Source organism: Anarhichas minor, unplaced genomic scaffold, assembly GCF_050575085.1.
Source record: "Anarhichas minor isolate MPS153535 unplaced genomic scaffold, ASM5057508v1 ptg000027l, whole genome shotgun sequence".
Classification (NCBI taxonomy): domain Eukaryota; kingdom Metazoa; phylum Chordata; class Actinopteri; order Perciformes; family Anarhichadidae; genus Anarhichas; species Anarhichas minor.
The window spans coordinates 13,478,494-13,605,397 of NW_027466473.1; the positions used below are offsets into that span (position 1 = coordinate 13,478,494).

Here is a 126,904-nt window from a genome sequence, read left to right on the forward strand (position 1 = left end):
ATGAACCCACGATACCCTGAATTACCATAATGCAGCCATTGACACACCACAGAAAAAAGAAGGAAAGAGAAGGAAAGACTCGATTTAGGACATAATAGAACAAGTAACATTCTATGGGGTGATTACAGTTTGCTTTGGCCTGGCTGCCTTATTGTCTTTAGGGGCCGCTGAGCTGTGTAGGAGAAACTCGTGATTGAAAAACAAAAAGTCGGAAAGGGAGTATTCCAGAATGTGCGGTCTATATGCGAGTCTTTTTACATCCTCTCTCCCTCATTGCTTCAGTTGAGTGTCAATGAAAGGTTATATTGATGAACAAATCGCAAGGCTGCAATCTGTCACTGTCAATGAGCAGTTGGTGGATGACATCATCTCCCTTTTGACGTGTGCTGTAATACTCTTGTGTTTACAGTAAAAAAAAACACAAGCTGATGAGGGATGGAGAGAGCAAGGGCTGAAATATTGCTCATGCTGAAAGGCTCCTGGCAGAACAGATGGCCAGTGGAAAAGACCACCTGAGTCACTCCCTCTAGTGGCACTCTTTATAATGTTGTGCTAATTATGATAAATTACGTTTCTAATAGTTTACATCTTAAATCCAAAAAACAAGTCAAATACAACAAAGAACAAGCTTCAACCGTTCGTCTGGTTGCACGGCTCTTTGTACGCCTGCACAACACATGTGCATGCGAGCAGTGACATCATCTCTGTGCGACCGCATTGACAGACAGTGCAGACCCGGAGGGCTCCATGCAGTCTCAGCCACATTTTATCTGGCATTGTGACCCCATAATCTGCCTCTGGTGTGTGCAAGCCTCAAAGCCTCAAATACATGGGCCTCCACTCTTAAGTGCTGTTACCATATAATAGAAAACCATATTGTTTTCTATAGGATGTAACAATTTAAAGTACTACAGTATATGTTTGGGGATGTGTGCGAGTGTGTTCACACTGTAGTATCTCAGTTGTGAGGAACAGATTTTCCTTATACAGTGCCAATTCTAAACAGGCCTCACTATCTTCCCATCCCTCCCATGTCCGTCCCTCCTCCTTTCCTCCGTCCGTCCTAATGGATTTAGCAGATCCAGTAGGGCACGCCATAGCTATCCGTGGGCCAATCCAAACAGGACCAAAAGTCACGAAGTTCCAAGTAAAAAACGGCCACTCAATACCGCCATGTTTCTTGTGCTTTGATGGAACAGCTCAGGATTGCAATAGTTCCTCAGCGGTTGAGAGGTCTGGCATTGGCTGTTGATAGTTGGCAGCAACTCATTGAGCCCTGAAACTGCTTCTGTGCCACCCACAACAAACATTGGTAAGGTCCTGTGATTGACAGTAAAGCCAGACAGGGGAAAGAATAAAGGGAAAAGCTTGCTAAGTGAAATACACAAGTTGAGATTAGAAATACAGTATGACTGCCGTAAAAACAGACACTATATACAACCTTGCCTTTTAAAAGCAAAAATACAATTTCCAAATGCAAAAGTCTGATTTATGGAGGAATTTTCTCTTCTTTTTTTTGCAATCCATGCATGTGCTCTATATGGTGTTAAGCTACTAGATTGCTGTAGTTCTGGTGCCATTTAAAAGCGTAAAAAAACCACTTCTCAACGAGTGTACAATTACAGGGTGGCTAGAGCAACACCAACACTTTAAATGACTGAGAATGAAAGGTTATACCTGGTTGTGGTGAAACAGGCTGCAGCGGTAATAAGCTTTGTGGAAAGAGGGAGGGAGGGTTGAGAGTCTGGTGGGGGTGGGGGGGGTAGAGGATGGAGGAATGCTTTGCTTCTCAGTATTCATGTCGTTTGGGTTGTGTGTGTGTTTAGGGGGACGACAACTCTGACCCCCGTCTCCGCTTTGAGTCGCCTTTCCCTGGATTTCTGGATATAGACGTCCCATTACCAAACCCAGCTGTCACCAGCTCAGCTGTCTCAGCACTGTGAGCATTAATGTGTGTGTGTGTGTGTGTGTGTGTGTGTGTGTGTGTGTGTGTGTGTGTATTTAAGTTCCTTTCTATGAACATATACCTATGCTTCCTCAGTTCCACTTTTACTTTTTCCTCCATTCCAGACTACACTAAAGGTGGATATCAGTTTCAATTTATTTCCATAGCTGACTATCAAAACAGAATCTTAAGTATATCTTAGCATCAGCCTCTCAGACACCCAGACGTCCACTGTCTGGACAGTTACACACACACACACACACACACTGAAATATACATGCATGTGCTGCATCACAGCACAATCAATATTAATTCTACTATGTGGCGAGAGAGTTCATGACTGTATCATTCAAGTGGGTTACCTCACCCAAGGGAAGCCTGCAGCCATAAAAGCTCTCACAACCTGTGAAACACAACCTACGTATCTGGTTTGTGGAGACTGGCAGAATCTAAGTGAGTACGTTTGAATTAATCATGATGAAGTGAGGACCAGTTCCTTGGTTACTCTGAGCTGCAGCTTAATCGGTTAATCTGAAACAGAGTGACGAATACATTCTGTAACAGGGAACGTGACAGAGAAGTCGGTATAACTGATCAGAGGTTCAGATTTGATCCAGTTTATGTACTGTATCATCACAAGTCTTCTGATACATTGTTTTTTTCAAGTCTGATCATGTTTGCTTTTAATTTGTTTCTTAATGTCTCTTATGTAAGTCAGTAGTGATTTCAAAGCCAAGTACTGAGGAACCAAGCTGTAACATTGTTCCCAGTTTACCTCAGCTCTGTGAAAACCTTTGTTTTTAATTCTATCCTTGAAATGTTGCTCTGGAGTTTTATTTCCTACATAAATGTCCATGTCAGTGACATCAGTGGGGCTGCAGAGGGGGGGGGGGGGCGCACGCACGTCATCACAGAGACTAGTCAGTTCACAGTGAGAGCGATCCTCTGTGCCAGGAGCCTACTGAGACTGAGAGTTTGAGGCTCAAGTCCACACTTTGTTTCCATATTGCAGTACTTTAAGAGATTGTAATCTTATTCTCTGATTAGGAAGTGAATGTTGCTTGCATGTGATTTTTATTTCTGTTCCAATCCAAAAGGTATTTGGAGAGTGAGATCTTTTTTCATGGTTTGGCTCCATGCTCTCGTTTGGATGTGAAACGATGCGATGAAAGTGTGGTTAAAAAAACAGACTTGTTAAACAATATGTGTCCTTCATATTGGGGTCAGTAATATTTTATATACTATTCAATAAAATAATGATTGGTATGTTGCCTCCTAATCTTACCTAGCATCAAAACTATCAACAGGTATTTGAGCCATATTTGACTAATTCATTCTGTACTGTAGCACTATTACAAGTCATGTCTCAATTCACTGCGCTGCTGCGTCAAAATCTTAAAATAGGCATGTTACACTTATATCTTTGCATCTCTCCACTAACATACATACTTACTTAACTCCAGAGGGATAATAGCTGGTGAAAAATAACTGCAGAAGACTCTGCAGCAGCAGCATGACAATTCAAAGCTGGTGTGATGACCCAGATTTGTTTATTTACCCACACAGGAGATGTCAAGCTGGAATACAGTCACACACACTTACAAACTGCACTAGCTCCCCTGTGACAAAAACGTCCTAGATTTTACTGCCCGACAGGCAAGAAGGAGAAAGAGAACGACACAGTCACAGATGGAAGGACCTGAGGAAGAAGTGGAACTAGAGATACAGAGGAAAAGTTTGATTCTGAATGAGGTTTCCTTAAAAAAAAAAAAAAAACATTGCCACGGTGACAGAGACAGAAAGAATAAGAAGTTAACCATAGTTTGAGTGAGTGCTGAATCACACACACACACATGCATGCAGCCTCACACGCACCCACATAAATAATGTACCCTCTGGACCGTCATTGAAGCCAAGGAGCAAGTGAAAACACAGCCGGAGGTGATTCACTTACCCGTCAACCTTCAAGGCCACACTGAATGTGCAGTGAGTTTTGCTTCTCTGATGAATGTGTGTGTCTGGGTGTGTGTATGACTTATCATTTCAAAAGAAAAATGGAGAAAGTGGGTGAATATTCAAAAAGTAGATAATAATACAAAACAAAGAGTGGGCCAACATGGTCAGCAGGGTAAAAAAACAACAACAAAATGATTTGCATGGCGGGATATTCCTGGAGGTGAAGGAGCAGCTGCCATCTACCAGCAATCATCAGCGCTCCCCATCAGAGTATGTTTAATATCACAACAGGGCAGGTTTTCGAGCCGAACTAAGTCAGTGACTCTGTCAAACATCATTACCTCATTAGTGAAACTCAGATAAATGCCCTGACAGTGGCTGAAACAAACTATTTCTCTACTCATTTGAGTTCTATCTGAGAGGAGAACGCCTGTTCAATTGTCTGTGAAAAGCAGAAATGACACATCATTGTTAAGTTGAATACTTTAAAATGCACAAACAAGCACATAATGGCTTAATTTGGCTGCACATTGTGCTACAAACCTGTAGCATGCATTGCACACACACAGTTTTGGTTATTTATTATTTAGGTGTTTTGTTATTAGTAAGTATTAGTAGAGTATTATCAGACAGTGTGCATGTGTGAGTATGTTAAGTGTAGTCAGTGCATGGCAATCATAAGATTCAGATATTAATATGATGTGAATGCAATACAAATAAACACTAACCACTCTGGAGTTGATTTCGATTCAGTTTGCAATATTTGCCAAATCATTTGTTTGAATTAAGGGCATGATTATTTAGCACTGACACCCACACACACTTCACTTACTTTAATTCCCTGTAGGGTCATCCTAACCCTGAATGCCTAACCCCGATGTTTACCCTAACCTTTACCCTAACCCATTCATAATTCAAAACCTGAAACTCTAAAATAAGTGTTTAACTTTGTGGGGACATATCGGAGGTAAGTCCCCACATGTGTCGACGTGAACAAACTTCAGTCCCCACAATGTGATAAATACATGAACATACAAACACACTGTATTATATCAGAATAATCACAGCATTTGTTTATGAACGAACAGAGGAAAAGTTAAAAGTCAAAACATTCTGATAGTCAAAACAGGATCCGGAGAAGGGAAACCGAAGACCCCTCTTGTAACTTAAACACACACACACTCACACACACGGGCAAGCACACACTTTAATCTTTCTCCACATTCTGCCCGATGAAATAATCAGTGACATGGCCTAAGGCAGAGAGTCGTATGAGGTTATGTTATTGTATCAGAAAACACAAACATTAATCAAATCGCTAAAAAGTTGTGTTGAAGAGTTTGCCAGCTAACAGAGCAAAACATTTGTAGGGTGAAAGTAGGCCGGTATCTTCCTAAAAGAAATGCTACAGACTTAATTCCACTGGGTGGGAGGGACTAGGAATTTAGTTCTTCTTTGGTTGACATTTCTGAACTATCAAAAACCATAATTATTCATCTCTAGCTCAGAATATGTGACAGCGTCTTAGCTTATTAGCTAATAAATTCTCTATCAACTTTCGGGTTAGTGGCGCGCCAACAGCTGTTCTCCAAGAGAATGCCTTTGTATCATGTTACGCCATTATATTTCTTGTGGTAAGCCTGGGAATTAAGTCTGTCTGTCTTTGTTTTCATTTGCTCTACAGAGTTAAACAGACATCAATACTCATCAGTTAATAATGATGCAATGAAATCATGTGATTGATGGGTTTGAGGCTCCAAATGAAAAAATGTACTTGAGGACTGATCTCTCTCGCTCCGAATCAATGCCAAACAACGCAGAATAACATTTTTGATCTTCCTAAAGGCCACTGCTTTTCAAAAACGTATTTCTTCTCCAGCCAACTTTTTCTTTTGCCTCCTTTTGTCTCACACACATCCAGTCTCTGAATCCCTTAACTCGCATAGCACGTTGCACTATACCTGAGCTGCGGTGCCCTACATGCAGTGCTCAGCTCGGTGCAAATGTTTGATGTACCAGAAGCTCAGATCATCTCACTTACATCATTAAAAACACATGAGACTCTACACAGACAGGCTCTCTCCTCCTCTCTCTGTTTTAGCCTCAGAGCTTAGACACTTCTCATCCATCATGAACCCAGATGGGCAGCAGTTACCACATCTCATTCATCTTCGCTCAGAGCAATTCCCACATTCATCTCTTCATGTGACTAATGAAATTAATACATCACTTCATTCAGAAACATGTGTGTGCATATACTGCACACACAGCTAGTCAATGTATCAATTAGTGGATTAGACATCAAATTAACCAACAACAATGAAATCATTTATCAATGCTGATTTTTATATTTTAAAGAGTAAACAGTTCATCTATAAGTAAAAAAAATAATATTTGAGAGATTGACTGATGTTGAAATAGTCATTAGTTGCAGCCAAAATGAGATTTCTCCATCAACTACACAGGTCTATCCAACGGCCACACACTTGCTCGCGTGCAAACATTCATGCACAGAAGTAAACTCACTTCTTCCATCCATCCACTGCAACTACCAGGAACCCAGAATTCAAACGATCTAGCCACACTTTGGCAGTCGGGAGCCAGTGTCACTGTTCCAACCCACGGCAGAGAAGCGCAAGATGGGGAAACTTGAGACAACACCAAGCTTTAGAGGACTTCCATCTGCAGCTTCCTTCAGGAACATAACAACCCATTTCCAGCAGTTATTATTCCAGATCTGAATCTAAAGGCCTGGTCTTGCTACGCTGGGCAGTTTGGATCAACGTCTGTTGTCAAATTTGAAGATTATAATGTAGCAAGTGAAGGTTTGAAACTTTGTATTTTGGAAGGACAGTGGAGATAGTCCAAAAGCAGTCTTCCAATAGCTTTGCAGACAGCACCTACTTCTCTGCACTGTGAAGATTATTTTTTTTTTATTCAGTCAGTGTCTGCTGTCCTTCCCATTCAGCTGACCAGACCATGAATAATGGCGGTTACTTCATAACTGGGCCTCAGAACAAACAAAAATGGAATTGCACCATCTGAAAACTCCAGCTAGTCAATCATTCTGTGTCTGACGGGAGAGTCCAGTGATTTCCTGTGATTGGTTGAGGCAGTCATACAGTAATATCATCTCCAGAGCACCAGATAAATGGGTCGTCATACTGTAAGTAGGAAGGTAAGATCTCTATTGCCCCAGTGGGAAGACTACTAAGAGTACACTGTAAGAAAAAAAAAGGCTCAGTCCAAGCTCCAAGATGAGGTACGACTCAGGACGATTGTGTATTACAAACACGTTTCTATGATGCAACATTGCAAAGTATTACCTGGTACTTCATATTTCAAACATTAACTCCCAAAGTGGCAGCAGCAAGAATGAAACATTGAAGAAGCAAGGATGGTAACTGCTGCAAAAAACATGTAATTATGAAACGACAGCGCGATGCTTTTATCTTTGATACAGCCGAATTTTAATTCCAATGTCAATTTGGGAACCACTTTCTCTGCATGTAAGCACACACACACAGCTCAAATGTTACAAGAGCGTAATTCAATTTCTCGATTGTAATCACAGCAAGATGGCAGACTTGGCGATTGTAGCTGCCATGGCAACCAGTAGGCCCCGAGGGTAAAGTTAATAAAATGTGGAGCAATCAGCAAAGGGGATTCCTTATCAATGGGAATCTTATTTTATGACTCTACTACTAAAGCTAATAATAACTGCCTGGCCGTGCTGTGGATGGTTGATGTAAACAGAAGTGGCTTTAGAGGAAACCGAAGATAAATTCACATGCTGCCTAACAAACATAAATTACATGAAATCCCCTCAAAATGGAGTCTTTGGTTGATGTTATTTCTTAAAAACGGTGGTCTGAGATGTAAATAAAGACACCAACACAGACCCTCTGAGTCCCTTTCCGATATTTGTACTCAGACGCTGATTTCCCACGCGCAGAAAACAAAACCCAGGAAAAAACAGTTCTGGAGTACAATTAGACCGATCTTTGTTTGAGCTGCAACATTTGGGTGGGAAGATGCTTTCTGGTTTTTCCCCTCACTCTCTTTCTGTGTTGGCAGCACTCCATGACTTGAGTTGATGAGCTGAAACAGATATTACACAAAACCCTTCACTCTCTACAGTTTTCTCTGCAATATGGTACGCGGGGGTGACTTTGTCTTCTTAGTTAACAATTCAGACACTCTGGGTTATAGGATATAATCATGCACATAATGAAACCTTGACCCAAAAAGATGACATTCTCTTCTTATGTGGGTTTTTTTGGGAGTACAAGCAGGATTTCAGTGTCAATGTGGGTGGTGAATGTGCAGTTTGATTACACTGTATATCTCCAGAGTTTAAAGTAAACTCTCAAGATTACTTGAGATTTGCAGAAGAATAAAGCCTCAACTTGGACATTCCCAAAAGTAATCCCATTAGAGTAAACAAAAAGGAACTTAAAGACTGTGGGTGGCGGTATAATATTTCATCTTGAAAAAAGGCAACTTTGATTAAAGCTTTAAAAAGAGATTCATCAATATTGGCCTATATGTCAGCACGATTCCGATGTAGCATTATCACATTACAAAGAGTAGAATAAGATGCAGAAACCAAGCCAAGTTAGATGTCACATTGCTGCCAACATGCACACCAAATAATCCGATATACAATGAAGGGAATGGGGGTTGGAGGGTTGTGGTTGCTATTCAGTCACCTCCCCCCCAACATTTTAATATAAAGTCTTTCAGCAGATGCTGTTGCCTTAGGAGTGCATGTATTTTGAACACAGCCCTGATGAGAATGCCCTGACCCTGGCAGAGTCAGTATCACGCTCATCCATCCAGCTGCATAGAACAACATGAAGTGCAAGGTAAACAGCAGACTGTTTACTTTGTTGATAAGCTCTTCAAAAAGACGTGACACTTCACGGAATGAATAGACCTCTCTGCCTTGACAGGTTTCACTTGTTGTAGGCAGTGTTAGATAGACAGGAATTAATGGGAGTGACATGAATTATCACAGCTCTTCTTGTAAATTAATTGAGGATTAATGAAAACATATTTCACGGGGATGATTGGGCTCAAAGTGGACACTTCAGCTGCAACCCTAAGAACACATTAAATGATCGTCTAGGTGCAAACTTGTAATCCTTCCTTTCATAATTGTATCCTCTAAAAAGCTACATTATGACTGCCAGAATAAAGATATAACTAAATTCTCTAGAAATGCTTAATTGCCACTATTGTAACTGCTCCTGTATATGAGTAATTATAAGGTTGTTTGCACAAACATAAGCTCTACCCAATGCAGCCGCACCAACAGATATCCATATGGTTCCTGTTAGAAAATGTCTTGCTGCACGCCTCGTCGCTCTGCAAGAAACCAAACTGTTACTGGTTGTGTGCGGACCAGAGGCTGAGGCCAGTGTGCTGCAGAGCTGGAGCACATGAGACCATGTAAGTGGATAGTGAAATAATGCAAAGATCAGTATCCCTCCTTACAGCAGAATACCGGGAGCTGTGGACGCCAGCAGACACCAGATATGACTGGAATAACTATTGTGGTTAGGAACTTAAATATGCCCCAGGGTTCCCATTTTTAGCTTTTGGCCATGTAAACATATATGGACAGAACTGGCTGCTATAAATCCACTTGATGTTTAAAAAATATTTAAATTGTGTCAGAATGTATTTGCTGGATATTGAAACCTGACATCCTCTTGGACTTGGTTTTTTTTAATGTGTTATCCAGTCTTTATCATCTACTGAGATAGTCCCTCTGCGGTTTTTTTGGTTCTGTTTTCATAATCATACAGAAAAGTGGAAACCACACCATCAACAGAGCACGCTCTGCTGTAGCTAATGGTTTTAGGGCACAACAGTGGGCTACTTCAAATTCTCTCCACTAGTGACGCCTCACAGTCTTCTTAAATCTCTTCACTGTCACATCAGTTGTTCTCCTGAGGAAATAGTCCAAAGTGTGCTGGCCCACTTTGTGCACTTCATGGTGTTTCCCTTTAAGTGGTTCTGTACTCCCTTCAAAACAAAGGGTATTCGCTCTGAGCTAAAACCTGAGTAGGAAACCACTGACTTACTATCATCAAATAGTTCCATAAGACATAAGAAGCTGGCCTACCAGACCAAGCTCCCCTTCATGTTTAGCATATTTTGAAAGGGGCTCCACTCTTTTCTCTTTTTACAACCTGGCTGTTCAGCTGGTTTGGCTGTGGATGGGGATCAATAATCAATATGAGGCTGCTGCATCACCATGATCCATTGATCTTGTATAATAGCCTACTATTGTAGCCCCTTTAGCATGGTCTCCCCATATCTCAGCACAGCCGGGACCAGCTACCAGCTCAACCATGCAAGGTGCAGATGCAGGGTGCACCCCTCTATACGGAGAACCAGAAGAGCTAATTTCTCCACCTTCATCCCTTACTGATCAGATGTAATAGTGAACAGAGAGGATGAGAATAAAGGAGCTGTCACTTACATTCATCTGACCCACTCCGCAGCTCTGGATGAACGCTCTGGATATCCCCTCCAAAACTGATTAATATGCAAACGGTCTCCAATTCCCCCTCAACGACTGACAATCCTCCGGGACAAAATCTTGAATGGAGCCGTGCTGTCCAGCTGGACCGGGCTTTTTTTTTTTTTTTTTTTTTTTTGCTTTTTACATAATATCCACAAAAATTACAGTTGAGCCAATTCCACAGATTTTCTAATCTGGTACACCGGTAGGGTGGTTTACTCCTCCAGTGAAGGGTCTTTTTTCCGTCTCCGTCCCCGTGTCAGGTGAGCGCGTTTCGATCAGCTGCAAAGCTCTACGGTTTCTTTGCCGTCTGCAGAAGAAAGGAGCCGTCTGTGGTCCCGCAATGCTCTTCTCTCTCGTTGATCTTAAACGTTTCTCTCCTCGTTTTCTCTCCCTCAGCATCCAGTCACTCAGACACGGCGTGTGTATGTGTGCATGTGTGTGTGTGTGTGTGCGCGCTAAAGCGGAGCCGCTTCAGGGCACCGTGCACCTCACCGACTGAAAGCCAACTCCTCCGCCACAAGGCCCAGCCCCCCTACTCTCCTCCTCCTCCTGCCATTACCGACTGGGGTTGCTAATTTATTCGGGTACTCTACACAAAAGGGAGGACAGGGGAGAGGGAGGCTGTGGAATACAGCAGAGAGAGGAGGAGAGCAGCCTTTGGTGCCCCCCAGCTCCGTTCAGTGGAAGTAGTCTTTGAAACAAAAGAGCGCAGCGCACCATGCCTGATCAAAAGAGGAGTTTAGCTCAGCATGGCACATTATGAATGGAAATGAGTCATGAACAGCATCATTTCTATTTCCTTCTTCGTGGGGACTTAATAATATGATATCATTTAAAAGGATACCACACACGTTACAAAACCTCCCCAAAAAGAACACACTCAAATATTCTCAATGGTTCTCAATACAGATCGTGTAGTAGACTGTTCCAGCAGCTAGTTTGCAGCTAACAGTGCAAACGACGGCAACAGTGCTGACAGAGCTAACAGTGTTTACTTGGAGGGTATCGGATCGATGCTATGCTTCCAAGATGCCTCTGTGGGTCGGGACAGCATTATCAACCACCACAAATATTTTATAACTACTGAAGAATCATAAGAAAGGAGCCTAATGATAGCCTGCATTTTGGATGGGAGGCTTATACTACTTGTATTATTTTATTTTATTATTATGGATTTATACTATACGTACGTAAGTATTCATATTTCAAGTTAAAGTAGCTATTAAAAGCAAATCACATAGTATAATGTTTGAAATCTGTATGAACATGCATGTAAGATGAATTACACTGTTCATTCAAGAGGTTATCACCAACACATTTAACAACACATGCCTATACAATTCTTTTTCAAGTAGAATTTATTAAATATTTTGGCAACTTTTAATTAAACATCGATTCATTATAGTTGCCTTAATATTGAAGTTGGATCAATTAAGTTTTAGATATGTGAATGTAAAATTCCACAGCTATAATCTAGGACAGGAAGCAGCAGAGCAGGCTTCGTTGAGGTTCAGACACACACACCCTTTGGACTGCAAGCGTCAGCAAGATGGCAGTCATTTATCACCCCAGATTTTAGGTCAAGCCTCCACCTGCATCGTTGAACCAGAGCAGAGGAGGCGGTATGGAAGATGGAGCGATGGTCTGGGGGTGGGAGGTGTGAACATGGGGAGGGGTCTGTGGGTGGGTTGCTGGAGGCGGTTGCCAAGGACAGCAATCAATCCATCCCCTCATGCTTTGGGAGAGCACATGCCCGATTATATTGCAGTCAGTGGAGGGGAATGGTGCATTTACACTTTCACCAGTAAGTGTCTACATTTACCCACATTGACCATAACATGATGACCATACCGTATGCATTCAGGCTCACTTAACTCTGCAGGAGACACAAAAGACTGTTTGGTTAGTGGTGAATACAGAAAGTAATGATCTATTAAAGACAAGCAAACATAAAGTCCCTGTTTCCTCATCATTTTTGACAGAAGATAGAACCATCAGTCATGGCATTATTATTGTCATGTGGAACATCGTAAAATGAACACGGCATTACAATAATCCAGACAAGAAGTGATACAAGCATGAATAACTCTATCTCTAGTGTAACAAAAGATCTGAGATAGTTCTGAAGTCTAAGAAACACCACTGAGCAAGCCTTTAAACACGGGACTATAGCAACTGAGTTTGTGATCAAAAATAACAGCAACGTTCTTAACAACAAGTATAACATGTTGAGCTGGAGTGGCAAAAGTAGGCAGAACTTGTTCATAAATGAGCTCAGGGCCTATAATAAGGATTTCCATTTTAGAGGATTTAATCTGAAGAAAGTTTTCAGCCATCCAATCCTTAATCGCAGTTTGACAATTATGCATGGAAGATAACTTAGTTAAATTTGATGGTTTGTAGGACAAGTACAATGCAGTTGAGTATCATCTGTCTAACAATGAAATGAAATATCATGCTTTTGATAATGTGGCCCAAAAGGAGTTAAAAAGGGACAATAAAAGTGGTCCTAGAATAGAGCCCTGTGGTACGCCATACATAAGTGATGCTTGAGAGGAGGCAAAGCCATCAATAGACACAACACATTTTCTCTTAAAATATGAAGAGAGAACTACTGGAGGGCAGTCTTTGAGATACAAACCCATGTTCTCAACCTTTCAATAATAATTGATAAAACAATTAAATGTGTTAACACACAGTATAATGCTCTTAGACTCTCTAGTGAAGCCTATAGTACTACAGTTGAAATTCCTATCAATACTGAATTCAAAATATATTTGGCTTTGTCATAAATTGGGCGACTGTGGAGCGATTGTGGCTAAGTGGATAGCAGGGCCGTCTTTCAATCAGAGGGTCGGCGGTTCGAACCCCGGCTCCGCTAGTCGAATGTCGATGTGTCCTTGAGCAAGACATTGAACCCCAAGTTGCTCCCCAGGCATTTCACAGCAGCCCACTGTTCCTGAAAATGCTTAGTGGGTAAAATGCAGAGGTCAAATTTCAATATGTATGTAATGTAAATGAATATTGTAATAAAGTTAGTTTTTTTAAAGTTTTAAATATGCTATTAACAATATTTTTATATCAGTCATCCATAACAAGCCAGTAACATGATTATAACATTCAATGTCTAATTCATTATTTTCCTGCCCTTTGTTGTTATCATAACAAGTTCCCTTTCCATGTTTAGGATGGTGGCATGTGTTATGTAAGATTGCAGAGGATACAACGTGTAATCCAACTCCTATTCTCACCTGTTGGTTCTCACCTCCGGACTGAACCCCATGACCCAGATACACTCGCATTTCTAACAAAACATACCAAAGGGTTAACATTTAAAATGCAATTCATAAAAAACAATCCACCAATTGATTGTGCTGTTGCCCCTGTTGGTTGTGAGTTATGAGGACTGTACTTTACATGTCTTTGAAAATATGTGTTGCTTGCGAAAAGGTCTGGTTGGCTACAGATACCTGACAGCATAAACGTCGTGATTAATTGAGAATAGTAAGTGCTTTTTTTTAAAGACACATGTTGATCAATTTTAATATACTGCTGTATGTGTGTGTGAGTGAATTTATTCTGCATCAATGTTGTTGTGTGAACACTTGCCACAGAGTTGCAACTACACAGCTTTAACCAATTTCAGATGGCTGAGGAGTGACACTTTTGGTGTGGCTCCCCACGATGGAGGAGACCACCGCAAGATTTATATTGTTGCCGCACACATTCATAAGTGTGAAATCTCTCTCTGTCATACTCAAACGCACGTGAATACACACACACACTCACGCATACACTCGCATACACGGATAGTACAGACATAAATCATGAACATGGAGTACCGTCAAAGGATTTCTTTGGCTCCTGTGTCCATCCTGTTTGTCAGTTCCTCCCTCTAACCTCAAAATCCACAGCCTCACCATGATACTTTCCAGTCCACATTTCAAACCTTTAGCACACCTCCTAGATTTTATAGTCTGTCAAGTGTTAGACAAGCCTTGGTTTTATTCCAACCCCATGCATTCATAACAGTACTGATTAAAGCAGCAGTCACAGAGTTGTAAATTCCCAGAGACCCTTTAGAAATGACTTATTTTGGCCTTTCTAGCATCATCTGATAACATATAGATATTTTAATTATCATGGACCTACAGTATGGTCACCTCTAACACAATATTGAAATAAGTGTGGCAAAGTGATTAACAACTATAGAAGCTGTAAGGTTAATTGGAAATGCATCGTTAGGAGCTAATGGAGGGGCCTGTCTATATTGGCTGTGTGATTGGACTTGTTGGCTGGGTCTCTCTCTTGCTCCTATGCAAACACACACAGTTGACCGCAGGACTGCGATATGAATCAAAGCAGCAAATTAGCCAAATTGGCATGTTTGCATGTGCAGTGGACTGAAACAAGTTTTAAGATTTCATCACTGAAAAATAAATATCTGGTGAGAAATTTAACATAACATGTATTTTTCCTCTCTGCAAAAATCCTCTGGGAATGTGCCTGAAAGGAAACCCCTTGACTGGCAAGCAACACAATATCCTAGCTCTGTATATCCTGGCAGCTCCACCCATAAAATGGCTCAATGTGTCTCTTTCCACCATGTTTTATTTCATTCAACTGGTATCACTTCATCTCTCAGGATTCAGTCTTTTTCCTGACACGCAAGTCCAAATTTACAGTACCGCACATACTTCAACTTTCTCATTTGTGTCACTTGACTCTGCCTCTTTCTCCCTCGACAAAACATACGACCCTGTGTCCATGCAGGTGTCTGCCCCGGCTATCTGATCCACCTTTCCTGTGCGGCAGGATGGGATGAGGTCACAGTTGCACTCAGAGACTCCGCGTGCCAAGAGAGGAAACAGTGGTGGCTTAATCAGACCTTCCTTTCCCATGGCCAAAGTATCGCTGTCTGGCATTTACCAGCGTTTCATTCAAAAAGAGTTATATAACTCTTGTGAGCAAAAGATCCCTTGTTATTCACAGTTCAATGTTTTAAAGTAGAAGTCTGGCAATATTCTATATTTCTTCTTATTGTCAACAAATTCCATTAAAAAAACAAAAGCAACAATGAATCGATCTTGCTAACAAGTGTTGCATGTGCAGCCAAAGCTTAATACATTTTTTTTTTCTCTGTGCCATAGACGTCCATTGTTGTCCAAAAACTATTAAAACACATAAATGAGCAACACCTTTGAATTGAGTAACATGTTCATTCAGTACAATTAACAAATGCACTGTAATCCATCCCCAAGTAATGCGCTATTTACTCCTGTTTGAGTAACTTTTGCTATAAACTACAGTGCTTAGCTGATTTAGGAAATGATTAAGCTTTTCAAAAAATTGAACAGTACGCTATTAGGATAGAAAAGTTTTGAGGGCTTTGTTGACAATAATAAAAATATAGAAAGATTACACACTTCTTAACTTTACCTGCAAATATTACCTTCAAGCTGGAAAGGAGCTTGTCAGATTATTACAAAACTGGAATATTGTTCTTGTTTCACCTCTACTCAGCACACTATAACACTATGGGCTCTTTCTCTAGTCTTTTTTTTCTCAAGTGCCTTCCTTTGCCACTGGCGACAAATACAGTTGTATTTTGTCTTCATCTGTGCCTGCAGGGTATTCTTAGGGAGATTATTATAGCTTACTTTACTCTGAGGCCAGCCTGCCTACCATGCAACCACACACCGGCCCAATGACTTTGGCTTGTCTTTCAAAGCTACTACGTTGTGCATTTCTGCAGATGTCACTAAAAGGGGACCAAGAGCTAGGTTTTTAGGAATTGGATGTATCGAATGCAGAGAATTGATTTTGTTCCACCAGCAGAAGGAAAAAGTCAGTGTTTCCACTTTGTTTGGGTGTTGGCACCACATTTCCTGTTGGTTATGTGTGGTTTCCGCCAGACTTTTTGAGCCATTTCAGTGATTTCTACATGTGCATTGTTTATGTGAGCTGCCTGTACTTGGGCTATTTTAGGGACTGTGAGGATAAATAGACCGAGGGATGACAGAACAGGAAAAGGGCATTGTTATTAGGAGGTCAGAGTACTTCCCCAGAGCTTCGCAGAATGATATCACACAAAGTGTTCCACATCCAAATGGAAATTATGCCTGAAATAAAATATTTAAAGTTGTGATACCATCATGGCAGCCACTCACCCCTTAAGTAATCGCTATATACAGTACAGTACTTTGCAAAATCCATCATTAAAATTTCTTTTCACGATTTTTGCTAATTCTGAGCTTCATATTTCATCCTTATCTTGAATTACGTCACCCTCATAATGGGCTCGGAGTTGAAAGAAATGTTAAAACCTGCCTTTCTCTGACTGCACTGTTGTAACTTCAGAGGCTCTACATCAGAGGATGGCCTGCTTCCACTTGGCAAGCTCCACCTGAACAAGGCCTCCCAGCATTAAACTGAACATTTGTTGAGAATCTTATCTTATACATTCAAGCATGAAGGTCGTAACTTGTTCCTTATCGAGCAGCGATCTTGAGGTAAAGAGTGAAAACAGGAAAGAAGCAGTCCAGGTTTAACACCCCCATTCTCTCTGTGTAGAGTGGGAGATTAAACAGTTCCTGTGACGAGCTTCCAGGTTTTGTATGATGGAGGAAATATATTGCTCATAGTCCATCTGAGGTTTTCTCCCTCTGTTGTACTCTAATAGCTCTCTAACGAAATATAACGTATCGGCTGTTATCCTGGTTTATGCAATTTGGGGTGGAGCTCTTATCATAGTTCTGTAAGGTACAGTAATCAGTAGTCCCACTGGTCAACTACAGGATGCATTTTAATTTAACTCTCTTCCCCTCTTTTTCTCTCTTTTCATCACACCGATCTCTTTACATCAACACAATACCTGCAGACTGCACCCTCCACTTCTGCACACTCTTCCCCTCCTCCCTAATTTACCTCGCCATGACACCTCCCTTCCCCCCTCTATCAGAATGCTTTATTGTTACAAAGCAAATACCCTCAGCAGGCAGATCCATTAAATCTGGCCGGTCTTGATGTAAGAACTGAGATTGTTTAGGCTGTGCGGAAACTACTAAGCTGCTGGCTGCTATACAACCTTGGCGACCATGAAACATAGGTTTAATGGAACTAAAATAACTGTTTTTCATAAATATTTTGTAATTGCAAAACAGTTTCCGGGCAGATGTATCTATGAAAATTTAAAACCTACTGTATGTATGACAGTACACTTTACAGTGTATTGTGGTAAGAGTAAACAGTGTTGATCAAGGAATATTCCATGTATAGGAATAAAGTGAGGGAAAGCAAAAAAGTTTTGCACACTAAAACCGAGTGTGCAAAAGCGGACAATCAGCGATAGAATACTAGAGTATTCTCATACTGGTTCATTAAATGTAGTGAATAACTGCTGAAAGGCTTCTCTACCCCACATTGTGCTTCTAATACAAACGTCTAGCAAACAGGAAGTAGCCAAAGCTGAGAACTTCCTGTATGAGCCCATCTACTGGCTAGCTTCTGCACTATGGGCACAGGAGTTTCCTGAATGTGTCCTAAGTGTGTGTGTGTGTGTGTGTGTGTGTGTGTGTGTGTGTGTGTGTGTGTGTGTGTGTGTGTGTATGTGTTTGTTTGCCATTCCACCCCCTTTGCTTCCTTCCCTGCTGCTGGCCTGCTGATGCACAGCATCGTGGGAAAGAGTGAGTCGCACCTCTACACACCACCCTCGCTCACTCACCACACACATAAAGCAGCAGAGACGGGGACAGATTTAGTGGGTGTTGCGAGCCAGATGTGTTGCTGCGTGGAACTGTTATAAAATTGTGCCCGTTAATGCGCCACCGTGATTCCATATTTAGAGTGAATTGATAACTAGTCTGTGTGTGTGTGTGTGTGTGTGTGTGTGTGTGTGTGTGTGTGTGTGTGTGTGTGTGTGTCTGTGGACTAAACTAACAGAGATGATAAAGGGTGTTATTTTACCCAGAGCTCGTTTTTTTAAATTGCACATTATTAACTAATCTGATCTTTCTTTGTATGCAGAAAGTTAATGTTCTGGACCACATTCTCACTCTCAGAACTTAGGCACACACACCCTCCCTTCCGATCATCCGTAGTTCCCCAAAATAAAATTTGCAGCTTTATGTGACAACAATTATTCTTTTGTTTACGTATATACGTGTGTGGTGCGTGCGTTATGGGACGTCTGAGCCTTGGGTCAGCCCGTAAAGTGTGTGTCAGGGACTTCAGAGGAAGAGGAAGATGAGAGGGTCAAGTGCGTCGGGGGAGATAAGTCGTTCCTCACGTTGCCCTTCTTGATCAGCTGCTTCCTGTTTATTGTTGCACCGAAGTGTTGTCCCAGGAAGATAACAGGGCTTTGACCTTTCACTCCAGCGGAACAGAAACACATCCTGCGACGGATGCCATATTGTTCGGTGCCTCGTCACACCTCATCACATGACCAGTGTGACCTGCCACCCCCTCACATTTATAAAGATTGTACGTCATAGTGGATCATAGGGCAGCATATGATTGAATGGTTTTGATTTAGAAGTGGTTATCTAGACGTGGTTCAAATGTACTTACTGCGGCCAAACACTGTTTGAGGGCAGGTAGGGTAATAATTAGGTGGATGTAGAAAAAATGGTGAACTTTGTATGTTCGTGGTTAACACCAACCCCGTTTTATTTCTCAAAAGCAGCTAGCAACAAATCCAGCAGCCTTTTCCAACCATTACAAGAAACTTGTTAAATCATGTTAAATCCCCAAACATTGGGTAATAAATTAGCACAGCTTATTTTAATTTGTGCAGTTTGCTTGTCTCTTCCAAGAACTTTACTTTTGGTTCTGAAAGCCCATCAGCACTGCAGAGTGTCTCAACTAGACCTACTTTGGAGCATTCAAGGCGTGTCGACCACTAAACAGGGGGTTATTCATCTCTTCATCGAGCACATCTCCGCCGATGTAGAGATGTGACCGGTGCGTGTCCGACCCTCAGCATGTGACCGTGCAGTCTGCATCATCCAAGGTCTCCTTTTACTAAATGGTTCATGAAGAGAGAGACGAACGTAATTTCATAAGCACATTGAGACAGTCCTGGGTGCATAGTAAACATGGTTAACAAGGTTAAGTCCAGACTCCACACTGATAAGAGCTGGAGACGGACAGGAGCCACTGATGATGTGGTGTGTGTTTTTCAAATTCAGAGTTTCGTTAAATAGCAGTCGTGTTTTTTCCCAAAACTATCTCTCTAAACTTCATTTTAGAGTGAATGTTCTTGTCTCCCTATTTTTTTACTCAGGAGGAAATGAAAGAAAGCAAAGCGTATCCATTAACACAAACTCTTGTAATAATGATCAGTATAGCTTGACATCAATTCTTATTTAATGTAGTTATACTGTTGCAGTGTATAAAATTATAGAGGATGCCAATAACATACGATACAAATTCATGAAATCAGAAAGCATATTCGTGGCACCATGACTAAACTGCACCAAGCTGATGCTGTGTTTTGACCGGCGAGTCCCTCCTCAGAGGTTTTAACTCTCTCATCCACCGGCCGCTCGGCAGTCAGCAAGACCCAAATATTTACTGTGCCTTGTCTGCCATCTAAACACTCTTCCTACGTGACATATTTATTCAATTATGCTTCATTTCTCAGAGACAAAAAGAGCACTGCAAGGTCCCGGCCAAGTTGTGAGCATTTTCCACCAACAACTGCAGAGTCTCGTTGGCTTTGATTCAAAACAGACATATAGACTTTGGATGCATGTATGACTTTGGTTAAATGCTCTCTGTAAACCGTTTTGACTGGTGAGGAAATCATAAACACTACTTTTGCACGATTCAAGGTCCAGGTAGGCCGCTTGGAGCCGACAGTATAGTGAGGTTTTTTTTGGAATAAGGCCTTTGGCTTTACAAAGAGAGCTGTGTGAGCTACCAGTGATTACCCACCACAAGAGAGGTATTCTCTCATTTACAGCCGTAGTTCTCTTTTATTGAACGTTTGGATTTTTAGCTTGCATACCGCCACAAGTTCATGAATAGTGAGGCCACAACAGAAAGTATACAGAGCTTTCCAATTTGCAGTATAGGTATTTGCAAATGCTCCAAAATATTTTCTCACAACCCATAGACTGAAAATAAAAGATCTGGGTCTGCGCTGCTGTAATTTAAACATTTGCAACAGCTATTACTTCCACAATCTTTCTTTTAAATAATAGCAAATGGGTGAGATCACTATAAATGTCCAAAGAAGCCAACAGTGGCAGCTAATTTTTCATTTCATCCCAGCAAGCCTACTTCCATATGAGCTTGGGAATATAATACATGCGGCTGCATGGTTCAGCAAATGTGAAAAACTGCTTTAAAAGATTACTCTGACATCTTGGCAGGGACGCCCTTTGATCAAATTAGTGTTGTAGGACAAGAAGAGTGGTTTTAGTTCCACCTCTGTGTGTCCTGTATCTGTTTATATCACAACACTGCATTCTAATAATTACTTATACTGTGTGTGATTAGTGGAGGTTTCAGCATAACATCACACAGGGACTACTGAGCACAATGGGATCGCTGATGTTGGCACGCAACACTAAGTTGTTGGAGAGAAAAAAGAGAAAAAAAAAGTTGTTAATTTTGGCTACATGCAACCCTCTCAGGCTCGGTAAAATAGTTCCTCATCTTTGTCTGTAACCACATACCTTCATTTCGATGTTCCCTGTGTTTCAGTAAAGGTGCCACACAAACAGTGAGCTGACGATCACCTCTGAGTAGGTCGACATCATCATCATGACTTGATATTGCCTGCTCTCAAAGTCAGATAGTTCTGTAAACCTGGATGCTCGAGGGTGCTGTCATTTGTTATACAACCCACGTGGCTCTAGCTGGCACCCTTCTCCTTTTTGGTTTTGTTCTAAACGTCTTTTCCCTCTCTGACGCCCCCCTCCTTTCTTAACCTAATTGTAGTTTGCCTCAGAGGCACGACTTAATGCTTTCTTCTGAAATATCACCGTGCCTTGCAAAGGCTGTCTGTTTCATGTTGGTGAAGTGTGTCGGGTGCGGGGTGCAGGGATTTGGGAATATTGAGGTTGTGGCAAGTGGGGGTTTGCTCGTCTCTTCCAGGCAACTACTCTTTTATTACCAAATCTTCCATGCTTTTATTGTATATTATTCAACTACTGTAGCTTTCATACACACACGCACACACACACACACACACACACACACACACACGCACACACACTCTCAAATACACCATCATGCCCGTGCCATAGAGGCGGTTATGTGCAGGGCTTACATGGGGACAGAGTGGTCACTGTGTTTCCCATCATTCTCTGCACACACAGATAGCCCTAAATGGAAAAGCAAGGTGGTGTGTGTGCAACCACAACCAGAAAATCTGCTGCACAGCTCAGGATACCCACCGGCTGTCCACATCACAGTGACCACTGATTTCAGAACTCTGTAATCACCATACACTGGACTATTTTAGTGCAATCTGACGACGGATTAGACAGCAAATTGCCAGGGATAGTGAGCGTTTCCATGGAGAGGGTGGAAGTTGCTTGTAAGGAATAATAAACAGAGTAAGATTGAGATTAGACGTGACGGTCTGAGAGCGGTGGTAGCTGGTGTGTGTGTTTGTGTGTGTGTCTGTGATGTCCAAGTGTGTGTGTTTATTTAAAAGCATGAGGAGCAGAAGAAGGAGGTTTTATATGGGACAGAACTTTAAAAAGCTGAGCAAAGAAAGAAAAAAAATGTATTCCTCACACTTAATCACCTCCATTTGTGCATGTCTAACTGATGACTCTTCCTCATTTACTATTAATCAGATGGGTGTAATGACAACCTGACATGCGTTTATTCTGTCAAGCTCACACATATGTTTTGGAGACCAACAAACTTGTCCCAAGTCTTCCCAGAGTTGAATTTATTACAGAGTATGTGGTTGAAAGTCGTGAAAGTCAGCTCAACCCAACAATTAACTCCTTTAATGACTAAACATATTTAAAAAAAGAATCCCTCTAGTCTTTAACGTAATGTATTAAGTGTGACTCCCATCAACTGCAGACTGCTGAGAGACTGGTGTAGATTGAATCACATATGCATACACACACTACAGGAATACATAGCAGCAACAATATGTAGCCTTTCTCACAGCTTTAGCACAATATTTCAAAGATAACAATTGAAGAAGACACACATCTTTTTCTACTTTTGCTTGGAATGAAATTGTATTACATGATGGATTAAGTATGCTTTTTTGCCCTGAAATTATACAAAGGCATGTCGGAGATCATTTTTAAGACAAAGGATCCAGAGTGCTGGTGAACTCAGAAAGCCTGTATGCAGGCGGAATGTAAATCATGCAAAACAGAAAGAATCTGCTCCGGCTCTATCAATGATAGTGGCGTAAATTACAAAAGGAATAACATCACCGTGAATCATCTCAGCAGCAAATGGGTCATTGTTGAATGAGTCAATGCATTAAGTTGCTTTCGTGAGGTCATCCACAGAGTTTGTTTTTGTTACTGATCAGCTTCCAGGAAGTCTAATACTGGGATTCACAAAATAAACTTTTTTTATCAAATCAAATACAAATACAAATCAAGTTCACTTCTCTTTTAGTAGGTTTTGGAAGCAAAAGTGTGACTCTGACGACTGTAAGTGGACGTCATCCATTAGTTTGTGGACTGCCGTTTTGAAACCTCGAGCTCAACATTTTTGACGTCTCTATCTTGTTTTTTTTTTGCAACCAGACGTCACATGAAATAGACATTTTTAGGTCATCAAAACGGTTACAATTAACTTTCATGAACCAAAAACACACAGTGAAAGGGTTCAAGTTGTAAGACGAAAACACGGACAAAACCCAGACTGGAAAATGATGTGGTAGCAACATGTTAATCACAGCCACACATGTTTTATCGTATATTTTACTCTAAGTGGGACCATAATTTACGAAATGAACAATATGCTTTATTGAAGAAGAGTTGAAACTATAGCGAGACCATAAACTCACGTTTACAATCTTTACTGAGGTAATAAATTAAGTCAGTAGGGTATTTTCTAATAGGCTACAATCTGATTTCATTTTGCAAACAGAGGAGTCACCCATGACGGTTATTAGAAAGAATCCAAGTTTAAGGCACTTTTGCATTGGCTTCACTTTTCAAAACCGGAGGTTGCCGCCTGACTCAACTACTTGAAACCACTGTTCACCAAAAAGAAAAATCCCAAATCTCCCTTTCTTTCTTCTCCCAACTCTCTTGGTCGTCAAATTCAAATTGATGTGCTCATGATTTTCACCACATGCTATTGCCTTGGGTGATTGCTGATTGGTGCTTTTAGCTTCATAACATTTACCAGCTTGGCCTACTAGCTACACACACACTCACCTGCACTCCGACTGGTTAATTTCCTGAACATCAGAGAGAGAGCTGCGGTGGGTTCGACAACAAAGACAGGAAGGAGTTTGAAAAATGGACGTCTTTGATAGTTATGAGCTTATTGTGCTATGCTATCACAGTGTGTGTGAGGGGAAATATGGGTGCCATGTGGGGCTGAAGGTGTGAGAGGAAGCCTAACAGGCCTTCTCATTTGTACAACATTAGATCCACTGCAAAAAGCACACGCTGAAACTTCTTTGATGACTGCTGGGGCACCTCGCAGTGAGCACCATGTGTTCAGTGTGACCATAAAAGAAACTCTTGACACTGAATGCAAGGGAACGCAAGGGTGTTCTTGTCTATACGTACTACTAGAATAAAGGAATAATATTTCACTGTGCATGGGTTGTTTGAAAAATTTCAAACACCCTGAAAGCGACAGATTCCCTGTGAAAATTAGCCAGCCATTTGCTGTAAAGATTTCTACCCAATAAGGATGGCGGGGGGCTGTGACTTTAACGAGACCCTTTGTATGGCTTGTGGCTCCTCTTGTTCCTTCTTTCATTCTGTCCATGTGCCTCACTGCTGAACATGCCAGCATTGTTCTGTCCTGGCTAATGCTAACGGTCTGTCGCCCTCTGATGTGGTGGTTCTCTGAGGGAGATATTAATGCAATGGGAGATTGGCTTGCAAGGAACGAGCAAGAAGATTTCAGATTGAACCTGATAGGAAACAAATGAATGCTGTGTCCTGAAAACCTTAAGGGATATTATCAGAAATGACCCAAAGAAAATATTTTTTCTTGTTTACTTTGTGCTTTCTGTGTGGCTGCATTCTGTGTGTGTGTGTGTGTGTGTGTGTGTGTGCGCGCGCGTGTGAATGTTAATATAAGGCAGTTTTATTTGGATACAGTTTCTAATTTCTGAGAGTCTCACTTGGAGCTGATCCTGCATAACCTCCCCGAAGACAGTGTGATCAGTCCCAGGCTACAGGGAAGAGTCAGGTTTCTTCAGTGATTTAAATGTACAGGTGGTTTTCATTTTAGTGACAGTGTCGTCTCAAAATTCTTGTCCTCTTCGGCTGACCCTGACCCACCATCTTTTTCTTCGTTATCTAACTCTTGTGTCCCCATTTGCCCTCTCCAAACATTTTTCTGCACTTCTTAGAGGAGCTGTATTTAACATTCTGAGCATTAATATAGCAGCAAACAACTATTTGCTATGTAAATATATAATGGAGCATTGTTTAGCTGAGCAGAGAATGAAGGCCTCTCCCTCTGTGTGTGTTGTAGTCGGAGCTTCTCTCTTCTTTGTTTTGATAGCCGGGCCAGCCGTGTGTGATTTTAGTGCATGTCTGTGCATGTGAGCGTGCCCCACTGGCTCACGGACGCTGCTCTGCACTGACTGCCCTCATACGGTGGTTACAACTGCCATCCCGAAGGACAGCGTTGATGCGGAAGCGTAGCACCCACCCTCCTGTTTCCCCTCAAGTAAACACTGTTAGCTCTAGCAGCATTTTCACCATAGCTTGTACTTTTAGCGTTGTTAGCAACGTTAGCTGTGAGACGCCAGCCATGTTGAGAGTCGTTGAGATGCAATTGAATTGCTCTCAATTTCAGATCTTTCAACTTTCACTCATTAAAAAAAGCCATTGAAGAGCTTTGTCACCCAATTGATGCCAAATACAGCATTTTGATATCAAGAAATCATTGTGAAGTACATTTTTCAATGCTTTTGTCGACAGACTTGTGAGAGATTTGCAGCTGATACCCCATAAGTCAATTTTGTGCCTTCAATTCTAAATTCACTAAACCCTCATGGATCAGTCCAAGATTCAAATCAATAAAATGGCCCTGCTTTTCCCGCACACACTGAACAATGCTTTCTTACAATGACAGAAGGGAAGATTTTAAAAGACCCTCAGCTAAATCTCTATGTTTATTCAGTGTGTTTATCTTCCGCAGTGAAGCAAAGATGAAAACTCTCAACCAGAAGAACTAAAGATATTCTTTGCGAAACAAAAAGCAGTTTATGGAAAATGTGGTCATAACTTTAAAAAACACTTGCTGTAAACGGCCACTGCTGTGGGATAGAAGCTGCAAATCATCTTGACTATGGCACCATTTTGTTCACGATAATTACACAAAAGTACAGAGAAAGAATGATATTGACAATGACATATTGGTGTTTAAAAGTTCTGGACGTGTCACCCGAAAGACAGCCTTCCCAAGAGATTCTGCCCGACATTCTAAGATCTGAGATATGAAAGGCGCAGTTCTGCAGCCCAGACCCAAAACTGTCAGAACACTGACAAATCCTCAGTCATTAATAAAGTTTAGCTTGCTAAGCCTCAGCCTGTTGTTGGCACATAATGGTGAAGTGCATGTCTCCGAAAATGAACTCAAGAAAGTTGGAACACTTAAAACCATTGTTCCATATTTGGCTAGCAATAAAACATTTTGGTAAATTGGATAAGTGTTGCATGTTGACAGACTTACCCTCTTGTTTCTTCTTTCACTGAAATCTATCATTTCCTTATTTTGTGCGGGACTAGAGGGGTCTGGAAAGGCTCTTTCTCTGGATTCAAATTCCAGATGCAATCAGATAGCAGGACTGGTTGCATTATCTACGATTACAATAAATATCTTCACAAATATAAATGCACATGATCAGATAAAGCACTGGGTTTTGTTTTTGCTTTCTAGGTTCCAGGATATTGGAGTAAGCAAGATAATTATTAGAGCAATCAGGGGGCTTGTGAAGTCAATGTTTCATTGTCAGTGGATCAAGGACTTCTTATCGCAACAAAATCTCTACTTTCAAGTATTAGGGAGTAATTATGCTTGAGTTTTGCATCTGAACTGATTATAGACACATATTATCTTGACTTATCTTGTCATTGATACAAAGTTCAGAGTTTTCATTCAACTGTAATATTTAAGGGGAGACAGTTGTGAGCTGTAACTTTGCTATTGCCAGGGTTTTTTCAACAAACACTTCAGGATCAAGAAGGCACACTTACCAACTCCAGCTGTGTCTTCCCTCCATTCCCATCCTTGGAGTGACATCAACAGGATATCCTATACCAACACTGCTGACCTCAGCAGACCTCAGTCCACTGCACATACATATGGGCTACTGTGTGTGTGTGTGTGTGTGTGTGTGTGTGTGTGTGTGTGTGTGTGTGTGTGTGTGTGTGTGTGTGTGTGTGTGTACGTGTACGTGTGCTGGCATGTGGACTGCTTTATAATAAACTGCATCAGAGAAAGTGTTCGCTTCTTAAAGAGCTCTATGCGCAGGCTGTAATTTTCTAAATCTGTGTTTAGGACATGTGCTTGGAGCTGGTGCAGTGCATGTGCTGGTTGGGTGCTTGGCACATGGCTTCTTTTTTTTTTTAAATACAGAGGGCAGCAGCAGACCTCTTCAAAGCTTGACTAAACTGTTCAAAACTTGTTGCCTGCTAAATTTACTTCCTGGAGTATTTTAATAATCATGTCCACTCATGAGACCTCTTCCATAAACACACTATACAGGGATCCATACACAATGAACCAATGCACTGTTAGAAGTTAAGATAAAGATTGTAACAAAATAGTTATCAGTCAAGACATGTTTCAGCTATTACTGATCTTAGCCTTTCAAAATCGATGACGCTATAGAGCCAGCAGACTGTTAGCTTAGCATAGCCTCAAAGAAATGGGGTTACAGCTATAGCCTGACAAACATACAACATGTAAATTGTTATCTTTGAGTTTGAGCAGTGGAGATTTGTTTACCTATGGACAGAGCAATCTAGTTGTATCCCCCCTGTTTTGTTCATGCTAAGCTAAGCTGATCGTCTCCTGGCTTATATTTGAAGGACACTCATTTAACGTTAGACAAGAAAGGGAAGAAGCATTTTTTCCAAAATGTGGAACGATTCATTTTCTGAAACTAATACAGTTTAAAAGGGATGCTTGTTTAAAACACTGTCGGTTTGCATTGATTAGTTGATGTGTGTTGAGCCCATGAGAGAGGTCACCCGGGCACAGTCGATATGTGGAAGGAAATATTTCAGCTGGGCTGTCGAAGAGATATTGTCCATTAATCTCAGAGAACAATAGTGTTGTGGTTCCTCTGTAAATCTGGCTTGGAGGCTATGTAGGTATTTGGCTCCAAAGGTTTCATGACTTTTTTTTTTTTTTTGTCAAGATTGGAAATGTTGATTTTAGGAAACTGTAACCATTGTGAAGCAGAGGGAATGGAAAAACCAATGGCATAAAATGCTATTCTTTTCTATAGCAGATTTACTGACCCTTATAAAGTGTTTGGTACGATAAAGAGATCTTATGATTAGGAGCGCTGGTCAGTGTTTCTCATGGAATGTGATTTAGAGCAGAAGTCTTTTTCCTGAGTTTCTCCTCTCTTAAATGTGCTGTATGTTTTGCTGAAATATCAGCATTTCACTGGCCATCTCTGTTTCCTGTTTTACTACAAAGCAACACTACACAGTAAATGGGCCAAACTGATGAAGTGATAATCAATAAGGTCACATGAGGGTTAACCGCCCCTCTCTGCAACATCATAGTCAGCACCATGCAAAAAAATGCATCTGGCACTGGTAAGATTCCAGAGTACACCGCCAGATAATTTGGGTCACATAAGTTCACTGTTTAAAGTGGCAACACATGTCAAATCTCAAACTGACAAGTAGCCAGCTTCTTTTTGGGTAAAATATTTCACTGTAATTAGAGGAAACACCAAAAGATTTTTTCAAACAATGACATTTAGTTAAAAGAAGGTCATGCATTTATAAGGATTTTTTTTTTAAGTGTAATTGATGATTAAAGTCTCTTGGCTTCATCCAGAAAGGTTGTTTCTATTTTATCATTAAGTAGAGTGGAACGAAAGGATTAAGTTGTCCTGCTTAAAGCATCTGGGTTCACCCCCTTGTGTGCCAGTTAGCATGTAACAGCTAAAATCCAGGAAACATCTTGGCATACAGCTCCAGGTGCAGGGAAGTTAAAGCACCCTCAACTCCATGTTGTCTTCAACTACAACATCCAATAGTGAAGGATCGACCTTCACCTGACACTTTCATACCTCCAAAAGGACTCACAAACCCAGGATAAGGATGTTTTTTATTAACTTTTAAAGATGACCACACTTATTTTTACAAGGTACAATGGGTGCGTCCTTCTCAGTGAGGATAAACTTCCAAGTGGACAATGTTAGTTAGTTAGTTTGTATACTTCTATCTATAAAAACAGCATTTGTCATTTTGTTATGTACACGATTTCACTCTGCATTATTCTGCCTTTGAATGCATGTCGTCATACTCCGTGTATCAGATTATCAACATAATTCATGAGTATCCAAACTTTGAACATGATCTCATAGAATAAAATGAGCACACCTCCGTATGGGATTGAAGACTGAGAATAGCTACGAGAGAAGTGTGTGAAGGGCCGTGAAGGGTTTGCTTGTGATTACATTTCAGCAAGTAAAATAACTTTGAGGCAGATTGTGATTAGGCAACTTGAACAACTTTATTTAACGTTAGGGTTAAGGTTACAGCTTCGTTTGGACAAGTAAAACAATACAAAATAGTGAGAAATAATTAGAAATTTGAGAGTCTTGACTTTCTTTTGGGTTAAATGAGAAAAAAAGCCAACAAAAATTGTCCTTCCCACGTCACAGGGCTTCTAAAGTATGAGAAGAAAGAACGTTTTATCTTGTCTTAATTCCTTTATGTTGTCCTTGTGATGACATGACATATTTACTCACTTTTATGCACACGAGAGATACATTTGAGTCATCACATTTCAGACAAATACTACTGATTTATGGGAAATCTGACTGCCAAGATTGCAAATTTTCCAAAAAAGAACTTAAACAGCGGAGGTGACAGCCAATAAAGCTATCATGTGCACATATCTGGTTGTCATGTATATGGGCCCATGTGTTCTCTGTACATCAGATACATGTGTTCATATGTGTTTGTGATATTGCTGATATCACTATGGCCGACATCAATCACTGGCAGACATGGGACAGATGTTCCAGTAGACACAAATAAGTCTGAACAGACTTCTGAAAGAAGATGAGGGGCACAACAGCCCTGAGGGTATTATTTGTGTCCTTTCCCTGCTGGTAGGAAGAGTATCTGCTTCTGTAAATGCCCCAGGAGGATTCAGTCACAGTCCTTCCCTACTGGAGATGACAGTAGGAACAAGAAAAAAGGCTCAAGGACATTGCAGTAGTCTCACCCCTGCTGTAAGTTTTCCCACCAAGAAATCTCCTGTTGTTGTAGAGGAAGAGAGGAGAGAGGGAAGAAGCCCCTTGGGGGGCATGGACAATAAATTCACCATATTATCCCAGTATCCCCCTCTCCCCAACTCCCATTTACTACCATCTACTACTGTACCAAATGGGATGGAGACAATGTCATGTTTGGGTTCATGGCACTGGCTTGATAGACAAAATACAATCAATCTCAAATAACTGCCTTCATTAAAATGTGGTCCAGATGTATCATCTGACTCCATTGTTGAACGTCGAGGGATTTAATGATTCAGACTAATTAAAGCAAAACAATAATATTTAAAGGGTCGGTGACAGGAAGGTTTCCAGCCAGAGATTGCTGTTTGTGGAACTTTTGACACAAAACTGAGCTTGTATGGTGGATCCAATTGTATTGTAGGGGGGCCTTATGTTGTTCATCTTTAATGTATACTTTTTCTCACTGTCAAAATTTGCACAAAAACAGCTGAAATGATATCTTTCAAGTAATATAGCCAAAGTGTGATATAGTTAATTAATCTGTGCCATGAAGATCGATTTCTTGTCAACTAAATATGAAAAACATATCAATGAGCCACAAGTTGCACCAGGTGATATGTTACTTTATTACCATGAACACGGCCATTTAGTTTATTTTGAGTTAGATCCCCATAGATACCACCCAATGTATATTAATCCACCGCTGAAAGTAGACCCTAACAAATGCGCAATATATTTTATTCATTTATAATGTGTTTCAGCAACTGAGTGTAATGGGTACCTGCAAGTTAATAGCTTGACATATCATGTGCTGCTTGTACTGATTTTGAACTTTTTTGCGGACAATTTCCTCTCTCAGGCCATAATTAGAAACCCGATGCTTTTGAACGCTGTGGAAACCGTGCTAATGCAAACTGAAATGAAAATGCTTATTAATAATAGAGCAGTGAAAAACAGAAATAGCCAACTGCAGCCCGTAAAAATGAGCTCATTGCAAAGAACGGAGGCATGGGTTGGGTCAGAGAAAATCTGATAAATACAGATGTGACCTTGTGCTCACACATCACTCCACACCGTGCTGGCTTGCTGTTTGCCAGTGTGGCTAAACAGAAGGTTAACTAGCTCTGTGGTTCCTGTAATGTTAGAGTGAAACTGGAGAGCTTCTAATTTGACCAGAGATACCTCTCTCTGTCTGTTTGCGTGCTTGTGTTTGTGTGTGTTTGAGAGCACGCCCTAGCCAAATGCAATTAGTGTGAACCCACTTAAGACACACGTTGCTGTTAATATACCCAAAGAGACAATAAAACCTTCACAAGGAAAAGGAGCCCGGAGAGAAGAAACCTGAGACCAAACTAAAGAATAATTTGGATTTATCATGAAGAAGATGATTGCAAAGAAAGGATAACGATGACAATACCAGTTGCATTAAAACTACAGACGCTGAATGTGGCTATATATCAGAGTTAGTCAAGCCTTCCTCTTTCCATTCCCACCTGATTATCTGGTCCTGAATTCTCCTCTCAATCCGAGCAGCAGGCTGATTAGTCTGACGCACTGAAGCAGAACCAGGCAAACTGGGAGAGGCAGTGTATCGATTGTCACAGTGACCTTTCCTTTGCCACTGTTCTAGAGATGACGGGAGGGGGGGGGGGGGTTGCCATTCTTTAAGACTCCGGCTCACCAGCCGACGTGGCTAAAGGCGCTGCTCTGCACAAATGACATTCAAAGCTTTCACACACTAAATGGTAATCATTTCGGTCTCAGCGGGGTAGCACCACCGTGTAACAACCTTCAGCTCGATCCTCTTGAGTAGAGATGGGATGATCAACAACACAGCCCGCCATGTTCATGGAAATTACCGATGCCTAAGGTCATGAAAGGGAGATGGGGAGTTTTTGTGTGTTGGGTTTGATTGGATCTTATCTAGACCTAAGGGTTGAGGCTGTGATTGTGTGTCTGGGTGTCTGAGTGTCAGTGGAAGTGGCAGGAGACACGTACAGTAGATATGCAGGGTGGGGGAGGTGAAGACTTGAATGTAAAACCACTTCTGGAGGCTGACACACGGTTGGATGGTCGGAGATAGCAAAGGAGAGAAGAGGGATCTGTGGTATTGTATAGTAAAGTAGTGGAGAGAAAATAAGGAGGATGTGGAGGAGAGGAGTTAGTAGAGCGACGGGGCAATCAACATAAGACAGGCAAAGGTTTGTGGAGGGAGTGAGCAACCACATGAAGCCATGGGATCCAGATGGGACAGAAACAGATGTGTTGATCTCTATGAATGGATACATAAATACAAACTCAAAGGACAACCTTGAAATGGGATTGAGGGGAAAGTTGATAACCCATGTGAAATTCATGTGAAAATAAAGATGACAATTGATGCTTCTGTACCTCTGACTAACCACCTAAGCACACACACGCAACCTACAGCACACACGCAGGCAGCCTGTGGGGGGCGTGGGATGATCAGACCATCACATAACCAACACATATCATCCGTTGCAGTGCACGGCAGACCTGCCAGCAGGAGAAAAGCAACGCAGCAGCGTGACCTTTGTGGTTGGAAGATAAATGAAGGGATGAATGACCAGCTGATGGTTCAGGTGACAGTAGTGGAACCAACTATCCTGGCTAAAGTTCTATTGCCAGTCCTGTAACCGTACAAGTAGAAAATACATTAACAGAGATCCATGTAGTACAGTTGTGATATGGTAAACTGCAAACCATAGGCATATTAAGTGTGCAAAAAAGCAGACATGCAACCATAAAGGCCTGGGAAAATGTGTGTGTCGATACTACTAACCGCCAAGATGCCTTTGAGGGAAGCATTTATTGCAGATGCAGATGCTGAAGCTGCTCATGTGTAAACTTGAAAACAGTCTGTTTGCATTTAGATTTCTGTGTGAGCTTCTGTGTGTGTAAAAGCAACTCACTCGTAGGAAACAGGTCAGAAACAGCTTTGGTGGTCAGCGAAATCTGCCCACATTCACATAAACTGTGGAGTTTGATCCCTGTGCTGTTGAGCCTGTTTACCGTTTGAAAACTGAGAATGAAAATATGAAGCATATCCTGGTGTGATCAAATCATCCTCAAATGACCGCGCCACCCCAGCTTGGGAAGCCCCTCTATCGCACCCGGAGCTTCAGTCACGCAAACCACCTCAAATGGGTTTTTATATATCGTAGTGAATTATCTCCTCCCGGGGAGCAGAAGGTTGAGATAAAGAGAGGGTCTGTTAGCAACTTACTGGATCGACATCAGAGATCGAGCTATTGGTGATGTGATGTGGTGCAGATGATCGTACTGCTGATTCAGCTAGTTTGGAAACCAGAAACCAAAGACCCTCGATCCCCTGCCTTCATGCTTCACTTCACTTCCCCAACGACCCCATGTATGCCAGACACACACAAGCCACCAACACGGCTGTCTCCCCCCCCCCCCCCCCGGCTCCTTACCCCTATAGGAAAACTGTCTCTTCGCCTGCAAACTATCGTCACTCTTAACCACACCTCCATCTCTAATTTAACCAGAAACCTCATGTCTGGTGCCAAGCAAGCCCTGCCTCAGATGATCCCTCATGTAACCTCCAGCGCCGAGAGCTTGATTCAAACTCAGTGTCAACATTACCTTACAATCAAGCTTCAGTCACGGTTCTCAAGACTTGAGGATGGAAATCAAATAACTGCATATTATGATCAGACGTCATTTGGGTTTCCGTGAATGAAGCCAATTCAAACTGACGTGCCAATTATACATTTTAAAAAAGGAAACACACTTTCACTGGCATTCTTTTTTTTCTTCACTCCAACAGTGTTCAAAAGCGACACGATTTTATTTCTACAGCGCAAGGAGGTGTGCTAGATCTGTTCACACTGAACCAGCTTGGGTGAGTTTGTCAATAAGTTGTTGTCTTGCTTTTTATTTTATACCTTTTTCAAAGCTATAGTGTATGTCGACTGAGGGTTTCCCATCCTCCTGTGCAAATCATATCCCTCAACTCAGTTTAACAGAATTAATGTGCAGATGAAACATACCAACAACCAACAGACCCAATTATACCTGGAATGCATCATGTGTACGCGTCTTATCTAATCTTATATTCAATCCAGGTTCATGTGAGGGTATTCTATGACATAGCCGCCATCTCATTCATCTCTTGTGTTTGCAGACATTATTTACATGCTTGTCTGTTTCCACACTAACTCCATGGTCAAGTAACTAAACATGCGATCTGATGAGATCCCTGCCAGGATGTCTGATGTCCATTCACCATTCATAAGACACACACTGTCTGCATGCTTGCATGCTTTTCCTTGAATCTCAGATCGCTCCCAGAGAAGGGGCGAGTCTAAGAAAAATAGTTTTTACACACATGCATGTACGCACAATAGAGGACAAAGACAGGAGGTGGAAACTTCGGAAAATTCAGTACAGGAAAATGAGGAAAAGTAGAAACTGACGTGTTGGGAGCATGGGAAAAGGGGCTGACTTTTTTTCAAGATTTACCTTAATAACTAATTAACAGGAATCACCAACCTAATTTCTGGTGTATTGATTGCACTGGGCAACTTGTTTTCTGCTCAAAATGCACTTTTCTTGTATTGAGGACCAGGAGATTATGTGGAAACAGCTCTAAACTAGTTATCTGATCATTAGGTTAGATCATGGCTGCACTGACAACATAATCAAGTTTGTTAGGGTTAAATCTAGAGTTGTCAAAAGTCCCTTTGTAGCCTTTGAAAAAAAACATGAAATCTAGAGCAGAGTTATTTAGCATATGTGAAAAGGAGTGTGTACATATAGGAGAGTTAAAACTATATGAGTTTTTAGCGTTTTACTGTAAAACAACGTAAAAATAGACATTCTCTTTATGTCCATGTCTGCAACAGCTCATGTTGGACTTATATAGTGTTCGCCGATGATATTGAAGGTGTAGCGTGTCAGTGAGCCTGTAAGTCTGGACCAAGGGTGACACTTAGTGGTCATTATGCAAAGGACAGCATCACCGAAACACTTCTAGCCTGCAGGGACATTTTCATCAGTATATTATTTCCCTCGGAAACACAGTATTAATACATGCTAGACAGAATTAAACAAGTCAAAGCTCTAATCCCCTACATCTCTACAACTTTTTACAACCTGAAAAAAATGTGCACAAATTGATAGTTTATAGTTACATAATCTTCCACCAGGCAAAAGAAAAGCTATATTTATTTCACTGCATGAAAGCATTACATTTTGTTGGTGCTGACAGATAAATATGTGGCTTGAGGTAATGAGTATTTAAGATTCAAGTTGAACCTTTGTTAATATTTAAGGTCATATTTGTTATTTTCAAATTCCTAACGGTGTTCTTTTTCTTAATTTTTACAATCCAATCTCAAAATTTGACTTGAAAACAATGTCTCCATTTTTTCAATTGACTGGTTGTCTAATTAATTTCCATCAAGATAAAGATTGCCTTGCAAAAACATAAATCTCCATCAGTGGTGGTTTTAGCAAGCAAAAGAAAAACCTCCACATGAGTATGTTCCACAAACAGCAAAAAAACAAAAACATGATTGATGGTGCTCTTTGGGACTGTGTTAGAGGAACTCATTGAATTCTCCATAAAAATAAATAAAGATTAAAAATAAAATAGAACATTTCATTTATTTTATTGCATTTACACACATGACATGAACATACACACAAAGGAACAAGATAGAAACCACAACACTCAGGGGTTCCCCCTTGGTGGTCCACCTGTAATCATACCTGAAGTTTCATCCTGTTTTAACGTATTCAGTGTAGCACAGTTCAGGGTAAACAACATATTTCTGTCCCATTTGAAATACCACCCACCATTGTTCATGTTATATTTACATTTGCATTCCCGCTTAGATAACACACTGACTCATGTTTGATTGTTGGCTTTTTGTAGTTTTTCCCATCATTCCTTCCTTATCATCCCTTTAGATCATCAAACATTAAAGTTGGAAGACGACCACAAAAATCTATGTCCTAAATAGAGATTATTATTTCTTTAAAAAAAGCACAGAGTCCATGTTCCCTTTAAAAATAAAAGCAACCTTATATAGATAACAAGCTTTGTGTTATATTGCATTTGGTGTTTCATGAAATTTCTTCTTGGAAATAAGTGACAGCGGAGCTCTTTGTAAATGCATTGACAAACATTGCACTAAAAATAAGACAGAAAATGTAGGACAGATCATCAGTCCATGTGACTGAAAATCTGAAAACTATTTTTTTTTTTAAAGTGCGTATCTTATCACACTGTAAAACTGTATGAAAACACATTACATTTTTTGAATGTGTTAGTAATGTCACAGTCAGGCCATTTGGAGGTATACTGTAAATAACAGGCAAGGATTTCTACCATTCTTCATGGAAGACCCACTAAGTTGGATGCACTTAACATCCCATCCCTGCTTTGAATCTAATGTATCTAATCCAAAAGAAATTCACAACTCCCTGTTCTATCTTAATAAAATTCAAGTTCAAAAGCACAATAAATTAACCTGCATTTTTAACAACGGTCAATGAGGTACTTTTGGAAAAAGTGTCTAAGAACAAATCACGGAAGGCCAAAATGACGTGCTGGTGATGTTTTGGCAGGCAGGCTGCGGCTCAGCTAAGAAGAGAGACGTGGTTGTTCTGATCTTCAACAAGATCCTCCTCTCCTTGGAAGACAGGCTCTTGCTCTTTGACCTCTTCGGCATCATCCACTCCTATCAGACTCACCACCCTGAAATGTGGAAAAACAGGCATAAGAGAAGCATAAATTTCTGTCCCCACCAATTCCAACTAAACTAGGCAACTGTCGTCTCGACAAAGCTCCTGTGTGCACACCTGCTTCAGCTTGCCCGAGTAACACAAAGTCAGTGATGTTTCCAATGTTGCAACCAGATATGAATGTGAGATTGCTGACCCAGTAGCTTTGTAATACTATAATTACTCACCATGTAACAGAAGAAGCAGCGCATGTGACAGAAATGAATTCAAGGAGTTCTAAGCTTCACGCTAGACCTCCGACTGACTCAGCAGCACTACTCTGCCAACTCAGTGTAACCGAACAAATGTAAGAACGCAGTGTACCACAGGTCCTTTTTATGGCCTCCATATATAAGACAGCATTGATATTGATGGCGTAGCAGTCAAAGTCCAAAAGACATAATAAACATGTCATGTGTTTATATTGCTGTATGAAGAGTTAAACAGTTTGTTTGCTGAGGGAAGTTGCCCGCGATGAATGCAGGAACGAGGAACCGAGTCTTCTGGTTTTCTGAGCGACCAAATCACTGACGGCATTTCCCTTTTCCTAGTTCAGCACAACTGGTAGACAGTGACTAAGCAGAAAAAAGGTGTTTGTTTGGTGAATGTAACTCAATCCACTGAGTACAGCTCTACACATGACACGAGTTTGGAGATGCGTCATTCAGGCTTTAATTATGTTATGTTCTCAACCATTTGCTTTTCGTATGCAAAAGTGCTGGTACAGTCCTTTACTGTTGTGTTATCTACATCGACAAAAATGTACAACTTACCCAAGGGCAAATAACGGGATGACGCAGAGTCCTGCAGACAACAGGAAGGAGAAGCCAGGGAACCACTTCAGCGTAGCAGCATAGACGCTGTTAAAAACGGCGGTCGATACGTTGGTAGTTAAACTCTCCAGGAAGGAAAGACAGGCAAACAGGGCTCCTGCAGATACACACCCAGGAGAGAAGAAAAACAAGTTTTAAGAAGTGAAACCAGAATGTGTTCAAACTCAAATAAGTTAAGTTTCAAGGTTCCCCTTTGTTCAAAGGGACAGAAACTTGCGAGTGCTTTGTTTTCAAGTGCATCATGAAGTTGCTGCGGTAGGCAACTATTCAGTGGACCCTGACTGTACAAACACACCGACACGGCTCTGTGGCTCCTGAAAGCCCTAAAGCCACTCACCCTGCTCAGACTTTGAGATGATCTTTGACGTCATGGAGCGCAGAACAGGGAATGGCATGACAGACAGAAGCATTGGCACCCTCACTGTGGTAACACATATCAGAAGACAGACTTCATATTACACATCATACTGCAGAATGTAACCACATGAACTTGTAAAAATGCACACATTAAAGTAAATTCATATTTCACAGTGGTTTGTGGTTATTTTTGTAAAAAAAAAGAGAAGAAAAACGACATAGATTCAAGTCAACTAATCTGCATAATGGCTACATGACAATATAAATAAACAATGTAGTGATAATATATCATAAGTATATAGTTTCATCTGCATACAATGCAAAACATGTTCTGTCAATCAGTAACCTGTGCAAACTATGTTTGCTATGTTAATGTATTTTCTGTTTTATATTACTCATTGATATTATAGTCTACTGAAAGTGTCTGGTATGTTTAATATGATATGTCATGTCATTTTACACCTATTTATTTCAAGTAAATCACTTTGAGCTTCATGTCATATATTGTAAAAGATCTACATAAATGAAAATATGTGATGGTTAGCTATACAGAGGCATATTAGCTAGTTATTAAACCGGGCTACAAGGCCACAACTCCTGGACATAACTGCACTACTCAACTTCTGATATCTGACACACAGTAAAAGATGAAACTTATTAATAATCCCCAATTCCCTCATCAAACTATTCAACATCACCGAACTTCTCTGATTCTGTTTCTGCACATACTTGAGCTAGTAAACAACTGACAGATAAGGCTTTGGTTATCTTCAAGCAGCACTGTTGTTATCGAAGTTTTTCTCACCCATGAACATCAGGAAAGTGGTTTTAGCAAACGGCAACATGACCATGCCTGATATGACGGACAGGATCCCCATCAGGACAATGAGCAGCTGTGGCACACCACAGTACGTGAACGCTGACACTCCCACAAAACTGGCCAGGAACACTGTGGAGGACAGTGCTGAGCCGTAGCCAATCAAAATCTCATTCCAGCAGAGTGGCTTGTTCAGCTCATATAGCGTCATCAGGGAGATCCCACCAACATAGGCGAAGGAGAAGCTGATGAAGATGAGTATCAGGAGGACCAAGGTAGTCTTGCTCCTGCGGCTGGCCCTTGCAAACATGTAGTAGATCCCATAGATGGTTTGTTTCATGGCTGAGCGCTGAGGAGACCCATCTAAAATAACGGAATCAGCGGGAGCCTTCGTCACAGTCTCTTCCAGGATGAAAATCGCATAGAGCAGGATCAAACACTGGAACAACGCAGAGGTTAGGAAAGGCCAGTTAAAGCCTGCAGCTGTCAGGAAGTAGCCTGTGGATATCGAAGCCACGCCAGATAACAGGCCAATCATCATGTCCACTCCAGCCATGCGCAGCGTCTTCTGTCGGTCATCGTCACACAAGTCCGCTATGTAGGCGAAACAGCCCCCCAGAAATGTGCCCAAGCCGCCAAACAGAGAACTGAGGAGCGAGGCGATGATCAGCGAGTAAATGTTGAGCTCAAAGTAGGACACTGTCAGGAAGACCAAGGTGTATATCAACGTGCCGATCAAAGGCAGGATGATCGTGATCTTGCGTCCTCCCCGGTCACTATAGGCCACAAGCATGAGGGTGACAACCAAAGAGGGGATTGTGGAGAAGAGCTCTGTGTAGAGGGAGAAGAGAGATGCCTGCCTCTGTACCTCCTGAAAACACAGAAAGAGAGAGCATGGTTAAGTCTAAAAATCATGTATGGGCTGACAACAGACTCTCATAGAAGGAAAAAATAACAACCCTCAAGTTCCCAATTATCCGGCAAATGAAAGCAAACTGAAATACACTGCCATTTGTGCGTCATGTGAGGTTTTCTTATTCAGGGCCAAAGGAAACAAAGCGTTCTACAGGTGCAGAAAGTGGCTATTTTCCAAAATGTAAAAAAAACAGGTTTAACGTGTTTGTTCTCACTTCTCTGCTTTGTTTCGTTCTTCATCTATATACCTCGGTGTGCTGCAGTCTTACTTGCTGTGAATTAAGTGGTTATGTGAATATTAACCTGAGCTTTGTTGCAAGAGGGGTTTTGAAAGGTTGATAGGAAAATGCATACTGTGTCATGACAGTTACGGTCTTGTTGAGCTCCAAGTTACTTTGTCAAGCCCGGCTTTTTTCTGTCAGTATTATTTCTCAACACACAGAAAGCCTCACATGACAATGGCTGAGGCTGCGTCACAAAATCTGTGGAATATAGTTCTCAAATAATATAATAGTAGTAGTAAAAGTATTGACGCCATTACATAATCTCAAATCTACTTGTTCAAAATATTGGTAATTGAGAATACCTTGAGTTACTTAAATACATGCTCTCTTACATCCAGTGATTAGTGACTAACCTCATGGTAGCTGGAATAGTTGCTGCTGCTGTTATCTGCACATCTGGAGGCATTGTCAGAGCTGGGATAGAGGGTGTTTGTCAGCTCCTGCCAGAGCCTCCGGTACACATACTGCTGCACAAGAGGATAGATGAGAAAACTGGAGAAAGCGTACAGTGCAACCACAGGCTCCACGAGGTAAAGACCTTTCATTTTTGAGGGGCTGCAATATTCCCTAAAAAAAAAAAAAAAGATGAGGAGAACACATTTAGAGATTAACATGGTCACAGACATCACGGTAAAAAAAACAAGACAGGTGCAACTGTGCATTTCTGAGCAGATGTATGTACATGACAACAACACACTGGCATATTTGTACAACAATGGAACACAAATCGGAAATAACTTTTAATATTTAACAGCTCAATAAAGATATTTCTGTTGTTGTAAATTGCAACCTTCAACACGTCCCTTCAACATGCGCTGTGCTTGTCAATGACATCCACGGTATTCTTCTTCAACATTATGCAGGAGTCAAGTCCAAAGACTACGTGGAAGTTTAGATAATATTTGCAAGAACATTATTGATCCAACAGTATCTGACAGTTCGATACATTAAGTGGAATACAAGATAATAATAAGATAAGATGTTGTTTATGTAAATACTGCAGGATGAGCAGTGCTAGGTCAAGACAACAAACAATGGACACAACAGCCTATAGCCTTTAACTTTACCTTGTTTTCTCGTAAGAACACGCTGTATAACTCTTACCGCTTAAATAGACGCCTGGATCATCTTTTGATTGAGTAATAAAACCCTGCAATACATCGGTTTAAGAGCCGAGGTATGTCTCCAGAGAGAAGTGTACAGCACTTAGTTACGGCGTTATTATTATGAAACACGACGTCCCGCCCTTCATCGTGTACGATTGGACAGCAGTCTTTCAAGGCTGTGTTGATTGGATCGGTGGAGCTGTCAATCATGAGCAAAATCGGGCGAGAACATTTGTGATTTTCTGTAACCAGAGTCTTTATTGCAAATTAACGTGTGTTGGAAATACTCCCCCCAAGGGACGTTCACTGGATATAGCGTGAACATTTTTATATTATACATGTATGTATACATATTTACTATTAATATTTTACTTCCGTTGTCCTTGTACAAAAGCGCACGGTACCAGTTCAGGTATTACGGAAACGTGATGTAGGCGTGCCCAGTGTCGGAATGTACCATTTTGCCAACACACCGGGAAGAATTTAGTTGTGACAGCGGAATATCAACCCGGCGGGGGCAGACGGTAAGTCGAAATCCTCACCCCCTTCCTCTATGCATTTTAAATTAAATGTACAATAGTGAGATAGAGCTGACATTCAAACGTATGCACACGCCTAACCGTTATATGATGAACAGTCAACGTATTAGTAAATGTGAGATTATCATCCCGGACGTGCAGGTTGTACCACCATCAAAACATCGTCAGATAGCGAATCATAGCTACTACCCCTGTGATTAATTTAGCTAACTTAGCTAACGGTATCAGCTAGCATTAGATAGGCGCAGGACAGTTTTATCAGTTTTACCACTGACGTTTTGTTAGTTGGTTTCTCTCGTCACTAAATCTAGCTATGAAGCTACGTGTGCAGGGAAACGTTAGCGTTAGCTTCGGCTGCTGCACAGCATTATGAAGTCGTGACTGCCCGTGTCAGGATGGATGATGTTTCAGTCCCCCGGCCTATACGTTATCGTACACAGTATCCGTGCTGCTCATAATGTCCGGGCCACCAGCGAAATTGTGTTTAAAAGATTAGTTTGCCATATGTTTTGGGCCCTTAGCTATGTCCGGGAACTGATTTCCCAATGAAAGATTTCAGTATCACGTAATTTGTAATGTTGCCTAATAATACGATACATTTCCATAATGTGCAGGATGTACATTAATGTACATTAAAATGTAAAAGATTTCAACCCCAAAATTGTATTACTCACAGTATTTCTATTTCGTTTTTGAAAGCTCTTCATTGTTGGTCCAGTTCTAACGTTAGCTGCACAAACACTACAAAACAAGGGAGATAGATAGATAGATATTTATTATGGTATGCTCATATCACAGGTAACATATTAATCAATAATCAATACACCGTCATGCATTCTACCAGCCATTGAATTACAGATGTTGCATTTGATTGCGAGTGTCTCTTATCTGATATCCTCATTCATTCCTTTGTTTCGGTTCCCAGGTAATAACGTAGTTTTTTCATCTTGGATCAACAATGGCCTTCAGCAAGGGATATCGCATTTACCACAAGCTGGACCCCCCTCCCTACAGTGTCATAGTGGAGACCAGGAGCCGGGAAGAATGCCTCATGTTTGAATCCGGGGCTGTTGCCGTCCTGTGTAAGCCATCCTGTTTGATTGCACTGTAATGACGGATGCTTTAGATGTGATTTTTGTACTATGATTAAGTCACAGGCACTAGCAACTATTCCCCCTAAATTGCTGTTTGTCTTCCAGCGGCGGCAGAGAAGGAGGCCATTAAAAACTCGTATGCCAAGATTCTCGATGCCTATGGCATCTTGGGCGTCCTCCGCTTAAACCTGGGTAAGCTGCGGCCGCATCGTCTCTGTTCATTGCTCCACGTTGCAGACATTTCCTGGATACAGGCCAGATTGTGACCCCAGTGTGGCTGCGAAGGCCTCTTGGTTCATTGGTCTGTCGCTTCTTCCTTCTAAGCTGCTTTCTCCTGCCCTCCATCAGACCTTGAAGGCTCTTGTTATCACAACAAGGGGGAAAAAGCTGCGTAAAACATTGAAGCTCGGTCTTAAAGATGGCTGAGATTTGACTGGCTGGTTATTTTCCTTTTTAAAGAAGTTTAATTAACTGTTTCCTGTCCAGTCTGTTAGGCCAAATGTTTTATTGTATCTTTTCTCAATGCAGTGCTTCATATCTGTTAACGTACTGCTTGCGTTTAAACTTTTTCTTTACAATTCATCATATAAAATTGTTTTCATTCTCATGTCCCTTTCTTTTTTTTTTTTTTTGGGCATACTCCACTTGCTTCTGCAGGTGACTCCATGCTCCACTGTCTGGTGGTTGTGACCGGATGCAGCTCTGTGGGGAAGGTGCAGGATTCTGAGGTTTTCAGGGTCACACAGACGGATTTCATATCCCTGAAGAATGATCAAGCGGACGAGGACCGGATCGCTGAAGTGCGAAAGGTGTTGAACTCGGGACACTTCTACTTTGCCTGGTCTGCCACTGGTGTCAGCATGGACTTGAGTCTCAATGCGCATCGCAGGATCCTAGAGGACACGACAGATAACCGCTTCTTTTGGTAAAAGCATGAAACGATTACTGTTCTAAAGAGAGTAGTAGGCATGTGTTTGGCTCTAACAATCTCTGAAATAGTGGATATGAACTAAATACAGTCTTTCTGGTTGAAATTGTTTCTCCTGAATGTGTGATTTGCAACTTTGCAACTAAATTCACTGCTCGTACTGAATTTGTTTTGTGTGTTTACTGTCGTGTCTTGATTACTCAATAGGAACCAATCTCTGCACCTGCACCTGAAACACTACGGAGTAAACTGTGACGACTGGCTGTTGAGGCTGATGTGTGGCGGTGTGGAGGTCAGGACCATCTATGCGGGCCACAAACAGGCCAAGGCCTGCATCTTCTCCCGCCTCAGCTCGGAGCGGGCCGGCACGCGATTCAACGTCCGCGGAACAAACGACGACGGACAGGTGGCCAACTTTGTGGAGACCGAACAGGTGACGGGTTTTGACAGTTTCATTGAATCAGTTTCTATATGCTCTGTGTGCATGGTCACATGGCCTTGGTTCATACAGTCTGTTTAAACACTGGTTATCTATTGACTGGTGAGGAGAGAACCTGGTACGGCCTTAGCGGTGAGACGATTATTGCTCGAGTATTTCGTGCCGTCACTGTCGAATGATATTGTTCAACAAAATGAATTATAGATTCATAGGTAACATTAAACCCTCACAGGAAAACCAGCAGCATGGTGCTAGTGATGATATCAGCACAAGTCTGAAGCCTTTTACTTTTGCCATATTTCAACTTCTATATCTAGTTAACATCAGTCCAATCAGTATTTTGTTTTTACTGTATATTTGAAAATGCAAGCTTACTTCCCGGCTCTTCATTGTGGCAAATGACTGGATTTGCATTGTCTGGTTTTTTTATAGTTCCTGTTTCAGCAAACAAATGCGAAGCTGTACGTTGGACAGAATAACTGGAACTACTACAGTTCAAATGCAGTGTAATGCAGTACAACTACACCAATATTTACTGTCTCAAAAACTACCATAGAGGTCATTCAACGTCTCTGTAGAAGTCTAAATAGAAATTAAACATTAGAAGCTTCATAGGTGTGGCGGTAGCTGCATGGTTTTTGTGTTGGATTATATTGTATTGTCAAGCGTTCTAGTTAGTTAACAGTTTATAAAGGATATACTATGTTTTATTTTTGTTCTTTCAATCCTCCTGTAACGGTGCTGTAGGTTTTGCTAATGAGCTGAACCAAACGTTCCTCTTGTTTTGAACAGGTTATTTTCCTGGACGACAAAGTTTCCTCCTTCATACAGATCCGTGGGTCCATTCCTCTGTTCTGGGAACAGCCAGGAATCCAGGTAATGGAAAGTAAATCTATCCTATAAAGCCAGCATCGAATCGTGACGGTGAGGTTTTACTTATATTTAGCCACATTATCTGAAAATCCTAAAGCTTCCGTTGCAGATAAGGCTCAATCAGTCCCAGTTGATTGCACAGTGTAAGTGTAAACACTGAACTCTGATGAGGCCCATGTGGAGCTCCTGCAGAACAATACAAAACACTTTAATAAAAATACACTGTATTTGGCTATATGTGGGGAATGAAACGTCTCCTTGTAATTACACTGGGTATCTTTATCCTAGTTTTAACACATTGTATCCATGCTGTGTTCAGAAAAAGTCCATTAAGGGTGTTTGGTTGCACCTGAATGAGAATCGGCACCCTAATAGGATGGATGAGAACCCCCACCTGGTACAACCTTTTTGTTTTGGGGTGTTTTTTTTGGCTCTTTCGGGTGCTGGCGCTTTCATACTGCAGATAGGGCTTTCTCTGTGCAATGCCAATGACTCAACAACATGACTCGGATTCTCCGGCCCTTGTCCTGACATTGCACAGACTAGTGGATTAGGTCAGACGTGGGAGAGGTTAACGATAGATGTAGTGGTTGGTAAAGGGTATTCTTCTGTTTTCCTCAGCTCCCAGACTTCTTTGTTCAGGTGAGAGCCTGGTCTGAAAACATCCCCTAACCACTTCCCTTTCACTTAAGCTGCTGTTATTCCTCAGGAAACTGTAGCAAATTTTTCTACCTATCTACAGTTTGGTCAAAACACAGGGCTGTGGGCTCGGGGTTGTTTTCAGACAGAACTGTAGTCTTCCTGCTTTTAAAAGCACTGTTTTAGCTGTTATTCCCCTTGTGGCTTTGTAGGCTTACGCTCCCCTTTCCTTACTCTGAGATTCATTCCCTGGGCAGGATGGGTAGTTTCAGTTTGATCCAGAAGCAGAGTTATTGATCTCGGTACAGTTAGTTTACATTAGAACTAGTGGTTAACTAGCCTACTATGAAACATGTTAATCAGTAAAGTGGTAGTGTTTCCCCCGCTTAGTCTATTAGAGTCCTGCTTGATGACAAAATCTTAGTGTATCATTATTTTATGGTTGTTTTGGGGAAAGAAGCATCAGTGGAATATGATCGCATGTGGCGTCACAATAATATTCACAAATATGCTTTGTACTTTAAGAAGTACAATCAATCAAATATCTAATGAATTGGTTGACTAATGTCTATGATTAATAGTCATGACATATGTAACCTTTAAATGTTTTGTGTGCATTAATTGTGCTTGATTTCACAAATTTCCCTCCGGGTGTTATCTGTTGCTGTAGCGTTGGACTAAGATGAGAAGAGGTTTTGGTCTAAGCTGTAACTCGAGTGCTTTTCAGATGCCATCTCAGGAAGTTATTAAATATGCATAGCATAGACATGCACAACAGTAGAAAGAGTGAAGCAAGGAGGGACAAAATGGCAGCAGCATGGAGCAAAGATATTTATCATCGCATGCCAAAACCAAGCCGGGAACCAAGCCGGGCACATGCAGATAATGCCAATGCAGTGGTAATACTCTTTGACTGGTTTAGACCCAGAATGCACGTCTGATGCTTGTGACCAGTAGGAGAAAGAGGAGGCAGAGACTGAATGCTGCAGGAGGGATGATGACGTTAGATCAGAGAGAGAAGATATTTTAGAAAGCAAAAGAAGATGAATAAAAGCTGGGAATGTTTTAGGCAGTGAGGAATTGGGAAAAGAGGTGAATAAAGGTGACGGGCAACAAGATCTCTCTGCTGCTCAGTGTCTTTGTGTGAACAAATCTTTTGCTGACCCTGTGTTTCTGTGGTCCTATGCCTTGTTGTCCATCTTTTTTTTTTCCACCATGAAGGTCTCGTTTCCACTGTTATCCAAAATTGCTTACCCAATTTTACCACCAGGTTTTCTGGTCATCTGCAACATGTGTATGTGTGTGTGTTGGGTGTGTGTGTGTGTGTGTGTGCAACTTTCCTTTCTAAGGATTTGATTTGAAGTGAAGAAGAACACCGTGACTTGTGTCTTTTTTCTTTTGTCTCCTCTGGCTGTCTCTGACCTGCAGGTCGGCTCTCATCGTGTCAAACTCTCAAGGGGATTCGAGGCAAATGCACCAGCATTCGAAAGGTAAATGTTCAGCGCACTGTGTGTGTGTGTGTGTGTACATGCATGTTAATAATGTGTAGCAGTCTCCAGCTGCTTTATCTGGCCTTCAACAGATTACCATCGCTCTGAGGAGCAGAGGAGACGCATTAATACTTTGTCTCCTGCAGTCACCGCCCGAGGTGCAACAGAGAACAGCTCTCCGGACTCTGAGAGGAGAACTTGTTAATTGAAGTGTGTCCTCAGAGGCCGGTTTATTGAAGGGAACCGAAAGGACACATTAGTAGTCCTTGATCAACCCCTGTTTTATATTTATATAGTTTAGATCCAGAGACTATTCTCTCATTTTATCCCAGTAACTGTATCCTTTGAAAATCAGCTCTGGCTGTTGGGGAGAGAAAAAGCGTTGGATTGGGTCTTTGGTTACTCATCTTGTCTTAACTGGCAGTGAATTGTAGACACCAGGTGGCCAGTGACAAATATGTGCCTCCTAAATTGGAATCATCCCCATTTTTTTATCTAAAACCAACAAACTCAACATTTCTCTAGTTTCTTTACAGAGAGTGGGTCAGTGTTTGCAAATACCACAACACAACTACGCTCACGAAGCCGTCAGTCTGATAACAAAAAAATGGAAGTCTGTAAAGATTTTCTGTGAAGTCCACCGTCTTTCAGTTCTCGATATCGTGGACTTGTGAGGATTGACTGAGCCCAGATATCAACATAATCCCCCCCCCCCCCCCCCTTGCTTTTCAGTATCCTGAACATGTCGAGGCAAGCACGTCAGATGGTACACCAGTTATATTTTGAAACAAATTAGTCATTTCTTCACACCAAGTATTTGGCAATGCTTCTAGTCTTTCTCAGTATCTCTCCGGACTTGTGACTCATCCATCTGTTGTTCTATCTCGTCAGTTTCTGCAGTGACAAGATTTCTGTGTTGAAATTCCTGAGATAGTACAAAGCTAACAAGAACATCTTTTTATAAACACGAACAGTAGCCTCGGTCTGCTATCCGCTCCATCTATTTCTATTTATGTGTTGAAGCAGTTTGTTCAGAGGCCCGCCGTTATTTAAGTGTCCCTCCCTTTGTCCCTCCAGTCTTTAAAACATCTTCTGCGAAAAACACATCCCTACCGAAGTGCATCTTTGGATGAATCCCCTTCATATACGTAGTTGTAGTTGTAGTTCCTATTTTAGCGAGCAAATGTCAAAGCTGAAGAAAGATGCATTGAAATACAAATAAGCAAAAAGACTTTTGACCATAATATTTCCCTGCTGACTCCAAAAATCAACATTTCTTGCCATTGTTGATATATACATCGGGGCTGCAGCATTCATTGTGTGTAATTATGAAGCTTAAGCATTGGTACCCAGCATGGAGACTTTAATGTGTTACGATAAATGTTAGCATGTATGCACTATTAGTCTGTGATGTAATTTGAGACCTTTATGGATGCTTATTATTATGTGATTTGTATATTTGTTGTCCAGACACTTTACTACACTGCGGAGGTTGTATGGTAAACAGGTGATCATCAACCTGCTTGGGAGTAAGGAAGGGGAACACATGCTCAGCAAAGCTTTTCAGGTGAGAGCAGCCGTCCTCCTTCCCTTCACACTGACATGTACTAAAAGACATTTATCTGATACTTCTGACAAAGAACAACTGGCAGCAAATAGTGTGCATCAAAACATATTAGTATCCCAATTACTGTACCTTGAGGCTGCATTTCATTGATTAATATTAAAGGCACTTCCTGGTTGTCATATCCAGAAATGTTGTGTCCTCAGGTGTGGACAACATTTCAGAATTCAGTTAAAGTTTCTGTAAATAAGTCTTCTTCCTCTCTCAGAGTCACCTGAAGGCATCAGAGCATGCTTCAGCAGTGAAGATGGTGAACTTTGACTACCATCAAAATGTGAAGGGGGGCAAAGCGGACAAACTCCACAGTGTCCTCAAACCCTACCTCAACAAGTTCACAGAAGAGTGCGGGTTCTTCTACTACTCTGCAGAGACGGGCATCGTGAGGTGAGGAATTAACATGGAGTAAGTAGTAGTCAATGCAATGTTTGTTATTGATCCTTAACGTTAGAACATTGTGTCTTTTTAGGACTCAGGGTGGGACCATTAGGACCAACTGCCTGGACTGTTTGGATAGAACCAACAGTGTGCAGGCCTTCTTTGCCCTTGAGGTAATAGTCACAGTATGCTCTTCTATTGTTATAAGATAGTCAAAGTCCATTGTTTTTAATGTTGACGCTCATAGTCTAAACGCCCCCGTTCCTCACCAGATGCTGCCCAAGCAGCTGGAGGACATGAGTCTGACAGAGAAACCCCAGCTGGTGGCCAGGTTCCAGGAGGTCTTTAGGACCATGTGGTCTGCCAACGGAGACTCCGTCAGTAAGATCTACGCGGGCACTGGTGCCCTGGATGGCAAGGCCAAGGTACACGGAAGAGACGCACCAAATACACACAAAAAATACAAGTTCACAGTTTCCTGATTATTAAGAGACAGCAGGTTATCATAGCTGCACTTGATGTAGGATTTTAATGGTTTTGTCAGATTTGATTCATTTTAGCACTTTATGGTACAGCTCGGCCAACGTCCACCAAATTGTTGATCCTGGCTGGGGACATGAAGAAGTGAATGACAGCATTTGATAAAAGCAAATTGAGCAAACCGTAGTATTGAATCGGTTATATGTTTAGTTATTTGGTTTATATTTGTCTTCTCATGAAGCAAAATGGATAAAAGAAAAAAGGGTGGATATTTAATTAGCTACTCTGGAATAGACAATCTTGATAAACACTTACACGTGATGAAGACTATTCCAACTGAAAAGAAAAATAAAGCTTTAGCTAAGGCAAGATTTCCAAGTACATCAAAGTTTTGCCCCGTTAAATAAATATCTACTTAAAGAAATGGCACAAATTGTGACCCTCAAATTCAACTGAACTGGGGATTTAAAGTGTTACCTTTTGGAATGTGATCTTAAACCATAGATGGCACTTAAAACAATGCCTAGTTGTGCATGCAGTGACAGAGTGGATCTCCTCTGTGTGTAGAACTGTGTGCTTCAGTTTCTAAACTCTTGTGTGATATCTCTTTCTGCTGTCCTCTGGACCTCTCTACCTCTGTGGTAAGTGAACAAGGCAGTCGATGTCGTTTTTGAGCTGTGGGTCCATTTCTGGGGCGTTGTTGGTTTCAGTGTCTGTGGGTTAAATGATGATGGTGGAGGATGGGATAGTTGGGACCTCTTTTATTTAAAAAAAAAAAAAAAAACAGAAAAACTTGATTTTATTCCCCTTGAGGTATACGTGTGATGCATACTGTCTTGACCTGGCAACTCTGGAACGCTCCATGGAGCTCTCTACTGATCCACAGAAATAAGCTAAAAAAATAAAACGTTTTTTCACTACAGTATCATCTTCTATTGTCGCCTACATTATCTGGTTACATCTGCTGTCTTGATTGGATGAACTTGGAGGAATCAATAATAATGATCACCATGTGGCATGTTGCACATCAATCAGTGAAGTTTTGATTCTTCCCGGTTCGTCAACAATGACTTGGATCCGTCTCATGTGTTCCTCCTTTTCTTCTCTTCCATGGTTGGAGTGGAAAGTACGAACTTTTCTTTTTTTTTTTTTTTTTTTTTTTTTTTTTTTCACACAGTGAGAGTATAGCTAATAACTTTTCTTTCTTTTTTTGTGGCTGTTTGTAGGTGGGAAAGCTAAAAGATGGCGCTCGTTCTGTGACCAGGACCATCCAGAACAACTTCTTTGACAGTTCTAAGCAGGAGGCGATAGACATCCTGAGGCTGGGCTCCACGCTCAACAGCGATTTGGCCGACAAGGCTCGGGCCTTGCTCACCACTTCCAGTCTTTATGGTAATTCTTTACAACATATGATATATTACTTTATTGAGTCAACAGATCACATCTTCCCTAAAATGTACAAATGAATAGTGTTACAAATGCAAGTTTTTGCTCCGTATTGCAAGCATCTATATTTTGTCATTTTAAGAAAATCTTCTCTTCTGCTCCCAAGTGGAGGAGTTGTTTACATATTTTGGCTGAGTTTGGACCCGTATCTGTTGTAGCCCTGTTAGCCAGAAGCTTCTCTGCACGATAGAAGGGTTGGTCTGCGAGCGTAATCTCCAAGTGTCAGCTCTCTGTCCCCGTTAGATTAATGCTGACCGACTGCTCTGCCAGAATTATCTGTTAAAGCACTGGTTAACCCGCCCTTCTCTCCCCTCTCTCCCCCCCCCCCCCCCCCCCCTTGCTCACAATCTTAGTCACTGAGCCCGTCTTACAATCAGGTATAGTAACTGCCAGACTGCCCGCAGTGGACGGATCTCTTCATCCCACATAGTTGTCCTATCATTTGTGTTTGCTGCTCATTATTGTTCATTCATTTTTGGTAGTGGTTCAACTCTGTCTGTCGCACATCATCAGGCCTTTGCAATAGTGATTAAAAGAATGCAGAATTTTGCAATGAAATTGAACATTACCTTGAGTGGAAATTTAAAGACAGAAATGACCAATTACCAAAGTTGATGATTTGATTGTCATCTGTACTTCAACTGGTTTGTGTCCTTTATCCCGTGACCCATGGTTTAGGACATTGTTTCAGTCTTCCTCAGTTGTATTTGGATGTTCTCCCATTGGTTTTGATTTAGATTTTAGTTTTGTTTCCCCTGTATGCCTTCCTTTCCTGCAGACACACGTACTCAACCATTTTACACTCTAATCCTACTTTCCTCCCCTTTACAGCCTCCCCGAGAGTATTGCTGGGAATGTGTCAGAACTACCATAAATACACACGGCCCAAGCAGATCCGGGTGTGCACCGGCACCTGGAATGTCAACGGGGGTAAACAGTTTCGCAGCATTGCTTTCCGCAACCAGACGCTCAACGACTGGCTGTTGGATGCTCCAAAGAAGGCGGGGCATCCTGAGTTCCAGGGTATGTCGGTGTTTGTTCCTCTGCACTCACTGGTGGTAAATGTCATGTCTGGAGGTTATGTGTTTTTAGGGCTGCTCTTTTGTTAATTTGCTGAAAGGAATAGTTTGACATTTTGGGAAGTATGGTAATTCACTTTCTTCCTGAAAATTAAAAAAGAACAATACCGTGTTTGTACAATATATATATAAAGCTATAGACAGCAGCCGGTTAGCTTAGCTTAGCACAAAATAATTAGCCTGGCTCTGTCAGAAGGAAACAATATATGGCTACCAGCATGTTAGATCTCCGGTTTAAAGGAGGGTTATGGGCCAGACTATTTCTTGGCACAGTGCAGTAACTTTCTCTGCTGGTTGCTGAACACTAAAGGCAAGACTTCAGGAAGTCACTGCATTATATCTATATTTACTTCATGAGGTCCAGGGAGCTAAATGATCAACAACAGTTGACATTGTTCAAACTGAGCATTTGCTAGGTGGATATATAATAATCATTGTTATCAGACATGTGTTGAACATTGTGTATTCTTTCTCTTTACAGACAGCAAAGCAAACCCCATAGATATCTTCGCCATCGGTTTTGAGGAAATGGTTGAGCTAAATGCTGGCAATATTGTCAGTGCGAGGTATGTGTGCAAGATTCCAGCCGGTCTGTTTTTACCAATGGGCCATAGAAGAAGAAGTGTCTCTGTGCTCTATACATCTTTCTCTTTAGCTCGCTAGTATCACTGTAAAAAATAAATATTATGAAATATTTAACTGTGTTAATTACATTCTAAATGGTATGAACAGTTCATATATAGTAGAAATAAAATCCTGAAAAAGGATGCTTAGGCCTGAGTTGACAAGGCTGATATTATGTTCATTATTTTGGTTTTATATCTTGAGGACGGACAAAGAAGATTTAGTAACTTCTCTTTTTTGTGATCACCTTTTTTTATTCTTTGTGCGGTGGTTTTTTCTCCTCTTTTTCTGCATTATGACACATATTTCTGTTTTTGTCTCAGCACTACAAACCAGAAACTATGGGCAGCTGAGCTACAAAAAAACATATCGCGGGACCACAAGTATGTGCTGCTGGCTTCAGAGCAGCTGGTGGGAGTGTGTCTGTTCGTCTTCATCCGCCCACAGCACGCGCCCTTCATCAGGTAGGAACTGTGCGCATTGCCACGAGAGACGCGTCGAGTCATACCGCACGGTTATTGTAGCAAATGTAACTGTTTGCATTCGATATGTTTCTCTCAGGGATGTTGCTGTAGATACTGTCAAAACCGGGATGGGCGGGGCTACAGGCAACAAAGGAGGTGTGGCCATCCGCCTGCTCTTCCATACCACCAGCATCTGCTTCGTCTGCTCCCACTTTGCTGCTGGCCAGTCACAGGTCAAGGAGAGGAATGACGACTACAGTGAGATCACACGCAGGCTCACCTTCCCCATGGTAAAACAAAACATGACATCAGCAAGTGATTCCTCAAACACGTTTCTGCATTACTTAAGGGTAACCGCATTCGTCTTGTCCTTGCCCAGGGTCGTCTGCTGTACTCGCATGACTACGTCTTCTGGTGTGGAGACTTTAACTATCGGATCAGCCTGCCCAACGAAGAAGTGAAAGAGCTAATCAAACAGCAAAACTGGGAAGCCTTGACAGCTGGGGACCAGTTGCTGGACCAGAAGAATGCTGGTTCGGTAGGACCTGCAGCACACGTGCATGTTTACAACACTAATAACTTTCACTTCCTCTCAACAGAAAACGGTGTACCGCAACATCGAGCCTTTTTTTATCGCGCGTACTAATGCAGAAACTTCTTCAACAGGTGTTCCGAGGTTTTATCGAGGGGAAGTTGGATTTTGCGCCCACCTATAAGTATGACCTCTTCTCAGAAGATTATGACACCAGTGAGAAGTGCCGCACACCAGCCTGGACGGACCGCATACTCTGGAAGAGGAGGAAGTGGAACTTTGATAAAACAGGTAAGGTGCAGATAAATCGAACCAACACAGACAAAGTTAAAACAATGGCAAAAATATGTTCTACACCTAAGCCCCTTCTCCACTGGACAAAAACCCCACTGACATCTGGCTTTTGTCTTAATTGGGAAAGGTTACAAAGGGGTATTTTATATGCATCTGTGCATGTTTTGCAGCTGGGGAGATGAATGTAGTTGGAGCAGCTTCTACATCCGGGGAGAATGACGACGATCCAGATAACCCCTGGAGCGCAGGCACTCTGAAGTACTATGGCAGGGCTGAGCTTAAGACCTCCGACCACAGGTAAATAACAAGATAGATCTGTTAGAGTTTCACCACAACAGTGTCATTTGCTGCATTTCCTTCTCAAAGTGAAATATAACAATGTTGTAAACGAATATATTTAATTTCTCTTTAATCAAACATCGCCTTCCTCAACGTCTCCCGTCTTTCTTTAGGCCCGTGGTGTCGATAATAGACGTGGACATCCTGGAGGTGGACCCGGATGCGCGGCACCAGGTCTACAAAGAAGTCATCGCCCTGCAGGGGCCTCCGGACGGCACCATCCTGGTGTCCCTCTGCTCCTCCGGCCCCGACGACTACTTTGACGATGCTCTCATAGACGAGCTGCTGGACAAGTTTTCTCAATTCGGAGAGGTCATCCTCATCAGGTGAGCTTGAAAGCCCGACACAGACGGACACGTATCGCCTTCAGACGGTGGGACTGCATTGACAAAGTCCTTGTTTGTGCAGGTTTGTTGAGGAGAAGATGTGGGTGACTTTCCTGGAAGGTTACTCTGCTCTTGCTGCGCTTTCTCTCAGCGCTTCCACTGTAAGTCATCGCTGATTGTGTTCATTACTTCTAAGCTATACAAATGCTCCATAAGTCAACTGTGTACCTGGTAACTAGTCTATTGTCTGTGGCTCTTGGTTTACATCGTAGGTCCTCGGCAAACTGATTGACATCCGTCTGAAGAGTTCGGGCTGGATCAAGAGTCTGGAGGAGGAGATGAGTGTGGAGAGAATCTGTGGGAGCATCCCCACCTCGGCCAGCTCCACCCTGCTTGCCGAGGACACGGACATGGGCGACGATGATTATGATATGGAAGGTGAGGGATGACAGCCAATCAATCCCAATCCTTGTCTTCAGAAACCTCAGTTTATTTATACAATGTTTATGAATTCCTGCCTTTAATAACCAGGTGATGTGGACGAGGAGGTGGAGGAGATCCTTCCCCAGCACCTTCAGCCTGGAGCAGGCACCGGCCCTCTATCCTCCCCTTTCCCCTCCCCCCGCAGTAGTCCCTGTCACTCCCCCACCCAGGGGGAGCCTGTCGCCCCCAGCAGGTCTGCTCGAGGTCAACCCTCTCGCCCATCACAAGGTATATACTGAATATATATATATATATATATATAACGTGCATCTTGACACACACCTGGAATCAGGTTGCTAAAAGTACCGTCCATGAATCAGCCCAGGCTCCAGTCTCCAGTCTATAAACTATAATTCTGTTCTGTTTGTGATGCCCTGAAGACGAGTTAAGCCCATCATCACTGAGGAGAGACATTCCAGGTAAAATGTAGTGCGTGATGATGTTTAGTGTTAGAGGGCGTGTAGTGTGTCTTCCAGTAAACGACTTGTTTCCTTCTGAAACGTGCTTCATGGTGTGGTATTCAAATGTGTGCAGTGTTGGCTTCCTCCTTTTCTTTGGTCAACACTGAATCACAGCTGTGGAACAAATTGTAGGATGAGTTGTTTGTCTATTAGACTTTCAGAAAACTAGGGCTCATGGCTTGATATATATTCCTCGGTGAAAGCACAATCTTTAGATTTCTCTTTTGTTTTCCTTCTAGGGCCTCCTGTGGACTTCCAGCCTGGTGCCCCCACATCTTCAGAGCCCAAACGCCCGCCCCCCCCTCGTCCCCACGCCCCCCCAGCCCGCCCAGCACCTCCTCAACGCCCACCACCACCTTCAGGTAAAGCATCACACTTGAGCCTCGTCTTCAGCTAATTAAAGCATCAACGTTCTGACATTTTAGTCACGGTAGCAGAGCTTCAGTCAGAGCAACCAAATACAATCACACATTGGAAGAGTAAATATTTAATTTTTCAGCACGATACAGCACGAGATACTTAATCCAGGTGTTAACATTGTCACCTTTGTCCCACTTCTTCGCCTCGTTCCTGAAGGAGGCATGAGCCCTCTGCCAGTTAGAAAGGGCTCTGCAGGTAAAGTGATGAGCATTGAACTGTGTGTCTATATGCTTACAGGGCTGAAGCATTTAAAGTAGTGGCTGCTATGTTCCATCTGATGCTACACACGGAGAGGCACAATGCATCAGGAGGCTGTCGTCAGTTCCAATGCTCATTTCAGTTCAGCATAGTTAGTTTTTGGATGATTGTGTGATGCAGAAACAAAGTGTATTCATTCACTGAAGCATCAACACGACACAAACCCTCAAACACTGGGCTGTCCTCGTGTTTAGCTTCAGCTTTTCAACTCGTTGAAACACGACATGTTGCCACAAACGTCCACCCAAATCCATTCCAGATTAAAAAGTGAAGTGGAAATAGGCCACGGAGTTGCTGAGTCATGTTTTAATTAAGACAACAACTCCTAGATTAAGGTTTTTTTTTTCGAGTGCTGATTGACCATTTGGGTCAAGTTCAAAATGCCGTGCTTCTTGTGCATCATCACAATCATTCCCCTGAATATGTGGTTTTGGTGAATGTAAATTCTTTACAATAATATTCTCCTCTGTGGTATATTTGTGAGTCCTGTAAAAGTGTGGTTATTAATTAGCTTAGACATTGTCCTAGGTTTATTTTTTGCGTGGGAGTAGCTGGTAAGTCATGATGTATTTTTTCATATTGAAATACTCTTTTCCCCTCTTTGACTTGAAGACTGTGGCGAATGGCCCAACCCACTGTTTGGTAGGAGAGGCAGTGAAGGTAACTGTCCAGGCGGCGTGTCTTTTAAATATTAGCTGGTCCTAGTAGTCTTACGCCCAGTCATCAATGCTCCTTTTGGACATTGATGATTCACCTTTTAGCAATTCTTCATCATTAGAGGCCATCTTAAGTCTTTTGTATGTGTGCAGGAGAGATGTGCTTGGTAGGTAGCCTGTTGTTTGGCTAATTTAAGTGCAAAGTAAGCGGCAAATGAAAAAAGGCATGTTCCTATGTTTTTTAATCTAAGTAATAGGAAGGATATGCATCATACTAATTTAATTTAACTTTAATTCCATTATAATCAGGAGTCATGCAGGAGACCGTCTGACTGAAATGTCTGCACATATTAGGGAACTGGATACCTCACGTCTGCATCATTACGACCGAAACAAATAATGATTTGGTGACCGCGGTCTTTCCGTAACTGAGGAGATATCGTGAGTTAAAGGAAAATCCCTTTTGGTCCAAAAGGTCTTAAAGTCAGCTCGGCTTCAGTAATCCTCTGATTAGTGGGGAATTCCTTCTGAGGCGGGTAAGATATTCAGACTCGCAGCGTCTCAGACTTCCCTGCTCTGCTGCATTACTACTGGCGTTCGCTATTCCTAGTGCTTCTTGTAAAGGGTTGTCATTGGGAACGCTTGCTTCCTTCGACCGGTATTCCACTTTGTGTATAACACTAATGTGGTTTGGTTTCCTTTTGTGCTGCAAAAAAAAAAAAGGACCAAAAAGCCCCGCTCTCCCTCGGCCAGAAGCAGCTACAGGTGAGTGCCACGAAGCATGACGTAGCATTTGTCCCGTGAACGCTCGTCTTTGTGGGTAGTTTTCTTGTACTTGCTGGGGGTGATACGAGCATTATCCCCTGTCTGTCTACTGTAAATCCTGTGTTATGTATTTATACATTGACACAAAATAAGCCTGTCCCAGGGTGGAGGGAAGGGTTCGGTTGCTTAGCCAATTTGTGACTTGGCCTGTCTTCACGTGACCATTTGTATGATGTGTGTGTGTGTGTGTGGATAGCTGAGTCCCTGTGTCACATTGAGGATGTGCGTGATTAGCTGGGTTGACTTGCGTTTGGTGACTGTACAGTGAAGTATTAAACAGAAGCAGACCTCCAAGTCTCGTGGGAACACGAGAATAGTGAAAGAAAAGGTGTGTCTGTGTGTGTGAGCTGTGCGATAAGCAGTTGGCTCACAGAACCAGGCCTGCCTCTCCTCCAGACCTCCTGCAGCTCAGGAATGACTCATCATTATTAATTAAGTCAGCCACGGGGAGTTTGTTGGGGTGTGTTTGCAGTGCACTCGTGTGTAACTTGGTTTTGTACTAAGACTACTAAAAGTTACCGTCATTGTTTCCATTAAACCTCACACCTCCCTAAACGCTCCTCCCACTGTTCCTTACATCTCTCCCTAGGGAGCACAGCCCACATGATGAATACAGAATAGTACGATATTTGCTGATGTAAACGGTTTGTCTTTCTTAACCCTTCCAGCTCGAGGCCAGGTAGCAGTGGGAGCTCCTGGACCTGGAGGTGCTCCGAGACCCGTGAGTTTACAAACTCGAAACATTCATAAAGTTTGTCTTTTACTCATTTTTACCAAATTTGTTAATTTCTCTCTATTCTCTTTTCCCTTTCCTTTGTCCCCCAGAATATCCCTCCTCGAGCAGGGGTGATCAGTATGCCCCCTCAGTCTCGCCCACCACCTCTCTCTCACCCTGGAGCACCCAGACCCATCCCAGAGGTGCATCCTGGGGCCCCTCGGCCCATCCCAGACACCCACCCTGGAGCCCCACGTCCTGTGGCCAGTGGCCAGGTCAAGCCGACCGACCTGCCTCTGGGTAAGGAAATGTGTTTTTTACAGATTATACAGCGTTATACTAGATTACCAACACGAGGATGTTATTAATGTGATACGATTTAAGCCTGAACTTGTCCCCGTTTCCTCGCCCAGGTCCCCCTCCCTCGGCTCCTCTTCCTGCAGAGCCCCCTGCAGCCAGACCCCAGGTCCCATCACCCATGCAGCCGCCCATGCAGCCCCAACCAGCTGCCCCGACAGTTCAGTCCCAACTCCAAGCACCCATGCAGCCCACAATCTCAGCTCCGCTCCAGCCACAGCAAGCTCCTAAAGCAGGACCCCCCCCTGCTGCTGCTGCTGCCCCCCCTGCTGTTGGCTCTCCACAAGGTCTAGCCTCTCCTAAGCCCCCGCCACGTTCACGCTCCTCTCACACTCTGCCACCCGACGCCGCCAAATCTGAGACGGCCCCAGCTGCGCAGGTTCGTGCCAACTTCCTTTTTAATTAATCTTAAATCCGAATTTCTGCAACTGAACAAACGCTATTATAATTATCTATTGAGCACACTGATTTCTCTCCTTGAATGTCGTTAAATAATGTAGGACAGGTTCTCAGATTCTTCTCATTAGACAAGATATTGTATGCTATTTATGACAAGTGTTGGAGGCGAAGACTGCAACAATAGCTTCTTTCTGCTCCTTTGAGCTTAGTTTGTCTGTCGTTCTTCCTGCTTTTGTCTCTCTGATACATTTGTCTCTCTCTCACAAGCTGGAGAAGCCCTCAGGGTGACAGGTACTTTATATTAAACCACCTCTTTGTCTCATCCTCCATAGCACAACAGTCCTCTGCTCTGACGTTATTACCTCTCATACGTTGCACCCAGTAACCTCTCTCTCTCTCTCTCTCTCTTTCATTTTGTGACCAATTTTTCTTCCCTTTTTTACGTCTTCTCAAAGAAGATATTTTAACCAAAGCATTCCTTGTCTTCTGTTTTGTCGGTCAACATATCAAACCATAAACAACGTGAAAAAAATGTGATGTTTAGTTGTTGGCCATTCCCCCCCCCCCCCCCCCCTCACTAGTCCTTTCATATCTGCTCTCTGTGGTTCAGGTGACTGAGCACATATGCAATGACATCCTCATTTAATTTTATATTTTGTTTAATTTGTATTATTTAATTAATTTGTGTTAGAGTTGGTGATTGTATGTGATACATAGATCAGTAATATGTAACTGTTTGTTTTCAATGGATATCTTTAAACTTTGATCTGAGCTAAAGAAAGAAGTTCGCAACAAATCAGCTCCATGGTTCATATTTTCACACAGCATTTGTTGTGACAGCTGACTGGATGTCTCTGTTCCTCCTCAGACCAATGGACTGAATGGAATCCAAAGAGAAGCACAATGGAAGCCCGACCCCTTCGACACACTTGCTTCTGATCTCCTCTCCTCCTCCTCTTCGTCCTCCTCCTGGCACACCACCCAGTCTCTGACCCGAGGCTCCTCCCTGCGTGCCCCCCCCTCCGTTCCCACGTCTTCGTCCGCCAGCACCCTCCCTTCATCCTTCTCCCTCCAGCCCTCCGCTCTGTCGGACCCGCAGGTGCTCAACTCGTCGTCGTCCTCCTCGCTTTCCACCCCGTCGCCGTTCGCCTCCTCCCTGCTGCCGCCCCCTCCGGTCCCGTCTCGTAGCCGCTCGCAGGAGACGCTGCGCGGGGCCTCCCCTGGCCCCCTCCTGACTGACCCGCTTCCAGCCCGACCGAGCAGCACCAATCCCTTCACAGGCTCGCTGCCGCAACAACAGCAGTACCGCTCGCTCACGCCGGACTTCAGCGTCCATCGTCCCGCCCCGACGCCAAACATTCAGAGGACCATGTCTGCTTTTACTCCACCACTCATCCCCAACCCCGCTCCGACAGCAGCCGCAGCCGCTACTGCTGCGCCCGCCTTCCAGCTCCAGAGGACCACGTCCCTGTTCGGTCCGTCATCCACTTTTCCTTCTCCACCTCCTCCTCTGCTCCCCCTTGCCCCGTCTCCTGTCCCCTCCTTGCCCCTGGCGCCAGCCTCCTCCATTCCGCCTGTCCTCGCACCTCGTCGCCAGCCGCCTCCCCCGGGAGGCAAACCGACCCAGCGCTGGGTCACTTTTGATGATGATTTGGAATTTCAACCTCCGACCAAAACGCCACAGGCCCCCGTCTTCCCGTCCAGTTCCCTAGTGGCCCAAACTCAGCCCTCGAGCTCTCTGTTTGACTCCGAGCCCGACTGGTTATCCTCGGTCCCGTCGGTGTTCCCAACTCTCCGTCCTCCCTGTCCCGACTCCGAGCCCGACTGGTTATCCTCAGCCCCGTTGGTACTCCCAACTCTCCGTCCTCCCTGTCCCAAGTAGAACCGTAAACAGTAACCCCCCCCCCCCCCCCCCCCCCCGAGGGACCCAGCGACGACTGCTTCTTCCCCAGGGAGGGAACAGAAAGACAGGCTCACTCTTAATATGTAAAGGGCATATCCAGATATGTATAGATCTATGATAAATGTGTATATGTGTGTGTATGTACAAAAGAGACGATATTTAAAGAAAGTATAGACCAATCCACGTCTGAATCCCAGGAAACGATTTACGTCTCGAGCAGCACGGGCCCTAAAAGTGTGTTCTAAACTCGACCACAGAGATGTTTGCTTGCTCCCTGATGTTACCATTTATTTTAATATGAATTGTTCTGTTTATTTTTAATCGTGGCAGCAAACATGTGCCTGTGTCTACGGTATAGTGTTATGTATAAAGTACATCAATACGCACAAATCATGTGTTTACCGTGTGCAATATCGAGAGGTTTGTGTGCGGCCGCGCAGCTTCAGCGTTAGCTACGCTGCGGCTCATATCCACCCTTCTGACTAATCTGTACATCGGAGCGGGATTCTCAGAGTAGCGGGTAATCTTCTACCTTCTCAGTGTACTTGTAGTAGAAGGTTATGCACTGCAGTTTTTTTTTTTTCCATTTGCTCCCAACCATAGAGTTTGTTTTGTTCTGTTCTTTTGTGTCTGAGGTGTTAAGAGCTTGCTTTTATCATGAATGTACTTTTATGTTGCACTGGGTTTCGTCATCGCCTCCTTGCTGACACCACGTGGTGAACCAGAATGCCACAAGTCCGCGTCATAGTCGGTCTAACTGTTCACTGCCGCAACACCGATGTCATTTTGTTCTCGCTCTATTCAGTCGTCGCTCTTTGTCAACGGGCTGTTACGCTTAGCTGAGTATATTTTGTAGCGCTATATCAAAGCCTATACATAGTGATTATGTATATATGTATGTTTTCAACATGGATAGGACTCAATGTGTGTGTGTGTGTGTGTGTGTGTGTGTGTGTTTGTGATGGCCGCATCAGGGATTTGCACAATGTAACTGATGCACCGACAGGCTGCTCTTGGTTGTGTTCTTGCTGAGTGACAGAAATGAGAACCTGCGGATTAAAGAGACGACCCGAAGCATTGAACCACACTAGTGTAGGATCAGATCAGTGGCGCGTGTATACTGCTGTTAAGTACGACGCAGGTGTGCCATGCATAATAATAATAATAATAAGAGGGCACTTTTATTTTATTTTTATTCAACTTTTGTTTCTTGCAAAAGCCATGTTTTTTAATTTCTACAAACAATTACTCTAAATAATCTATTGTTGACTGTGGTGAGAAGTGATGTGTTGTGTTTGAGGTGCATATCGTCTGTTGTCGTGTTTGACTGTGTTTGTGTTTGGATGTGTGTGTGTGAGTGTGTGTGTACATAGTTAAGAGTAGAATATCAGAGCTTTTCCCCGAGGAAGTCTTCTCATTTAAGTGCACACCGTGTATTTGCTTACAGGTTTTGAACCAACAGCCACTGTATTCTTTCAAAAATGGTTGTAACTGTATTTCCGATCTCCAGCTTGCCCCGGGGCTGTGGAGTGACCTCACTGTATGCAAACATCTTAAACAATAAAAGACAAAGGACTTTTACCACAAAGCACCCACCACCTGTGTGTGACAATTCCCACCATAGCAACACTAACGGACTGTACAGACTCGACTACACTGTAACCAACGCATCACCACACTTTCATTTCCAGTGGACTGTGTGCTGTGTTCTTCCCAGGCGCAGCGTGGCCCACATTCCAGACAGTAGTGTGATTTGAGTGTCGGGTGCCAAACTCTTCTCGGCAGTTTGCAGGTCCAACTGTGATATCGAGCCCATAGCCGCTTTCCCTCCAGTCGAGCGTAGTTGTTACGGAGCCTCGCTGATTATTTGTGACCATTCATGAGGCGTGTTTGTTATGTTGTCAGAGGTGATGTGTCAGTATTTTTTATTTTCCTGTACTACGTTATTTCACTCTTTGGCTGCTGTTGAGATGTCAGTGTCAATGTTGACAATGGAGGATAAAACAGAAATAATACGAGCTAACTAATGCTTCTGCCCTTTGTTTAAACACAATAGGAATTATATTTGTTCACTGCACTGAAAGCATCGGCTATCTATGTAAGCAAGTGTATCAGGTTGCCTTTGCTTAAATGTCATCTCTGAGGCATTCATTGTGTTTTCCACGTGTGTGCAGTAGGTCATGTATCTGCATTAACGGTAGGTAACTAGCCAGCGCTTTGTGTCCCGTCATGTTCAAGATGAGATTTTATAGGAAACATATTGCTCCTTTTTTCGTGAGGTTGGTGTCTCCTTTTTATGGTTATAATCCATAGTAAATAAAGAGTCTGTTGTTGTTGAACATATTCTTGTATGTATTAAAGACAAAACATGAAAACTGCAATTCATGTTAATATCCAACGTTCCATATTTTAAGTGCGAAGCTCATTGCACATTTATGTATGAAGCAGTTTGTGTTGTATGTATGCAAAAATAAATGTAAGTTGACCCTGAATGGTGACGTTTGTCTTCTCTGACTGCAGGCTGTGACCTTATTGCACATAAACAAGTAAACAACATATAGCTCTATTCAAAACTCAGTTGTGTGAGGCAGGAGTTGCTCAGTGACGTCCGATGGCCTCTGATTAGAGGATGTAAACATTAACTTTGGTCCTGCAAGTTTCAGGGCTGATTTAAAACAGCAGATAGCGTGTTGAGCCATTTTCAACCTATGAAATTCTTAAAATTTGGTAAGAAACAACATGATCAAGGTTCAATTGATTAATCTGCTCTGCTGGAATGAATTTGAGCAAGCCACATGGGATTTCCTTCCTTCTACGTTACACCTTACATACACCCTGATGGCCACAGTGTTACCATTACTTACCTCTAGAGGGCAGTAGCAGTGCTTGGATTGTTCTAACCTGCCGTAAATAGGTCACACGAAGAAGCCTCTGGACCGACCAATCCCCATCTGATCCCCATGCAATCTGTAGCTAGTAATGTCACCGGTTGTAAACAAGTTGTGAGCTCAGTCTCCACATCGTATATGACGCATTGGGCCTGTCGTTTCACTGCACAGGTAACTGTGTTAAGTGTTACCATTTTCAGTCTCTGTGGAGAAATGACCCTTTAATAGATTGAGATATTGGATGTAAACAGCTAGCAGTTAGCTAAGTTAGCTAGCTCATACAATATATAATATATATAGTATACTATATATAATATATATAGTATACTATATATAGTATACTATATATAGTATAGTTTATAGGAGGGTCCTTGGACAGAGGATGTCGTATGTTGTAACTACAGATTGTAAAGCTGTACATTTGTGATTTTGGGCTGTACAAAATAAACTGAATTGAACTGAATGCTAGCTAGCTAGCTAACAGGAAGCGCATGCGCACGACTGTTGCTATGGTTACATTGTTTCTCTAAGGATCCCGGGACACTCCGTTTACAACAAGTCTGGGTGTCGCATTAGACTTGTTTCCCTAAACAGTCTCCTTTAACCGGCGAACAGGTGGAGAGCTAAGTTAGCTACTTTTCGAGATGGTGCTGCTGCACGTGAAGCGTGGAGATGAGAGCGTGTTTCTGTTCAACACCACCGTGGACTCTCCTCTGGAGACGGCGATCCAGCAAATAGCAGCCATCTACAACGGGAGACTCAAAGTGGACAGAATATGTGCAGGTGAAGAAAATGACACAAAACAAAGCATTGACTGAACCTCATGTCAGCACTAAGGCAGTACATTGACAGTGATTTCCTTTGTGGATTCGTGTTCCCTCAGAGATCCCAGAGCTGGCCGACCATGGCGTCACACTGCCCCCCAACATGCAGGGGCTGACCGAGGAGCAGGTTGTGGAGCTGAAGCTGAGGGATGAATGGGAGGACCAGTGTGTGCCCAGTGGGGGGATGGTGTTTAGGAAGGATGAGATGGGGAGGAGGAACGGACACGGTGAGACGATGACTGTCGGCTACGTAGTTTAACAAGAAAATGATTCTTAACGTCATTAACGTTGTCAGGAAGACGGGATACTTTGCGTGTGGTTGTAGCTTTGAGCTGCAAACTGTCACATGGGTGGGCGGAGATTCACCCCTCCTATTAAATCCCTCTTGTGACCTGGAAAACCTGCAATTAAAAAATGTTTTAATTCTTTTAATTTCCATGCAAGCAGGAAAAAATCAAATATTATATATTATAATCTAACAACCCATCTCTTTACTTTCTCCCAGCTCCAAATGATAAGATGAAAGAGGTGTTGATGAGAACCGTTGAGGAGGCAAAGGCGCTGATCTCCAAAGTGAGTATGAGTGGAGACACACAACTTTTTGATAGACTTGTTCAGCAAGGGTACTATTTATTTAAACCGTCTCTCTCATCGTCTTTCAGAAACAAGTTCAAGCTAATGTTTGTTTCACCATGGAGATGGTAAAGGAAGCCCTGGATCCGCTACGGGGTGCGGTCATGATCGTGTACCCCATGGGGCTGCCTCCTCATGACCCCATCAGGATGGAGTTTGAGGACCAAGAAGACCTTTCAGGAACACAGGTAAACAGCTGAACCTGTGGCCTATTGACTGAAGCTTTCAGTCAACAACAAGGGCATAAGCTGCTTTAGCTACGGTACATTTGTTTGATACATTTGGAGGTGACTCTGTTCTTCACTGCCTCCCTAATAATCTCTTTCCCTCCCTCCATTCCTCTGCATCTGTCTGTACCTCAGGCTTCTCTGCAGGTGATCGCAGAGGACGAGTGCCAGCTATGGTGGGCTGGCAAAGAGATGCAGAGGGGGAAAAAACTGCAGGACTACATTGGCAAAAATGAAAAGACCAAGCTTGTGGTCAAAATCCAAAAGGTGAGAGCCCATTTCAGCCAACCTGAAGGGAAAGCAGGCAGTGTATGTGTTGTTTTGTTTGTAATCCATTTTTCCCTTCAGAAAGGGCAGGGGCAACCGGCGAGAGAGCCTCTGGTCACCGATGAGCAGCAGAAACAGATGATGATGCATCAGTACAGGAGGCAGGAGGAGCTCAAGGTGAGGGAAAGGCTAAAGAGACGAAAACACTCACGGACTTTATAATAGGTGCACGCATTAAAAGAAACATGGTCACGTTTGTACTGGATGTTCCTTTTCTCACCTTCTCCTGGTAACATTTTCAGAAACTGGAGGAGGCGGACGACGATAGCCACCTGGACTCAGAGTGGACAGACAGACAGGCCCTCAGGAAACAGTTTCAAGGCCTCACCAACATCAAATGGGGACCGAGATGAGCACCTCTACCTCTATGCCGCCGGGTCCTTTACAGCTCTGTATGCAACTGACTAAGCAGCCTTATTATCACAATCCTGAAATCGGTTTAATGTGGCTGTTGTTCTAGGTCTTTTTAAATTGTACACAGCAGATGTGTTCAAATGCCTTGGAGAGCATGTGTTTCTAGACTCACACTTATACATTTTCTTCAACTGAACTGAAATGTGAAGAAGACATCTGGGGACATTGTATGACGGACGGAGGCCGATGTCATTATTTACGTGATTTAAATCTGATGCCTGTATTTCTTTACCAGATGTTTTCAACCTGTTGTAAAAGTTTTATTAAAGATGTGAAAAAATAATTATATTTAAATGTAATCTTAAGTAAAAGAATAATTTCCAATACAGCCTGTGCATAAACAATGGTGAAACATTTTTGTATTAATGTTGTGTTGACAATCAACAAATGCTCAGAGGTAGTGAGTCAACAGGAGCACAGTTTTATATCCCTGGGAGTGCAGGGGCAAGGATGCTACACCTTTCCTCTCTTTGTCTCCGCTCAGTTACACACACACACACACACACACACACACCTCTGAAAGTGCGTGTTGCTCTCAGGCAGGACGTTGCAGCATAGTCGATGGTCGTTCCAGCTCTCGTCCCAGCAGCCATGAGGAAGTTGTAGAGTTCAAAGTGAGAGAGTTTAATTCCACTCTGTGGAACTGTTGACGGAGTCGATGCAGTGAATCAGAGAGGAGTGGCTCTCTGGCCGGTTTCAAGGAACAGTGAACAAAAAGAAAAACATCCTGTAGAGTTGAAGGACAATTCAACCTTTTTCGACTTTTAATTTAAATGTCTCTTTAAAGAGACGGTGATTAGTTCTGGTGGGTGAAATTCAAACACACACCGTAGGCCTGTAGTATAAACAGCTGGCCATTTTAGGGAACACTAATTATACTTTAGGAAAGATAACACTTTACACTTAGTATTTGTCCAGAATGTAAAGGCTCATTCTGTTGCTAAACATTTTCTAATAACACAGTGTGTCTTGTGCCAATTAGTGTCATCTATACTGGCAGCTCTACTGATTCTTAAGCATAGTGTGGATATGATTGTTTATGGGAAAACACTTTCCTAATATAAAATTCAACTCATTTGAGTCTTTTGTGTTAAAACCCATCTCCATCAACTATGAACCGCGTAGTCCTTGTGATGTTGGTGCTGATGTATTCACCACTTGCCCCTGTGGTCCTGGATCCTCTCACAGCAGCGACAGGCCCCGTTGAAAACTATCAGTGACTTAAACACTACACAAGAAACCACACCTTGAGCCAGGGTCTCTAAATAATTATTGACCAGTTTCTCCTACCTGTGGGAATGCTTTGCTTGACTTAAAAAAAAACTTCTAGCTCAAGAGGTAAAGCAAATTGTCGACTTATCGAAACATCGGCAGTTTAATTCCTGGCTTCATTTAGTGGTGGATGTGAATAAATACAACATTTAAACAATTACGGAATTTATGTCACCGCCCATTTTACAGCATTAAACCCTGTTGGATCTTTTAAAAATGGATAGTACTGCAGTTTCATCCAAACATTACATTCTTCATAAACTGAGCTCTCCAGCAAACTGGCAGAACACTTACAACACTTTACAATGTAAAAAAAAAAAGAAAAGAAGAAGAAAAGGTTTCTTGTTTTGTTCATAATAAAAGAATCCTGAAATAATCATGAAGGTGCTGAACAGCACACATGGGTCACAGTTCACTCAACATGGGCTGCCATTCAGATAGGCGTTCATCCAAATCTCCTGAATGATCATCTCCCTGCGCTCAATCCTCTCCGCCCGTTCCGCTGCCTCGCTCACATAGGTCACTTCCTCCCAGCCGTGCATCGCCTTCCCTTCCGCGGCTGAGATTAAAGAGCTTTCTGTTCCCTCTTCGTCGTCATCATCATCATCATCATCATCATCTTCTTCTTCATCCTCCTCATCACTGTCCTCCTCCTGGAGGTTGACAGCCTGGCTACCAGGCGTGGGTGTGAGCCTCCGGTCTCCGAGCTGGCGCCCTCTGCAGGTCACTCGGACCGACACAGCCAGCAGCGTGAGCATTAAACCGATGCACACGCTGGAGGTGAACAGCAGTGCTGCCATTTCTGGATGCTCTGTGTAGGGAAATAGAAAAGGAAGAACATGTATAAACATGGTTCAGATGCACATTCGTGGTGAGAAATGTTCACCTTTAATGTAGGCATAGGTCAGGAGAGAGCTGCTCATCATGGCTCCTGAGTTTTCGGGCCTTCTTGAACCTTTGGGGAGAGACTCCTCCAGATCCGCAGGAGGAGCTGCGGTAAAAATTTGAATCGTGTTGTCTGATAACATGGCACAGAAAACCCGGGAATTGCAACAGATGGCATGGTGCCGTTACCTTTTTCTGTGTCCACAGTAGGAGATGAAGTGGAGCTGAATATGTCAGGGTCTGCCTCCCTCAGTAAAGACTGTGGTACTACTGGAAGGAAGACAGAAGGGACAGTCGTTATATCGATGTGGACGGAAAACTGGGCCCACAATGCAGTGACACTCTGAAATGATGACTGCATTCTGTCCAGTTGTGCTGATAACCGGTCTACAAGGTTAACACACATTGTTTTGTGCTCGCTAGAGCCAACAGAGCCGGTCAGTAGAATTCTGTCATCCAGGCTCGAAGTCAAATCTCCAGACTTCGATACATGAACAATGTTGCCGCATGACCTCGCATGACCTCGCCGGCATCCGTGCCAATCGCAGGAAGTTTACCAGGATGCCAGCCTTAACCCGCACATCTGAGCTCACAGTCTAGTGTTTCCCGCTACTGTGTTGTTGGGTGTGACATGATGAGAACAGCTGATGGCTGAGATCAGCAGATAAGGATGTTCATTGAAATAACTGTCACATAATGAATAAGGCGAAAACAAGAACATGACGTGAGCTATGTTTAGAATAATGTCACGGAAGCCTGTTCCTAATTTGAAGCCTCTAATTTAACAACAGGCTAGTAGTCGTATCTTGTGAACGAGGAAGCAGAAAATGAGTCCTACCACAAGAATAGACCACACTGAGGTACTTCCTGGTTCCTGGAAAGCAGGGGTCTCTAAAGGTCTGGTTGCTGACAGCAACAGCACACTTCTGTTTGCTGTAGCAGGACTTGGACACCAAGTGTACAGCCTCGTGATTCAGACACTCTGTAGGGAACAGCAAACAGAGACTCAGAGAGCAGTCATTGAATATACACAGAGTGTGTGTGTGTGTGTGTGTGTGTGTGTGTGTGTGTGTGTGTGTGTGTGTGTGTGTAATGTAATGTATTGTACAGTTTGATTGTATTTTAACTATGAAATCACTGTTTGTGGCAATCCTGTATTTTTTTTCTGCTCCAGAAAAGTAAATATTTTACTCAGTGCAACTAAAGCATCAAATATCCAGATAAGTTACTTTAAAGCATTGTGTCTTATTCTAAAATTAGTATAATTTGGTAGAACTAACAAATGACAATGACATCTAGACTTTATCCCACACCAATTATATATATACTGTGTATATATATATATATAGATCTTTTTTTCACAGCAGACTTTGACTTGGCATACCAGGAAAAGCACAGGTGTACTCAGTAACATTAACGATGTCTGGCACACACCCAACAGGAATGCAGCCATTGTTGATGTTGTTAGTTACACCTGTGCTGTTTCTGCTCTGGCATGTCAAAATATCTGCAGTGGGGAAAAAAAAGCCTCCTGTATAGTTTTTGCTTGTGTTTCTCTTTAATTAAGACCACATTTCCCATAATTCCCCGATTGCTTCGTGTTGTAAAGCACATTTTAGTGAACCGTCTGCCATAGCTCGTTTGAACAGAAGACAAACTCGGCATGTTACTGTCGGTCAAGTACAGTTGTAAATAATGAAATGAAAGACGGCTGAAATCCTAAAATAGCTACTTCCAGGGTCCTGGTATTGTTGGCTCACTGTCCCACTTTTATGGTTTACGGAGGCACTTGAACACACCGGAGGCATCGTTAATGTTATTAGTAACACCTGTGATTTTCCTACACTGACAAGTAATATGTCTGCTGAGCCATGCGTTCCTGCATAGCCTGACTCAATGAAACATTAACCAAACTGCAGAAAATACACAACTATGCTGCTTATTAAGATAGTGTTGGTTTTGCTTGTTTACAGTAATTATACTAAGGTTTCAAAATGAATGTGAAATTTATCAAATTTATAAAATGCAATAGATTGCCCGTTTAAACTGTCAGATTAAAGTAGTTTAACTTACATTCCTCTTGTCAGAGCTATGATGTGTTCGCTTCCACCGTGTGAGAATACAGAATATCCCGTTGACTCACCAAACGGGGGTGGTCTCGTCAGGTGTGAGGGGCAGGTGTCCGGCTGGCCCAGACTTCTCCCATAGACAGCTGCATAGATGTTCAGAACCTTGGGGGGCTTACAGCGCAGGACCATCGTCTCCCCCTCACACACCACATGCCTTTTGTGTTCAGCTGAGCGGAGGGAAAAAAAACTAGGATGAAGAGGTGAAGGGGATGATTGCAGTGGGGAGGTTAGAGGTGGGAATTGTTGTGCATAGCTGTGTAGCTATTTCATGCTCACGCACCAGTCAATGTATGAGAGGAACTGATGCTGCAACAGGGAGTTTGATCGGGAGGGGATAACACAATAATAACAAAAGAAGGTAGGGACACACTTGGTTTACACTTGTATTCCACATGGAGGTATTTGGTCGTGCCGGGACAGGGGTCCTTCCCAAACAGTAGGTGGTTGACAGGCAGCTTGCAATCTCTGTGGCTCTGACACTCCGACAGCAGCTTCTGCACAACAAACGCCACGAACAGTCATTTAGCAGTACATAGGATTTGAAGCTACAATTCAGAGAGCATAATTTAAATCAGATGCAAAAAGAATGACGCACTAACTGGCTGACAAATGGGACAAAAAGTGGGCTAAAACTAAAGCACATGTGGGGAGAAAACGTCTCCAATACATCAGCTAACACTGGCAAACACCCACCTATACGCAAGTGACCCAGAGAGAGTGAAAGGTGCTGTATATATCCCAGACTATAAAACGCACCTGTAGAGCAGTAAAAGCTGAACAGCTGTGGTTGTGGGCTCTGAGCGGAGGGTCCGGGTCTGATCTGCACAGCCGCGACACGCCGCTCCCGTAGAAGGCGGACTGGATGTAGATGGTGGAGTGACGTGGACAGTGGAGACGCAGAGGCTGCCCGTCACACGCCTGAGCAGAGTGACTGGTGATGATCCTGGACAGGTAGTCTGTCACACAAGAGGCACCGGTTGGACTGGAATGTGCGTGGAAACGTACACATGCATTGAAGGGACACTCAAGCTGAGGAGTTTAATTTACTTACTTTACTAATTATTAGAAAGCCTGCCTTACGAATTGGAGGTGTGGGGTTTGAAAGAGGTTATTGAATTACATTATAGGAAATGTAGGATCCAACTTTTTTTGCTTGGCCCAGGTCTCAGACCCCCTTCCCAGACCTCCCGTATTTTGCACACTAGACGGTCTAGATTAAGCAACTTTTGGAGCTACTGCTGCTCGCTACTTTCTTTGGAAAAAAGAGTTGGCAACAATGTGCTGGGTTTTTCAGATGGATGATTTTTTTTATCTAGTGTACTCTTACTAATTTCCCAAGATTATCAACCATGCCTTTGAGGTCGTTGTTTTTTTTTTTCAATCTAATGCATGTGGGTTTCGGTTAGTATGTTTGCCCTGGTTTGAGTTCTGTTAGTAGTCTCATGTTGCTTTGAAAACTTCCCCATCAAAGTGCTTACTGCCAGTTCTCTTTGCTGGGTGTCAAACTCCGCCAACTGGCAGTCAACCTAATATGACCCACCTTTTGTAGGGTGGTGTGTAGATTAAGTTACCTCTGATTCAAAGTCCCTCATCTTGAGGTGTTCACACAGAATGACTCTTGGAGGACTTGAATTAGATTAGATGCACTTTAGATAAATTATAAAAAATAAAAACAAACACTCTCAAAGCAATGCCGAGAATGGCTGGCCTCTGGCATTGGTGCTATAGTCTCGAACACAAAATGAAACATGTATTTAACTCCTCAGTCCTCACACTGTATATCTTTTACATTACCCCATCTTGAAACACTGGCAATGTGGGGAAAACAGAATGGAACCACCTTATTTATTACACCATGCATCACCTGTACAGAACCCTTCCCGTGGTCTTTAACCATTCTCATCCTACATTTACTCCCCTCCTTCTCCCACTGCACCACCATCATCATCATCATCATCATCATCATCTTACTTGAAAAGTCAGCCAGTCCACTCATGCGTCTGGTCCACAGGAGTAGTGTGAGGTAGAAGAGGCTGTGGCTAAAGTCTGGTCCGTGGCAAGGACGCGTCATATCATATTAAACACACTGGAAATGTCACTGTAGGCGACAGAACTTCATAAAAAAAAATTTAAAATTACAAAAGCGTCATCTTCTTAAACGTTTAGTTTGGATGTAGTAGGCCTGGAGAAAGGCCCCGCTTCATCCATCTGTTTTCCCCGATGAAGCGCCACACAGCGCCAGTGCGTGCTGGTGAGCAGCTCTCCGCAGCAGCGGACCAAGGAGGTGGTTTAGTGAGAAATAGCAGCTGCGCAACAAGTTGGTCAGAAAAACGGACAGAGGCGGTGGATTAAGCCGACGCGTGGCGTTGCTCACAGTCCGACTCTCCCGCTGTTCAAACACACCAACGATTTGTGAGCAGATGCACGTGGAAACTGAACGCAACTTACAGTAACAGCTGCGTGTGAATTATGGTGTGGGCGTGGCAGATACAACTATTTTAAAGGGAAGAGGGGCGACGCACTCAATGGTGTGACGCATTGGCAGGATATTTTATCCCCCCCCCCCACACACACACACACACACACACACTATGAGGCACATGTTTACCTTTTGGATTATGACAAAATGCTTTCATTCAGTGAGGTTTCTCCTGTGCCTTTCTTTCTCTTCCTTCTCTCGCACTGCTATGAACTAACACAACATCATTTGTTTAATAGAGGTTATCAATAAGCAATATATAGCAATATGTATCCTTCTCTGTACATTCATTTTCTCTATTTATGTGAATTGTGTGATTCGAATAAACACAAATCTAACTCAAAACCTAAAGGTTGGCGTTTCTGACTTAGATTTTTCTTCTTGGCCTCCCTATATTAATATATATATATTTATACATAGTGAGGCAGAAGAAAAATCTAAGTTCCATATATATGACTAAATATTTGGCAGAAAGTGTGATAGCTGTCCCACGCAAAACCAATAATGTAGAGTCGAAGTTATTATAAACAGGAAGAAAAAACTTTCTTTTCAAGACAGCAATCCTTGAATTAGTAGGCAAGTAATGGTGTCAGTGACCAACACATATATACATAGTCTGTGTGTGTCCCAAGTTGATTTCCATGGGATGATATTTTGATTCTGTTTCTTTTCATGAAGTGTTGATGCCCTAACCGCGGTGCCTTTGAAAGAAGCAGGGGGCCTACTGGGTGAATTGCTCCCCGGCCCACATCCATGACCTACTCCATGGTAACCGGTCCAGACCTACACAGCAGTCAGGCTGACAGACGTTGGGGTCTCCACGCTCGGCTCCGCGGGGGGAACACTGGCAGTGGGAGGAACTGAGAGGTGATATTTTGCATATAAACTGGTCTGCAGGCCCCCTAGTCGGTTACATTCTCTGTATTTTAGCTTTAGGCACCATGGGAGTGGCTCCAAACCCCCTTTTCATCTGCGGTTATCCCTCCAAAGCCTGTGGAATTTTGTTGTCAAACTCAAAATGTTTCCTGCACTTTGTTTTGAAGACAAGATTCAGACTTGTAGGAGAGTAAAATTGCACTCAAGTGAATGTACTCATACGATTACTCGATTCATGTTTTGAGCATTGTTGAAATAAGTTCTGAAATATGAAGATGTGGAGTCTTATGTAGAAATAAGAATTAGAAAATGTAACTTGTGTCCCTTGGTAAGGCTGTCTCACATCAGCATACGATTCCAGTTAATGACATAAATGTCTTTACACCTAAGAATAAGGTAGAACTTATAGAAGTATTGATTCTTAGTAGAGTTCATGTAAATGCAAAGTGTTTATTACTTTTGAAAAGATTCTTCCAAAGTTGACATCCAGACAATCTAAACATATTAAACTGTCTGTGTTTGGCCAGACAGATGGATGATTAATATACGTCTGGCAGACAGACTGACTTTGATCAAAGAAAGAAATTACACACGACATGTTTTTAAAACACAACCTCTTAATTAGCTAGTACAGACTAGAAACGAAAGACAAAACATTTGATCAGTGTTGACGATGTTTTGTAACGAACAGGAAGAAGGTGAGATAAAGTGAACAGGTCCGACCACAGGAAAGAAAGATCAGTTTATATTTTGAATTGCTCATATATCAAAATATTTGAAGTCGTCTTTTTACGGCACAATCTTTCAAAGAAATCCTCCGCGTTGGAACACATGTTTCCTGTCTAGGGAGGTTAAGAACATGCAAAAGAGGGAGACCCTTTGATTGGTTTGAGGGGAACAACATTGTTGAAACTGCATTCAAATGCAAAAGAGCAGATTTTGGGAAGGGAAACATTTTGACTTCAATGTAATACTTTAGTCTTTAGTTGGCTGCTGCAACACATTACAAAGAGCCAACAAGACATGGAAACAATTACTTTATTATTTTTTCAAACACAGAAATGTACAGCTCAAACTTCACAAACATCTTCACTTGAAATCCATATTCATCTCAAGTTGGGAACAAATTGCAGCCTGTGATGGAGGGAAACACATCTGCATTCAAATAAAACAGTAAGCAACCAGCTCTCATCCGTCATTGAATAAAAGATAAAGATACTCACCAATTCTCTTTTTGCTTCTTCTATTTTCACTTGAGCAAGAGACGGGCTCTGTTGTGGTTTAGAAGGTAAAACAAAACATGTTGTTAAGTCAAATAGACAATAGAAATGTGATTTGTCAAGTTGGTTTGATTAAGGGAAATCTACGAACATAACCGCCATCATAAAAATATTTAGAATAATGTGAAAGCACTGTTGGTTGTTGGACTGTTCGCAGGGAAAACAGGAAAACAAACGTACTGGGCTTAAGTCCATGTAAGGCTCCAGTTTCTTTTTCATGGGGATTATTTCCTGTTTCAGCGCGGTGACGTCCTACAAAGACAAAAAACAAGATGCCGCATTTCAAACCCTGAGAGCAGAAAGTGTTGCATCTTCATCACCATGGTGCTCGATTGCGTTGCATGTGTAACAGCAGAAATGACCTCAGAGAGCTGCACAACAGCCTGGTGGGTGATGGATTTGTCCATCTTCCTGGATACAAGTTGAGCCTGCAGAAGATTGATAGAAGAGAGTAAAACATTATATATATATAAAACTCTTGAATATCCTCCCCATCATTTTCAAAAGCCGTATATTGTACCAATGAGTCAGCCCCTCAATGCGCTACGCAGCTATATTACAGATGCAGGTATACCATTACAACGTACCTCTGCCCTCTCCCGCCTGCTGCTGAGCTCTTTAGTCTTCGCCGTAACAAAGTCCATGTTGAGCATTCTCTCCTCCGCTTTAGCGCTCTCCACTGACTGTGACTTGGCGGTTTTGTCGATGTCCCTGAAGACAGTTAAGAGCACTGATCACAGAAGACGTACAGGACTGTGTATTTGTATTTACTGTAAGATAACACAACATCATGATGTCAAAGCCATCGTCCTCTGCATCCGTGTTCTTACTCTTGCAAGTTGCTCCGCAGCACCAGAGTAGCACCGAGTCGATTTCTTAAGGCCCTGAGTTCCCTCTCGAGTCTCCGGTTTGACTTCTCTTCTTCCAGCAGAGCGTTGGTGAGGTTGTTCACTGCTGGCATGAAGCTAGACGAGACGGGGGAAAAAAAATCCAAACTTTTCATGTCTTTCATCAAGGAAACTACCGTCTAGCGAATAGACAGCATCAACGTCAGCGTACCTGCCCAGTGACGTGTCTCTGACTCCGAGCACCATGGCCGTGTCCACTAAAGCAGACAGATAGTCGTCAGCGGGCTTCGACAAGCTTGCGTAGGACAGACCTACGCCTTGTAGGAGAACATCTCGGTAATGAGCGCCTGGACGGAGGAAACACAGCTGAGTTCTGAGAAAAATGCTGAGGTGTGAATCAATGGACTGTCTTACACTTGACGAGAACTGCATGCAGTGAAGCATGTAAAGACACAGAATCAGCCTGTTAAAATGTCTGTAGTTTTGGCCTTCATTTCCCGTTATAATAATGTACTCGCCACAATAATTGCTGAGATCTGGGTGGCAATTAAAAGAAGCCCAATGGGACAATAAACTCACTATCACCTGTGTGTTTTCCTGTGTAATAAAGTGTAAAAGTAGTTATCCTATAAAATAGGTGTTGCTGTTGGTTTCTACTATCAGATAGTCTTCTTAAATCACAGACTAAAACTCTGCAATCTGAATTTCCCTGCATCACTCACCCTCGGACTGGTACTCGGATGCTTTCTGTTTGAGGTCTTCTGAGAGAAGAGCTGTGTCACTGCACCGGACTTCACTGGACTGTGCCAGCTGGTACAGCACGTGCACCGTCCTCGTGTTGACCTCAAAGTGTGGCACCGGCTGATCTCCAAACACCGTGCTGAGCCAGCTGTTCACCTGAGGAGCGCCATGAAAACAGCAGGGTAAACAGAAGCCAACAGCGATCACTGCATTAACTTATTATGTCATTGTTATTTAAATACTGATCGTTACCTTCTTGATCTTCTCGCACATTGTGAATACAAAGGTAACGACGACCACAACGACTGGCTTCTTTACGCGTTTACAGCCCTAAAAACAACCCCGACAAGTTTTCCCTCTTTGGTTTAGCGCCCCTGAATTCAATGTAATAACTTCCGGGTCACTAGCCAATGAAGAGCTGGAGCAAATGTTGAAACTACTTTTGGTGGAAACAACTGTTTTCATTTTTGAATTTGATGAAATTAGACGAACATTGGTAACGAATTGAATAGCTAAAGGCAAACAAGGTGACGAATTATGCAAATATCAGACAATAAAGCTCTTTCTCTTTCCGGTTCACGTTCCCTCTTGGCTCCCAAAGATAAAGATTACATCAAGATAGTTCACGTCGGTTGCCCTGAGATAACCTTTTCACACGCTTATGAGAAACGTATATAATCACTAAATAAATGAGTGGGTGTTTTTTTTGTTTGTTTTAATTGTATTTGGCTGTACAATACACACATACACGTACACACACTACCCAGTAGGGTAAAATCGGTAACTCCAATGACAAATATTGGCTCTTTTCGTATATTATAGTAATTGTGGCTAATATACAACGTGCATTATGTATCATATATGTAATATATATATCATATAATACATACTAATATTCTATGTTGCTGAAGGTTCATATATGGTTGTTAAGATTTAGGTGTGAAAACAAAACGGATGACTTGACGAAAGCGGAAGTACACACGGGAACTCATCTCGCGTTGTTTGGGTACCTCAGTGATCTCCGCTTCAACACCACCAACCACCCGCGTACGTTCAAAACAGCTTGTTTGGGAGAAACCTGGTAGAACTTCGGTAGAAATGGCGGCGAGAGAAAATGTGTTAAAACACCAACAGAAAATGGTTAACACAACGTTTGAGTCGAGTATAGACTCCACTGCCGTCGAAGAAAAGTTGTTTGGCCAAGCGGAGGAGGACGAGGACGGGGACGACGGACCCGTGGTCTTCATCTGCGGGAAGTGCAAGCTGCCTGTCGGGGATTCAATGTCGTGGGATGGAAGCGAAGACGGACAAAACCAAATAAGACTGAAGCGTGAGTAGCGTTAGCTTGACAGTTAGCTGGCTAACGTTAGCTTGTATGGTAGAAAAGTCAGACGGGATGGTGCATTCAAATGCTGCTGTAGAGGCTGGGAATTTACGGATGTTATCGTTACCTTATGCATACAATGCTTTGTGATGTTTTGGTCTCAGGGGTCACTGACAACGTCGTGGTTGGAGAAGACACTCGGCTGCATGAAGCGACTAAACGATCACTCTGGTAAGAGTGTCCTGTCCGGTAACGTTATTTAATTAAGTATTTTAAATCATTTCTATCAGGTAAAAGTACCAGTGCAATGTACAAATACTCCATTCCATTTAAAAGTATGCATTCAAAATGTGACCTAAAAATTCAGAAGTAACATCACAGAAATGTACTTTAAGTGTCTAAATTAAAAGTGTTCATTATGCAGCAGGATTGCCCCCGTCAGAGTTTATACTATGTTATATCATATTATTGGCTTAACCTTGTAAACAACATTGTACAGTATATACTAGAAAGATCTCATTTATATATGTTTTGTGTGTGAAATATAAATCTGCCAAGTAACTAGTGACTTAAGCTGTCGCATAACTGTAGTGGAAAAAGTACCAGTACTTCTAAATAGTTTTTGCAAAAAATAAAACTACATTTTGTTACCTTTCTTACTTGTCTAAATGTGTTGTGTTTTTAAAATACATTGACAAACAACCTACTGGTGTTTTGTAGTTTATATATATATATATATATATGTATATATGAGTACTTGTTGGATTAAATCTGTTTTTTCCGTCCGCAGTCTGATCGTGGATCTGTTCTGTCGAGGCTGCCACTCTGTACTCGGAATGGTTTACGCATCGACGCCGAAGAACCTCGACCACAAGAGGTTTACATTCTGTTTCAATGTAGCAGACATCGACAGGTGTGTTCAGGGCTTAGAGTATTAGTAGGAATGTTCAGAGACGCATACATCAGGGTACATTTGTATACTGTGATTTTGAAGAAACAGTCATTTTTAGTCCAATAATACCTTTCAAGAAAATACAGCTTCCACGAAAACCTCAATGTGATCAACTTTACACAGATAGTGTTTATGGTTGTGATATATATTATATGGACTTTCATTAGTTGTACAGGTTTTATTGGTGCGTATCCCACTAATACTACACTGACTCTTTCTCAGCTACGTGCTTGGCTCTGCAAGCCAGATGTTGGCAGCAGAGGGCCCCAAAGAGCAGCCAGTCACCCTGGAGTACAGAGGCGTTGTTGAACAACAGCTGACGGAGGTAAATTACCGCTGCTGCTTCTCTTTGTCTGGTTTCTCTCCGTTATTGAATCGCTGTGAGATGAAATGTTTCCTCCACTGAACAGAATGTCTGCTCTGAAGCTCATTGCGATGTGGTACCATGACTGTTTCTCCCAACACAGGTCAAGTTTAGTCCCTTTTAATATTGTATTGTTGTGTAAAAATGATTTTAAAAACCTCCAGATCTGACCTGCACACATCCAGTTATGAGTCACTGCTCTCTGCAGACGGTGATCTCACATTTATTCGGAGCCGCTCACTCTCTCTCATTGTTTATGAATGCCCAGGTTGCACTAATGATGACATCAGCTCACTTCTGGTAAGCCCACACTCCTGTGATGGGCAGACGTTTGTATCAGACATTACCTCATCTCACCACGTCTTTCCCTTGCAATGGGATTTATTCTTCATTACATTTTTTAGATGAAATTAAAAATACAGAAGTATATTTTCAGGAAGTTTCAGTCAAAACATCCAAATCCATTTCTGTTTATAATCTTCTGTATGTTTCATCTTTTCATTCCCTTTCTGTTTGTCACATTTGTATCATTATGACATATATATATAAATAATTTATATATTTATATATATATATATAGGGTACTTGTTGTTTTTTCCACTGGAGTAGTGTAGCACACACAAGTTACTCGTAATCATCCTTTGTTTAAAGAAATATCCACCGGCCACAGAGAGGCCAGTAGGTGGCGACAGTGTGCAGCAGTACCTGCTCTCACTCCCTCACTCTGGGCCCAAGGACAATAGATGTGATGGGAAGCATGTTGAGGAATCTTTGTTGGAGGAAAAACATGTTTTGATCATGAAGGCTCTTTGTCACTACAGCTGGATGTATGCGAGCTATTTAGTTTTTACTCGGCAAATGGTTTCTGAATTTCCTACAAGTGATCGATTGTGTGATGAGATTTAATCGTAACAATACTGATTATAGACAAGAAGGGAAACAAATAAACATTACACGTGAGCAACAGAGCATTAGATGTGCTTTGTAGTCCTCAAGGAGACGTAAAGTCTGTGTGTTAGCACAGCACCATGCCATTACACTGTGGCTGATGGTTTCCATGTATAATTATCTTTTCTTTCTTTTGTTAACCTCCAAAACAAATACATTTCAACTCTTTAGTTCACAAAGAATCCCACGTCACTGATGTAATAATGCTGCTGTAGGTTACCACTTAAATCCACCTCATCACTGTGAGGAAGCCGAAGATTATTCGAAAGTTGCTTCCTCGCTGATTGTATTACATTTAGGTGGTTTTAAAGCCATTCTTGATCGTTAGCTCATTGTAACAAGATTATAAAGGCCTTTGTCTCTAGCTCAAGAATTCAAATCATGGCTTTCTTAAAACCATGTCTGTCAGCATTAATCATAATTGCTTTCTCACTGACAAGTCCTACAATAAGTTCTTTCCATCGACTTTGTGTTTTGACTTTTGGGCCCAAAGCTGTTTAGCCAGCACTCAATTTTCTCGTCAAAATTTTAAGTAGCATTTCCTCTATGAGCGGTACGTAACAGCTCGTCTGTCCACAACTCATTGTAGCTATCGAATGAAGGCGCTCATCCCGCCCACCAACGTAGTTAATGTATTCTGTCTGTCTGTCTGCCTCGTAGACACTTGTTTGGGTGTTTCATCTGGTAAACTCACTGACCTGTCCTCCCCCCCTCCATACCCATCCATCCTTGACCACTTCCCCTCTTCCCCTTTGGGTTTCGTCATTCTTCCTCACTGTCTCCTTCTTCATTTATCTTGACTCCACCATTCTTTTCTTCCTCACTGCTTCCTGCTGCTGCCTTCATTTCCCACCTGGCCATTTCCTCCTTCATATCCACCTATTCCATCTTCTCCTCTCAAACTCATTTTTTGCCATCCTGCCCTTGCTGCTGCCCCCCCCCCCCTCTTCCCAGATGAAAATGCTGGTCATGTCCATGGCTCAGAGGCTGGAGGAGATCGACGCCGGCCTTCAGGACGGATGCGATGTGGCGTGATGACGGTGACGGACGTCGGCTTGTCCGGGTGGGTGCTCTGTCCAGGTGTTGAACGTGACTCCTCACCCCCTACCTTTTACATTAATGCGCCCTCTTCTAAGTTTCATCTCAACCACATTCCCTCAGTAATACATTTTGTCCTAGCCTCACCTTGTGCAGACACACACACGCACACACACACACACACACACACAGAGAGCTTCCACTCGGCTTGGTCCTGATTACTGATGGTGAAACAAAGACTGCCCGCAAATGTAATCAATCATGTTGTCAGTTTAGGGCTCCCGGGGCTCGTGGCACCGTCTTCTCCGTGTGCCTCCGCGGTGCAGAGCGAATGTACGCTGTGAGCAGAATGTTTATTTGTGCAGGATTTCATCAGGCAGGCTGCACACTCAGCACAACGCTGTATTGATCTGGCCACTCCAGGCCACACACACACTCTGTCTTTGTTCTCTTGCTCCAGCATTGGAGCCTTGAAGGATTCGCTGCATGCAATGCTTTTCATCGCCTTGTTGTGGCCAGAGGTGAACAACGTTTGATCGTTAGTAATGAAAAACATGCTCCTCTATTACTGGCTGCATATTATTGTCTATATTTTCAAATATTGCCTGAATTTCTTGTTCCATTGACTCATCATTTGTTAGTTTAATTTTGGTGTTTGTTTATTGTTGTGAAGTTTTCTTCCAAATATTTGTGTAATAAAGTATTCAAAGGTTTTCAAAAATGCTGACTTTGTTAAAACAAATGCATTCCAATATTGTCAGTTTTCAATAAAAGATTAAACCCCAATAAGATAACTTTAAAGTGCCAGGATAATCCTTTTAAATGCTTCTTTTTCTTTGACTTGGTGCTGTGAGACTGTGGGGATCAGTGGCTTATTTCTTGGATTTAAGAGTTAAACAGCAAGTTGTCTGCTCTTTGGTCCTTGGGGAGGGTTGGTGGTTATGTTTACCAACTGACCTGCAATGTGCCCAGCAACACTTTCTACCAAGGCGGGAAAAGCAGCTCCACGCTGTCCTGCTTGCCCTCCCTCAACCCACGAGGTTTCATCAGCCTCGCGGAACAACAACCGTTGGAGACGGCCAACCAGCACGCTGTATCCAAGGGCAGGTTGCGATGGCAACTGAGAGCACGTGCTATGCTGAGTTGCCTGTTGCCATCTCGTCATCGTGTTCACCAGCCAGAGGAGCAGCCAGCCAGTTATCCCACCGCGCATGCGCAGACATATACAGGGGGAGGAGCTCTGCACAGAACCCCCTCCTCACGCCCTAATCGCTGTGTGATGTTTTTCTCCCTGCTAACCCCACCCATGCCCATACCCCCCCCCCCCCCCCCCTCAACTGCTGGGGAAATAAATCAAAACAACAACAACAAACATGCTCGGCATGGTGTTTGTTGTTTCTGGTGGTGTCTTTATCCAGAGGTGCCTCCATGCGTCCTGCACAGAGCGGTTCACTGTCCAGATGTGTGCTGTTTACGCAGCGTAACAAGTCATTTAGTAGAGAATCACCGTGTGTGTTTGTTTGTTGCTCCATTGAGAGAAATAAAGCTTCGAGGCTTATAGCTGCTGTTTTGGAGTCAGCATCACCGTGAAGGGCCTTTGAACTCATTTAGCAGTATTATATATATATAGACACGATGTTGCTGGATGCATTGCACTGCTGAGTGCAATTATTGCACCGGTTTCACCCCGTTCACCCGTTAAGTCCCAACCAATCATTACCACCCCAACGTGGAAACACGCGCACACACACGCATCATACACCTACACGCATCCTACATGCACTCGGGGACAAAGGATGAATAATGCAGAGGTAGCGTCTGAGTGAAAGTCGCCTCCCCTCTTTCCCTCCTTTTCACCTTCCCCAAGCAATAAGGAAGCAATGTTGCCATGGAGGCAATGAAGCCTCGGCACACTATCGGCCAATTACAGCCGCGCCTGTGTGAAACACGAGACCAATGGCTGCTGGAACTGATGCTGCTGTTGCCACAGACACTGCGATCCTATTGGCTGAGCGCTGCTCTTTGATTGGATTTCTGATCTTGTTTTCGAGAGAGAGAGAGAGAGAGAGAGAGAGGAAATATCTCAAGGAGTGCCACCTGTGTGCCAACATACAAAATGTGTTTGTTTTTAGTCCATGAAATGAAAAAAGGATTACTTTGTGAGAGGGAAAATGTTTCTGTTTTAGGGGTTTAAGAGACTTAAATTCAGTTTTGTTTTTCTGGCACTAGCTACATAAGGTGTGTGTGTCTTGTCAATTAGAAGATGGAAAAACAATCATCATTTCGATAATGACAATCTTAAATCATTGCTTGATTTTTTTTCATTGAATTGCAATGGTCTGCCCCCCCCCCATCATATTATTTGGGTTTCCCCTGACAAAAGAACCACACCCCACAAGTTGCTCTTTGCTGGTTTATGACCAGTTAGTATTAACTCTTAATATCCCAAACCTCAGGTCCTTTGGGTTTTATCTGTGCTGTGCAGGTGGAATTCCAATACTGGTTATTTCAAATATTATTCTTGCTTATACAATCGTATTTACATGACGCCTTTATGTAAATACCATCCAAATATATTTTATTTAATAGATTATCTTAAGTACACATGTTTAATCCTTAATTAAGTTTGTGATTTAATGTTTTCCTTTGAAACCCGACTGAACCTTTGACTCGGTTGATCGCCTCTGCTTTTCCTCACATGCGTAACATATGCTCCACCAAAATCTTAGATCTAAAGTCATTAAGACGGTCTGCTCTCATCCTTGTCTTTGTGTCGCACAGATATAGATGGCAGGTCCATTAGTAAACCCCTTTCAATTGGGAGGTTACATTTCCCAATTTAATCTTGGGGAATCAGTGGGTTGTAGGATGATCTTGGTGTCAAGAGCATTTGGGGGAAATTTAGCCCAGTTTTGTTTTACTACCAGCACCTTCGAGGGCGAAAGCGTACAATCTCTGATAAGCCAACAGCCTTCTCGTTTCATTAATCACCTTCATCTGTGTCTGCGATAGATACAAACGGGGGAGACGGCCAGTCAGACACTGGTCTGACGGAGTAACCCAAATCCCCTCTGAGTGCTCAAAGCCTCCTGCTTCATTAGAAACATCTGCTTGTTTATTTCCCCCGCACGTCTTTGTGTACGCCTGCCAGGAAGTATCTCACTCTCTCCTCGTCCTGTGCGAGAACTGCTGAGGTGTGCAGTCCTGGTCTGAGGATGAACCAGGATGCTCAGGTCGTCTGTGTGTGTGTGGGGGGGCTGGGGATACACACCCGCACTATGTAGCAGGGTCATTGTCTGTTTTCCTCAGACACAAAGGCTCGTCCAGTGACACCCTGGTGTGCGCACGTGTGTGTGTGTGTGTGTCTGTGTGTGTGTGTGTGTGTGTGTGTGTGTGTGTGTGTGTGTATGTGAAGAGGAGTGGGCTGAAAACAGGATTAGTGTCATCAGGATCTAAGCCTGAACAGATTGACAGAAATAAAGTCTTGCGGTCCAGTAAGTGGTTCAGTTTGGCCTCATTAAAAGTGATTTGATTATTAGATACCGTGTCTGGTGATCATGTATGAGTGCCGCCGCTCAGGTGATCAATTATTGAATAACATCAAGGGATTGACACTTTAATGTTCTCTCAAAATTTGGCAGGGAGGCCTACATTGCCCCAGGGTGTGGCATATGTCTGCTCTTGTTGTTTCAGTCTCAACCCAAAGTTTGTCAAGATGTAGCTACGGCTCGACGATGAGGACAAAGGACAATCATACCATAAGACCTTAAATACTGATATATCAAACATATTTTGTGTTGGCACAGGAAATCTTTCATCATGCGTTTTCATCCGGCGGATCCCCAAATATCTCTGAACTAATTCCTGGAGAAATCCGACGTACAATCTGCTTTCTATTCACAATATTAAAATTCCCCGAATATGTTTATGATGAAACATGTCAATTTATGGCCCACCCCTGCTGTGACAATGGTAGGGGGTGTTTGTTTATCACAGCCTCGGCATTGTAATTTGACCTGTGTACAAACAGATTAACGTAGAAATAATCTGTGTGTCAAGGAAAAAATGTTTCTTTATCTCATCAGTAAGGCTTCCTGAGATTAAACGTTGATAAACAACTTGCCTCTGCGAGCAGAATACTCCAAAAGACAGTCTAATGCTGCAACTAACTTTTTCTTACTGTTCCATTTTCAGTATTTGTCTGTTACATCTACCATCACTATTTTACAAAGAGACTTAAATTATTGTTTTTTTGTTGTTGTTTTTTGTCCAAAACCCAAATACACAAGATTCATATTGATAGAGATAAAAGCAAAACATCTTCTTTTTGAGAAATTATTGTTTCGCGTTTTTGCTTTAAAATTACTCAAACTATTGATTTAGAAAATTGTTAATACATTTCCTAAACTAGTTACTAAGTAGTATTCCCAGTCAGTATCTCTCCCTGCACCGATATGTTTCTTTAAACTACATTCTGTCAGCAGTTAATATTGCGTGTGTGTGTGTGTGTGTGTGGTGTGTGTGGTGTGTGTGTGGGTGTGCGCGCGCGTACACACCTACAGGTTCCACCAGCGCAGCCCTGAACACTACAGGTATGACCTGTACACGTGGTGCACACTCTGCTTTCGCTCAGCGCTGTGGTTAAGCCATGTATTCATGGTTGGTCTCTGCGGACCGCCCGGGGATTTTGACTAACTGTCTGCCTGTTTTTGATAAACAAAAGGCTCCGGCTCTAATGCATTTTTTTTGAGCCACTCTTGCCCCCTTGGCTTTCATCAGCTTAGCCACGACCGCTTTAATCGGACAGCCCTGTTTATGTCGTCCCGTGATTTGTGGGTGTTTGTCTCAGAGTTTTGATGACCCCACCCTCCCCCCTCCTTCTTTGTCTCGTCAGGTCGGTGTCACCCAAAGAGGTTTATGATGGGGGGCACAGCTGAGTAGATTAATGTCTGCAGTGTGCGAGTGAGCGAAGAGGGAGGGGTCGTAATATGCGTGTCTGCATCGGTCCTTTAGGATCCTTCAGCTGTTCCAAGGGTGTGTTTTTCTTCTTTTTTTTTTAACCCACCACAGGTGTTCCGTGGGTAATGTATATATGGTATGTGAGACAAGTGGCACATTGAGGTTGTAAAGCAACATAAATCCCTCCATATAGTGCTCACCGAGCAAAGAGCTTTAGGAATGCACTCTGTGCCTCAGGCTCCGTTTTACATGGTACATAAATTAACAAGACTTATTGTAGAATGACTTACTTGATTATAGTAATTTAAGTGTATTAATTCAAAAAAAATAAATAAAAGTCAGCTAATAAAAAGTTGTAGGCTATATTGGCATGTGTGCACAGAGCAGAATGAGAATGAAGCCAGACAGCAGCAGGTGCATTTGAAAGACCAGACAGACACATAATGGATTCAGTATAAATATTTAAAATACTTTATACAGCATAGAAATCTCTTGACACTTAAACAAAACCATCCATTACAAAATCTTACAAAAGACCCCCCCCCCCCCCCCCTCTCCCTCGCATCTCGAGTCTGTATCAATCTCAGTATCAACCAGAAAACAAAGGTACAAAGACATCATTTCAAATGTTGACAGTTTACAGTTGGACTCGTGAAGTATTGCATGCAACTTTTTCATTTGGACAGGAAGAGATTCGACAGCATCTTAACAGTGAGAAGGCTCACGCTCCCCGTGGAAACCTTCTCCGTCGGCCAAAGTGTCCGTTCGACCAACATTTTACGATCGCTTCGTACAGAACGGCAGACAGTGGCAGAAAAACACAGGAGTCAGTTATTTACAAGCACAATTTTCACATCACTCTCAGAGAGCTCTTGGCAAATACTCGTCATTGCAGTTAACACTTAAGACACAGACTACAGCATTAAGACAAAAGGAAGTGACTTATTTTCAGAGATGTTACGTGATGCTCCCACCTTGCCTTTTGTGAGGTTCATAAGTTTCATAAGGCTTTTGATGCTCTATTTTCTTCTTCTTCTCCAAAACAGACTATGAACAGGCTCTAAGGAAGTCAAAACTAAGACTTTTGACAGTTCCCCTGTGGGTCGTGATGTAACACTTGTATATAAAAAGTTATAGCTGTGAATTATTATCCGTGGTGGTTTATGAGAACCCTATAAAAAAAGTGAATATGACTCTTCTTGCAATACCTACTTCTATTGTTTCAAATCTAATGGCACTCAACGCTCAGACACTGCACGGCTGTGGCAAAAATCCACACAAGCATGTCACAGTCGACTGCTGTTACACAGTTACGTAAGAATAATGCAGTGAGGTAAAAGATGCTAAACACCGTTTTTACGACAGTTTTTTTTTTTTTTTTAAAGAATAGTGCAGTGAGCTTCTTCATCCAGTTCAGCATTGATACAGTGCCAGCCGGCTGGAAGTCAGTGGGTATCTTATAGAGAGTTTTTTTCACACAGACAAAACATTTATACATGTAATCAGGGTCAGGGTAAGAGTTGGGATCTGTTAGCTGGTGTGAATCAGTCTGCGGCTCAATTAGTAACCAGTTACAGCAATATTACATGAGATAATACCTCTTAACTCAGTCTATAATACAGTGTTTTGTGTGTGTATGTGTGTGTTACATGATGTCCCATGTCCAGTCTGCATCTAGGCCACAGCGAGGTTTAGTCATTGTTTCAAATCTCATCTTCTCAGCGTCACCACCTCTTATTACATAATGACAGCGGTGACTGGAGACACAATATTGTATACTCTTACTCAAACCTCCTTTTGTTTTCTTCTTCTTCTTTTTTTAATTTTTTTTAAATGGTCTGTCTTGAAAAGTGGCTCAGTCACAATAAAGGGACAGTTCAAAAGGCCGCTCTGGAAGACTTCTTCAACTTAAACAAAATGTTGAGTGGGGCCTTGAGTTCAGTCTATCTTTATTTTATTTTTTATTCGTCGTGTGTCCCTCAGCAGAGGGTCTTGAGTGCACCTGAAGCACAGAGGAGAGTTTGCATGGGGTAGGGCGGCGGGGACACCACTTCCTCAAGGACCTGTTCCGGCCGGAAGGAGAACGGCTGCAGCTGCACCTTCTTCTTAAAAATCTGTCCGATTCCCATAGACGGGAACTTGCTGCGGTGTGTCGGGCTGTCGGGTTCGCTGCTGCCGCTGCTGGAAGGAGGACTGAATGCCGAGGTGGGGTTGAGGGCGCTGAAGGCGGACTTCGGGGGGCTGAAGGCCGAGCTGCCTGGGGGGCTTCCTATCGTGCTGGGAGGGCTGCCGCTGGTGTCGGAAGAACCGCCCCAATCGGACGAGATGCTCTTCTTGGGCTGTGGGTTGACGATGAGCACAGGGGGGCTGGGGATCGTGGCCTTCTTCAAGTAGGAAGAGTCGGGTTGGAAAGCGGAGATGTGGCGCGGCGGGGACAGGGTCCCGTTGGTCAGCTTGTACCAGGGCGAGGCCGGGGTGTCTTCAATTTGCTCGGCTTTGGAGAGGGAGCCGAAGGAATGCATGCCGATCGGTGACGGTGCTGGTGGGGCAGGTATGTTGTGTTCCGGGCTCGTGTTAACTTGAGGGAGGGTGGCCAAGCGCCTCCGCTGCTTAGGGGTGTTGGAAAAGAGAGGCTGGATCTCCAGGTACTCCATGGAAGAAGAGGCGACGGTGCCGGGTGGCGCCAGAGGGGAATTACGATGGCCACCAGTAATGGCACGCAAAAGACCTGACGAGATGAGAAGCATTGTTACATTCACGGAATACCGTCAAACCAACATTTGAAATATTTGTTCTTGCTCAACTCTCTGCAGGCACAACGGGAGTGAAGGGTTAAGAACGGCAGCTTCTCTGAATATCTTTGGCTCAGTGCCCTGCGTATATACAGTAGATTATGTCAAGTCAGTGAGGACATGACAATCACCTGAGAGCATGTAACAAGCGGGCGTAAAGAAGAACGAGAACATTCTGTATTATTCAAACCTTGAGGAGACCAGCCTGTCTTGACATGATTCTTGATCTAAGGAGTTTTTCTCTTTATCTATTATAGGCAATTGAGAAGAGGCCCCAGTTCCCTGCTGTCACTTGTAAACTCCTTCTCAAGGAGTGTGATCTGACAGACTCCACCTATCAATCCCTAGTTTAAAGATGTTTTTATTTAATAACGCTTGCTGTGTTGCTGAGATTAAATCCAGTTTAATATAAAATGATTCATGGACTTTCTCAGTCATTTCATCTGACTGACAACAGGTCCACTCAATTTTAAAAGTGTTTGTGTGTTCTCCCTACAATTAACTGGCAACTTATCCTGGATGTTTACTCTCAGACGGATAGATGGATGGATGGGTGGTTGGACGGATGGACAGACAAATAATGGATGGATGGATGGATGGATGGAGGAGTGGATGGATGACTGGGTAACTATCTATGTGTGAAGGACATGCTTGCTCGGTCAACCTACCCTGTATGGACAAAGGTAAATAAAGTACATCGAATAAATAAAGTGGTACTTTTTTGAAAAACAAATATACGTTATTAACTTTTCTTTTCTTTTCAAATCTGCCCAACCTGCACCATATGATGCCTCACCTGTTCTGTGTTTCTTCTCCTTGCTGGGCCCCTTGGCCACAGCCAGGTAGACGGGCGTCTGCTTGGGGGGGATGGTGAGCTTGTCGACGTGCTTCCTCCACTGGGTCTGGAAGTATTCGCTTTTCTGCTTCTCTCCTATCTTTTTCTCTTGGAACTGCATCTCCTAAACAGACAGGCCAGGCAACACATTACAACAGCCCTCAGCGATAGACAAACCTGTTGTGCAACCAGATTTAACACCTCGTACTTCTTGTTCTCTCGTAACAACAACTGAATTCACGTGTCACTGAGAGAGTGTGTTTTATGTAAGTGTTCAGATTGTCTCCTGCCCTTACCCTGTACTCTTTAGAGAGTCTCTTCATTTTCTTGTTGAGGAGGAAGTAGACGGCCAGAGTGTGGCAGGCGCGGTTGGTGAGGACGGCGCTCAGCACCTCGCTGTGCTTGTAGGTCATCTTCTCCGTCATATGCAGCAACACCGTGTGGTTTATCTCCTCAATGTGAATCCTGGACACCGAAAGGGAGCGCAGACAAAGAAAGTTAATGCTTTACGATGCTTTAAATTGAATGCAAAAAGGAGTTCTATGATAAGATTCAGAAAACAAATAGACAAAAAGTAAATGTGAGTCTACCTGTTGAGGTATGGCGCTCCTGTGTTCTTGTTGGCCAGCTGTAGCCAGGAATCGGCCATCACCTGATGGATATTGGGACGCTTGTTGGGATCGGGCTCAAGAAGCTTCTTCAGAAGACAGATAGCAGCTGAGAAAGAGAGAGAGAATATAAATAAACATAAGCGAACAGCTACGCTCAGCTCGGTGCATAAAGAAGTTTACTGAAACATGTTTTTACATTTCATATTTTTATTTAATGTGACACTGAACTATGAAGCTGAACATAATTATTGCCTCGTTTCCCACCGCTCAACCGTTTTCAATGACTAGTTGGAGGACACGGTACAAGTTTCATAATCCTTTCGTCCTGTCATACCCACTGACAACTCACTTGGCCTTCGTTGCCTCGCACAACATTAGTTAGAATTCTACTAGTTGTTGGAAAATATTATCAATATATCTTTTTAAGGCAGTGTCAGCGACTCGACAGGAAAGCTTGAGAAAAGATGTTACATTGCTCAATTTGCATTTTGGTTGGTGCACTTGTTTTCTTGTTTTGACTTCTTACATGTTACATGATACATGATTTTCTTTCCCCAAAACTTTTTTTCCACCTAGATTATATATATATATATATACTGACAGTCATTCCAGTAATACAGAGCAGCTTATCATCTATTCTTGCGTCTCTTTGCAGAAACTGGAACATCAAGATGTTTTCACTTACGTGCAGTCATAACCTGAAATTACACGGCATATATATTTCGACTCCACACTCAGATTTATGTCGGTGATGACAGCGCTATGTGAGTAGTCTTATCTATCTAGATGAGTTGATAGATTTATCTTTTCTCCACCGAAGAGGAACGCCCGTTCATCTATGATTTATCACACAGGTGTGCTCGGTGTTTACCTGAGGAGAGCGAGGGAGGTAGAGGGTTCATCTCCTTGTCCACCATCTTCTGGTGCAGGGCTCGGAGACTGAAGGGCTCCACAGTGAACGGCAGATTCCCAGTCAACATCGCGTACATGTTCACACCACTGGAAGATCAAAATGCACACTTCAGCTCGGGGGCGAAATAATCAAATGTATTTGAATAAGTTGATATTTGGCAACAACTGATAACATTTTGAAAGCGTGCACTCACATGGACCAGACGTCCACCTTCGGCCCGTACTTCTTCCTGGAGAGCAGCTCTGGGGCGGCGTAGGCGGGGCTTCCACACTGGGTGCTGAATGGGTCGGAGTATCCCAAGATGCCTGCGCAGTTACTGAGGCCAAAATCTGAAGGGACAGAGAGGTGGGGTGAGTGTTTTTTTTCTGGGTTTATTACCGTCCTTTCGGCTCACTCATTAAACGAGTCGCCCCATCACAGCGTTACACACAAACAGAGTAGCACATTAGCACTATGGTGAGAGCTCGTAAAGGGTTTAGCAGGATATTTAATTGCTCTTCGCTCTTCACCACATGTGGGACATGTGTGACACTCTGCATGTCCCGCTCCAACTGAGAAAATATTTTAATTACTGTAAAGCAACTGGCAACGAAGGCCTTATTTTGTTCTTTGTTTCTTGAATATTGTTCTTGTTCTTTGAAGTGGGACATTTTTTATACAAATTAATTAATGTAATTTCAACACGTTTATTCACAGGAAATTGAAAAGAAGCGGCATTGCCCTGAACAAGCAAAATAAACAGAGTTAGGTACTTTAAATGTAAGAGCTCTTGAGTCACCTATGAGCTTTATGTTGTTCTGCTCATCCAACAGGAGGTTTTCTATCTTCAGATCCCTGTAAGACAAAGAGTGGCAGTGTTTACATTAGATTGCTTATCATCGTCACACAATGCACAAGCAGGAGAGGTCAAACCCCCCCCCCCCCCCCAAGCCCCTCCCAATGTGTGTCACGCTGGCTGATTTTCAGGGTCTATTGTGTGCCTCCAGATCCCTCCTCAGCCTTAGAAATCCTGTTATACAGTTATCGACATAGGCCATGTCGCCATGATAGAAATGTAGTTCCCAGGCTCTAAGCGGCAAATAATTGAATATTCCCGGGAAGGGCTTCGTGAAATTTATATCTGAAATTTGATTTAGAAGCAGTTTAGTTTTTTTTTCTCTCCTAAATGAAATCAAACATTTTATCATATGATTTAACAATATTTATAGGAGCAAAGTCTGTACACAGCGCATGGAAATTATTTTCTGAGGCATTTATACAAATGATACTCTAACGTTGGAGAGCAGTGTATGTACGTGTGTTTACCTCTGTGTGGGTGTTTTTTTTTATTTAATTTATTTTTTACCTGTGCACCACTCCCGCCCTGTGCAGGTGCTCAACGGCCAGCACCAACTGCCGGATGTATTTCTGAGTCTCCCGCTCTTCCAGGCGCTTCTTGTCGTAGATACAGTTCATGAGGTTCCCGCCGGGACACAGCTCCATCACCAGGTAGTAGCTGTTGTCCGTCTCCAGGATGTCCAGCAGCTGTGTGATGTTGGGATGGCGGATCATCTGCTGGATGTGGCCCTCCCTCCGCAGGTTCTTGGTCACATATGAGTCCTTCTTGGCCTTCCGCTTGTCAATTACCTTCACTGCCACCTGGAGAAATTGAGGGACTCATTTTAGACAAAGGACTGACTTGGCAGCTAAAGTTTGGCTCTCGCTCCGTATGATATTGTGAATTATACCCAAGAGAGCACTAGTGCACTGCCGAGTCTTCGAGAGAGGTTTTCAGAGAGTTGAAGTGTAACAGGTGACAAGCTGCTCAGTCTCCATTGCAGGGTATACAACTCGACACTGACCTCTCCCTCACAGCTGCTCCCAATGTGGGGCAACCCAGGGGCTATAGGGCCCTGAGGCTGCAGGGGGGAGGTATGTGTGTGTGTGTGTGTGAGCTGGAGGGGTTACTGAACCATCATAAACTAGGGGAAAAGCAAATGTTCTGTTGAGAAGGCGCCAAGGCCAAATGGACAGTTGATATTCCCCCATTCGCAACAGAGTTTAGTCGCAGCTAAACACACACGAGAAGCGACAAATGTAGAGAGGAGGCTGAGGAAGAATAAAGTCGGGCTCTGATGTAGATTTAACACTGAGAACAGATTCACAAATGTTCTGTAAAAAAAAAAAAAAAACGGCATCTCCTTTCTGTGTTTCTCCGCCCTTATTGTGTCATTGGGGAATAAGCTTGCAGTCTCCTCATAAAAGCCACAGAACATGTCCTTTATGACAAACACCTCCCTCTTGAGCTAATTACATTCAATAGCGTACCCATCTACTCTATTTCATCCTTTGCCCCGTTTCTCCTTGTATCCCGTCTAGACGGGGTTCAAGAGCATGGCTATCATACACAGCAAATCATCTCAAGGAGAGCCCACAGACATGAAAAGGCATGACCGGCAAAACGAATCACCATATCCATTAATGAAATGGTGAGGGCCAAAGTGGTTGTGTGTGTGTGTGTGTGTCTTCTCTTTCTTCTGCCCTTCAGCTTGTCTTTATTTTATACTTTCGTCCTTTTATCTCTGATAATTGATTCACCTTTTTTACAGCTGCTAATTAAACCTGCCTGCATGCGTGTGTGTGTGTGTGTGTGTGTTGAGCTGTCACAATACAGTTATAGATGGCCCGTGTTTACGCCAGGCAGTTTACAGTAGGCTAGTCTATATGTAGAGGGGGGGGAGGGGTGTGCCCAGCCAGGGGGCTTCTTGGGGATTCAGTTGTTTATCAGGCGCCCCTCAGACAGAAAAAAGGGGGGAAGCGGGGGAGTATGGAGGGGAAAGTGGGTTACAGACATCAAAAACACATGCATGTGACCTCCCACGCCCCCTGACCATGACAGCACCATCTCTCACCTCTCCTCACTTTCATACCCCCTGCCAGTAAACACACACAGTCTCTCATCCCTCCAAACTGACTTTCTAGTGATGCTAAAAAAGGATCTGGGAGTCCTCTTGTACTGTATATCCTTTCCCCCCCGACTACCCTTTTGCTTGAATGAACTCACTGTCCTCCGCTCCCTCCCAGAGCCTGTTGGACCCTGAATGAGAGAGAGAGAGAGAGAGAGAGAGAGTGTGTAAAGAGAGCGAGAGAGCATGTGCTCTGCTTGGTTGTGTGATTGCCAGTGTTTGCATCATCCTCAACAAAGAGCGTGAGGGAAGAGGAGAGCTTTCTTTTCTCCTCACAGAAACAGAATCGGAGAGGGGGGGGGGGGGGCCACAGGATAAGCTAATATTTATTATGCTTTAATATGCTAAATATGAATCTCAGTGGCACATATTCTGACATACACATTTACAAACAGATATTGGTCTGCCTTTAGGGACACTTAAGCAAAAAGGGGGTTACTTGTTTTTCAATATGTAAATGTCCTGGCTGCCCCTCAAAACAGCCTGGAGAGACAAAGGCAAACAGTGGCCAATGGTGGCCCATATCAAAGCCCTGTGCTGGCGGAATCATAATGAAGCCGAGGCCCATTTATCAACGACATGATTTCATATGCAAGTAGCAGCTCTGCTCTCTCATAGGCCGAACAATTCCCCCCCACTGTCCCTATCGCAGGCTTGCGCGCCCACCGCGGTGAGATCACCGGCAGCAGCAGCAGACAAAGAAGAGGTTCAGAAAAACACCCAGATATCCCACACATGTGGGGGGAAAGACGGGACGCTATCTCTCTCTCTCTCTCTCTCTCTCTCTCTCTCTCTCTTTCTCTCTCACACACACACAAAAGTAAATATTGTCACTGGCTAGAAAACAAGCCATGCTGTGCGTATTGGCTGAGTTCAACAGCTGGTGGTGCCGCATGAGCTCATTAACAAAGCCTCCCATTGCAAACTGGTCTGATCACTTTCTCTGAGAAAGCTGAGAGCTGATTACTGAACTAGATACAATGCAAAATCACAACGTGTGAATACCTGTCAATCACAACAGGTGACAGAGTTTTGCTTGGTTGACATGCATGAGCTTAAGTGGCAACAGACGCCGTCCCCTGAAATGAAATGTAAAACCATTTAACCATTACCAATACAGCACGATCTGACATGTTATACGCTATAGCAGTCAGTACAAACTCACATATAGTTTACTAAAATAAAAACAATGAGGTTTTGGGGTTTTTAAAGTTTTTTGGAGTGCAAAAAATCACAAGGACTAAATTAACTTTAATTGGGATGGTATGTGATCGGATCACACGTTGCATTTAAATAAAGCCAAGGAAAACACATATATATATAATGTAAAAATACAAAATGTATTACACACAATTCAACCAAACCATGTTGCATTTCCACTCAGTGAAGTCTTACCTTTTCCCCAGTCAACGCATGGAGACCTTCTCTAACTTTGGCGAACGATCCTTCGCCCAGCTTCCTCCCGATCAGGTAGTTCCCGACCCGTTTGGTGTGGTAAAAGTTCTTCAGGATGTCCGCCGCTGGACTGCTTAGAGAGGCCGGGATGGTGCTGTCATTCCCGGCACTATTTGAGGTTTTACCCTCATACAGCCAGTGGCTGTTGTCTACTACCATGTCGCTGTCTGCAACTGGCATCACAGCTCCCTTGTCCAGTGCCCCGTTTTAACAGGGGAGGAAAAATTGCGCAGCTCGTCCCTCTCCCACCTTGAAGGCTGGTACTAAATGCTTAACGTGCCTGCGTCTTGCCCTTAATATCAAATTAAGAGAACCGGAGCTTGCGCCACCTGTTCGACCGAAGCATCCAGTGAGCGCACTCAGCAGATTCCGAGACAAGTCTCGATTAGTGTATCATCTTAGGTTAAAAAAGACACAAGAAAAAATGTCAGACTCAATCATGGGAAGTTGTAAACTGGTGCAACCTGTCTTCATACTTGTGAGGGTTTAAAAAAAGAAAGAAGCTCAGTCAAGAGGTATGGGCTCTCACTCTGCGTCCCTGCTCCACACATGAACGTCTCCTGAATAGTCTGCGCGCAGGCAGCGTGTTTTTCAGTTTGAACTGACTTTACCGGTCATATAGGTGGGCGTTTCTTAGTGTGAGGGTGAAAGAAAAAACACACACACACACACACACACACAGCCCCTCGAACGGTAGCCGAGGGTACATTTCAATCCAATCAGCAGAGGCGGGCGGAGCACATGTGAGAACAAGGGCGACAACTCGACCCGGTACCGCTGCCCGGCATGGTGCGCTCATGCTGTACACGGCTGTGAACAAAGACTATATTTACAGGCGGAACAGAGATGCAACAGTAGCCTCCTGCCGCTACAACCTTTTACATACTTCTTTTCACATGGCTTTTTTTTGGGGGGGGGGGGGGGGGGGGGGGGCGTCTTCATTGTAATATTGTCAGAATTGTGCAGTCAAGGATTCAAATGTTCACATGTGCTTTGCACCACGCAGACCTACACTAATAACACTGTGCGCACATAGTGGCAATAAATGAACATGAACATGAAAATGTGAAATGGTCAATTTCATATAAAGCCCTCCATCGCCTATTTATTGCCATTTTTTTTTATCTGGTGTTATTGGTTGTTGCTGAACTTGGAGTGCTGCCAAGTTGTACGCCGCAGACCGGCGGCAAACAAAGAAGCCTTCAGCCCCTCGCTCATTGAGGTGTTCACTGGCCTTATTAACATGGTGTTCATCACTCAGATGAGGACACCTGCAGGGAGGGGCAACAGTTTGAGACATATTTTTCTTCCTGTACTTGTCTTCAGCTCAGGTTAATCCGACTTAATATGATTATATCATATGTTTTCTTCTACAGGGGCAGAACAAAAATAATAACACTTGACAATATAATGAAATATAATAGCCCTGCAATAATAATAAGTAGTATTAATAAGACCTACTGTTCCACTAATGTGAAGCACATGTTTGTTTATTTTTGAGTCTGTGTCAGTGAGGTGTTGATGAAACTCTGCGGTGTTTTATAAGGCTGTTTGTGGTGTTTCTGCATCAGATTTAATTTTATACACAGGTTTGCTCTGTTTTGTTCACTCCTGGATTCCTAGAAGGAGTGAGAATAATACACCTGCACAGTTTGACTTGTCTACTGGACCATGCTTTCTAGACAGCAAACTAGACACCCAGACATGGAACCAAAGGTACAAGTATACCACCATCTATTGGAGTAATTCTGTACTACAAGAACACACAGTCAGTCCTATTACTGATGACATGAGTAAGCCTTGCCTTCCTGCTGAGCTTTTTCCACTCTTCATTGTCATTCATTCTTAATAAATTATGATTTAAAGCATGCAGTCTATTAATCCTTGTAAATTAACAGTAGCCTGTAGAACAAAGATACAATCTATAAAGGTGATCTGTTCGGGTGGGGAAGACAGGGGTCTTGTGAGGGAATTAGTTAATGATTTGGAGATCATTTTTTTATTAAAAGTAGCCTCCTAATGGAAAAGTTGCACGTGTAATGGTTTGAATTTGAGAAGCATCACAACACTATAAAAGGGATTATTTCACCAATACTCCTTCACGTTGTAACTTTTGATACTTCAGAGGTAGATGTTGTAATTTGCTCAGTCTTCATCCCAGAAACATTGGGTATTGATGAGGCTAATAGAAATAGCTACTGCTTGAATTTCTATTGTAGCTACTGCTACTTCTTGTTGTTGTGATTGTGTACCACAGTCATACAAGTATAATTTCAATCTCCAACTTGGTTTCATGGATTAGTCTGAGGTAGTACTTCGGCATAGTAGGCCTAATACTGATTGGTATGCCTATACTATATGGGAGTAGGTCAAAAATAATAAGTCTGCTGCTGGGTTTGCACAGTGCGTTACCGGATGATGGTTACACAAAGTCAATGGGGGCCTAAAGCTCATTTTGGGGGTTCTGATGGGCTAAATCTACCATATCTAAGTAGACACTCTGTGGACAACCGTGTCCCATGCACATGTTTTCAATATTTAAAACACTACGCCACCTAGTGGCCAAAACATATAACAACAAAATTGAATCCCATCATGCTTTGCCGTGCCCGCCGACCCAAGAGCTACCGATGCTAGGCTAACTGTCGTTAGCTACCGGGGAGCGGACATGTTGTACCGACCCTTCCATAAATAAACATCGCTTTTTAGCCGGGAATCGGGAGTCAAGAGGACGAGTTGGAGCATTGGGCAATCATGGATGCCGTCAACGCCTTTAACCACGAGGTAAGCTGCCCTTCAGGGCTCGCTGAGGACCCCGAAGGCACCGAGTCTGGCGGCGCTGGTCATAGCGCTGTGTTGCCGTGGAGCTAGCTATGCAGGACTGACCAGTGGGCCTGCTCGGCGAGCTAGCTGGACCTGTCCATCGTACCTGTCTTAAGGCTAACCGAGTTAGCGTTCGTACTGTTAGATACACCTGCAGCGCAAGCTACGCGGGCAATGAAACAAATTATAGGAATGTATGCTAACTAGCGAGCTAACGCAACGACAGTTACTCCACATCGGTTCTAGTTACGTTAACCTTGCGCAAAGTTCGTAAGACCAACGTTAATGTTAGCTCGTGAGAGCATGCTTACTAACATTTGTGTTGGAAACAAAGCTACCTGCAAACGCACTATCCTAATACTGATTGCATTCCTTATTATTGAATGTAACAGTTGCTGTGGCTGGGCCCGCTGAGTGCTAAACATAAACAAACCTGTATCACAACGAGCTAGTCCTAGTATGTGTTTGTTGCAGCAAATCATAATAAACCCTGTGAGCTGTTTCATGATGGTTCTTCAAAAATGTTTTGCACTTTCAATATAGCATCTGGCACAAACAGAGAAAGCAGTTGTTTATGGATGTCTGTGTTATAAAGTGCATAGGACAAAATATGTTAAAGTGTACTTCCCACACTAATGACGAGAGCAAACCTGTACTTCAGTGTTGTATAAATGAGTTTCTCTCAACTGGACCTTTTATAAATAGCATATTGCACCACACAGCTGTGAAGATGCTGTAGTTTCCTCAAAAGCAGACCCACCGTGTGTAGTTTAATGCAAGTGGTAAACAGAAAGGTGGAAAGATTTCATGCATTCGCTGTCTTTTGAAGCACACTGCACTGTAACGCCAACGCTTTCATCCCCACGCCTCCATCAGAGAATAGTCCACAATACAACAATAACACAGGATACAGAGGCAACAGTGGCAACCAATAAAAGATCAGCAATCTAATTAACAAATCAGGTTATCATCTATATATAGTTATTAAATGGCGATAAGACTGTTAAGATTAGGATCCATTGACGCTTATAATAACAGGTTCAAAATGTGTGTCTTCGGTGTCGAAAGACGAAGGTTTGGAAATCATTTTTGGAGTAGAAATGATTGGCTTAGCATCACCTCTGAACGTCCTTAAGCACTCTCCTCTCTGTGTTGCCGTCTCACTCATCTGTCATCTGTTCTGTCCGTAGTTATTCTCATTGATAGACTCCAAGCCCCCAATCTCTCGGGCAAAGATGATCTCCATCACCAAATCGGCCATCAAAGCTATGAAAGTAAGAAATAGTTTGTCATTCCTTCGTTTTGAGAGTGACTTCAATAGTTATTTGAACAGCGTTCTCTGTATTATAACCTTGTATATTGAGATGATAACATGCTCACTTGCTCCTCTCTTTCTCAGCTCTACAAACATGTGGTCCAGATTGTGGAGAAGTTCATCAAAAAGGTGAGACAAGCCTGTCAAACATGTTGGTTGTCACCCATTTCCATCTCGCCAAACATGAATTAACCCAATATCTGTTTTCTCCCTCCGCTCTTTCTAGTGTAAGTCTGAGTACAAGATAGCGGGCCTGTATGTGGTGGATTCCATTGTTCGGCAGTCCAGACACCAGTTTGGATCAGACAAGGACGTGTTCGGCCCAAGGTTCACCAAAAATATCACAGGAACCTTTGAGAACCTCTGCCTTTGCCCACTAGAGGACAGGGTAAGAAAATGAACAGATGGGGAAAGATTCACTGTGACCAATGTTGTGGACTGTAGTGTTGTTGTCTCAAATAGTACCACATTGGGATTGAAGTACTTTGCTCCCTCTAATCTGACACATTCTGACCTAAATCAGCTTCCTATCATTCCTTGTCCTTCACCTGTGTCCTTGCTCCCTTACTGTCCTTTTGTAGAGTAAGATTGTGCGGGTGTTGAACCTGTGGCAGAAGAACGGGGTGTTCAAGATCGAGGTTATTCAGCCCCTCCTGGACATGGCAGCTGGCTCTAGCAGTGCTGCTGCACCCTACACAGGCTCAGATGACCCAGGTAATTTGTGTGTTTGTACACATAAGCAGTAGTAATTACCATCATGTAGTTTATTTCAGTTTGCTTCGTGATATTGCAAAATATAATTATATTGCATTATTTTGTTTTTGTGTTTTTTCTTGTCTGGGACCACAACTCTCATTTGGCTGTGCAACCCTATGTTGCAGAATGACAACAAGCTAACCTTGTAGCTTATAACAATGTAATATAGATCTGCTTGAGCCCCCACACACATGTTCATGCTGTGTCTCTCCCCTCAGGTTCTTCCCCGCCTCCAGCCAAAGAGCCAGTAACGGCCAACTCCACCATGCCATCCACTGCTCAGCTGCAAAACTCCGATGCCTTTGCTGCTGTGGCACAGCTCTTCCAGTCCACGCAGGGTCAGCAGGTGTGTGTGTACCAGAGCAGACTGGTTTTTAGTCATTTTGCTTTTATTATCTTTGCTTGCACCTCTCTCAGACCCTCACTAATACCTCTTCTTTCACTGGCGTTTTAGCTTCAACAGATGCTCCAGAACTTCCAGCAGCAGCCTGGGAAGCCTGACAGCAACACTCAGCCTCCCGTCTATACCAGTCAAACACAGCCCCAAAGCGTTACCACTGGCCTGGCCATGGTCGCCCCGCAACCGCCTCTGCTCACGCAAGCCGCCCAAGCCGCCCAAGCCGCCCAGCAGAAGACAGCTTTTGACAAGGTGGAAGTGCGTTCTTGTATTTGCATATGCCATCAACAGCTTAATATACTACGAACAACATTTCAGAAGAAGTCAGGCACTGTTTAGACACTTTGTAGGACAGTGCTGTGAGTATAAGTCATTTAAAACATTTGTGCACATTCATTCCCGCTCTCTTAGAAATTGCTGGACCGTTTTGACTATGATGATGAACCAGAAGTTGGAGAGGAGACAAAGAAGGATGAATCACATGCCTCCTTGTAAGCATTTGGTTTATTGTGTATAATACTGCAGCACTGCAATGCCAAGAAAAGGGACGCTCTGATTGATTAAAAAAAAAAAAAAGAACTTAAAGCTGTGAAGCTAATGGTGTATTTTTATCATCACAGTATGCAGCAGCCTCCAGCCTTCCAACAGCACTTTAAACCACCGATGATTAACATGTTGCAAGACCTCTCACAACAGGTAATAAGCACAAACATTTCTAATTGGAAAATAACTCGTATTTCCAGCCCTCTACTTTTTTGATTTTTTTTTTTTTTTTGTCAATTTTACATTCAACTTTTAAATGCTATCAAATTTAAGTTTCCTATCACAACAACAATTTTAGCTTGTGTTACAATAATGTCACATAATACATTTACTATGTACAGTGTGCTCTTTATTTATGGAAGGCAACCTTTTTATAGAAATAAGTCATACATATAAAAATGTGGGTAGGTACAAATCATTTTCTTTCAAGTTAATTTGAGATTTTATGAAAACTTGTAGTACGCACACACTATCTATTCCCGTTGTCATTGTTAGGTCCCTCTGCCTCCGAATGGCCAGCTCCAGACCTTTGGTTTACAGCCAGGACAAAGCTTCCCCGTCATGATGCCTCCTTTGGGGCACGCTTTGCCCGGGCAGGCCTCCCCTGGTTCGACTGGGCCTCCAGGCTTCCCAGGGCTATACCTCCCCCACAATGCTGCCCAGCAACAACAGGTAGATTTAAAAAGAGAACGAAGGGTATTTAACATCTAACAAGCCTTTTTAAGGTTAATTTCTGTTGGTAGAGTAAACTTTAACCAGTATTTGTTTACATTTGCATTTAAATTGAAATCTGATGCCAGAACAAACTCATATGAATATTTAAATGTTTGTCTCAAATCATAATCATTTATTTTCCATACCATATCAGGATTTGTCCATTGATATGGACCATTCATCTATGAGGGATGGCAGACATGGTCGACGATCACACTCAGGCTCCAGGTCAGCATCTGATGTGTCTAACAGACATCAGCATTGTAAATTGTTTTATATGGACAAGCTTTTCATTGGTATGTATTCATTTTGTCTTTTTTTTTCTTTTCTCCAGGTCTCCAAAGCGGAGGAGGTCGCGGTCTAATTCCCGTACGCGACGATCCCGGCACAGGCGGTCCCGCTCCCGCTCCAGAGAGCGGCGTCACCATTCCCCGCGCCCTCGCTCGCTGGAGCGCAGGGAGAGAGAGAAGGAGAGGGAGCGACGGCAGAAAGGCCTTCCGACGCCCAAGAGCGAGACACTAAGCAGTGAGTCGGACTCCTATTTATGGCCATATTCATTCAAGTATATGGACATTACCTGTTAGATGTATGCGGTTTTCAGCGGTTTTATATAAATAATTTCCCTCCCTTTGATTCAAAGTGTTGTTACATTTCTAAGCGTTCATTTTTTCATTTTCTGTCTCCTCTGCAGTTTGCAGTACAACTCTCTGGGTGGGCCAGTTGGACAAGAGAACACAACAGCAAGATGTCGCCTCTTTACTGGAAGAGTTTGGGCAGATAGAGTCCATCAATGTAAGTTTCGACATGTATAGATGAGTTACAGTGACCACGTCGTGCCTTTGTAAACAATGGCATTTGTATTTTCCGAACCAAATATGAAAAATACTGACTTTTTTCCTCCCTTGTTAAGATGATCCCTCCACGTGGCTGTGCCTATATTGTCATGATACATAGGCAAGATGCCTTCAAGGCTCTGCAGAAGCTTAGCAGAGGATCTCACAAAGTGAACCAGAAATCCATCAAGGTAAGTGAGCAACGCAGGCGGCTGCGTAGTAAAGCAAATTAAAGAGAGAAAACGGAGGAGCGTCTCTCAAACCGAGAGCTGTTTCTGTTTATTTCTTGCCAGATTGCTTGGGCTTTGAACAAGGGCATCAAGGCTGAGTTCAAACAGTACTGGGACGTGGAGCTGGGTGTCACCTACATACCGTGGTCCAAAATCAGAGAGGCTCAGTTGGAGGAGCTCAAAGAAGGAGGCGTACTGGATGTAGACACCTTATCACCAGGTAAAAACTCATGACAGGCACATGAACATTAGGAGAATCATACAAACAAGACAAAAGAGATATGTGGAATCCACTTACTCATTCAGTTCAGTGAGAAAGGAATGGCACAGAATGCTGTTGTTGAAATATGTATGCCAAACAAGTTGTGTTATTGATCTTATTTATAGTGTATATATACTAGTCTGCTTTTTAACTTGTCTGAATCGTGTCTGTCTTTTTCAGAGTGGAGTGGAGTGAGGAAGACTCTTGGCTTCCAGGAGGAACTCAACCACAACGGCCGTTCAGAGCTACAGCAGCCTGAGGAAACACAAGGGTTACCTCTGGCTGCTGCAGCCGCGCCTCCTGCGCAGGTAAACAACAACAGCTAGATGTTACCAGTGTAAACATCTGGGATTAGATATATGGTGATTTATCACTGTTATGGGATTCAATAATGGTAAGATATCATTCTGATAATGAATGTGCCTGCTTCTTTCAGGGATCTATGCAAATGTACAGGACTTACAAATCACTATATTGCGATTATGTAAGCAAGGCGATATATTGCGAATAAAAAAACTGTCATAGTATAAAGAACACAGTGCCTTTTGTATAAAATCTTCCATTTGCATTTATCGTCATTCCAACCTCATAGCACTACTTATTGTGCAATCTGAGCCACTGTTTGTCACGAATCTTTGCATGTAAATATTTATTAAAAATGAATGGTATTTTATACATATTTTAACATAATACCAAGATATTCAAGTGCATTAATATTTTTTTACTCACCTATGGAACTCAATTCCATGTATAAGTATGGAGGCAACTTATTAAATAGTATGACAAGCTGGTGTGACCTGATCCATGCCAAAAGAGGACTTTTATGGTTGTTGTCTGAAGTTCCTTCGCTCGCTGTGTTTCTTTAGTGTCCCTGGGAAGTATAACAAATAATATTCTTATTTTAAATCTTTAGTAAATCCCTGTAAATGTTCTCAGGTTCCTCCAATGCAGCAGCCAATGGTCGGTGTGGGTTCTCTCCAGCCTCCTGTTTTTCCTGGTCCCATAGGCATGCCTCCGCCTTCCTTCCCCCCAGGCATCCCCCCTCCGCCTTTCATCAGACCCGGCTTCAACCACATGCAGATGCCTCCAGGTAGCACTTCCTTCTGCTGCCATCAAACAACTTCTCTCTGGCTTTTCTTTCAGTGTCTTTCTCCTCCTCAAATGATGTTTATCAGTACTGAAGGAAAGACATCAAAGCACTATTCAACTGCTCCTGGATGTGTTTGTTTATCCACGCTGGTGTCATAAGGAGCTCATGATGAAGTAATCACAAGAGTAGTGACGGAAAGGTTGAAACAGGAAAAGTTGTCTTGCACTGTGACATTATGGGGGGGGGGGGGATTTTAATTTGTGGTAGCAAAGTTTCGCTCACTTTCCAGCCTAAACCAACTGAACCCTAACTCCTTTCACCCTTCTTCCTCTCCCAGGTTTCCCTCCCCCGGGTGCCATGCCTCTCGGTCCCCCACCTCCCTCCAAAGGTGGAGTTGAAGACCCACCTCTGGACCCAGTTGGTCTGGGCAACAGGAAAAATGACGAGGTCCCGGAGGGTCCCAACATCTTCAACAACCAGATGGGACTCATGGGTCAGTCTGTCTTTCTGTCGGCTCTTTTTTTAAATGAGTGTTACTGGAGTTTGGCCGTTAAGGATTTTGAACAGTCATGAATGTTGGGTTAACATTAAAGCTGTGTTGTGTATTTTTTCCCCCACCAGGTAACCAGCTAGGTGGACCTCCTGGTTCCCACCCCGGTGCTCCTCCTGGAAACATCCAACCCCCTTCTGGTGGTCTGCTTGGCGCACGGCCCGGTATAATCCCACTGCAGCGTCCTCCGGTTCCCCCACCGCCACACATGCAGCGTTTCCCTCCACCCCACGGGCCACGACCCCCTCACCCCAACATGCCACCTATGCCCCCGCAGATGATTGCCAGAGGGCCACACCCTCAAATGATGCACCACGACCCCCCTCCACTTAAAGGAGGCTTTGGAATGATGCCTCCCCACAATATGAGGGCTCCTTTCCCTCCACACGGGCAGGGTCCTCCTCCTCCTCCTCAAGGTCCGCCTCCTTTTATCAGACCAGGGGGGCCTCGTGGCCCGGAGGGGCCAGAAGAAATGGAAGGCAGGCCATTCAGGGGGGACAGGCCTGGAGACAGGCCTGGAGACAGGCCCGGAGATAGGCCTGGAGAAAGGCCCGGATTCAGGGACCGAGAGCCAGAGAGGGACAGGGACTGGGATCGAGACAGGGATAGAGAGAGGGACCGAGGTTTTGGAGGTGGAAGGCGTCTCTTTGGTGATGGAGGGAGGGGAGGAGGAGGAGGTGGTGATAGAATGGATGGGAGGGACCGACTCGGAGGCTGGCAAGAAGATGGAGGAGGTCACCGTGGAGGAGGATGGGAGAGAGACAGAGACCGGGAGAGAGACCGGGAGAGAGACCGGGAGAGAGACCGCGATCGCGTCGGAGACAGACGGGACTGGAGGGAGAGGCGAAACAGCATGGATGGCGACAGGGAGCGAGGGAGGAGTGATGATGGGGATAGGGATCGAGGGAAGGGAGAGGGGGGAGAAAGGGGAAAGGTGGAAGGAGGGAGTCGAGAAAGAGGGAAAGGAGCTGAAGGAAAAGAAGGAGACAGGCCAAGGCGGTCAGAGAGGAAAGAGAGGACCACACGATGGGACAGGGACGATCGATTGGCTGAACTGGAAAACATGGAGAGATTTCGGACCTCTAACGCAACAGAGCAAACTCCTGTGACTCCTGTGGTAGCTTTGGAAAGCAGTGAAGAACCAAGTGTGGAAGCTTCTGAAAAGAAGGCAGATTCTGAACTTTTAGCTCCGTCTCCAGAGGAGCAGACGCCCTCTGTGCCCTCACCCTCAGCTCAAAGTGAGCCCACAGAAACTAAACAGGAAGCAGCATCGTAGACTTGGCTCACTGCTCCTTCAGCCAGAGACTGCTGTGAACCACTGAATGATTTTATTTTATTTTTTTCTTAAAGGTGTTTTTCACAATGATAGTCAGCCTCAACTCCTGGCATAAGCATTCTAGCACGTCACCGTTTGCCAGTTGGTGATCGACAGTTTCTGGTCTTGAAAACAAACATCTCCCACACGTGTCGTCAGACATTATGTAAAAACGCTTGTTTTCAGACCGACTGGCTTCTGGTCAAAATTTGGCTTTGCGTCTGCTGCTGGAAACACATGACCACACGGAAATCTGTTTGGTAAAATTGCTGTCGTTGAATTATTGGCTGTCAACTGTTTTTTCCCTGTAAGATGAAAGAATGAACGGCGTGTTTGCATGTTATCGCGGCTCTGTCCATTTTAGGTTCATTTGAGCTTAGCTTTTATGTTTTTTTTTACTCCAGTTGGTTTGCAGACGGAGGAAACAAATAACTTCTATGACACACATTTATTTTGTACTTCATTGCCTTATCTGTGTGATAGCAGGCACTCCTCAACAAAGTCATGTTCATTTTAAATCTTTTTTTAAATCTGCCAAAATGTCATGTCAAACACTGAATATCTTCTTCTCAAACAACTGTTCTGATAATACAGGCACCATTTACTTTCCTTTGTTTTCACGTCATCTTGTGTTTCATGTCTGCTCTTCATTGCGAGATCACAGCCAGTAATGCACAGCTTTCAAAGGACTACCGTGGCCTTAAAATCAAATCAAGTACGTTTGTAGGTGTTTGATGGGAAAAGAAAAGTACAAATTGGGGAAAGAGGTAAATTACACTGAGAATTAGGTTTGCTAAATTGTTGAGCTCTCTTTTTGATTATGTCCCCACTTCTTATCCTTTAAAACACTTTATTTCAGGAAGAATAAAGTATTGTCTTCTTTCTAAAAGCCACTTGGTGCACATTTACTGGCAAATACACCATGTCCTTTCAAAGAAATCACTCTCAATACATGCTTTATTCACCCAAACACTCGTATCATTTTAAGATTCAGGGAATCAAGAATTCTTCCCATTCTTTGATCATACTGTACTTATCCAGATGCCACTTTAGGTCTTTTCATTTTTTGTGTGTGTGTGTATATATAATTTTTTTTGGCAAACATTAGCTGTTGTGGGGGCTCAGAAGCTCGGACTTTAACGGCGGCATAATCTGGAAAATTAAGAATGTAAAGAAATTGGACGTTATATAATTGGGCTTTGTTTCAGAAGTTTGAATCATCAACATAGAGATACTGGTACAAAAAAATAAGGACGAGTACTTCCATTTGCAAAAAAAATTGCACCCAGATGAACTGTTCAAAACTGCTGAAAACAAACCTAAAAACAACAAAAACTGATTTTCTTTATCCTGGTTTCGGTTTTGACGAGCAAGTTTTCAGAACTAACATTAACATCAAAGTGGAAGTAAGAGTCCATTTGAAGTCAAACACTGATATAAATGAGTTTTGGCCACAAGAAGATACGAAATGTATCCCTGTAGATGAATTATGTTTTGTTTTTGATGAACACAGCTTTTACACTTAGTGTCTGTTTCACTGCAGACATGCTGTACCTGAAGTTCACATTTGAAGCCCATATTGTCCAAGCCCAACTCTTGCTCTTGACATTTTTTTTTTCTAACAGTGCAGAACTAAGGCGATGAAATGAAGACGGTTGCTTGGGTCACACGGCTGTAAATATGCTCGTATCACTGACTATTCAAAGGTGTAACGGTATTTGTTGTTTATGATCCGTGATTCGTTTATCGTAGAGAAGGACATTGACATGGAAGGAACAACAGAGGCCTCTTGCTTTAACATTTTTTCACTCATGGTTTGAAAGTTGACAGATGTTTCTATGATTTGTTAATAACACAAAAGACATGGACAAAAAATCTCCAATATTTCAGCCAGAGGAAATTGTTTTTAATAAACTATTTTTGTACCAAATCATTTTGCTTGTCCAAATTATATTCTGTGCTTCACTGTTGGTACACATACTGGTCTGTTTAAATGCCACAGACCTTATATTTATTGTGATTTTGGAGTAATTCAACTAACTTATAGGTTGATCTTTACAATTTATGATGAGGAAGTAAAACAGGTCAGATTTATCATTATTTAAGTCTAGGTATCAATAACAAAAGGCTTATGTAACAGCTGACTTTGCAGTCCACACAATCCTTTCTTTAAAATCTCCATCTCCATATGAAAGACCAGCCGGCTTCAAATTAGCTTTTAACTAGTGGTGTACTGTCCAGCATATATAATTCGGTCATGGTCTTTGTGACTGTTGCTGTGACATTACATCTTATTTGAATTGGCCTAAGAACAGTCTTGCCCTGTTACTGTATATGTAACACCGATAACGAGCCTATCATTGGCAGCCCACTGCTCCCTATATACAGGGATGGGTCAAATGCAGAAGGCAAATTTTGTGTACATGTATATGTATATGACAATAAAAATGGTTTCTTTCTTTCTTTTTTTAAATTGGATAGATTGTGGGTTGTGCAGGAACATCTAACATTATGATGCAGACATTTTAGTTTTTATCTTTATCAAGCATGTGACATAACTACCAGCAGTGTAGCCTACAGTATCAGGAAAGATTTTGTCTACCATTTAATGCATTTTTACAAATGAACCTTTGATAAAAATATGTTTTGGGGCCCTGGGCAAAGTCTATTATGGATTTGTTCACCCGCTTAATTGGTCATCGTCAGTGACCAATCAAAATGCGTCTTTTTGATTACATCTGACTCTGATTGGCTGTCTGTACTATAGGCCCGCCCATCCGATGCTTACATATAGTTGGTTGTCTTCACGGTGAGTCTCACGCTAGCAAGCTTGTCAGAAACTTGGGCGTCCTTTGAAAAACTACTGCGAAGATGGTTGTGAAAGCTGTCTGTGTGTTGAAAGGAGCTGGAGACGCCAGCGGGACGGTTTATTTTGAGCAGGAGGTAAGGCGTGCGACGTCGTTTTTTAGGGGAAGAACTATCTAGTTGGTCAATTTATTTAAACTACAAGGAATAATTGACATGCAGCCTCCTGGGAGCGTTAGCGCGCCAATGCTAAGCTAGCTAAATTCTCCATTCACATAGCCGGTTTGATGGGTTTACAGGAGTGACTTAGCTAGCTGGCTAACGATACTTCCTACATTTGAACGGCAATGCGTCACTGACATACGTTCACGCTATATAACTGTGCACGCGCTTTAATGCAAAATAACGTTAGCCTGCACGATGTAACGTCAAAGCACCAGTTAGCGTTAAGTGCGCATGCAGTCAAAAGTGGCACGCTTTAACGCTTTATTTTACAAGTAGGCTGCTCGTGTGAACGTTGTGTGTATCCAGCTAGTTAATATAAGTGTCATAAAGGGTCTTAACCTTTGGACGTTTTAAGGCCTGTCATTTGTTAATGATCAACAGCGCGTGCATTGAAAACTCCTGTTGCATAAGTCCAACGGTTCTAACGCTAACATTACGAGTCTGAGGTTGAATCACTTGAGTTTGTAGCTGCTCTGCTGAAATCCAAGTTGCAGTCAAAAGTTGCACCATCAATGGTAGCTTTTAAAACCACTAACGCTTAATATTTGTTGCTGAGTCACTGCCTACCCTGGTTATTGACTTTGCCTAGAGTGTGTGGCCTTGTTGATAAGCAGGGCTGGAAAACCGTGTGTTTAGGGGGTGGGAGTTTGAAACTGAAAGGCGGAAAAAGAGTTAACATTGTTGTTTTGGTTGGCCCAAGAAATTGCACACAATTCACAGCAATGTGGCTTTAAACACGGGGTTACATGGAGAAGTGAAAGGTAAACAAAGAGGACTGCACATGGGCGCTCAGCCTGAAATTACATTTAACTCTGAAACATTAAAGATGGAGCATGAATACACATGACATCAGAGGAATGGAAGCATATGTTATATTACACATTTATTCATCCAACATTCCATTTTGTAATTGAAGTTGTTTTGACAAAAACAAGAAATATATTTATTACGTTTCCTGTCTCCCTAGCTAACTTACAAACATGATCACGCATCTTGTCCTGCACCTTTGCTTACTAAAACAACGTGGACAGTTTAAGCTCATAGGGTAACTGTAAGCTAGCTATTAAAGCTTTTTTGGAGAGTTCTCTACTTAGCATTTAATGCCTTTCATATTCTATTATACTGTAGAGACTTTTATTTTTTTTTTACCAACTTTCCTTTTATATTTTCCTTTTTATTTTGTGCTGTTACTAAGACTGACTGCGTGGGGATTTCAAATGACATGAAATAATACTAATAAAGTCAAGTCCTTCTCGCCAGCTGGCTTTGACGGCTCTTCTGTGTCTTTTGTATTCTGCTGAATCCTGTGATCCTGATTGGTTAGAGTGACTCAGCGGCTGTGAAGCTGACCGGTGAAATCAAAGGCCTCACTGCTGGACTGCATGGTTTCCATGTCCATGCTTTTGGAGACAATACAAATGGTGAGCATCTGACAATAGTTGTGTGTTATACAGGTTAATATTGCTGCATGTTGTGGTTTTAGTTCTGTTGCGTATGGTTCTATGTCCTGCTGTGAATGTTTGTGCTTCGGGGTGTGTGTGTATTCTGTGTTTTTTGACTTCTAGGTGCGGCTCCCTAACGAGTGATTGAGGGCACCTGGATGAGGATGTAGTTTACTTATATAAGTGCCTCCTTGCTCCGCCTTCGCTCTCTCTCATCTGCCTGGCACCAGATGCTGGTCTGCAGTGGGATTTGCACACTACAGTTTACTTGTGTCCTGTAAATAAACTGGCAGCTGCGATTGTTTTTAACCTAACTTGGTGTTGTGTCCCTCCTATATGTTGCGACTCCCGAGCCGGTCGTAACAGTTCATATACTGCAACTTAATCTGCAGTCTTTCATGATTTCTTTTATTTTTGCGTTTCCCAGGGTGCGTCAGTGCAGGCCCTCACTTCAATCCCCATGGAGAGAATCATGCCGGTCCTAATGATGAAAAGAGGTGAGTCCAGTCTGAGCAAAGAGTAGATATTTATCAGAATCCATAGATGGAACAATATATTTAAAGCTCCCTCACAAGCATAAGTCTTAAAAGTGTTGCAATGACTTATTCCCTCTGGTTTACCAACAACAGATGTGTCTGATAACAAATTATTTCAAGTCACAATTAATTTGACAGGAGGCAGAACTAGCATAGATTGGCTTTCTGTCAGTGTACATATGTGTTTTTTACTCTTTGGAGAGGAACAGAAGTAGCTTTACGTCACACTTTGTTGCCTTTTTTTAATTTGATGGCATAATTGAGGTACAGCAAAGAATCATGGGAAAATATTTATGGGATTTGAAATGATTATCAGGTCGTAAGGGAGGTTGGTTGGTAATGTGTTTTAACGTAAGTAATATTCATTTATGTAAACAGGCATGTTGGAGACTTGGGGAATGTGACTGCTAAAGAAGATAAAATTGCCACGATAGACATCACAGACAAGATAATCACCCTCACTGGCCAGCACTCCATCATTGGCAGAACCATGGTGGTGAGTAAAAGGGCCTTGTTGCACATGGAATTGAGCATCTAGGCTATAAAGTGATGCAAACAACTGTTTTCTGTCCTGTGTTTAGATCCATGAGAAGGCCGACGACCTGGGAAAAGGCAGCAACGACGAGAGTCTAAAGACGGGCAATGCTGGTTCACGTCTGGCGTGTGGTGTCATTGGCATTGCCCAGTAAACGCCCAGCACTGGAAACAACTCTTACCCACAGCACCTACTGACCAACATAGCTACTTAATGTGACAGTTTGTCCTTTTTGTTGACTAGTCAAGAGAGTAGATGAGCCGTGAAATACCCTGTTTGTTCCTCATGACAATTGTATGTATTGTTTGTGTCGGCTGATTTGTTTTGGTCCCATAGAATTGGTATCGCACAAGTAATAAAAATATCTAAACAATTAAAGTTGTCAGTTCATCAGCATCATGTGTGGTCATTTTGCCAGTTTGTGACCTCTCTGCATGCTTGGCAAATGAGGAATAAAAGTGGAAACAATAGTCAGTTTGAGCTCGACGTGGTTCCGCTAAATGCTTAAGTTCCTCCCGCAAACTCCAAATGCTCATTTTAAATATTCTATGTATTTTCAATTCCATAGCTTATTGGATGCTTTTCAGTTGTATAGCCTGTTGTGACCTGTATAGTCTTTTGGGAAAGTGTTAGCCGTTTGATACATAGTGGTGGAATGTTTAATTATTTTTATAATGAATAGTTTACCAAAGTTTACCGTGCTGATGCTACTTTGGTAGCTTTTTGTTCAGTGAGGAAGTACTTTTTGTCCCTAAATTGGTGCCTTTGCCAGGGATTAAAAATTCCTGACCGAAATGCATCTTTAAAAATAAACTCCAGGGTGGAGTGGGTGTGACTTCTTTTTCACCTTTTCACCCCTGAAGAGTTTGCATGCCTAAGTATGGCACGGACTCTATAAATGGCTGGAGCCATCGTTGGTGTAGCTGGTTGTGGCTTTGTTTGCTTTCTGTGTTAACATGGTGCATTTTCCAGAAATACAGCTTATATTACCCCACACCAGGTAGGCTAGTAGCTAGTAGGCAATACTATTGCATGAAAAATACTTTTGTGAGAGTTTTGGCAAAACTTATTGGATCTGCCATCGTTGGTGAGCTGTGTGCACCTGCACCACTTGGGACCTGATGGGTCACAGATTTAGTCGGAACACCGGTCGTGCACATGTTGGCCAAAGGCGGGGATCCGACGGAGGACACACGGTAAGTCATTAAATGGCTTATTTACATTTTATACTGTCAGCTGCTAGTTACTATCGAGTATTGGAATTATTTGTCTTTGTTTTAGGACATTTTAGCCTGATGTGACATATACCTATAACATAATAAAGACTACCATCAAGCATTTAAAACGGGTACGTTTAGGTGGTGATGCAAGCTCTTGTTTCATCAGGCAGGGGATTTCTGGAAGGTCCTGACGGCAAAATACTTTGATCAGCTTTTATCTGGACTGTGTATTGCATTGCATCGTCCTCAAGAGGGCATTGCTACTCTTCTTAACTCAAAAAGTACAAGTCTGATACCCCATCACATATGGATCAATGTTCTGTTGGGGATTTGCATATTTTTACATTGTAGGGGTGAAGCCGTGCATGCCAGTGCCTGGAAATGTCCACAAGTTAGTGATGCTAACAAGGGTTGTTGTGATATACCGCTATTGACAATAACTGGGATATTTAAAAATGAAATATTGATATATTAATAAGACACATATGATGATATTGTGTAAATCTCTGTCCCCTGCTCCCTACAAGTGATTTTATTTCAGTTTACAATGATATTGCAGTGATGGTAGATGTTAGTTTTTTGTTTAAAAGATTAATTTGAATGATAGCATTATTATTAACACTTTTACATTTTCTACAGATATCCAGATATTGTCGTTATCGGGGGTTCCTTTGGTCACATTGTCATCACACACAGGCCTTATTATTCTGCGAAACAGTTATTACTGGAAATGTTTGCACATAGGGTACATAAATAAACCAAATATCATGGACATCTCAGACAGGCCATGGGAGCCACCCTACTAAAATATAGATAACACTTTGTGATCGGACATTTTGGTTTGAAATTGGATTCTTGGTCTTCATCCATGATATTAAACTGAACAGCTGTGCCCTGAACTGGCCAGCACACACACACACACACACACGCACACACACACACACACACACACACACAGTAACACACACAAACACTCTCAAACACATCCCTTCCTACATGTAGCTGGCACATGGTGTGTAGAAATTGCATGCTCTTAAAGCCTTTTTATTTTCATGGGAATGGCGGATGCTCCCATGTGAAGTGACTTGGCACTCTCTGCTCTTATCCTCGGGGGAAATGAGATATTGGCGGTCCTTCAATGGAGTTAATACCTCAGGGAGCGTTCCAGAGGCAGGCTGCAGAGTGTGTGTGTAGTGTAAATTAATTCATGAAATGTTTAGCTCTGGAAATGTGCAGGGGAATAATCATATATGTAGCAAGGCATGTAGAAGTCTATTGGCATACGAGTCTCTTCCTCTGCTTTCTACTCAATAATCTACTGCTCTTAAATTTGAGCTTTGCGGCCAGTCAGGCAGCAGAATTGGTGGCAGTGCCAAAATAAGAATTCGGGAACCTTAAGCACTAGTCATTTTATTGGTAAGATTCAAACCTACAGTTGTTTGTCAGTAAAACTCACCAGTGGTTTTCATCAGGGTCATCAGTGGTGGCAAAGGTAATTGCAATATCGTTCTGATTTTTTTTTTTTATGTAGCAGGATGTATTTGCCTGTATTCATAGAAGTCAGTATATGCACTCTTCTTGGGTGCACCTGAAGTGATGCCCTTTCAGACCAAGAGCTCTTGGGCTGCCCACAACTGCATATACAAGGGGAAATAGCTGTATTAGTGTAGACAGATGCAGCCATCAGAGCGGAAAGACAGACTGACTGTAAAAGCTGGTATAAATAGCCTGGGAGTGGAGGTGATGAATAATACAGACGTACCAATGCTGCTGACAGTGAGGGAGAGAGGCCGTGACAGCAGGAGAGTCCAACAAAGCTCAGTATGAAAGCATTCAAAAAAAGTAGAATAGAAAGACAATAAATATTATCTTGGCCGACACAAAATAGTCATATTTACGTAAGGCTTGGAGCATAACTCTCATCTTAACAAGTTTTCAGGTGAAAGGTAATGCTTAACTCTATTCTTCCTTTTATAGTCACTGCTTCAGGGTTTTACACGGCACCTGTACTTGTGCATGTTCCTCCCAAACACAATGGTGAACCAGTCTTACAGGGTCCAGTCCTTTTGTTGCTTACCGAACCCCAGTGAGTGCATGAGTGCGTCATATTAAAAAGGAAGGGAACATTTCCTGATATGAACTGATATCCACATGTGCACTATCACACTTGAAGGCGACTGTCCTTCTGGTGTTCACTTATTATAGATGATTTGTGTAAAAGTTGCATGAGTTGCATAAGTGGCGAGAAGTGCACTTTACTGGTGTGTGTTTTTTTTATTTATTTATGTGCCTCTGTTACTAGTTGTCTATGAGCATTTACAGTGTTGTGTTCTTTTTTTTTTTCCATGCGCATCCATCTTTGCGCCCCGATGCACCGCTCACAAGAACCAGTGTGGTCACATTTCACCAGGTGGCTTCCTATCGTTACCCCGCAGGGCTGCAACAGTAGATGTATGGGCCATGAACAGTCAACAGGCTTTTACTTGTTCAACAGCTTCATGCTATACGTAATACGTTCCCACCCAAACTTCAACCTGTAATGTTGATTTATCTGAGGCGGAATCTTTTTCCGCTTTACTGAGTATCAATCACTTGGAAAATGAAAAGCACATTTAGGTGTGTGGCTTCCTAAATGATGTGATGGATGGAAATTGGCTGTCAGTTCAGGTTTGGAATTAAATTGCTATAACGCAGTTGGTCTCAGCCAGGAGGATCGTTGTTGTCGAATAATCTTCAGATTATTTTCTCAATCTATCAGTTAATCGTTTGATCTATAAAGTACTAGAAAAGAGTGAAAAATGACACTTGTAATTATCAACGCCCACAATGGCCATTTCAAATGTTGAATGTGACCGGAAGCAACACGCTTCAGTTTACTTTCATCAAAGAATTTAAAATCAGCCTGTTGCTTGATGTCTTCTGTGGCTCTGAGTAAAGAAAATTGAGAAAAACAATTTCAGACTGAAGACTACACAAATAAGAGAAAGCTTGCTTTACCAACTGGGGATGTGGAGTCTGAAAGATGTGGGTTTTTATCTGCTAGGGAGGGCCTGATGAACGATACTATTAACATGCAAATGGAAATATAGTATCCAGTGTTTCTGGGGTATTGTCGAGATGGTAACCCTCGATAGCTGAGGTTAGGCATTGACCATCAGCTATCGAGGGAATCATGCTCTTTGCTTGGACAGCTTGTCGGACAGACCTCCGATCAGCTCTCTTAGGGGATAAATATTGTTGGTTGATAGTCGCTTGAGTCTCCCAACTTCATGAATGTACAATACTACATTTCTGGCGTATCTCTTGAAATAATTAATTAAATATCAGAATAGTTGCTGATTCAATTTCTGTTGATCGACTAATCGTTTCAGCTGTAATTATCTTCGTAGTTAGCACAGGTGTGTGTGATTTAGGGTACGACTGTTCCTCTCGGAGAACGCTTACAGTACACACGCATGCACACCGATACATAGATGTTTTGAAACCAACACTCTAGGCTGAATGATCCTATTGAGGTATTGGTGCTCACTCCCCTGTGACCCTGCTCTATTCTCTGGGGTTAGAGTTCACCTTCCAGTACATCCTCTACCACTGACATTGTGGGGATATTTTAGAGAGCCATAGGTCAGGGGTGAGATGCCATAAATGGTGCTTGTCCTATGAGACATGGTTGGTTGGTAGACAGACTAATTACAAGGCCCCCGTGACCTAACCTCTGACCCCTGAGCTGCGTGTCATGTGATCATGAGAGTGGACACCCCTGAAAACCCCGTTGCTCTTAAATTTGCCAGATAATCTCTCTTTTCTGTTGCTCTTTCTATCCTAGTGTTACACACTAACATCATTTTACGCTCCCTATCTCTTAATAGGCATAGTTTGAAAAGTAAGTGTAAGTTGTAAATAAGTTAAGAAAGTGGAAAGGACAAGTGTTCAAGTGTTTGGATTCTGTATTATGAAAATGGTCCTGTAGCCTCTGCAGGCTGTAGGAGGCTGTGTAGAGATGACTCCAGAGGGATTCAACGGTCTATTTAACACATTACAACCCCCCCCCCCCCCCCCCCCCCCCCCCCCATCCATGGTCAAACAGCAGTCTGGGGGTCTGACCTTTGACCTCAGTGACCTACCAACCATGCACGACCATAACTCTCACTTTTACTCCAGAAGATGCTTATTATTCTTTCTAGGATGAATGGCTGTCTGTTTTGTTTTTAACACTGTTTAGTAGATTTCTGCTTGAAGGAGCGATGGGATTGGATATTTGGCAACTGAGCAGCTTGTCAGATGCTGACTTTGTGTTACATTCCAGAGGTCATTGGCAGGAATATCACATACGCTGATCACAAACAAGTGACAGCAAAGTATCCCATGTGCAGAAAAACGATCTTACGTTTATGTTTCTAAATGTACAATTGATGCAGTTTGCATTGTGTTTCTTTGTTTATTTATGGCTGTTTTAATACAGGTTTTACACAGTAATGCTTGTTATAAGCTGTGTAAATGCTACCGCCTACTTTTACTGTTGTGTTTTGGATGTGATATGCAGTTAGCTCATGTCATAAACACTACTACTGCTTGAAACATCTAATTGCTATTTTCAGCTCTTTAAATGTGATTATTTTTTTGATTTTCCCTATTAAAAATATAATCAATATATATTTTGTAAATTGAATATTATTTTGGTTTTGGATAGTTGATCGGACGAGCAATTTTGTCGCTTTGGGAAAATGATCAGTTGATTAATTACAACAAGACTGAGGAGTCTCCAGCTAGCTCTGTAAGGCTACTTGGGCTAAATGCTAACTTCAGCATGCTAACATAATACAAATGACAGTGCTTAGATGCTGTTAAGGAGTTGCAATGTTTGCTATGGTCACAATCTGGCAGTGTGTTAGGGTTAATAATGAAAATAATTGTTAGTTGCAGCCCTAAAAAAACCTTTAATGCACAATATTTAAAACATATGTTTTAAATACAGTAGTGTTTTATGACGTATAAGAAATAAAATATTGGTGTTCTTCTACAGACATTGTCGTATACGATTGTTTACGGAAATGATCAGATCAGAAATGATCCGTCTTTTGAACACCTCTCTCCTCTCGACACCTCTTTGTTCCCCAGAGTCCGTTCATGCATATTTCCCTCGCAGACAGACCCTGGATTCCATTATGTAAATTCATTCACCGTCCAATTATTATCAAAGCAAATATTTAGGGAGTTACCGAAAGAGGAAGTAGTGAACAAGATAAAAAGAAGCTATCAGTTTGCCGAACGTTGTCGGCTTAAACCGCAGGGAGGACAGCGGGTGTGTCACAGTCCATAGATACTGTACATTTTCAACCAATAGCAGAGCTCCGTCTTTACTAACCCACAGCGAGTATGTTTGGACATGTTGTTGCCTGCAAGGTGACCTCTCAGTATACGCACACCATGCAGTTTTCATGCTTTTGTGATTATTTTCCTTCTTATGTCCTTGTGTGCGTATGTTTTGTGAGATTTCAATTTAGGACTCTGATATGTATGTGTGAGATGTGGTGCTCAGGTGGGAAGTGTTCTGCGGTTCCCAGCAGAATGAAGACCTCTACGCACCCTTTCCTGTGTGGGAGGGAGGAAAAGACTTGGGGAGAGTTTCATTGACGCTCTTGTTCATCTCTCAAAGAATAGAAATTCTACATTGTCCATGGCCAATGCTCATGTAAACCTCCCCTCGCAGACTGGCCTCTATATCACTCTTTAGTTCACTTTTCTGATTTTGTTCCTTTTTCTTCTCCTCTTCTTTCGTTCTCCTCTCCGTCAGATAACAGAGAGAGAGAGTCTGGGCTCTGACCCCCGCACTCTCTGAGATGAAGGAGGAAATTACTTTGCTAATATGCGCATATTTTGCATTCTTTTGAATTACCCGTCCTAAAATTATACACTTCACCCCACATTTTGCTTAATTATTCATCCACTTGTGAAAAGATTTTGCAAAGTACTCTGAACTGGATGAGGAAGACGAGGGCTGCATCTGCCAACTATTTTATCAATTAATTGTTTGGGCTATAAATTCTCTGACATTTGTCAAAAAAGTGGTTGTCACAATGTCCCAGAACACCACTTGACATATTCACATTTCTGCTTTGTCCAAACAGCAGTTCAAAACCCAAAGGTATTTACATTTACATTCATGGAAAACAAAAACAATCATTTTTATGCCAATCTACTAATTGACTAATCAACCAATCACTGGATTTAGATTTCCTCCGCTTTTCTATTTCTGAACCAGAAAGGTAACCTCACTGATGGTGGCGGATGAGCAAGGACGTTTGACCCCTACTGTGTACAACAACAAGCTATTGCACACATATATGTTCATCTTATTAATTTGCCTATAAGTATAAACCATAATACTGTAATGTATGATTATCCTTTAAGCTGACTGAAGACATAATGGATACGTTCTTCGAAGCCAACTCTTTGTTCCAGATGTTATTAACCATTATTCCAAGTTGGTCATACAGTATATGTAGGTGAAAATGTGCTCTTACTGGTGTTTACAGTTATCATATGAATTACTTGTGGTGCCCTCGGTCGTGTTAGTTCTGGACAGCAATTAACCTGTCTTAATTAGATTGGTGTTGCCAGAGGAGGTGAGACACCAACACCTGCAATTATAGAGAGAAGGCTAAAGAGAGAGGGATTATTCTGCCACCAGCAGTTGGCTGCCATTGACCTGCTGACACCTCACTCCCTGCTCTTAACCCCCCCCGGTCGGTAGAGGCCGCTAGTGATAACACAGCTGAGTGCATCGCCGACCCCTACAGCCACTAGTCTGCTCCCAGAGACACCAGTGGAGGAAAAACAGTTTGCTCACTTTAGGGTTTTGGATGGCTTGTTTGGCTAACAGCTAATAGAACAACCAGTATACACACTGCTGAGGATTTGTTTGAGGATTGGTGCTTGTCCTGTTTAGTTTTGAACCTTCTATCACATATTGATGCCCTTTACCGGCATTTTACAAAAGCAAGAATAAGGGGAGAGGTCGTCAGGAGGGCAGTTTGTCACTCATTCAGGGAACCAGTCCCATTGGCTGAAGAGGAACAAACAGTTTGTGTTTAATGAGAGGGGGAACCGCTTTCTTCTGCTTCACCTCGCCCACCTAAAGGTCACTTCTATTCTTCTCATGTGACCCAATGCTATGGATACCTGTGTGTGTGTGTGTGTGTGTGTCTGTGGGTAGAGATCCTCTATTTATGCTGGTGTATAATTGAGATAACCAGTGTTCTGAAAATCTGTTTCCTAATTCAATAACGGCTAGGCTGCTCAAATATCATATTAATTACAGAAAATGGTAATTTGACAAATGCAAACAATCCTGATCATTTATCTCATGAAAACCATGTAGGTCAATGATAATGATGGCAGCACATAATGAAACGATACATGAATACTTTATACATGTCATCAACAAAGCAAACAACAAATTAATTAATCTAAGAGAGTATTAGTAGTCAAATATCATACACTTTTTGTTTGAAGATTTGCACAATGATTGTATAATAAGTGTTTTATTTAAAGATAAATAATCCTACATGAAAACATTTCAACATATATTTTTGGTTTTGGGTAATTTTTCAATAATTATGTAAATAGTGTGAGACATGCATTTGACGTCTTCAGGATTAACAATCATGTCTTGTCTTGTTTATTTCAAAGGCCAGATGAAGTGTCTGTTGTCCTGAGGCTTTGTGGGGTTCACTGAACTAAAACCCTTCACTTGGCAGCATCTAACAGCCATAATCCCATCCTTCTCTGCCTCCTGTTGTCTACCTCTTGCTGGCTGTTTGTGCTTCTAATGATTCCAGCGTGCCAGCTAACACGGCATAAACCCATCAAAGCACTGATGTGTTAGCAGGCTCGCACCGGTCCAAGTCTGCCACATACACTGGCGTACAGCAAAACGCTTTGTCCTGTTTTTTTCGGTTGTTTTCTTTTAGAGCAGGGCACTAGGGACCTTGATTTTGCTGATATACACAGAAAGATTCAGAGATAGAGAGTGCAGTGGGGTGTCAGGTGCTTCACCTGACACCCCACTGCACAATGTCTTCCACTTCTGCAGTCTCAAAGACTTTACCCTGCTGTGTGTGTTATTTGTGTGTAATTCAGTGCACTCAACAGACATTTATCTTCAAGGATTTCACGGAAATTCCATAATTTCCAGCACAAAATTATTAGCTCATGTTTTTTCTGTTTGATATTTTCACCTGCGGTAATATTTTTGCATACCAACAAAATATGTGTGCGTGTGTACAATCAATATGCGACGTGCAAGCATGCACATGTGTGTTTTGTGACCGATAATATTTCGATTTTTAATATATGTGGATGTTTGTAAATGCATTTGCATGTGTGGCTGTGTGTTTTGTGTGTCTTTCTCAGTGGGTGGTAACTGTTAAACTCTTCCATTTGGTGGGATTACTCCTCCAGACAGTCCTGTGGGAGCAGCCATCAGCCCGTCATCTTTTAGAGGAACACTACACCTTCTAAAGCTTTAATCCTTTCTTCCCTCTCCTCCCCTCCTTTTCCCACACTCAACCTCTTAACCTCATCTCCCGTTTTCTCCTCTCTCCCTCGATTTTCTTTTGCTGGCGCTGTCAACTTTTAGCTGAAGTGGCTGAAACTCGGTAGATTCAGTTAAAAGCTGTGATGTTACAGCTCCGTCTGACGAGTTCGAAATGCTGCTGTATGTTGTTATTGGAAGAAAATTGAACAGTAAATGTCACACAGTGTGAAATATTATTTATTATCATATTATTACAACATTATCCCACATGTTTCTCAATATGTATATAAAAAAACTGAGATTTAAACTAGCTGAGCTTCGTTATAAAATGCATCAATACCACTCCATTATTTCCTTTAATTCATTCTAATTATTAATGCCTTTAATATAACCTTTTACTGTGTCTAGTTCTGTACGTGGAAACGGGAGCGCTACTGAATGGATGAAATAGATTACATACATTTGAGATGACTGTGGGTTACAGACAGTGAATGATGTAATAAGACAAGCACAACTTGCGGACAAGAAAAGGTCTAATTCTGTCTCTGCTGCTTGACCTGGAAACAGCCCATTGATAAAGATTTCTTAAATGAGCAGGAAGTGCATGAGGATACATGTGTGTGTGTGTGTGTGTGTGTGTGTGTGTGTGTGTGTGTGTGTTTTGTGTGTATGAAGGGGACGAAGTAAGAGGTTGAGAAAAAGAACATTTGTAATCCAATGACCGACAGCCACGATAGCGGCTTGATTGGATTGACTTTGATGACCCCCGACTCTTCCTCTAGCACCATCATGAGGCTCACATTTGTGATTTTGAGTCAAATATCTCAACAACTTAAGCTGTGTTGTTGGGAGTTCAATCCCTGTTCAGTCAAAATCATCACTGAAATAGATCAAATCTAATTCACTTCTAATCATATTAGCGTTAACTTCTTTTAAATGTAATTTATAGTTATGCAGTGATGCATAATTCACCTCTCCAAACAAATGTTTATTGAGCTAAAATGTGAGAAGTCAGTATTTAGATACTAAAATGAAAGACACTTCCAATTTTATATTTTCATTTTAAGGAAATATGGGAATGATAGTGGAACTGATGTGGCTAGTAATCTGTAGTTGTGTATCCCAATAATCCATATTTCCATTATTGCTGCAGGGTCATGCAGGACGTGGTATCTTTGTGTTTTTCTTCTGATGCATGATATCAAAGCTTAACGCCAGTGTTTTTTCCTGGATGCCATGTCAGAATCCATTTTTATCCTTGTCCAAGAGTCTCTGCTGAGCAGTGAAATCTTTTGATGTGTGCGACTGAAACCTTGTAGGGGTTCGAGCACGCTTTAATAACGAAAGAGCAGAATGGTGTATGTGTGTGTGTGTGTGTGTGTGCATGCTTTTGTGTCTCCAGCGAGGCGGGTTACTGTGCTGTGTGAGTAATGAAATGGGCTTTGTAGTTTGCATGAGTTTGCAACAAGGTCAGGGTGTCGGTGTGGTGTGGTGTCCCGTCCGAGCTATACGGCTTTATCTGCCTTACAGACGACTCCGTCACATCCTACGCCGTCCTACATCACTCAAACACACACATTTCATCCTTTTGCTTCCATTCCTTGTTAATGTCTTTTCAAATGAGAGTCAGAGAGCAGAGGTAGAAAAGAGACACATACTCTGTTCCCACCCCTTCCCATGTGCTTGAATCCCAGATAGTCATCTTTGAATGCAGCACCCTAATTATTGCTGCTCCCTGTTTACATTGATGGGGATTATGATTAGTGAGTATGACACAGTACTTTTACTCGGTTGCCACACTTTGTCTTGCTGATTATATCGGATTTTCTGTGATGGTTGTTATGCTTGCCAAACATGCAGAGTGCCAATTGATTGAGCAGCCCAGATCCTCTATTCTCTTTGTAAAATGATGCGTGCATATTACTGACATGTCTGACTTGGTCTTTGTCGTTATTGGCTTTGATTCAACTTTATTCAGCCCTAACAATTTTAAAAACATATTTTGTCTTCACCTTTGCGACATATAATTATGTTCTTCCTATAACTACAGATATTCTAAGAGATTAGCATGTGGATACACTGACTCTGCAGTAATGTGTCTAAACCGTTGGCGAGTTGGTTGTTGAAGGGTTTAGCACAAAGCCCGCTACAGATAGATTTACATCTCTGCTGACTCTTGCACAATGCTTTAAGTGTTATTTTCTGCCTTTTGGGAATACATGTGCATTGTTTACTGCCTATTTTGGTCTTAATCTCAACCCACATTGGACTTCATCTGAAGCCCAGCTGAAATAAAGTGGTGCTGCTTGTTGGCCTGTTCAACTTTCTGTTGATCTCAGCATAAGCTAGAACAAGATATATGCTGCTTGTGTTTGTGCTGTGTGTGAGCGACCAACTGCAACTTCGGTGTGTTTTCTGATTATTGGCTTAAACAATGCTGCTAATGCGTTTGCCTACTTATGAGTTTCAGTGAGTTACTAAGTATGGACTGAAGTATCTGTGGGCGTCACTCCGGTTTGTCATCTTTCTTTTTGTGTGGATAAAACAAACACGATACAATGTGGTAATCAGTGCGCTTTAGCGATGCTGATAGCTGGCTGGCTGTAGCTTGATATTTAGCTTACATAATAGACGTTTTTTATCTAACTCTTGGAAAGAAAATTGTCTCGTGGTAAACAACCACTGGTCTGATGTTCAACAGTGTTAAAACGCTTTTCTTAGCAGCTCAGCCATGGTGTCTATAACTGAGATTGTCAATTCTAGATCTGCCACTTCCTCTCCAATGACAAGACGCAGACACTCTCAGATCTCTCCACTGCACCCATCTGATTTCACTTCTCTGTGACGATGCGTAATCTGTGGTGATCAGACAGCAAAGCTCAGAATCCGACACGTTTATGATGTAAATGACCAACTCTCAAGGTTTTTCTTCTTAGGCCCAAATGCCAGGGGCTGAAAGTACTGTAAGACGATATTAAACAACACCAGTGTAGCGGTGGTTTAGAAGCAGCAATGTAAGACTGACCAAAATAAAGAATTTACAATATTCCTGTTCGGTATCCACAGGCAACGAGCTAACCTCCACATGAATATTAATTCGACTCATAGCTTTAGCTTGATGTTGATCATGAAGGGTTGCAGTCTAACACCTGATGCCAGCTCGTTCTCCAGTTTGAGGCTCTGTCAGCACGTCTGTCGTCACCATTAATGAGCGCAGTCGTGTCTGTCTATATACCTGTCCAATTCATTTCCCTGTCTGAAGCCTGCCAATGTGTGTGAATGTGTGCATTAGACACATGATTTGGTGTGCATACCTGGCGCTGCGCATGTGCACATATCATTTTGTCCCATGCTAATGTGAAATGCAGTAGCGCCAGACAGGGATTAGCTGATATGGCCCCAAGCAACCGGTAGCTGCTGTGACTCTAAGAGAAAGGTAGCAGGCCAGAAGGGATGTACCATTGTGGCCGAGCACCACATACATTATTCATCAGCTCTGCTCGCATGGCTGGTGATAATGATTTTATCAAATCTGGCAAGATGGGTGGCTGGGTGGGGGAACACCGTGTATATGTGCATGTCTTTTTTTTTTGTCCCTTTTCCAATACAGTATGTTCATGAATTTCAATATGATATGTTTAGCAAGAGATATGGCAGGAAGCATGAAATGGGAAACCAATCTGTCTCTCATCCCTTTAGCCCTTCACTGATATTGCCACCCCCACCGACACATAAACCCCGCGATAACGTCTGATAAGGATTGAAAGGTGGAGTCTATTGTGCTGAAAGGCCAGCTCAGGTGCGCAGGAAGCCAGGAGAACAAAACCGGCTACTCTCACAGCCGCTGCTACTGAATAGTCTGTTTATTCAACAGAAAACGCGACTGCTGAATGGGCTTTGATATGCATTCACTCATCGCTGTCCTAACCGCACAGCTGAGAACTAAAAAAGGAGCGTGCTCACATTTCAAAAGCAGCATGCCAGATGATGAGTGCAGACGGAGCAAAACAAGCAAACAAAAAAGGAAACCCTGATGTTTCTCCAGCCCTCCTCTCGCCTTACATAACATCCTCCACCTGCTGTTGTTACTGTTACCTCCTCTGTGCTCTGCTTGTGCCAACATGCCATCACAGTTGTTGCTCTGGGTTGTCCTTTAAACTGCTAACCAGTTCCTCCCCCGCTCCTTGAATAATTGCATTCCGGCCCAATAACGCTATGTTTGGGTAGGAGTGTGGGAACTGGTCGTCTGAAGTCGCTGTTCATCCCCTTGGATTGGTTATTTCCTGTTTCAGCCGGCTCCAAGCAGGACACGACCTTCTCCGGCTAATTTGTTAGATAACACTGAGAGAAACAAACGGGGAGACAGAAAGGAAGTGGATGGACTGGGAAGAGAAGGAGGTCTGATGAGTAGACAGGTGATAGGAGACAGTCAGACAGACGGCATACGTGCATGTACATACACACATGCTGTGTGCACAAAAGAATTGTGATGCAGTGGCATCGTCAGAGTTAGGTGCTGAAATGTCATCATTTGCCTCCGGGGAAAAAGCTGTGAATGTGTGTGTGTGTGTGCGTGTGTGTTATTCGTGCACCAGTGT

The 126,904-nt window shown here is 42.7% G+C and overlaps 9 protein-coding genes across 20 annotated transcripts; 5 read left to right on the top strand and 4 right to left on the bottom strand.

Annotated features, from left to right (window-relative positions):
• Positions 1-35,702: 35,702 nt before the first annotated feature.
• LOC142960014 (lysosomal proton-coupled steroid conjugate and bile acid symporter SLC46A3) lies at positions 35,703-41,292 on the bottom strand. Of its 2 annotated transcripts, none has more exons than XM_076101583.1 (6): positions 41,154-41,292; positions 40,403-40,616; positions 38,839-39,721; positions 38,014-38,097; positions 37,617-37,773; positions 35,703-36,817 (listed from the first exon to the last, which is right to left on the bottom strand). In XM_076101583.1, the coding sequence occupies exons 2-6, from the start codon at positions 40,592-40,594 to the stop codon at positions 36,700-36,702; spliced, it is 1,434 nt and encodes a 477-aa protein (XP_075957698.1). In that variant the 5' UTR covers positions 40,595-40,616; positions 41,154-41,292; the 3' UTR covers positions 35,703-36,699. The 2 variants fall into 2 exon arrangements, with proteins under 2 accessions (XP_075957698.1, XP_075957699.1); XM_076101584.1 differs by having other exon boundaries at positions 41,117-41,249.
• Positions 41,293-41,525: 233 nt separating this feature from the next.
• synj1 (synaptojanin 1) lies at positions 41,526-63,709 on the top strand. Of its 8 annotated transcripts, XM_076101142.1 has the most exons (32): positions 41,526-41,679; positions 42,620-42,776; positions 42,894-42,980; positions 43,446-43,713; positions 43,924-44,149; positions 44,948-45,031; positions 47,096-47,157; positions 48,628-48,724; positions 48,990-49,165; positions 49,248-49,329; positions 49,429-49,581; positions 50,863-51,028; positions 51,914-52,105; positions 52,643-52,727; positions 53,109-53,249; positions 53,347-53,539; positions 53,629-53,787; positions 53,916-54,072; positions 54,246-54,372; positions 54,528-54,740; positions 54,823-54,901; positions 55,013-55,178; positions 55,272-55,451; positions 55,604-55,642; positions 55,924-56,046; positions 56,975-57,022; positions 57,742-57,783; positions 58,512-58,564; positions 58,669-58,858; positions 58,972-59,294; positions 59,582-59,605; positions 60,183-60,320. In XM_076101142.1, the coding sequence occupies exons 2-31, from the start codon at positions 42,653-42,655 to the stop codon at positions 59,600-59,602; spliced, it is 4,056 nt and encodes a 1,351-aa protein (XP_075957257.1). In that variant the 5' UTR covers positions 41,526-41,679; positions 42,620-42,652; the 3' UTR covers positions 59,603-59,605; positions 60,183-60,320. The 8 variants fall into 8 exon arrangements, with proteins under 8 accessions (XP_075957257.1, XP_075957250.1, XP_075957252.1 ...); XM_076101135.1 differs by lacking the exon at positions 59,582-59,605 and having other exon boundaries at positions 41,527-41,679; positions 60,183-63,709; XM_076101137.1 differs by lacking the exons at positions 56,975-57,022; positions 59,582-59,605 and having other exon boundaries at positions 41,527-41,679; positions 60,183-63,709.
• A 232-nt stretch (positions 63,710-63,941) lies between these two features.
• Positions 63,942-66,813, top strand: cfap298 (cilia and flagella associated protein 298). The gene is made up of 8 exons (XM_076101145.1): positions 63,942-64,276; positions 64,721-64,888; positions 64,989-65,156; positions 65,435-65,502; positions 65,592-65,750; positions 65,925-66,056; positions 66,138-66,233; positions 66,359-66,813. The coding sequence occupies exons 2-8, from the start codon at positions 64,750-64,752 to the stop codon at positions 66,467-66,469; spliced, it is 873 nt and encodes a 290-aa protein (XP_075957260.1). The 5' UTR covers positions 63,942-64,276; positions 64,721-64,749; the 3' UTR covers positions 66,470-66,813.
• Positions 66,814-67,869: 1,056 nt separating this feature from the next.
• eva1c (eva-1 homolog C (C. elegans)) lies at positions 67,870-73,286 on the bottom strand. 2 transcript variants are annotated; one of them, XM_076101144.1, is made up of 8 exons: positions 72,788-73,286; positions 71,573-71,772; positions 71,187-71,310; positions 70,831-70,983; positions 69,526-69,669; positions 68,877-68,954; positions 68,689-68,793; positions 67,870-68,613 (listed from the first exon to the last, which is right to left on the bottom strand). In XM_076101144.1, the coding sequence occupies exons 1-8, from the start codon at positions 72,885-72,887 to the stop codon at positions 68,219-68,221; spliced, it is 1,299 nt and encodes a 432-aa protein (XP_075957259.1). In that variant the 5' UTR covers positions 72,888-73,286; the 3' UTR covers positions 67,870-68,218. The 2 variants fall into 2 exon arrangements, with proteins under 2 accessions (XP_075957259.1, XP_075957258.1); XM_076101143.1 differs by having other exon boundaries at positions 68,877-68,957.
• Positions 73,287-75,192: 1,906 nt separating this feature from the next.
• haus1 (HAUS augmin-like complex, subunit 1) lies at positions 75,193-77,749 on the bottom strand. Of its 2 annotated transcripts, none has more exons than XM_076101948.1 (9): positions 77,293-77,749; positions 77,022-77,196; positions 76,511-76,646; positions 76,282-76,416; positions 76,039-76,162; positions 75,814-75,879; positions 75,632-75,703; positions 75,395-75,442; positions 75,193-75,326 (listed from the first exon to the last, which is right to left on the bottom strand). In XM_076101948.1, the coding sequence occupies exons 1-9, from the start codon at positions 77,311-77,313 to the stop codon at positions 75,261-75,263; spliced, it is 843 nt and encodes a 280-aa protein (XP_075958063.1). In that variant the 5' UTR covers positions 77,314-77,749; the 3' UTR covers positions 75,193-75,260. The 2 variants fall into 2 exon arrangements, with proteins under 2 accessions (XP_075958063.1, XP_075958064.1); XM_076101949.1 differs by having other exon boundaries at positions 75,193-75,305; positions 77,293-77,707.
• A 269-nt stretch (positions 77,750-78,018) lies between these two features.
• Positions 78,019-82,460, top strand: mis18a (MIS18 kinetochore protein A). Its single transcript, XM_076101950.1, has 5 exons — positions 78,019-78,370; positions 78,529-78,595; positions 79,155-79,277; positions 79,539-79,641; positions 81,583-82,460. Exons 1-5 carry the CDS (start codon positions 78,139-78,141, stop codon positions 81,661-81,663), a joined length of 606 nt encoding a protein of 201 aa, XP_075958065.1. The 5' UTR covers positions 78,019-78,138; the 3' UTR covers positions 81,664-82,460.
• A 4,802-nt stretch (positions 82,461-87,262) lies between these two features.
• Positions 87,263-96,356, bottom strand: hunk (hormonally up-regulated Neu-associated kinase). Its single transcript, XM_076102048.1, has 10 exons — positions 96,143-96,356; positions 95,648-95,673; positions 93,122-93,414; positions 92,555-92,610; positions 91,970-92,105; positions 91,735-91,862; positions 90,843-90,969; positions 90,549-90,717; positions 90,214-90,376; positions 87,263-89,353 (listed from the first exon to the last, which is right to left on the bottom strand). The coding sequence occupies exons 1-10, from the start codon at positions 96,354-96,356 to the stop codon at positions 88,605-88,607; spliced, it is 2,061 nt and encodes a 686-aa protein (XP_075958163.1). The 3' UTR covers positions 87,263-88,604.
• A 2,437-nt stretch (positions 96,357-98,793) lies between these two features.
• scaf4a (SR-related CTD-associated factor 4a) lies at positions 98,794-108,937 on the top strand. Of its 2 annotated transcripts, none has more exons than XM_076101201.1 (19): positions 98,794-98,960; positions 100,190-100,273; positions 100,399-100,443; positions 100,541-100,702; positions 100,896-101,028; positions 101,289-101,416; positions 101,525-101,725; positions 101,879-101,958; positions 102,088-102,163; positions 102,506-102,682; positions 102,879-102,952; positions 103,059-103,249; positions 103,416-103,516; positions 103,635-103,748; positions 103,851-104,007; positions 104,230-104,357; positions 104,986-105,139; positions 105,477-105,632; positions 105,761-108,937. In XM_076101201.1, the coding sequence occupies exons 1-19, from the start codon at positions 98,931-98,933 to the stop codon at positions 106,963-106,965; spliced, it is 3,396 nt and encodes a 1,131-aa protein (XP_075957316.1). In that variant the 5' UTR covers positions 98,794-98,930; the 3' UTR covers positions 106,966-108,937. The 2 variants fall into 2 exon arrangements, with proteins under 2 accessions (XP_075957316.1, XP_075957317.1); XM_076101202.1 differs by having other exon boundaries at positions 101,525-101,719.
• Positions 108,938-109,788: 851 nt separating this feature from the next.
• sod1 (superoxide dismutase 1, soluble) lies at positions 109,789-112,925 on the top strand. Its single transcript, XM_076101203.1, has 5 exons — positions 109,789-109,947; positions 111,359-111,455; positions 111,904-111,973; positions 112,391-112,508; positions 112,594-112,925. The coding sequence occupies exons 1-5, from the start codon at positions 109,876-109,878 to the stop codon at positions 112,699-112,701; spliced, it is 465 nt and encodes a 154-aa protein (XP_075957318.1). The 5' UTR covers positions 109,789-109,875; the 3' UTR covers positions 112,702-112,925.
• The last annotated feature ends 13,979 nt before the right edge of the window (positions 112,926-126,904 follow it).

Excerpts from the sequence above, each read along its gene's own strand:
- LOC142960014 (XM_076101583.1), bottom strand. The coding sequence starts at position 40,594 with ATGAAAGGTCTTTACCTCGTGGAGCCTGTGGTTGCACTGTACGCTTTC. Across the intron at positions 39,722-40,402 it reads ACTATTCCAGCTACCATGAG|GAGGTACAGAGGCAGGCATC; the intron begins GTTAGTCACTAA and ends CTGTGTTTTCAG. Across the intron at positions 37,774-38,013 it reads CATCTCAAAGTCTGAGCAGG|GAGCCCTGTTTGCCTGTCTT; the intron begins GTGAGTGGCTTT and ends GTGTATCTGCAG.
- hunk (XM_076102048.1), bottom strand. The coding sequence starts at position 96,356 with ATGCCAGTTGCAGACAGCGACATGGTAGTAGACAACAGCCACTGGCTG. Across the intron at positions 95,674-96,142 it reads GTTCGCCAAAGTTAGAGAAG|CTTTCTCAGAGAAAGTGATC; the intron begins GTCTCCATGCGT and ends ATCAGCTCTCAG. Across the intron at positions 93,415-95,647 it reads CAGAGAAAGTGATCAGACCA|GTGGCAGTGAAGGTAATTGA; the intron begins GTTTGCAATGGG and ends CAATTTCTCCAG.
- scaf4a (XM_076101201.1), top strand. The coding sequence starts at position 98,931 with ATGGATGCCGTCAACGCCTTTAACCACGAG. Across the intron at positions 102,953-103,058 it reads CGATCACACTCAGGCTCCAG|GTCTCCAAAGCGGAGGAGGT; the intron begins GTCAGCATCTGA and ends TCTTTTCTCCAG. Across the intron at positions 103,517-103,634 it reads GGCAGATAGAGTCCATCAAT|ATGATCCCTCCACGTGGCTG; the intron begins GTAAGTTTCGAC and ends TCCCTTGTTAAG.
- synj1 (XM_076101135.1), top strand. The coding sequence starts at position 42,653 with ATGGCCTTCAGCAAGGGATATCGCATTTACCACAAGCTGGACCCCCCT. Across the intron at positions 42,777-42,893 it reads CGGGGCTGTTGCCGTCCTGT|CGGCGGCAGAGAAGGAGGCC; the intron begins GTAAGCCATCCT and ends TTTGTCTTCCAG. Across the intron at positions 58,859-58,971 it reads GCCGACCGACCTGCCTCTGG|GTCCCCCTCCCTCGGCTCCT; the intron begins GTAAGGAAATGT and ends TTCCTCGCCCAG.
- haus1 (XM_076101948.1), bottom strand. The coding sequence starts at position 77,313 with ATGTGCGAGAAGATCAAGAAG. Across the intron at positions 76,647-77,021 it reads ATCCGAGTACCAGTCCGAGG|GCGCTCATTACCGAGATGTT; the intron begins GTGAGTGATGCA and ends TCCTCCGTCCAG. Across the intron at positions 76,163-76,281 it reads CTGCGGAGCAACTTGCAAGA|GGACATCGACAAAACCGCCA; the intron begins GTAAGAACACGG and ends AACTGTCTTCAG.
- mis18a (XM_076101950.1), top strand. The coding sequence starts at position 78,139 with ATGGCGGCGAGAGAAAATGTGTTAAAACACCAACAGAAAATGGTTAAC. Across the intron at positions 78,371-78,528 it reads AAACCAAATAAGACTGAAGC|GGGTCACTGACAACGTCGTG; the intron begins GTGAGTAGCGTT and ends TTTTGGTCTCAG. Across the intron at positions 79,278-79,538 it reads AATGTAGCAGACATCGACAG|CTACGTGCTTGGCTCTGCAA; the intron begins GTGTGTTCAGGG and ends ACTCTTTCTCAG.
- cfap298 (XM_076101145.1), top strand. The coding sequence starts at position 64,750 with ATGGTGCTGCTGCACGTGAAGCGTGGAGATGAGAGCGTGTTTCTGTTC. Across the intron at positions 64,889-64,988 it reads AGTGGACAGAATATGTGCAG|AGATCCCAGAGCTGGCCGAC; the intron begins GTGAAGAAAATG and ends GTGTTCCCTCAG. Across the intron at positions 65,751-65,924 it reads AAGACCTTTCAGGAACACAG|GCTTCTCTGCAGGTGATCGC; the intron begins GTAAACAGCTGA and ends TCTGTACCTCAG.
- eva1c (XM_076101143.1), bottom strand. The coding sequence starts at position 72,887 with ATGACGCGTCCTTGCCACGGACCAGACTTTAGCCACAGCCTCTTCTAC. Across the intron at positions 71,311-71,572 it reads CAGCTTTTACTGCTCTACAG|AAGCTGCTGTCGGAGTGTCA; the intron begins GTGCGTTTTATA and ends TTTGTTGTGCAG. Across the intron at positions 69,670-70,830 it reads GACGAGACCACCCCCGTTTG|AGTGTCTGAATCACGAGGCT; the intron begins GTGAGTCAACGG and ends TGTTCCCTACAG.
- sod1 (XM_076101203.1), top strand. The coding sequence starts at position 109,876 with ATGGTTGTGAAAGCTGTCTGTGTGTTGAAAGGAGCTGGAGACGCCAGC. Across the intron at positions 111,974-112,390 it reads GGTCCTAATGATGAAAAGAG|GCATGTTGGAGACTTGGGGA; the intron begins GTGAGTCCAGTC and ends TTATGTAAACAG. Across the intron at positions 112,509-112,593 it reads TCATTGGCAGAACCATGGTG|ATCCATGAGAAGGCCGACGA; the intron begins GTGAGTAAAAGG and ends TCCTGTGTTTAG.